This window comes from Geotrypetes seraphini, chromosome 4, assembly GCF_902459505.1.
Source record: "Geotrypetes seraphini chromosome 4, aGeoSer1.1, whole genome shotgun sequence".
In the NCBI taxonomy this organism is placed as follows: Eukaryota; Metazoa; Chordata; class Amphibia; order Gymnophiona; family Dermophiidae; genus Geotrypetes; species Geotrypetes seraphini.
Genome location: NC_047087.1, coordinates 254,991,951 through 255,136,129, shown reverse-complemented (window position 1 = coordinate 255,136,129; position 144,179 = coordinate 254,991,951). Strand labels below are relative to the sequence as shown.

General features: G+C 42.7%; 1 protein-coding gene across 3 annotated transcripts; it reads right to left on the bottom strand.

Moving 5' to 3' along the window:
- Positions 1 to 52,502: 52,502 nt before the first annotated feature.
- Positions 52,503 to 143,949, bottom strand: MINPP1 (multiple inositol-polyphosphate phosphatase 1). Of its 3 annotated transcripts, none has more exons than XM_033943821.1 (5): positions 143,164 to 143,949; positions 130,327 to 130,524; positions 124,227 to 124,324; positions 115,743 to 115,876; positions 52,503 to 55,323 (listed from the first exon to the last, which is right to left on the bottom strand). In XM_033943821.1, exons 1-5 carry the CDS (start codon positions 143,792 to 143,794, stop codon positions 54,924 to 54,926), a joined length of 1,461 nt encoding a protein of 486 aa, XP_033799712.1. In that variant the 5' UTR covers positions 143,795 to 143,949; the 3' UTR covers positions 52,503 to 54,923. The 3 variants fall into 3 exon arrangements, with proteins under 3 accessions (XP_033799712.1, XP_033799713.1, XP_033799714.1); XM_033943822.1 differs by lacking the exon at positions 143,164 to 143,949 and adding an exon at positions 132,275 to 132,525 and having other exon boundaries at positions 130,327 to 132,148; XM_033943823.1 differs by lacking the exon at positions 143,164 to 143,949 and adding an exon at positions 132,275 to 132,525 and having other exon boundaries at positions 130,327 to 132,116.
- Positions 143,950 to 144,179: the final 230 nt, after the last annotated feature.

The following is a 144,179-nucleotide window of genomic DNA, read 5'->3' as shown; positions in this document are numbered from 1 at the left end:
GCTACGGTCCCGCTCCTCCTCTGACATCAGGGACAGGATCACGGTAAAGGGAGTGTGCTGCTGAGGATGACGGCAGCCTGCAAGGAGCGCTACAGCACGGGCAATCCTCTCTGCAGGCTGCAGTAATTATCTGAAGATAAGAGCGGGAGGCCAGGGTGGAAGCCATAGGACGCTGCAAAGAGTGGGCAGCACTAGTACAGACCGCGGGCCGCAAAATGGTACCTGGCGGGCCGCATGTGGCCCCCGGGCCGCGAGTTTGAGACCACTGATCTAAACATAGTACATTAATAGTTAAGGAGAAATAAACTTAAACCTGAGATTGATCATCTCAGCACAGGGTAATGGACCATGGATGGTGGTTCACAGCCAACACAGAAAAAAAAAACCTAGTTGACGCAGACAAATGCACTTTTTGTTACACTGATCTGGAAATGATCACACACCATGTCACTGGGAGTGTGATGTGCTGATGTCAAAAAGCCTGTTTGTATTAAAGCACAATAGCATAGCACATTTCACCCACTGGAAGCTGTGCAAACATGATCTGCACCAGAAAACACAGCTCAGAATCTTGGCAGAACTATGGAGAACAAAGAAACTGTGATCGGGTGGAACATTTCTATTCCCTCCCAGTTAAAAAGCCTGATGCCAACAAATTGGGCACTGTAATAAAAGAGAAAAGCACAAGAATGCCATTACTTATATACCCTCAAATACGCCACAAATAGGCTGTTAATCACTTAAGGTGTAAACATACTATTACTTTACTAGTTTTTAAGCCCGTTACATTAACGGGTGCTAGAATAGATGTGTCTGTCTGTCTTTCTTTCTGTCTCTCTCTCTTTGGTGTGACAAACCTGTGGCCAGTTTTGTCCCTGTAAGGGATAAAAGCAAAACATGGTCCCTGGTCAGAAGGGCTGACCAGGTTAAAAGTAAAGGTTTGGTTTTGGCTGACTACCCCTCAGACAGTGAGGTAGGGCAGGAGAGACAGGAACATAGGTACATCCAGCAAAGAGCGCCATCTCAGGACAGGTACTCTAGAAAGCCTGATAGGACTCTTATTGAGAAGTGGAGTCCCAGTGCTGGAAAGTATGCTCATTACCAGCCTAGGAGAAACCTGAATTATTTCCCTAGGGATTTCCTGCCTAACACAGCTGCTCCTAGGAGAGAGGGGTGGGGCTTTAACTCACATAAGAACAGAGCTTGGGATCTCAGTAAGGAGAGCAGGGAGAGCAGGGACGGAGCTGGGGCTAACGAGCTCAGGCAGCGGCAGGAGAAGCAGAAGTGCTTGGATGTAGATGAGGGGAGAAGTCTCCTCCAACCCACAGCAGTGAGGACATAGAGATGGCCGAGGACTACCTCAGCTCAACCCCAGCTGCTGCTGAGCAGACAGAGGCTATGGATGTCTCTGAGCCACTGCTGGAAGCTGGCTATTTCCCCACTGACATGGAGGTTAGTTGCTAAGGGGAAGGAACCAAGGCTGTGCTTGTGCTGGCTCCCGTAACCCAAGCCCAGCTGACAGTGATTAGAGGAAGAGCAGGAAAATCTCTCCGCTACACTGTATGACTGTCCGGAGAGCATTGTTTGTTCAAGGAACTTTATCTATAGGGGTGTGAAAACTCCGTGGGAAAAACCTAAGTAAAGTTCACAGCTTAGCTAATGCCATGCTGTGTTCCGTGGGCCAGGAAGCCCAGCTGATAGTAACGAGCTGTGAAGCCTGCTCTGCAAAACCTATCTGTGTCTCAGCTAGGTAAGCTGAAATGTTTTAAGGAATTCATTGCCAAGTTTGGGAACTGTAATTACTCTGTCTGTTTTCACAAGGTGTTTGCAAAGTTTGAAAGTTTATTTTCCTGATATTTGCATTTACTTTAACCCCTGGTGAAGAGGACTGTATTTAGACTAGAAAAAGTCCAGGGTATTGAACTGCATGTGGCTGATGTAGCAAGCCATTCTGACAACTGCAAGCTATTTTGTGTTTTATGTTTTTCCATGACATGCGGGTGTGGCTGATGGTATTCAGACCCCCGGGTTCAATAAAGTACAAGAACATTCTTTTGTAACAAGACTTACCTGTGTGGTCTTCTCTTTACAAGCTACTCTCAGTGTGACCTGGCAGACTAGGCAGGCGCCTAGGTCTGTTATAACCTGAAAAGCCTTCCTCCAACCTGAGGAGGCCACGCCGACAGGCCAGAACTCAACACACCTAATCCCTCTGCTGGTTAGAGCAAGGGATAAGTGTGTCACATTGGCCACTGTCTGTCTTTCTTTCTTTCTGTGTCTCTCCTTGACCACTGTCTGTGTGTCTGTCTTTCTCTCGCTCTCATTGGCCGCTGTCTGTCTGTCTTTCTGTCTCTATCTCTCTCTCCTTGGCCGCTATCTGTGTGGTTTTCTGTCTTTCTGTCTCTCTCCTTGGCCGCTGTCTGTGTGTCTTTCTGTCTCTGTCTCTGTCTATCTCTCGTTGGCTACTGTCTGTCTGTCTTTCTGTCTCTCTCCTTGGCCGCTGTCTGTGTGTCTTTCTGTCTCTGTCTCTCGTTGGCCGCTGTCTGTCTTTCTGTCTCTTTCTTTCCTTGGCCGTTGTCTGTCTTTCTGTCTTTTTTTTTCTGTGTGTCTCTCTCTTTGTCCACTGTCTGTTTTTTTTTTTTCTTTCAATCTCTCTCCCTGGCCCCCTGTCCTGTGTGTGTCTTTCACTGCCACCTTTTATGTCAGTCTGTCAATGTCCCATTTGTTTGGCCCCCTGTCCTTCTGTGTGTGTGTGGAGATGTCAGGGGGATGTCTCTTTAGGGAATTACTTGTTGATTTTCATTTATGAGTACTCAAGAATAAAGAAACATGGAATGTTGTCCCTAATTTGTACATTTTATCACCTGTCCTAGTGCCTTTCCTTTTCAGTAGTGTCCCTGGTTGAAATGCAGTGCTGTTTTAGTACCAGGAAATTCTGTGACTTTAAGAGGGTGCCTTAAAGTGAGATGGGAGGGGCTGAAGCATTTCATAGCTTAAATATTTAGAGTAAGAATTTATTCCTTAAATAACCAAGGGGTTTCCTAGCTAATTTGATAAGTCCTTTAAGGTGTAAATGATGAATAATATTGAGCTCAGTAAGTAAGAAATAGTTATGGAAGCAGATATTATATTTAAAAAATGCATTTCTGTAAGTTTATCCATTAGCAAGGACACATGCTAGAAGCAAGGGAGGTAGTGTTCGCTAACCAAATTGTTCTGGTATCTACATAGATAAGACCGTGTGTCTTAACCCTGAACATACCGCGATACTCAGTAATTTATTATATTCAAATGTTGCCAAATGAATGAGATCCTAATTAGAGGATCCTGTGATTTGGCAGTGCTCAGGACCCATTTTGAAGAATAGAACAGGGAATTATTATTATTATTATTTTTTAGACCACACTCCTTTGTCTTCTGTTTTATTCTAATTGTGGTATGCATACTATCTGAATTTTCTGTTTTCTCTCCACCCATATTGCATTCCTAGAAGTTCCCTTTTTCCTTCTTACAAGAGGGGCAATATATATAAGGTACATAGCAGTGTTCTCCCCAAAAAATTTTTCCAGCCGGGTGGCATGAAAAAGTTGCCGGGTGGGACGGGATGGGAAAATTTGGTGGTGGGGAAAATTAAATGTGCACTATTTTTATTAATTATTATTAATTATTTTCCATTGCTCATTATGACTTCTTTTATTAAGGGTTGACACTTAGACAGTGTTCAGTAGCATTTAAGCCAACCTTGTGAAAAAGTAATGCAGATCCTCTTATTCTGAATAACTACTGGCCAGTATCAAACCTTCCATTTCTTTCAAAACTACCGTACTTGAGAGTGGTATTCAACCAACTTCAAACTCATGTTGAATCAGTTAATGCTTTGCATCCTGCGATAGCAATTCTTTCACAGCAAATGCACTGAAGCCCATAGGAATTGAATGGACTTTGGTGCATTTGGCATAGAAGAATCGCTACTGTGGCTTTGTAAAAGGGGCCCTTACTAAGTGAACTCCATAGTCATCTAGATCAGTGTTTCTCAACGTTTTCAAGCCAAGTACCCCCTAAGTCTAACAAATACCAACCGAGTACCCCAGCCCAAGCTCCACCCCTGACCCTACCTCCATTATAATAGTACTAATTGTAATGCAATTTCTTCCATTCATTTTTCATGTAAACAATATAATCTTATTATTCACAATGGTAACCACAAAATTTTAAAAAACACAAAGCACACTGTATGCAGAGAAAATGGTAATTATTTATATTTGTTTTATTTTTCAAAGAGGTCAAGGCAGATGACTAAAATATGCAATGTCACCTCAGTAACAACTATAGAAAAATAGATAAATATAGTGCAAAATATAGATAGCAGATTATAAATTCTTAAAACTGACACATTTTTGATCACTAAATTGAAAATAAAATCATTTTTCCTACCTTTGTTGTCTAGTGATTTCATGAGTCTGGTTGCACTTCCTTCTGACTGTGCATTCAATATTTATTTTTCTGCTTCCTGTATGCTTCCTCTCCTCCGGACCTCATTCCCTTACCCAACCAACATCTGTGTCCCTCCATAAGTCCAACTTTCCTTCCTCTCTCCTCCACCCCTACTGGCAACATGTCTCCCTTTCTCTCCCTCCTCTGTTATGATCTTGCATCTCTTTTTTCTTCCTCAGGGTCTGTCTCTTCTGTCTGCACTTCCCATAGTCCAGTATCTGCCTCATGTCATAGAAAGATGATGGCAGATAAAGACCAAATGGCCCATCCAGTCTGCCACTTTGGTCCAGGCTTCTGTCTCTCTGTTGCTTACAAACATCGTCGTCCCCCCATGTCCAGCATTTGTTCTCCTTTTTTCCAGGTCTTTCTCTGCCTCTCTCTCCTTCCTTCCTCCCTCCCTCCTTGGTCCAGAATCTTTCCATCTCTTTGCAGTCTTTTTTTCTCTCTTCCCTCTATACACCCCCAAGTTCAACATCAGCCTCCTCTCTTCTGCCTCCCCTTTGTTTCAGGTTTCTCCTTCTGTCTTCCTTCTGTTAACATTTTGAATCATCCCACCTTTGTTTCAGGTCTTTCTGTATCTCTCACTCTCACTGTCTTCCACCTCCCCAAGGCCTGGCGTATGCATATCTCTCTCCTCGGTTCAGGGTGTTTCCCCTCTCTGCAGTTGCTTTGTCTTCCTCTATACCCCTCTAGTCCAGCATCTGCTCTGTCTTCCCCCTCCCTTTTGGTCTACTTTCCTGCCCCTCCTCAAGGTCCTTTTTTGTCTCTCTCTAAATCCTCTCTTCCCCCACCCTCCAGCATCTCTGAAAAGTTTTTTAAAAAGTTACCGACCAATTCATATGCCCTTTCCTCTGTAATATCAACCATAACCCCCCTCCCTCCCCACACACACACACAAACTCACTCACATTCTTCTTTTTGAAACTCCCCGAGCGCGGAAACATAACCACTCATATCACAAAACCACCCTATACTGAGCAACAGACACTCCTCTGAGCTCTTAACTCCTGCACCGTAGTATCCAACTTCTTTTCGATTTGAGTCAGGGTTGCCAGATGGTAAAAAAATTTCCAGCCAAACTTAAGGCCAAAAGTAACCCAACTTGTGTCAGAGTAACCCAAACAATTGCCACTGAAAACACCTCTAATTTATCAAACAAATACATCATACAAATACAAACTGTTTATTTATACATTGCACATATCCCAAACAGTCCATAATGGTGTACAAAGGACCGATTTCAAATATATTTATTGAATTTTAAGTAACCAAAATAGAGATACAAAAAGAGAAAAAAAAAGTATAATGAACAAGTGAGCAATGAGATTCAACCAAACCAACCAGGTAACAGGAGAATGCATAATACAGAATACATATGATATGATGTTAATAATTTTCATTGCAAAAGAGAAAAAACATAAGAAAACCTGGAGGCTCAAAAGAACCCACTGAGGAACCTGGAGAGGAGAGAGAGAGAAAGGAGGGAGAATAATAGAAGGAGAGAAGAAAGAAGTAGATCCGGTAGAAAATGGAAAAAGGAAAAGGGGGACCACACTGAAGTAGTAATGAGTGAAGAATATTAAGTAAGGAACAGAGGGAGATGAATGAGAGATACGGGGTGGACATCCCATGCCAGTCTACGATAATGGTTAGAGAAGAAAAGAAGAGAGAAAGGTGAATTGAACAAGATCAAAAGAAAATAGAGGAAAGACAACGGTTAAGGAGAATAGTGTCGGATAGGATCCCAAATCTTGGATACACGCTGCAAACGATTTGTAAATTCAGCAGCTTTTAGTTCATAAGAGTGAATCATGAGAACTGTGTTCCGCCAGAAAACAACATTAAGCAAATCTGCGGATTTCCAGTTATGTAGAATCATTTGAATGGTTAAAGCGATTAAGATATTGAGAAGAGCTTGTTGACTGGTGGAAAGGGGATCCGACACAGCTAATGCTCTATAAAGCAAAATATCAAAGGAGAAACCAGATGAAATAGGGAGAATGTGTTGAATAAGACGCCATATTTGCGTCCAAAAATCCTGAAGGATAGAACATGCGTAAATCATATGATGGAGGTCCCCTAATTCCGAAGCACAATGCCAGCACCTATTGGAGTCCCTAATGCCAGCTATATACATCTTGTTGGGAGTCCAAAAAACTTTGTAAGCAAGGAAGTATAGCGACTGAGATAAGCTTGCAGAGGCAGTTGGCCGAATTATTTTGCTGAAATAATGGTCCCAGTCCTGATCAGAACCGCACCAAGTGGAGTAAGAAAACCATACATCCGTGGATCTCTTGGATCTAGGGTACAAATGTGATCTGAGTTCTTTATAAAAAAGGGATGTGGTATGACCGAGATTTAGCGCTAAGTTCGAGGAAGTTTGGAAAGGCGAGGTATGATCATATGAAAATATGGATGGTGAACATTTATGTAGACAGTGAGAGAGTTGAATCCAATGATAGCATTCTGTTGTAGGCAGGTCGAACCTGTCCATGAGTTGAGCAAAAGTGAGAAGTTTACCATTGTCAATAATTTGATTTAAAGACCATATCCCTTTATTAATCCATGAACTCCAGTGAATAGGGCAATTACCAATACAAAAAGAAGGGTTGTACCAAAGAGGAGAGCTTTTCGTGTTGCGTCTATCAGATCCGGAAATACGATCAAAATGTTGAATCGCTTGGAGGGTGGTATGTATGATGGTAGATTTACATGGTAATGAGGAAGTAGAAAGAAAAGATAAATTAGATAATGGAATCGGATGGACAAGATGCTGTTCGATTCTAAACCAGGCGGCCAATTCGTTAGAGAGATTAGGATCTGACGTCCAGAGTGAGCTATATCGCAGAAACGAGGCAATATGATAAAGAAAAAAATCCGGAAAGCCCATGCCCCCATTTTCTTTAGAGGCTTTGAGAATTTTAAGGGAGATACGAGGTGGTTTCTTACACCAGAGGTAAGCTAAAAGCGTCCTATCAATAGATTTATAGAACTCCTTGGGGGCAAATCTAGGGAGCATGGAAAGATAGTAGTTGACAGTTGGCGTGATAGTCATCTTGATAGCCTCAAGACGTCCCCACCACAACAAAGAAAGAGGGGACCATCTCTTCACCAATGCGTCGATCTTGGTTATTAAAGCCGTTAAATTGATAGACATCATGGTATCAATATCATGATGGAACTGAATACCAAGATATTTTAGGGAAGAGCTGGCCCATCGGAACGAGATAGGACCACAATCAGCCAGTGAAGTAGAATCATTAAGAGGCATAACCTCAGATTTGTCCCAGTTTATACGATAACCGGAACAATGTGAAAAGTCAGACACTATTTGGAGAAGAACGGGAATGGAAGAGGTTGGTTTTGAAAGAAATATTAGTAAATCGTCAGCGTAAGCTAAGGTTTTAATTTGTGAGGAGCCCACAGGAATGCCTATTAAATGTGGATGTTGGCGGATTGCCAATAGTAAAGGTTCGAGAGCTAGGTTGAATAAGAGGGGTGATAAAGGACAACCCTGATGGGTACCTCTGCGGAGAGAGATAGGGGTAGATAAAGAGTTGTTGATCCGTAGTCTAGAACAGGGTTTATTGTAAAGTAATTTGATCCACTGTATAAAATCTGGGCCGCAACCAAACCATTGGAGAGCTGCAAATAAGTGATTCCATTCGACCATATCGAAGGCTTTCTCAGCGTCTAATGATATAGCTATCATTGGTTCAGTGGTAGAATGAGCAATGTCTAGAACAGAATGGAAAATACGTGCGTTATCACCAATAAAGCGTGCTTTCATAAATCCAACCTGATCCGGATGAATGAGGTTGCCCAAGATCTCATTCAATCGGGATGCTAGGACTTTAGCTAATATCTTACAATCAGTGTTGAGTAAAGAAATAGGCCGATAATTGGCTACCTGTGTTTCATCTCTCCCCGCTTTAGGTAAAACAATAATATGCGCTTCCGCGAAACTACCTTGATCATCAGGATTAGAAAAAAGATAGTCAAAAAGACGTTTCAGCCAAGGGATAAGATCAGTAGAGAAGGTTTTATAGAATTCAATTGGAAGTCCATCAGGCCCTGGTGATTTATGTGAGGAAAGGGAATTTATAGCTTCAAGAATCTCAGTGTCTGTAATAGGAGCCCCAAGACAAGAAGCCTGGGAGCTTTCTAAGGAGGGATGGACTATGTCCTGGAAGAAAGCAGAGCTAGAATTAGAAGAGGAATTGATGGACGAAGAGTATAAGGCACTATAAAAAGAGGTGAAGAGCTGGGATATGGAGTTATCGTCCGTAACGGGGATGCCATCTTCACTCACTAGTGCGGCCACTCTAGATCTTTGCTTGCGATTAGCCAAATAGCGAGCCATAGAGCGACCAGCTTTGTTGGCAGATATATAGGTGCCGGCTTTGGATACTAAAAAGTCCTGTTGAGCCCTAAGCCGGGATAAAATGTTATATTCGACCTTTTTTTGAACTAAGTCCGGGGACATTTGAGTAAGATTATTTGAGATTTGCTGGCGTTCCAATAAGGAGATATCCTTCTCCAAAGATTCCATATTAGAGTGATCTGATCTACGCTTCCAAGCAGAGAAACTGATTACTTCACCTCTGAGGGTCGCTTTAAAAGCTTCCCATATGGTAGCATAGGATTCAATGGAAGAAACATTATTAGTAAAAAAGTCCGCGATAAAGCTTCGAAGTTTATCTTGGAAAGCGGAATCCAGGAGAATGGCTGTATTTAGCCGCCAAATTCGGTTGGGGTGTGTATGACGTAATTCCACATGTAACCCAATAGGGGCATGATCTGAAAGTATGATAGGATGAATGATAGCAGCACGAATCGTAGGGAGAAGAGATTTAGAAATAAGAAAGAAGTCCAGTCTAGAGTAAGAATGGTGTGGGGCAGAGTAAAACGTGAAGGATCGTTCACCAGGGTGTAGTAATCTCCACGGATCGCAAAGGCCAAGATCTTGAATAACATCATGAAGCTCGGAACGCATTTTAGAGGGACGGAACTGTGAGTGAGAGTGCCTGTCTAGATTGGTGTCTAATGGAAGATTAAAGTCCCCGCCGAGTATTAAAGGATGATCAGCTACATCTAGCAGTACATCCCTCAAGGATTCCATGAAGGATGGTAAGTCAATGTTTGGAGCATAGATGTTTATAATAGAGAAGCACAAGTCACCGAGCTTGACAGATATTGCAATCCATCTGCCTTCAGAATCCGATAGTTGATGTAAGATGTGAGCTTGTAACGAAGTCTTTATAAGAATGGACACTCCCCTTTTTTTATGGAAAGCAGGAGAAAATACATGTGTAGTAAACCCAGGAATACGAAGCTTAGAACAGTCTACGGGATTCAGGTGAGTCTCCTGTAGTAAGAGAATGTCATAATCTTTCATTTTAAGATAGTCTATAATTTTCTTGCATTTAAGAGGTTGGTTAAGACCGTTGACGTTCCATGATGCTAATTTAAGGGAAGACATATAAGCATGAGAAAACACTGAAATCATATAAGATATGACATGGAATGCCCACCCCGCCTGGAATTAGAGTATGCATGAGGAAGAGGAAGGAGTCCTGAATGTGAAAAGGGATAAGAAGTCCTCTCCAGGATAGAGAGAAAAGTGGAGAAAGCACCAGTTTGATAAGCAAGTGAAGCGGAAGTCACAAGAACCACCCAATCGTAAAGTCATATAAGCACTGTATATACCAACTATGGTAAATGTTTAATCAGTACCAATAGGAACTGAATAATGCACAAGATACAATATATAAAACATGAGAGAAATGAATGCAATATGTAAGGTAATATCCAATATGAAAAGCAAAGAAGATAGAGGAGGAGGAAAAAGAAAAAAAAAAGAAAAAGGGAAGGTTAAATTTTCATTCAAATACCATCAATGGTAAATGTCATCTATAACCTTATTATTCAGAATATGTAAAGAAGTAACATTGATGGAATGAGTGTATAACCAGAGGAACATGTAACATTATATGTTAATCAATTTGATAAACCAGGCAGTAAAATAGAAAAGATATGCCACAGTAATAATCAAAGGAAAATAACAGTATCATTAACATTTGCGGCTACACTGAGCAAAGAATTAGTGCAGCGTAACATTATCTGATGTCAGCATGAGAAAAAAAAACCATTGATGAAGTGAGTGCATAACCAAAGGAACATGTAACATTATATGTTAATCAATTTGATAAACCAGGCAGTAAAATAGAAAAGATATGCCATAGTAAAAATCAAAGGAAAATAACAGGAACATTAATATTTGCGGCTACACTGAGCAAAGAATTAGTGCAGCGTAACACTACCTGATGTTAGCATGAGAGAGAAAAAAAAAATGGGAACATACTCCTAGATATAGAACCAGCTACCCAGATTAAACCTGAAACACAAGGAAAGAAGTGGAATGTGAAAGAGTTATGTTGCTAACAAAGGGAGTGTATGAGAAAGAAAGTAAAATGTCATCTGTCTAAAAGAAATAGAGAGAGGGGGCATATTTGGAGGCATTACATTATAGACAATATAGGTTCATTATTAAGTAAAGCTGTTAAGGCAATACTAGAGAGATTATATTGAAATAAAAAACTAAGTGCTATATGTTTGAAAGAAAAAGAGGGAGGGAGCGTATTGAAGGTAATACAGTATGAATAATACAGATTCATAAATAAGTAAGTAAAAGTTACCCTATAAATTCATGAAATCAGGAAATGCAGACTAAGGTTGCTATGACATTGTTCAAGGAGGGTAACATAAGTCACAAAGGGCAATAAAAATGGAAGATAAAAAGCATAAAAGTATTTAACGGTGATTCATATATAAGGTGAGTAAAAGAGGATTATTAGAAATTCATCAACAAGGGGGGTAAGGGAAAGAGCATGAGAAATCGATAAACTTGGTATAAAACATGAGTTCATCCATAATTAATAAGGTAATACAGCATATATGAGGAATAACAATCATGAAGACAAGGCTAAAAAATGATATAAAATTCATCAGGGGGATAACACATGATAAAGTGTGTAAGAGGGAGTAGTTAATCATAAAGAGTAGAACAATTCAGTAAAAGTTCATAGAACCAGAAAAATAAAAAGGATATACAAAATTCATCTGTGAGAGAAATAGAGTAAAAAGCATGAATAATGTATAACCCATTATATAAAAAAAAAAAGAATTCATCTAACAATTAATTATCATGAGGGCACAGTTAAAAAGTTTTAGAATTCATCAGAGAGGTTCCATAAGTTATAGTGGGTGTTAAAAATTAGTGGAAAGTATAAAGCATTGTATCAATAATTCATAAACTGAGATGGATAAAAAGGTTAATAAGGAGTTCATCAGCAGGGGGGATAAAAGAGAATATATGTGTAATATATGTTCTGGAAAGAAAATATGAATTCATCCATTGTGTAAACAAGTAGGGGGAAGAGAAATTAATCAGTAGAAAAAAACATTAAAATGTAAAATAGCAGCAATCCGTATTTAAAAGCAATGAGAGGGAGAATATTATGTACCTGAACACGTAATATTGAAAGATAAATACATGAGAGATAAATATATGAGAAATAAATACATGGGAGATAGGTGCATGAGAAATAAATACCTGAGAGATAAGAAATTATAATTTCATATAGCATAATGTAAATCAATATGGTCAGTATAAAATATGAATTTCATGTCGATAAATACAAATATTTCAAAGAATAAAATATTAGCAAAGAGAAAGATAGAGAACGTTAAATTAATTTATATTACATGAAGAGAGGTATCAAGGAGAAGGGGGGGACAGAAAGAAAAAATATAGAGCCGATAGGAAAACGAAGGTTACCATGGCAACACTCGTAAGGGTGAAGGGAAAGCCAAAAGCAGAGAGAGGTGAAAAGATAAGATATAAATATACCAGCAGCAGAACAAAGTATTAATGAATTGGGCGAGTAAAAGGCAGCAAAGAAGAGTGACATAAATAGTATGTTAAAGTAGTTCTGAGAGAGAGAAGGCACGTGTAGAAATGGCGGGGAGAGAATATAAGTAAATAGGTACAAATTATACGCATAGTGTGAATAGGTTATAGGAAGAGAAAGTGGATAACAAAATTATAGCGATAGATAAGAAAGCTCCGATAAAAGAAAATAGAATCTGCGTTGCAGGGGGGAGAACAAGACATGTAAAGGAGATAGAAAGTTTGAAAAAACTGAAGAAGAAGAACCCAAAATGGCGGAAGGCGGAGACATGAGGGCAAAAGAATAGTGTAGAGTAAATCCATTTATAGTGTTGAGAAAGAGACAGAAAAAAGAAGATTAGAGTATAGGTTAAGGGAAGAAATTAAGCAACAACAAATCAGGGTTTAAAAGGGTAAAAAGTCCGTGAGTTTGCAGGCAGTATAGTGAGGAGTCCGATGCAGGGAATCAGAAAGCATGTAGCTGGAAAAACAGAGAGATTGTATATTCGAGACCAATAAGAAGATCCGTTGGTATGTCAGACGGGAGGTAGTAGATATTCATAGTCAGTGAAAAAGGAAATAAATCGACCCAAATCCTTGAAGGCAGTTCGGTGTGAAGATCGCAGCAGGAAACCAGACAGTGTAGTGGAGAATCCGATGCAGGAAACCAGAGAGCATATGGCTGGGGAGATCCGGGATGTTATATAGTCAAGTCCAGTGAGAAGAGCCGTTGGTATGTTGATCAGGAAGTAGCAGAGAGTTGGAGGCAATGTAAAAAGGGATAATTTGACCCATTGAATTGAAGGCAGTTTGATGAGAGTATCACAGCAGGAGACCAGACAGTGTAGTGAAGAATTCTGTGTAGGGAACCAGAGAGCATGCGGTGAGAAAAATCGGGGAGATTGTATAAACAAGTCCAGAGAAAGGAGCCGTTGGTAAACAATTCGAGAGGCGGTAGTGGGTCGAAGGCAGTGTAGTAGGAGATAAGTCGACTCAGAACTTTGAAGGCAAGTCGGTAAGGAGATCGTAGCAAGTAGCCGGGCAGCCCATGATGGCAGATCACATAGGAAGTGTAGTGTTGAGTCCAGTGCAGAGAGCCGCAATTGAGACAGTCAGAGACCGATTACCCCATCTTTGTCTGTTGGATCCATGCACGCAGGGTCTCCGGGTCGCTGTAATTATCTGTTTTGTTGCGGTAAGTCACCCGGAATCTAGCGGGATAGAAGAGCCCATACTGTGCGCCGAGGTCTTTCAAATCCTGCCGCATGGAGAGGAAGGACTTTCTCTTTGCTGCCATGGCGGGAGCTAGGTCGGGCACGATTATGATTTTACGTCCCTGATGTAACATAGACGCCTTTCCTTTTGCAGCATTTAATATTTGTAATGTTTGCTGGAATCGGAGTACCTTGACACCAACGGACGAGGGCGCTTGTTTCCAGGCTGCAGGCTGGAAGGGGAGCGATGAGCACGTTCGAGCTCTAAAATCGGGGAAAAGTCGATGTCCAGGAACTTCGGGAGCCATGAGGTCAGGAAGGCTATCGTATCATTACCCTCAGCCCCTTCCGGCATTCCGAGGATCCTTAAATTGGATCTACGACTGCGGTTCGCCATATCCTCGAGGTCAGTGGTTAGCTTAGAAATGGCCGCCGAGTTAGCATTTATTGTCGGGAGATCTTTTTCCACAGCAGTGACTCGATCAGATAAAGAATCGAAACGCTGTTGAGATGCAGCCATCTGTGTGTGGATTAATTCTAGTTCTCCTCTCATATCTTGTGATATTTCCATGTGAGATTTCATTAAAGATTTTATATTCTGCAATTCTGTTAGGATCGGGTCAATCTCCTCCACGAGGTCTGAGGCAGAGCCCTGCTTCTCAGGGGAGGGGGGAGCCGACTTGAGACGTTTGCTTGCTGGAAGTGCATCGGCTTTGGATTTTTTGCTAGCCATAATATATTAAAAGTCAGAAAAGTCGTTAGCAAGGCTGAAGTTGAGAAAAAAAAATGAAAAAAGCAAAATGAACAGGCAAATTCTGAGAGATAAACTAGGAAAGGGGTGGGAGCAAGCAGCTCACGCGACCATCTTGCTCTAGTCCAAACCGGAAGTTCCTGTACAAAGGACCAAAACTCAAATACAAAACATAGGCTATTCTTTTGTTTTTCTGCAATTCAAAAAGACATGGGATATACACACAGCATCTCCCATTTGGGAAAAGAATAAAGTATAGTATACTTCCAATCAAAGCAAAACATAACACACCCTCCCCCCCTAAAATAAAAGTAGCTCATTTGGTGGGGGAAATGAGTAAGAGTATAACTTATATGGATTGGCAGGTTCAACTCTAGAGAACTTTATAAAACCCACTGAACCGCTGAGGCTGTCCTGCAGGATTAAATAAAGGGGGTGGCTGACAGTTTCACACCATAGCATCTCCTCCTCAATTACCTTCCCCAATTATCTTCCATTCGACCCCTCTACATACAAAATAATAAAAAGGAGGGTGTGTGTGTGAACAGAATTACTGTATTTTTTGCTCTGTAAGACGCACTTTTTTTTTCCACCCAAAAGTGGGTGGAAATAAGGGTGCATCTTATGGAGCAAATACCTTCCCCCCCAGTACCCCCCATACATTTTTTAAAATCCTGCCAACCAGCGCTGTATGGCAGGAGCTTTCAGCGATCCTGCCCTTTCCTCCACTGACTCCCAAGCTGAACTCTGAGCTTCAGAGCGGAGCACGAGGTGGGGTGGGGCTCTTATGTTTACTAACCTTTTGTCTCCTTTCCCACCCTCTTTCATTTATTTTGGAATTGTATTTAATCCAATTTTTTTAGGCCCCTCCCCCTCAATTGCATTTTTTGTCATAACTGTTTATGTCCTGTTTGTTCGATCTTTTATTTTTTCTATTTTTAATTTTTGTAAATCGCAGTGGATTTGGATATTGCGATCATATCAAATATTTTAAATAAACTTGAAACTAACTTAGTCTTCCTCTCTCTGTAAGACATTCCCTCTTCAAACACACAGCCACATTTCCGGTCTCCCAGCTAAAAAGTGCTGCTAAAGTTTACATTTTTTTCTTTAAATACTTTATATGCCGCTTAGCTAAAGTACAAGATCAAAGTGGTTGCCCCAAAAAATCCCTAAATCAAATTGAAAAGGATTCCACTGAGATAAACAAGATCACATGCAACCACACAGAATTATGAAGATGCATCACAGGACAGGCTCGAGGGAACTGCATGTATTTTTGTAGGGGGTAGGGGAGCAGCCCCCTCCCGATCCAGATCACAGGAACCAACTTTTCCAAAACGCTAAACCCTAATGGAAACGAGCTTTGCCTGGGCTCAAGCAGCCACAAAGCCCACCCCCCTGCCCCGGTAAGCTGACTGGTGCACTTACTGCCTGGGCAGCTGCAGTGCCAGCGCACCCCTCCTCTGGAAGACCCCGTCCACGAAGACGCCGTTCTTGCCCAGGCAGCGCAGGCAGAAGTACGGCTCCTAGAAGCTGAGCTGCAGGTGCCGGCGCGAGATGAAGCTCAAATAGCTCATGTTCACGTCCATCAGGGCTTGTTAGTATTGGTGCTCTTCCCTTACCGACGGCAGCACGGGTCTTTCTCAAAGTCAAAGGTCCCGCCGCTGGAATTTTCATTGGCTCAGCTAGGGTGAAATGGACCAATTGGAAATGATCTCAGAGGTCTAAGGTCATTTGTGATTGGCCCGTTGTGCTGCAGCTGAATCAATGAAAAAAAAAATCCCTCAGCAATAGGAGGTCCGGAACCGGCCAAAAAGTAGCCCAAAAAATTGCAGAGATTTGTGAGCTTCTGTAATGAGAACTGCTGTAGTCCGTTGACTAGATTTTAGAAAGGTAATTGTTGTTTCACTATTTAACAAGTGCCGTTCCAGACTGTCTGTCTGAAATTCACAGCCGGGTGCTCACTTAAATTAGCCGGGCAGAGCGCCCGGCTAAAAGTCGCTAGGGAGAACACTGTACATAATATTGCTTTAATCATGAAATATGACGTGTTTTACATGGTCTGTTTTTAGGAGTAAGGGTTTTTCTTCACTTCTACCGTTGTCAGTACTAAGAGGGTTTTTTTTTGTGTGCGTGAGACACGGTGCAACTGAAACACATATAAGGGAATATGACTAATTAGTGCACTATAATGGTTGCTGGACATCCAGGGTTTATTTTTTATGATCATGACGATATTTTTGAGTACTGCACTTAAATTGTTATATTTTATTTGTCTTATCAACACTGAAGTTTATACAAGTAAAGTTCCCCAGCTGACAGGCAGTGTGTGCTATGCTCTTGCTTTGCTTTGTTTTGCTTGCTTTGCTCTTTTTGAAGAATGTGAACTATTTGAAACTTGGGGGGAAAAAAAGTTTGAACTGAAGCTAGGTTATGTTTCCCTATGCTCCGACAGGGCTGCATGTCGGACTTTGGAATTGTATCTGTCTGTCTCTGTGTATAAGATGTTTTGAGTTCTGTGCAGTATGTTTTCTCTCTCTCTTTATTTTGCTCAAAGGGTGGTGAACATCTGTGTGAACGAAAGTGGTGGTGCTTGGGATTATGGGAAATGTAGTGTCATCTTTCTTTAATGGTATAGTACTTTGCAAATGCTGTCTTTTTCTCTCATTGTTAGTCTGAGTATGATCAAGCTGGCATAGGTTTGTTGCGGTCTCTCTCTCTTTCCATGTATTAGATACTGATGGTAAATAACTTAGATTTAATTAGCTTCAGTTTTTTTAGCAGGGGGTTTCTTTCAAATTCCTCAAAGTTTTTTGGGGGAGGCTCTTCCTAAGAATGTATGTTCATTTAATGATGTGTATATAACATCTTTGCTACTCTCCTTATGATGTTGAGATATGTAGTAGTAAACACCAAAACATCCAACAGGATAGAGAACCCACAGGTATAAAACAGTACAAAAGGAAGTGGGAACGGACAATGTGCACTCCACTGAAGAACACTGATGTAAAACCAACTTGTTTATTTCATAAAAGGACACAAGCAGAAGCTGTGGACCCGACACAGCACTGTGTTTTGGCGTCTGAGGAACGCCTGCATCAGGGGTCACTCGATCCAACTAACATGCCAGAGTAACCAAAAACATTGAAAAGCTTGTGTCTTTTTATGAAATAAACAAGTTGGTTTTACATCAGTGTTCTTCAGTGGAGTGCTCATTGTCCATTCCCACTTCCTTTTGTACTGAGATATGTAGTATTTTATTCATAAATATTTATTATTCTGCATCTGAGCCACAGTACAAGTTCCCCTTTTCCCTTCTCAGCACTACACTGCACTACACCACTGCACCTCCACCAGATCGACAGAGGTAGGAAGATAGGGCAGAGAGGGGGGACAGAGGGCAGAGCCTGGGAAAGCGAGTGCAGAGCCTGACAGGGGAGGAGGGATGGAAGGGTGCTGGGCACAGAGCCTGACAGGGGAGGGGGGGATGGAAGGGTACTGTGCGCAGAGCCTGACAGGGGAGGGGAGGATGGAAGAGTGCTGGGCGCAGAGCCTAATAGGGCAGGACACTTGAATATTAAGCTGCCCGACTTATATTAAAGTCAATTATTTTTTCTCCCTTTTGGGGGTAAAAAGGGGTCTCGACTTATATTCGGATTGACTTATATTCAAATTTGTACAGTAAGTAACGATCTTCACTTCACTTGTAGTGATGTAAATGAGCACTTATTTAAAATATTATTGCAAATACAGTAACATAATAGAAAGAAATGATCCAGTGACAAGGCAGCACGTAAAGCCAGGGGCAGTGAAAGTAGTGTTTCTGAGGATCTGGTCACTAAGAGGCTGGATCTACGGAGGAGTGATTCAGTTTGAAACAACTGGAGTTACGGAGGAATATGACAATTGTTGGACCGTAGAGATATAAATTAGAGCTGGTGTTGAGACTGATTGCACCTACTGGCACCTAACCTAAGGTATCAAAAAATATACAAGCTGAATATCCAAAAAATCAAAAAAATAACCAACAAATATTCAGAATAAGGCTGCTAATAGTGGAAGGTAACAGGCTGAAAGGCAAGTATCTAACATGGAGAAAAAGACCTCAGTGTTTCAAGGAAACAAGCAAGAAACTATATGTTCAGTTATAAACTGCCATACAAAACACATCCCAGGTCAAAAAACTCCATGGAAAAGATTTATAAAGATGCAGTTTAAAGTACACAAATGAAACTGCAAAAGACAGCAAAAAACTTGCACTTATCTTCCATTCATCTCCCACAGGCCGTGGAATTAAATATCCGTTGCTCCAATACGGAACCAAACACACTTTTCAAAGAATGAACTCAGTATACTCAGAATACTGAGTTCATTCTTTGAAAAGTATGCTTGGTTCCGTATTGGAGCAATGGATATTTAATTCCACTGTCTGTGGGAGATAAATGGAAGATAAGTGCAAGTTTTTTGCTGTCTTTTGCAGTTTAATTTGTGTACTTTAAACTGCATCTTTATAAATCTTTTCCATGGAGTTTTTTGACCTGGGATGTGTTTTGTATGGCAGTTTATAACTGAACATATAGTTTCTTGCTTGTTTCCTTGAAACACTGAGGTCTTTTTCTCCATGTTAGATACTTGCCTTTCAGCCTGTTACCTTCCACTATTAGCAGTGGCGTACTAAGGGGGGGGCGGGAGGGGCGGTCCGCCCCGGGTGCCAGCCATGAGGGGGTGTTCCCGGCCTTGCCGTTCATTCCCCCCACCACCACCCCTGAAGGACTGCTCGCCCCACTGACCTTCCTGCACCACCTGTGAAGCAGCCCGCAGCAGGATCGCGACTTCAGCGATACCTGAGCTGCTTGGGCGCTGCTTCCTGCGCCGCGGTCCTGCCCCTCCTCTGACATCAGAGGAGGGGCGGGAACGCAGCGCAGGAAGCAGCGCCTAAGCAGCGCAGAGATCGCTGACGTTGGGATCCTGCTGCGGCTGCTTCATAGGTGGTGCAGGAAGGTCAGTGGGGCGAGTGGTCCTTCGGGGGTGGGGGGGGGGACTGAACGGCAAGGCCGGGAGCATAGGTAGTACTGCTTCATAGTGGTGCGGGGAGGCCAGGGGGGCGAGCGGTCCTTCGGGGTGGGGCGGGCAGGCAGGCAGGCTTTCAAGGAGGAGGGGGGTGACAGACAGGCAGGAAGGCCTTCAAGGGGAGGGAAAGGCAGGCCTTCAAGGGGGGGGGGACAGGCCTTTAGGGGTGTGTGCAGACCTTCAAGGGGGGGCAGGCAGGCCTTCAAGGGGGGACAGGCCTACAAGGGGGTGGGACAGGCCTACAAGGGGGTGGGACAGATCTACAAGGGGGTGGGACAGGCCTACAAGGGGGTGCAGGCCTTCAAGGGGGGGACAGGCCTACAAGGGGGGGACAGGCCTACAAGGGGGTGGGACAGGCCTTCAAGGGGGGTGCAGGCCTTCGTGGGGTGCAGGCCTTCGGGGGGGTGCAGGCCTTCAAAGGGGGACAGGCCTTCAGGGGGGTGCAGGCCTTCGGGGGGGGGTGCAGACCTTCAAGGAGGGGTGGACAGGCCTTCAAGGGGGGGACAGGAAGGCAGGCCTACAAGGGGGGGAGGACAGGCCTTCGGGGGGGGTGCAGGCCTTCGGGGGGGTGCAGACCTTCAAGGGGGGGGGGACAGGCAGGCAGGCCTTCAAGGGGGGGACAAGGCCTTCAAGGGGGGTGCAGGCCTTCAAGGGGGGACAGGCAGACTTTTAAGGGGGGACAGGCCTTTGGGGGGGGACCCTGGTTTAGAAGTACACGGAGGGAAGGGGGTGTTCAAAGAGACGTGCATATGCCAAACTTTGGGGGGGGAGGAAGAAATAATGGGTCTGAAAATAGAGGAGAGGGAGAGAGATGATGGACCATGGGATTTAGGGAGGGAAGGAACAGAAAGGGAGAGAAATTGGACACAAGGGATGGTGTGGAGGAGGGATAGAGATACTGGATAGGAGGGTAATTGAGAAAAGAAAGGGAGAGATGGTGGACTCGGGTGGTGGGGAAGGAGGGAGAGATGCCGGATGAAAGGGTAGTTAAGAAAAGGTGGATCTGTGGAGGGAGATGAAAAAAAGGAAAGATACCAGACTTCCTGGGGAGGGAAGGGAAATGGAAAAGGAGGACAGAGTTGGCAGATGGATGGTTAGCATGCAGAAAGAAGAAAGAAGGAGACCCCAAGTTATCAGAAGAAAACCAGAGCCTTGGACCAACAAGATTTGAAATATAACCAGACAACAAAAGGTAGAAAAATTAATTTTATTTTCTGTTTTGTGATTATAATATGTCAGATTTGAAATGTGTATCCTGCCAGAGCTGGTGTTGGACTGCAAACGTGAGCTAGGATTTAACAGAGAGAGGAAAAGTCCTTTTTGTTTCTTTATTTTATTTACACCACAGCGCCAGTGTGATTAGGAGAAGCCAAAGGGGGTGAAAAATCCACCAGGAGTTTTGAAAAAAATCACCCAACTAGGCAGGAAAATCGAATTGAAAAACCAATTCAATAGGCTGAATCGAATCAAAATTTTTTTTCCTGAATCTGGCAGCATTAGTTTGCGCTACTGTCTTAGACTTTAGGACCTGGGATTGGGGAGAGATGGCATCCTCAGTACTTTATAATGCAAGTGAAACGAGGATTTGGTCAGACTTTTGAAGGGTCTGCAGAAAAAAAATATTGTATAGGCCGGGGACATGAGACAGCAGGAAATGGGAACTTTTCTTCCTTCTATTTTTGTGAATGGAAAGGCTGAGGATGTCAGAGAGTTCAGTTAAAATATGTGCTTTATAAGAAAATATAATAATGTGTTTTATAAAATTTATAGCATAGCTGGCCTACCCAGTGAGGTGTTCCTAGTGGTGGTGGTGGCAGCGTGTCAATGTGTTGAGAGGAAGAGGTGGTCTGGGAAATTCTGCTGAGCAAACTCCGGGCCCATTTCCACCCCCCAGTTAGTCCACTCCACTCAACTGGTTCACACACTGAGTGGGTCTTTGGGTGTTGTTTTGGGATCTCTTCCAGTGGTTTAGCAGTATCTCCTTCTGGTCCAAGGAAGGAAACTTTGTTATCCTTAGCATTGACCTACAGAATATGTTTGTAACAGCGCTGCTTGTGTGGCATTAGGCTATGTAGTGATCGAAAGAAAAAAACAGACCGTTGCACATTTTTGCACTATATGGTGGGTGTATGAGGAGATTCACATTTCCTGCACAGCTAAGTCCATGTGAAGTTACCTTGTGCTGTATTTGACATCTAGCAAGTTCTCTGTTTGAAAGGAAAGATCTAAACTTAAAAATGAAGTGGCCAGAAGTTATGGTAAAAGCAGATAGTGTAGCTGGTTTTAAGAAAGATTTGGACAAATTCCTGGAGGAAAAGTCCATAATCTGTTATTAAGACATGGGGGAAGTGTCTGCTTGCCCTGGATCAGTAGCATGGAATGTTGCTACTCTTTGGGTTTTGACCAGGTATTAGTGTCCTGGATTGGCTACCATGAGAATGGGCTACTGGGCATGATGGACCATTGGTCTAACCCAGTTAGGCTATTCTTATGTTATGTTCTCATCTGTAGGGGCCTTTGTTTTCACTTCTTATTTTAATGTATTTTTTTTCTGGGAACTTATCAGTGTTTTTTATAATGGGAACAAAAATGGAAGAGAATTAATGTGTGTGGGATGAGGGGGTAACTAATTTCTTCAGCTAAATAATTCAATCCACCTCAACCAGACATAGGAGAACTCACGCACCATTCACACACCCTCCAACCAAAAACGTCAAAAGAAAAAAACTGTTCGACAACCTCCTAGCCATTCGAGCTGCAACACTCGACCCCCAACCCTACAACCAATTGACATCGACCACAGACTGCAAAACCTTCAAAAAGAAATAAAAACCCTTCTATTCAAAAAACACATAAAACCGAACTAACACAATCAGAACTGTCCCAAGCATCACCTGCAACTACTCCATATGTACTTCTGATGTCATAACAATTCAGACATAATTTATGTTATGTTATGTTTGGAATATAAGAAAATTTTCACTGCCTGTTTCTATTCTGACCATTTATTCCGTTTCATGGTCATTACAAAAAAATATTTTTTTACATGGTGGGGGGGGGGGTGTCAAAAAATGATGGGCCCCGGGTGCCACATACCCTAGGTACGCCACTGACTATTAGCAACCTAACCTAAGGTGCCATTTATAGAATATGGGACTTTAGTGATCCAGATATGTATTTAATTTTCTTGTAAATTCTACTGCAGGTGGAGTAGCCTAATGGTTAGAGCAGCAGGCTGACAACTGGAAAGCCAAGGTTCATATTCTGTTTCCCACAGCAGCTTCTTGTGGCCTTGTAGCCCTTATATTTTGTTTGCATTTGTGTCTGGAGGAAAAGAGGGAAGAAAAGTTGGAAAGAAACAATTTGCTAGGTATAAAATAGGACACATAGCATTTAGCTTTAGTAAAAGTGCCCCTGAATGGAAGGAGTGGCCTAGTGGATAGAGCTACAGCCATAGCACCCTGAGGTTGTGGGTTCAAGCCCCACACTGTTCCTTGTGACTCTGGGCAAGTCACTCAATCCTCCATTGCTCCAGCTATGTTAGATTGTGAGCCAACTGGGATCGGTAGGGACAAATGATTGAGTATCTGAATGTAAACCGCTTAGACAATTAATAGGCAGTATATAAATAACTAAAATAAAATAAATACATAAAATACCAAGTTGATAATAGTAATATGGAGAGCCCAATTAGGTGATACTGTAAAACAGCTTTGATTTGCAAACTGTTATGAGTTTTGGAAGCTGTTTTAGAGTATCAACTAAATGGGCTCTCTATATTACCATTAGTGAGCTGGTATAAGATATAAGGTAGATATATATTTAGGGGGCCTTTTTACTAAAGCAAGTCCATTAGGGCACGTTAAATGCTGCGTGTCTTCTTTGATACCTATGGGCTATGTCCCAAACAGCACACGCTAATGTCTGTTAGCATACACCAAGCTTTAGTAAAAGGGCCTCATAAATTTCATAACTACCCGATACAGGTATTTAAATGCCAAAGGACAACGGCTGAGAGTCAAGACACAATTGGAAACCATCTTTTTATACCTAATTTCTGAATAAAATTGGTTGAGCAAATTGGTTTTCCTGCTGTTGTTCTTCTGTACCATTGTTATCATGTTTCCAAGTTTTATTAAAATTTGTTATTCCACTTATCCATTTTCTAAGCGGTTTACAGAGATAAAATTAAAATAAGGGGGTAATACAGAACAAAAATCATTAACAGACAATATACATGTACATTTAGACATTACGGACTAACAGCAGTTACAAGATGGTAAAAGGGAAGAAATACAATTAAATAGGATAGGGAGACATAAAAGGATGACACATATAGGAGGGGGTAAGATGATAGGTATTTAGCTTTTATAGGACAAATGCATCTTTAAATAAGGTCTTTAGATTTGATTTGAATCGTTTGAGTTCTTCCTGAAGGTGATTAGGCATTGAGTTCCATAGTTGAGGGGCTGTAATGGAAAATATTGATGAGCGCGTGATATTGTGGATTATCTGTTGCGGTGCTGGTATGACTAGTAGATGTTGATTTTGGGATCGAAGTGCTCTGATAGGTGTATAGGGAATAAATAATCTATTTATGAATTCAGATTTATTGAAGATTTTGGTTTTAAATGTCCAGTAGTAGGACTTTAAAAGTAATTCTATAGGAGATTGGGAGCCAGTGAGCTTTTATCAGTAGTGGTGTTATGTGATCGTATTTTCTTAAATTGGTAAGAAGTTTAATGGCCGTGTTCTGTATAATTTGTAATTTTCTTAGTTCTTTCTGAGTAATCCCTTTATAGAGTGCATTACAATAATCTAGTTTTGAAATGATGAGAGAATGTAGAAGGGTATTCAGTGAGGAGTATCTAATAAATTTACTATAGAACGTGTCCAGATTTCTTTAGTACAACTGCATGATATTGCATTGTAGACAATCAAATTTTATCTCAGAAGCCCAGAGCAGAAGTAAAGGATCTCTAATCCAGTCACTTTCCCTATTTGAGGGACTGGGTCAGTGTGTCACAGTATGATCAGAGGAATGAATCTGGGAGCTATACTGCAGGCAAGTAGAAGACGAAGTAATTTTAAGGAAAATCTGTGCAGTGTCATTTTATCAAACTTGAAAATTTGTTTCTGTGTTAGGCTGGTGAACAAACTGTTTAAAGGAAATAAAAGAGAAGGACAAAGATTTCTCACAGTTTATTAACATTTCTCATAGGCATTCAATTAACATTTAGACTATCATCATGGTACTTTACTATTTTTACAAGATCAAATTCTCAAGCAAGTACAAACAAAAGATATTTCTTTACATTTTCATTGATGATGACAAGGTTCACATGATTAAGCAGTAGAAAAGAAATCCTTTTGTCTGGAATCTTTAATGCAAACTAAAAAGAGATTATGTACTTACCCCTAGTAAGCTCTTTTCCAGTACATAAGAACATAAGAATAGCCTTACTGGGTCAGACCAATAGTCCATCAAGCCCAGTAGCCCGTTCTCATGGTGGCCAATCCAGGTGACTAGTACCTGGCAAAACCCAAGGTGTAGCAATATTCCATGCTACCGATACAGGACAAGCAGTGGATAGGAGAGACATTCTAGAAATGTGAGAAGTGTCCCTATGGCCATGTACCAGCTGCAGAAGGAATTCAGTTCATATTTTTCTCTGTGCCTCTTCTGTACATCACTGAGCTCCACCTACAGATAGTACCTAAGCACTAAGGGTACCACCAAACCCAACGTGAAGTAGTCTCACCCATACCAATCAAGGTCATAAACAACTGTTCTGCTCAAAAGAGTAACATGAGAATATCAGTTGCAAATAGCCGGCAAAACCTCAGAAATGCTCCAGCCGAAGAGGAACATATAAACAGTATACTCCCCAGTCCCCAAGGGCTGACTGTTATCCAAGATACAACTTGGAGACGCATGACACAAACTGAGATAATAGTCAAGTGTAGGAAGTACACAGCAGGAGTCTAGAATGTCTCGCCTATCTACTGGAAAACAGCTTATCAGGGTAAGTACATAATATCTTTTTCCAGGGCAATAGGTGAGACATTCTAGACAAGTGGGATGTACAAAAGCAGTCCCCAAAAAGCCAAGGCAGGCTGACTACGCCGATCCTTAAGACAGAGAACCACAAAGGCATAGTCCTGTCTCGCCATCACATACACTCAGAGCACCTGGAGGCGGCTTTCTGCCCACAGAATTGCTGCTGGCACCTCCCTGGCAATTGACATAGGCTACTGCCATTGCATTGTCAAAGAAGACTGACCGTTTGGCCCTCCAGAGTCTTCTGCTAATGCAGTAGAGCCACCTGAAGGGCTATGTGCTCCAACTGGTTGAGCAACCATTTCCACTGAGAGGGCGTCCAATACCCCTAAATGGGAAGCCGAGTGCAGCAGGTGCCCCAGCCCCGAAGGCTGGCATCTGTTAGCACCATGATCCAGGAGGTGATCTGCAGTGATATGTCCTTACATAGCAATTGTGGGAGAAGCCACCAATAAGGCTGGCTTGAGCCTCCAGAGTCCAGGGAAAACCGGTCTGTAATGCATCCCAGTGCAGAGCCCAGTGAGAGAGTAAGAAAAACTGGAAAGGATGAATGTGTGCTTTCGCCCAAGAAACCACATCCAACATGGTAGCCATGGATCCCAGGACCTGAAGACAGTTCCACACCGAAGGAGCTGGAAAAGGGAAGAAATCCAGGAACGCAGAATCAGTCCTTGGGTCCTTGGAAGACAGATGTGGCCTGTAGCCGTGTTGAAGAGAACACCCAGGTATTCCAAGACTGCTTGGTTGAGAGACTGCCCTGTCTGTAATACACAATCCAACCAAGGTCCTCTATCACCTCCACCCCTGGGGACTAACATGCACCAGGATGAGCAGGGGCGAGAAGATGCAGCCGGCACCATGCAAGACATCACCGAGCCTTCTAAGGGCGCCTAACAGCCTGTGCTCGACCCCTGCTTAACAGGAGGTGAGACAACTTCAGGGACAGCCCTGAGTTCCAAAGAAACTAAGCAAGCTGGCTAACAGGTATCCACTGGCCTGCCAGCTACAGACAGAAGTATGTGTGTTCTCAATGCAGGCAAACGGAAAGGAACATGTCAAGCACAAGAATCCTGAAGAAAAAAGGACTAAAACCACTGAATAAAATAATAAAATGTGGAGAGCAGAATGAACACACTCCTGCAGGTACCGTGCAGAAGGGATAAACTGTAGGTGGAGCCAAGGAGCTCAGTGAAGTACAGAAGAGGCACAAAAAAAAATCTGAACTGGATTCCTTCTGCAGATGACATGAGGCCATGGGGACACTACCCACTTGTATAGAATGTCTCACCTATTGCACTGGAAGAAACTTTGTGCTCGATATAAGTTATCAAAACTCTCTATTCTACAAGTTGTAATATATAAGATCCCATCCAAATTGTCCATCTCTTAAAATACTCTGGCCTGCTGCCACAAAGACCCATTTTTATATACTCAGCTTCATTTTATGCCATCAAATGCATTTAAAAGAATGATTTTATATTTTTGGATCTTAATCTGTGAACACACCTTAGCTAAGTTAAGGGTAGGGCTGTCATGCCTGTTTAGATTCTGCAGAGCATTCTGTCTGACTTGTAAATACTTGTCTACTAATGGAAGACTAGGTTTTTACCTTTGATAATCTTTCTGTTAGTCCCTGTAGGATTCCATACTCTAGCTATTCAATCCCTTCCTGCAATCTGGGAGTTGCAGAAATCCAAACACTTTTCTGAGCATGTGCTCCTCTTATCTTAGAGCTCTCTACAGTTCAGTCCCAATGCCAAGCAACCATATCGGAACCAATCCTTGACAAATAAGGGGGCATGGGGGAACCATCCCGGCAACAAACAATTTCTGTTAAGATCAGCTCTGCAAAATATAAAACAAGTAATAAACAGGCAAAATGCAACACAGAAAAGACATTGAGGAACAATTTAGAACTAACCTGCTATGTGCAACGAGTACCCACATGAAACGGCCATCGGCAAGATACATACTCACAGAAACATAGAGTATGACGGCAGAAAAGGGCCGACTGCCCAACAAGTCTGCCCACTCAAGAACCCTCCCTCCCTCGAGAATCCATCTTTTAAGCATTCCTCTGGAGCGACCCCACCTGTCTGTCCCATCGTCCCTTGCAGTCGAGCGTGGTACTGGCCTCGACTACCTGACGTGGAAGACCATTCCATCGATCAATTACCCTTTTGGTGAAGAAGTATTTCCTGATGTCCCCATGAAATCTTCCCCCCCCTGAGTTTTAGCGGATGCCCTCTTGTCGCCGTGGGACCCGTAAGACAAAAGATTTCTTCCTCCACCTCAATGCGGCCCGTGATGTATTTGAATGTTTCTATCATGTCCCCCCTTTCTCTGCGCTCTTCGCGAGAATATAAGCGCAGCCTGCTCAAACGTTCTTCATATGGGAGAAGAGCGAACTGTTCCGGGATCTGTCGACTTGCTGGTAGATTCTGAATCCTGTAAGGAGAATAACTGAGGCAGAAAGAAATGCAGGTGATTCCAAAACAAAGGAGCTTACACAGAGAAGGTGGATCATATAGAATCCTATAGAGACTAACAGAAAGAAGATTATCGAAGGTAAAAACCTAATCTTCCATTCTGTTATGTCCCCTCCAGCTTCCATACTCTAGGTGACATACTAAAGCGATGGCAGCAACTAGGGAGGGACAGAAAAGCCTGCCCACAACACCAAGGACCCAAAAGTAGCATCAGAGCGAGCTGCCACATCCACTCGGTAAAACTGGGTAAAGGTATGAAGAAAGGACCAAGAAGCCATCCAGCAAACTTCAACTGGATGAAGCAGCAACAAGTCTAGTTGAGTGGGCCATAAGAGAAACCAGCAGCTGCCTACCACAAGTGATATAAGTCACAGAAATGGCCATACAAAGCCAACGGGTGATCGAGGACTTAGAATCCGGCCCACCTGGCTGAGACGGATTAGTCAGGATAAAGAAATGATCAGAGCCACTAGGATCACTAGGCTGGGATGTGACACTGTCCAGCGGATGAATTGACCAACCAGAGGCCATGGAGGGAACACATAAAGGAGGTCATGAACTGGCCAGGGCCAAACCAAGGCTTCCATGCTCTGTACTTCGACTGAAGAAGCACCTGACCTAAAGGTCCTGGCTGAAGCCATCAAGTTCAGCTGTGCATGATCAAGTTCAGCGCTGCATGATAAGATGGAACGCTCTTTGTCAGAGGGACCATTCTTTCAGATTCAGGACTTGTCAACTGAGGATGTAGGGTTTTGACCCTGCCATGTGCGCTGCAGAGAGAGACAGAAGATATAACACTATCCAGCGAAACAGTATGTGAGCTGACTGGCCCAAGAGAGTGCTTCTATTGTCCCCTTGACGATTCACATATGCCACCGCCGCCGTGGTGGTGTTGAACATTCACATCTCTTTCCCTTTAATAGTGAGCAGGAGAATAAGAAAATGCCAGCCCAAAAGCCTGAAGCTCCAGATGATCGATTGACCAATGCTTCTAACATGGTAGTCCACTTCCCCTGAATGATGCAGTCCCCACAGAGAGCTCCCCAGCCCGACAGGCTGGCATCCATCATGAGCAAACCACTCCATGTCCAAAGAGGTTTGCCTCGGCAGAGAGCCTCCCCCTGAAGCCACCAGTAGAGACTGCTGCAAGCTGGTTCCATCCAGGGGAGCAGCATTTGAAGGGAATGACACTGCAGAGACCACCAAAAGAGGAGAGATTCCTGTAGAGGGCACATGTGCATTCAAGCCCAGGGGCCACGACCAGGAAGGCCGCTATGGACCCCAGCACCAGCAAATAATGCCAGGGTGAGGAAACTGGAAGAGCCAGGAGATTTATGATTTGCTTCTGAAGTTTCTGTCTGTAAAGATCGGGAAGAAACACACCACCCTGCCGGGTGTTGAAGAGAAGGCCCAGATACTCTAAGGTCTATGACGGTGTCAATTTTATAAAAGGGCACAAACCAACCCATGTCCTATAGCAGAGATACCACTGACTCCACTGCATGTTCACACTCATGTCGAGACGGAGCCTGGATCAATCAGTCGACCAAGTAAGGATGAATCTGGACACCCTGCCTGTGGAGAAAAGCCATTACAACTGTCATCACCTTGGTGAAAGTGCAGGAAGCTGTCACGAGCCCAAAGGGAAGAGCAGCGAACTGGAAATTCTGTTGCAGAACATGGAAATGCAGAAACCTGCGATGTTCCAAAAATATTGGAATATGAAGGTAAGCCTCCGTGAGATCCAAGGACACTAGAAACTCCCCAAGAGAGAGAGCAGCAATGACTGCATGGTTTCCATTTGGAAATAAGGAATCTGGTGGAAACAACTGACTGACTAGAAATCCAGCATGGGCCTCCAGTCCTCTCAGCCTTTCTTTGGCTCGATGAAGTATAAGGAATATCTACTAAAACCTGGTTTGTGTTCTGGAACAGGTTCTATTGCTCAGATGTCCAATAGATGCTCAGGGTAGTTCAGACCTTTGACTCCTTCTCAGGGTGACCTGCCGGCAAGTCCAAAAACAAATCCGAGGCAGGCAAAATAAATCCATTTTGTGCCCCTCTTGAATGATGTCCAGCACCCATTGATCTCAGGATATGCGAGTCTATTCCTGGTAAAATTGAGAAAGTTGACCCTCTGGCATCACTGGGGCATTTTTAGGAACAATAGCTTGCAAGGAACCCTGGTGAAAACAGTGGGATGGAGACAGAAAACTACAGACCAGTGAGTCTAACATCGATAGTGAGCAAACTAATGGAAACTCTAATCAAACACCAATTGGATAAAATCCTGGATGAAAAGAATCTACGGGATCCCCGACAACATGGATTTACTAAGGGGAGATCATGCCAATCCAACCTGATCAGCTTCTTTGATTGGGTGACGGAGAAGCTGGATATTGGGGAGTCCCTGGACATCGTGTACCTGGACTTTAGCAAAGCATTCGATAGCGTACCACACCGCAGGTTGCTGGGCAAGATGAGTTCTATAGGATTAGGTGACACATTGACGCAATGGGTTGGGAACTGGCTTGGAGGTAGGCTTCAAAGGGTGGTGGTGAATGGCACCCCCTCCGAAATGACGGAGGTGATCAGTGGAGTGCCACAGGGCTCAGTCTTGGGCCCAATCCTATTCAACATCTTTATAAGGGACTTGGCAGAAGGGCTTCGAGGTAAAATAACATTATTCGCCGATGACGCCAAACTAAGTAATGTAGTGGGCAAATGCACAACAGACAAAGATTCAGTGCCCGACAACATGATGCACGACCTACTCCTGCTGGAGCGCTGGTCTAGGACATGGCAACTCAACTTCAATGCCAAAAAATGCAAAATTATGCACCTGGGCAGCCAAAATCCATGCAAGTCTTATACCCTTAATGGCGAGATCCTAGCAAAAACGGTAGCAGAACGAGACTTGGGGGTGATCGTCAGTGAGGACATGAAGTCTGCCAATCAAGTGGAGCAGGCTTCATCCAAGGCAAGACAAATAATGGGTTGCATACGAAGGGGTTTCGTCAGCCGTAAGAGGGAAGTCATTATGCCATTGTATAGATCCATGGTGAGGCCCCACCTGGAATACTGTGTGCAATTTTGGAGGCCACATTATCGCAAGGATGTGCTGAGACTGGAGTCGGTGCAGAGAATGGCCACCCGGATGGTCTCGGGACTCAAGGATCTTCCATATGAAGAACGGCTTGACAAATTACAGCTATACTCGCTCGAGGAGCGCAGAGAGAGGGGAGACATGATCGAGACGTTCAAGTATCTTACGGGCCGCATCGAGGCGGAGGAAGATATCTTCTTTTTCAAGGGTCCCACGACAACAAGAGGGCATCCGTTGAAAATCAGGGGCGGGAAACTACGAGGTGACACCAGGAAATTCTTTTTCACTGAAAGAGTGGTTGATCGCTGGAACAGTCTTCCACTACAGGTGATTGAGGCCAGCAGCGTGCCTGATTTTAAGGCCAAATGGGATAGACACGTGGGATCTATTCACAGAGAAAGGTAGGGGAGGGTCATTAGGGTGGGCAGACTAGATGGGCTGTGGCCCTTATCTGCCGTCTATTTCTATGTTTCTATGTTTCTATGATGAAAATTACTTCGGTTCTCTCCTGAAATCTGATGAGACTTGTTCACAGGGAGAGACTTAGGGCGGCGATCAGCAACAATGGCCATGTCATCCAAACCTTTCCCAATAAAAAGCTGATGAAAGGAAGTTTATGTTTATGCTTATTGATCACTTGATATCTTGTTAATGCAATAGATCACAGCAGCTTACAGTGGCCTTGGAGGTAGCATCCCCAGCCCAAAAACAGATCCAAAGAGTCTGGCGCGCAGACACCGCATAAGCTGAGACCTTACTAAGAACTAACTCTAATGAGATCATAAAGGGTGTCCCCCACCTCATAATCCACACCATCAATCACTAGCTGGGGATAGACATCCACTTCTGCAGAGGGCACACTGTGCAATCCCATGTGAGAGGCACGCGCCAAAAAGGAGGCTCTCGTCACCATCTTGATACCTGGAGAAGCTACTTCAAAAGCTTTTTAATATAAAATCCACCATGTGATCCTGAAAGTTCTTAAGCACTACTTCCCCATCACTAAAGAGGACTGTACACCAGGTAACCTGCGCCACGGCGGAATCCACCTTAGGTTGCTCAAAAAACTGCTGAAAAATCAGGAACCAGTGGATAAACGTAGTCATAGCTTTAGAGTGCCGGAAAGAGCTTTCTGGGATATCCCATTGTTCTGTACAGATGTGGATAGGAAAAAAGGAGGACAGCACATTAGAACGGTCCATGACCGAATACTGTGACATGGAAGGTGGAGATTCCAATCTGAGCTCATTCAGAACCTCAGCAATAAAATGGTAGACAGAGCCATGTTTAAAAAGTCTGTGGATGGAGGGGTCCCCGTCCAAATCTGAACTCTCAGGGCGACCGTGTTGACTAGTGCCAACAAGGGTATCAGCTGGATCCAAAATAGAAGCAATATCAGAAGACAAGAGGCATAATATTCATATGACAACCAATACAATTGAGTTCTGCTTTAGCTGGATGAGAGGGCTCCCAAAAAGGGATCTCTTTTACTGGCGCAACCGGCTTAGAAGAAACTGATGCACCTGCCGGCTGCATCAAATGAGCTGGGTCCGAAGAATAGGCTTTCCAGAGGAGCTAAAAAGGTCCATTGAGAATTCACACCCCATGTCCACTGTAGGGCCCTGTTGAGGTGCCCGTACCATGCCAAAAGAGTCCCCAGACTCAGAATGTAGGTGTTTAGTGTCAAACTCCAGAATGGCCTTTGGGCGAGATTTTTCTCCAAAATCACAGACCCAGGCCAGATCCCCTGCCCTAGAGGACCCGAAAGAGGTAAAGCCTGAAGCTCCTGCCTCCCTCCCCCAGTGTGCTGAAGCAAACGGTACACGGTTGCTGATTCAGTGCAGTCAATTCACATATTCGACAGATTAGGGACTGAGCAGTCCATCCCAAATGATTTTTAATCAAATTAAGGGGTTTGAGGCAAAAATAAAACTTTGAATAAAAGATAGCTAAAAATCCAAGATGGCTGCTGCTAGCGAATTTGCACCAAAAACAGCAACAATAAAGAAAATAAAAAAATAAAAAATAGTGATTTGGGGTTTGGGGAGGTGGGAGACCTGAACCCTAACCTCCTAAACTCTGAAAAATGAATTTTACAGAGTCCCACAGACCACCTCTGAAGCTCCCATAGGAAATAATGGAGCTGGACTTACAGTCTTTGAAGTGCCTGCCTGCCAGCTCTGTTACACTACAGCTGAAAGGAGGAAAAGGATTTTCTGCCTCAGAAACTGTTCCAAATGACCAAACTTGAAGATCTTTGGACTGCCAGTCAGAGAGACTCAGAATATAACATTCACCCCATGGATACCTCTCCATGTGACCGAGAGTGGGAAATTCAGCCTACGCCCTGAAACCTGGAGGGATATTTTACTCAGGGCACATACAGCCTGCACCATCAGAGGGCAAGCAAACTCTCAGGGGAATGGATCCCAAGTCTGAGAAGGGTGGCACAAACAGGCTCCACAGATCCATCAAAGTTTCTCTGTGAAGCAACAGTCCAGCTTTGTGGGACTGTGTCCTTTCCTCTGGCAGATGATACCGCATGGGATCTCATAGCACTAAAGCCACCAAAAAAAAATGAACTTTAAGCAAAAAAATAAGAAAAAGATGCAGAACATATCCAAAAGACTTCTGCACAGATTGCTTGCAGAAATTGAAACTATAGGGGACTCTATCTCACTCTCTAAGGTAGGAGGAGCACATGCTCAGAAAAGTTTTTGGATTTCTGCATCTTCCGGACTGCGGGAAGGAAATGAACACCTAGAGTAAAGAATCCAGAAGGGACATAATAGAAGAATGACTTGAGTTGCTTATAGCAGATTGTATTGGATGGAGAATAATGAATAGGTATATGTACTTACCCATACCACATAAGTGCAATTTTATAAAAAGGCACCTATAAAAATTTGCAAAAACACACCCATTGCTGTTTCTGCTGGGCTATGTCATCATAATGAATCAGCATATAAAACCAAGGATTGGATTGGATAATCCTTCATTTGAAACTAGCTTTTTCTGTTTTATATCTCCTCCCAAGTCACTAAGCTGAGTCATTATGACAACAGTCTGCTGCCAGGGCCTAGCGACAATGTTTTGGAGCCCAGCAATCATTGGTCCGAAGTCCAGCCACTGTGTGACACTGTTATGCAATGACTAGGCTCCTTCCCCACAAGGGCTGTGAACACTGTCTCCATAGAACTCCTAATCCTGGCCAGCCAGGAATCAAAAGACCTGAGCAGAATTTAAACCCAGATCCTCAGCATGTACTGCACAGAATTCCCCACTTACAGAGAATGCACAGAATTCTCTGAAGGCACCAGTTTAAGGTCTCTCCTTGATCTCTCTCATTCCTCCCCTGCAGAGATCATGAGGAAAGAGGAGGAGGAAGAGAACTGCTGCACATTGAGCCATTTTCTCCTCTCTGCTAGTGTAGACTTAACTATTTATATGAATTATGTGGACCTCTCCACAACTCCACTGTTAGGCTACCAGATGTCTGGGAAAACCTGAAAATGTCCACATGGATTTTTGAAACCTGGCAGTTTGTCCAGGTTTTGGAAGGTCCTGAGTTTAGGGCCATGTCGGAAGGGCCTCCAAGCATGCACAGATGCGATGTGATGATGTCACATGCATGAGCACATGCTTGTGATATCATTTCATCCGTGCATGCTTGGAGACCCTCCAGATGTGTCCTGGACTTGGGAAAGAAGAGATGTTGTGTGGAGGTGGGGGCCTCAGCAAAATAGGGCAGGGCAGGGCTGGAAGCAGAATGGGGCAGGGCTGTCAGTGGAAAGGGGCAGGACCATGTGTCCTCTGTTATTAATTCCACAAATCTGGTAACCCTACCCATGGTTCACATAAAGTCAGGCCTAGGCCAGCAGAAAAAGAGGAAGAGGAAGTAGCATAATGTGCAGCAGTTCATGTCTTCCTCCTCTTGCTGTACAGTGTCTGCAGGGGAGGAGGACAGAGACTGAGGACATACCTGATGCTAGCTGAGTGCATACTATGGGGACTAAGGGGTCAGGCAGAGTGTATGCCAGGGGACTGAGGGGTGGGGCAGAAAAAGCTGAAAGTGTATCATGGGGATGGGGGAGGAGCAGGCTGAGTGTGACAGGGGATTGGGAGAGGGCAGAGAAAGCTGTGTGTGTCATGGGGATGGGAGAGGTGTCAGAAAATCTGAAATTAGGTTATAGGGTTAAGGATGGGGCAGAACAATTAAGAATGTACCACTGGTGTGGAGGAAAATAAAGCTTGAGGGTATGAAATAGGGAGAGTGGAGGAGAGATATGATAGCTGGATAGGAAAGGAGAAAGAAAGAGAGGTGAGGAGATGCTGCATGGGAGCAGAAGATTGGAAGGTAGGGTTTTGTACTTGGAGAGAGGAAGAATCAGAGAGGTGGGGGCACTACAAGTGAGAGATGACTTTGGAGACAAACAGAATTAGGGGTCATGGTGAGAGTTAGAGGGACAGAGACCAATTAGAATGAGAGATGGAACTGAAGAGGCTAAAGCATGAGGAGAGAAAAGACAGGTGGGAATTTCAGGACTTATGATTGGAGAATTCTGTGCAAAAGCACTATAAATATGTAATGCAGAATTCTAAAATATTGTGTACAGAATTTCCCCAGGAATATACATGGCAATGCAAAATACTGCCACAGAGCTAGCAGAAAGCAAACCAGCACTTGCTAATACTGTAGTATACTGTAAAGTGTTACTCCGTAGAAAAATTACAAAATAGTAACTATAGAATGGAATAACAGGAAAAGACTCTTTCATCAACCAATGAGTCATGCTTACACGTCATTATAACAATATTAGAAAAATATTGATGGTGTACGGCAGTGGTTCTTAAACCTGTCTTGGGGGAAGCCTCAGCTAGCTGGGTTTTCAAGATATCCCTAATGAATATGCATGAGGCAGATTTGCATATAATAGAGGTGAAAGGCATGCAAATCTTCCTCATGCATATTCATTAGGGATATCTTGAAAACCTGACTGGCTGGGGTCCCCCAGGCCAGGTTTAAGAACCACTGGTGTAGGGTATTCAGTGTGGATTAAACTCATGCTACTCAAAACTGCAAAATCTACCACTATAAATGGAACTCAGTAAAAGAGCTAAGCATGATATAATCTCTATTATAATTCAGTGTGTTATCCTAAGCAGTGAAATTATATTAGCAGAGATTAGCTGCCGGCAATACAAGACAATTATCTTTACAAGAAGGCTGTGCATTTGCTGTATTACATGCCAAAGGTTTTGAAACAACATTGGTATCTCTTAACAACGTGAGCAGTTTAACCTAAGATCACCCTAAAGATTGCAACATATTTTGATTGCCCAACATTCAGCCGCTGTGGTTGCCAACTTAGGTTAAATGCCAGTGCTGGAGATTAACTTAATTCCTAAAGGCAGCTGTTCTGAATATAGTATACAGATTGTGCATTAACATGCATCAATAGTTAGGCCATTACTTAAACTGAAGCAACTGGAAGAGGATTAGTTGTCTGTGTTAGCAGCCATGATAGAATCTTTGCAGGGAATGATTGATGAATAGCATATGACACTTTTAGATTCTTTGGACAGGATAGTTGCAAGTTAGCAGATGCTATGGAATTTTCTCCTTGAAAGATTAAAGATTTGGATATTTATGATTTGTATAAAATTTGGTTGTGTGAATATGTTGCTGGATGTGAACAGGCTAAATGTGCTATCAATCATCACGGGAGTTGTTTAGTATTGCTTGTTTCTTAACTAAGAATGAGCGTGACGTATATTTTTGGGGTGAATTGACTGCTGGGAAATTTGACACATTTTTTCTGATAAGGTGAAAAATATGTTGAATCAGATGGAACTCAACCTGAGACAAGAGGTACAGGCTGGTTGGGAGGGCATAGTTATATGGGATGCTTTTCAGGAGGTTGGTAGCTCCTGTTTGTTATTACAGAATGTGAGACCAACTCGGGCACTGATTGACTTTTGTAGGGCAAGAAGTTAAAGGTATTACTCTGTGGTGGGGTGTGTGCTTGGCCTAGTTCTGGCTTTTAACTCTATGTCAACCACAGTCTCTCTTCGCTATACAGTGTTTAGGGTAATAACAACAACTCAGCAAGAGAGAGAGTCACTGTGACTGTAATTGGAGTTGGGACTCCGGCTGGGTACACTGCTGCACTTGGGGCCTGCACTGCCACTGAGGCTGCAGAAGAGTGCATATAGGAAGGAAGAAAAGAGAAAAACCACAACAAAATAATGCAATGAAGGAAAATAAGCCAAAACTGTATTTTTTTAAAAAATAGAAGCAAGCAAAAACTCAAACAAACAAAAATGTAATGTTAATGCAGAGGAGATAAAACAATGGAAATGGGAGTGATATGAATACAATGTTGGCATACCATGGCTGATTTCTGATGTACCACTTTGCCAGGCTTTATGAACTACGCAAAGTATCTGGGTTGACAAAGTGGGGGAAAGAGGCAGAGAAAAACACACAGCTGAAGACTGAGTGAGTTAACACCACTTATATTGTGCCTTCAGCAGTTGTTGCCATCCTGTGGCACTTAGGTTTGAAAGCCAGTGAAAACAGCCAGTTAAGTGCAATATTCAGCCCTTAACCGGTGATGGCAAACTACATAAAGATTAGACTGACTTTTATGCAGGAATATTTATATGGGTACCTTGACTAGTTAAGTGCTGAATTATCACCTGACTCCACCTGTGGAACTCTCCTTAAATAGCCAGCTTCAAACTGGATGCTATCCAGACATTTTCAGCAACACTGTGACCGGTTAGCCCCAAACAAGTGATTTAACTGGCTAGGAGCCATTTCTGGCTGGTTAAATCTCTTGGAATATTGAACTCTACTTTTAGACATGAAAATTTGTTTTATACAAGGGTTGATTTATAAGTTATGTTAACTATTTTTTTTCTCTCAAAAATGCGCCAGCACTGGAAATCTAATATATATTTTGAAAGTGTAAGCCATGTACTTCTTAATGTTGTTACCATCATTTTAGTAACAAACAAGCATCACAAGGGGCTGGCCTGACAGATGTAGACCTCAGTCTGTTTCTCCTCCACGCAAGCAGAGGGAGCTCTCAGCACTGAAAGAGAGGAAAAATACATGAAAGTACAGAAGAAAAATACAGAAATAAGCAGAGCAGATCAGAAACACTCCTGGGCTTGCGTGCAAAAGGAAAAAAACTGTAGGGGATAGCAGAGCCCTCTGTGACTTAGGAGGAATTTAAAAACCAGAGTGCATTCCTTCTGCAAGGCTTGCAAGCACTGGGATATGACCCACTTGTCCAGAATGACACAACTATTGCACTAGATTCAATGTAGCTGTTTCACTAAACACAAGCACACAATCAGCTTGAGAGTGAGTATGTTTAACTGTTAACATCGTTCAAAGCATTATCATGGAGGATTATGGCATAGTGCAACAGATCTGGATGTTTTTCCTGTACTGCATGATGGGAGGTGGTACTGCAGAAATGACTTGTAATACTGTGCATTCACGGTGTGTCCCTCATAAACTGGTTGATGCACAAGACAACCTGGGAGACTACTTTCAAGGATGTTAACAGTTAAAAAGTTTGTTCTTTGTATTTTGCTGTTAATGCTGTACACTGTATGCCATAATAAAGCAATGATTTATAATGTCATTTTTTTAAAAATCCTCCCCTACCAGAGACTGTTGCACTCATCTCTCATAGAAACATAGAAATTTGATGGCAGAAAAGGGCTATAGCCCATCAAGTCTGCCCACCCCATTAAGTCTGAGTACTAATGACCTAGTTCCTTAACTCTACCCTCGTAGGGATCCCACGTGTATGTCCCATTTATTCTTAAAGCACAGTTACTTAACGTAACAGGTGTTATCCAGGGACAGCAGGCAGATATTCTTAACGCATGGGTGACGTCACCGACGGAGCCCCGGTACGGACACTTTTAACTAGAAAGTTCTAGTTGGCCGCACCGCGCATGCGCGAGTGCCTTCCCGCCCGACGGAGGAGAGCGTGGTCCCCAGTTAAGATAAGCCAGCTAAGAAGCCAACCCGGGGAGGTGGGTGGGTCGTAAGAATATCTGTCTGCTGTCCCTGGATAACACCTGTTACGGTAAGTAACTGTGCTTTATCCCAGGACAAGCAGGCAGCATATTCTTAACGCATGGGTGACCTCCAAGCTAACAGAGAGGGAGGAGGGATGGTTGGCCATTAGGAAAATAAATTTTGTAACACAGATTGGCCGAAGTGTCCATCCCGTCTGGAGAAGGCATCCAGACAATGGTGAGTAGTGAACGTGTGAACTGAGGACCAAGTGGCAGCCTTGCAGATTTCCTCGATGGGCGTGGAACGGAGGAGAGCCACAGAAGCAGCCATAGCTCTGACCCTGTGGGCCGTGACAGCACCTTCCAGTGAGAGACCGGCCCGAGCATAACAGAACGCAATGTAGGCAGCAAGCCAGTTAGAAAGCGTCCGTTTAGAGACAGGGCGCCCCAGACGGTTAGGGTCAAAGGACAAAAAGAGCTGAGGTGAAGAGCGGTGAGCCCTGGTATGGTCAAGGTAGTATGCAAGGGCCCGCTTACAGTCTAGCGTGTGTAATGCCTGTTCCCCAGGATGAGCATGGGGTTTAGGGAAAAAGACAGGTAATACAATGGACTGGTTGAGGTGGAAATCCGAGACCACCTTGGGAAGGAATTTAGGGTGGGTACGCAGAACCACCTTGTCATGGTGAAAAACAGTAAAAGGTGGGTCGGCAACCAGTGCGTGCAGTTCACTAACCCTCCTGGCAGAGGTGATGGCTATGAGGAAAAGCACCTTCCACGTCAGAAATTTGAGTGAAGTAGTGGCAAGAGGCTCAAAAGGAGGTTTCATGAGGGCAGATAAAACCACATTCAGGTCCCAGACGACTGGAGGAGGCTTCAGAGGTGGTTTGACATTGAAGAGGCCTCTCATGAACCAGGAAACCAGTGGATGAGCCATGAGAGGTTTTCCGAGGATAGGCTCATGAAACGCAGTGATGGCACTGAGGTGGACTCTGATTGAGGTAGACTTGAGGCCAGCGTCGGACAGAGAGAGCAAATAGTCCAGTACAGTTTCCACCGCCAACGAGGTGGGATCGTGGTGATGCAGGAGACACCAAGAGGAGAACCTGGTCCACTTCTGATGGTAACATTGGAGGGTGGCCGGTTTCCTGGAGGCATCCAAAATGCGACGGACAGGCTGAGACAGATTCTCTGGAGAGGTCAGCCCGAGAGAAACCAAGCTGTCAGGTGGAGCGAGGACAGATTGGGATGTAGTAGAGACTGATGCTGCTGCGTAAGTAGAGTAGGAAATACAGGAAGAGGAATGGGCTCCCTGGAGCTGAGCTGGAGCAGGAGGGAGAACCAGTGTTGGCGAGGCCACCGAGGAGCGATGAGAATCATGGTGGCTCTGTCCCTGCAGAGTTTGAATAGCGTCCGCAACATCAGAGGCAGTGGAGGAAAGGCATAGAGGAACCGATCCGTCCAGTCGAGCAGGAATGCATCCGGGGTCAGACGATGAGGAGAGTAGAGTCTGGAGCAGAACTGGGGCAGCTGATGGTTGTGAGGAGCTGCAAAGAGGTCCACCTGAGGAGTGCCCCAGAGAGCAAAGATGGAGTGGAATGTGGGAGGATCCAAGGTCCACTTGTGAGGTTGAAGGATGCGGCTGAGATTGTCGGCCAGGGAGTTCTGTTCGCCCTGGATATAGACGGCCTTGAGGAAGAGACTGTGGGCCATGGCCCAGGTCCAGATGCGGATGGCCTCCTGACAGAGGAGGGGAGATCCGGTGCCGCCTTGCTTGTTTATGTAGTACATGGCGACTTGGTTGTCTGTGCACAGGAGAAGAACCTGAGGGTAGAGAAGGTGCTGGAAGGCCTTGAGAGCATAGAACATGGCTCTGAGTTCCAGGAAATTGATGTGATGTAGACGCTCCTGAGGGTTCCAGAGACCCTGGGTGCGCAGATCTCCCAGGTGAGCTCCCCACGCATAGGGGGAGGCATCCGTGGTGATGATCATGGAGTGAGGGGGCAGATGAAAGAGTAGACCCATGGAAAGATTTGAGGAGTTCAACCACCATTGAAGAGATTGCTGAAGAGACGATGTCACAGAGATGGGATGAGAAAGAGGATCCGTGGTCTGTGACCATTGGTTGGCCAGAGTCCATTGGGGTGTCCTGAGGTGGAGTCGTGCCAGAGGAAGCACATGGACCGTCGAGGCCATGTGGCCCAGGAGGACCATCATTTGCCGAGCAGGAATAGAGCGACAAAGGAGCACCTGACGGCAGAGATGGAGCAGGGTCCATTGGCGGTCTGAGGGGAGAAACGCCCTCATCAGAGTGGTGTCGAGAACCGCACCAATGAACTGAAGTCGCTGTGTGGGAAGCAGGTGTGACTTGGGGTAGTTGATCTCGAACCCCAGGAGATGGAGGAAAGAGATGGTGTGTTGAGTGGCTTGTAGCACAAGCGGAGACGTAGGTGCTTTCACCAACCAATCGTCCAAGTAGGGGAACACCTGGAGGTTGTGAGACCTGAGGAAGGCCGCCACCACAATAAGGCACTTGGTGAACACCCTGGGCGATGATGTGAGGCCAAAGGGTAGCACTTTGTACTGATAGTGGCGGTGCTGAACCTGAAATCGGAGGTAGCGACGTGAAGTCAGTTGGATTGGAATGTGAGTGTAGGCCTCTTTGAGGTCTAGGGAACATAGCCAGTCGTGATGAGAGAGAAGAGGGTAAAGCGTGGCAAGGGAGAGCATCCTGAACTTTTCCTTGACCAGATACTTGTTGAGGTTCCGGAGATCGAGGATGGGACGGAGGTCTCCTGTCTTCTTGGGAACCAGGAAGTAGCGGGAGTAGAATCCCTGACCCCTTTGGTCTGGGGGTACCTCTTCGATGGCATTGAGAAGAAGGAGGGATTGGACCTCCCTCAGGAGGAGGGGGGATTGAGAGGAGTGAGAAACAGACTCTATGGGAGGATTGTCTGGTGGAAGAGTCTGGAAGTTGAGAGAGTAGCCGTGGCGAATGATGTTGAGGACCCACAGGTCTGATGTGATGACCTCCCAACGGTTGAGGAAGAGTTGAAGGCGTCCTCCTATCGGCTGAGGAAGAGGCAATGATGGTGGGAGACTGGCTATGCCCTGGAGAAAAGAGTCAAAAGGGCTGAGATGGTTTTGACTGCGGGAGAGGCTTGGCAGGTTGGTGAGATTGTGAATGTGCCTGAGTTTGGTGCTGCTGACGAGGCCGGCGAGGCTGTTGTTGTTGAGGAGGGTTGAGAGGTCTGGCCGAGAACCTGCGTTGGTAGGAAGACTGCTGTTTGTAGGGGCGAGCAGGTGGAGTCTTCTTTTTAGGTTTGATCAGGGTATCCCACCTGGTCTCGTGTGCTGAGAGTTTCTGGGTAGTTGAGTCCAGGGACTCCCCGAAGAGTTCATCACCAAGACAAGGTGCGTTAGCCAGGCGGTCTTGGTGATTAATGTCGAGGTCAGAAACTCTCAGCCAGGCCAAGCGCCTCATGGCAACAGCCATGGCAGATGCTCGAGAGGTCAGCTCAAAAGATTCATAAATGGATCGCACCATAAATTTCCGGAGTTGGAGCAAACTGGAAATTTGTTGTTGGAAAACCGGGACCTTACGCTCAGGGATGTACTTTTGTAAGGAGGAGAGTTGTTGCACCAAATGCTTCATATAGAAGGAGAAGTGGAAGGTGTAATTATTAGCCCTGTTGGCAAGCATGGCATTCTGATAAAGGCATTTGCCAAATTTATCCATCGTTCTGCCCTCTCTGCCAGGAGGGGTGGAGGCATAAACACTGGAGCCCTGTGGGTTTTCTTTAAGGTGGACTCCACTAGAAGGGATTCATGGGGTAGTTGAGGTTTGTCGAACCCCGGGATAGGAATGACCCTGTACAAACTATCCAGTTTTCGAGGGGCACCCGGTACCGTGAGAGGGTTTTCCCAATTTTTGTAAAAAGTTTCCCGTAAGATGTCGTGGACGGGTAACTTTAAAAATTCTTTGGGGGGTTGTTCGAAGTCCAGGGCGTCAAGGAAAGCCTGGGACTTCTCAGAGTCGGATTCCAAAGGGATAGACAGAGCCGCCGACATTTCCCTTAGAAATTTTGTGAATGAGGACTGTTCAGGTTTGGAACTGGTATCGACCATCGATGGGTCCTCGTCCGTTGATGAAGCCTCATCATCGGTACTGGGTGGGGATTCTTCCCATAAGTCCGGGTCCCTGACGTCGGTGTGCGCAGGACGGGACGGTGGTGCGGACGGCTCAGTGTGGCGAGTCTTAGAGAGAGATTTGCCAGAGCGCATCGAGACGGTACCGGGGGAGGAAGACCGGTGCCGGTCCTGGTCTCGGGGGGACTGATGTCGGTCTCGATGTCGGGGAGGGTCGGCATCAGAGTGTGTTTGCACTGGAGGATTAAGTGGTTCAGCCACGAGTATCGGCATGGAGGTGTTCAACGGTACCGATGGTGTCGACACCGGTGGTATGGTGCGAGGCTCGGGCCGGTCCGGTACCGGAAGGAGTGGGGCCAAAATTGCGGACAACAAGTGCTGGAGTTGTTGTTGTAGTTGCTCCTGCAATTGGCTTTGGAGTATGGCCGCAATGCGGTTGTCCAGAGGGGGCACCGGTACCGCTTTTTTCTTTTTCGGTACCATAGGTGCCGCTCCATGCCCCGGCGATGAGGATGCCAATGACGAGGCACTCACCGAAATCGGGGCGGAGCGTTTGCGGGGTCGGCGTGATGCTGGGAGGACAGGAGGGCGCTCAAGGGAAGTGGAAGGCTTCTTAGCCGGCTTACCTGGTGCCAGCGACCCCGAGGAAGGATCAGGCGTCGTCGAAGTAGTCAGTGCCGACTTTTGCGGTGCCGTTGATGGTGCGGCCGATTCCATGGCAGATCCGGTACCGAAGAGGATATTCTGTTGGATCTGTCTATTTTTTAATGTACGTTTTTTAAGAGTAGCACAGCGGGTGCAGGTGTCAGCCCGATGCTCTGGACCCAGGCACTGTAGGCACCAATTGTGGGGGTCAGTGAGAAATATCGGGCGTGCACACCGCTGGCACTTGTTAAAGCCAGGCTGAGGGGGCATGAAGGGAAACACGGCCTCCGCAAAATCAAAACCGGAGGCCTGTATGGTGGCAACAGGCCCCGCCGGGGCTGGCCTGAAAAATAAAGAAAAAACAAAGTTTGTGGGGGTTTTTTTGCAAGTTAGAACGGAAAAGAAACCCGAAGGAAAAAGAAGAAAAAGGAAGACAATTTCGCGAGTGGGAAGGCAAAATCAGATATTTCAACAGCCGTTGAAAACACATGCGTCTTCTTCGCTCCGCGGAAACGAAGAAACTGGGGACCACGCTCTCCTCCGTCGGGCGGGAAGGCACTCGCGCATGTGCAGTGCGGCCAACTAGAACTTTCTAGTTAAAAGTGTCCGTACCGGGGCTCCGTCGGTGACGTCACCCATGCGTTAAGAATATGCTGCCTGCTTGTCCTGGGATAAAGTCAAGTACGCTGGTGGCCTTGATCACCTGCATTGGAAGCTTGTTCCAGTGATCTACCACCCTTTCTGTGAAGAAATACTTCCTGGTGTCACCATTAAATTTCCCTCCTCTGAGTTTGAGCGGATGCCTCCTTGTGACCGAGGGTCCTTTGGGAAAGAAGATGTCGTCTTCCACCTCGACACGTCCTGTGATGTATTTAAATGTCTCAATCATGTCCCCCCTTTCCCTGCGTTCCTCTAGAGTGTAGAGCTGCAATTTGGTGACAACATTAAGAAGTTCACATCACACACTTTCAAATGTATATATTAGATTTCCAGTGCTGGCACATTTTTGAGAGAAAAAAAATAGTTGCCATGACTTATGGGAGTAATTTATAAGTCAAAATATAAATAAATTGGAGAAATAAATAATAATAAACAATTCACCGATTAAATAATATATCAAATAAAGTAAATTGGATCTAGTAATATTTGACTAAATAAAATACAATAAAGTTTATATTGAGTGCTCAGTGTGATATCTCATTCAAAACCAGCAGGTTTATAGAATTAAGATGTATTGTAGCTGCATCATGCACTCACCTGCCTACCAACCCTTCAAAAACTCATTAAATCTGAACTGATCAAGTTGACTTATATAGCATTGAAAAAAGTACTTAGCTTGATCCAGATGAAAATAATCAGCAGATTGAGTCCATTATCTTAGGATATGTCTTCTCAAGATGAAAATAAAGGTATGTATTATCTTCAATTGTAAGCAGGAGCTGACATTCGTACAATGAGCTATTACATTTTCATATGGCTGGTCTTCAAACTATAAGAAAGTGAGTCCCCAAAACAAGACAAAATAAACCAAAAAATCTGCTCGAACTCATTCAACAAAAATCACCATGTGATCAAAGTTCCTCATCGTGAAAGGATAAAATGTCCAACATTTCCGGGGAGTGACAAGATGGCGGCGGTGAGTGAGTCGCAGTGAAGCGGTGTAAGAAGATCGGGACGTTTGCCGGACGTTTTGAAGGAGTTTTTTCCTCTTACCTCTCTTTTGAGTGCAATGCCGCCGAAAAGGAAAGGGGTGTTGAGGGCTGTTCCCTCGCCAGCCCTCTCTTCGACACCCATGCAGCAAACTATCCAGCAAACGGTGGAACGCTTCTTTACGACTCAATCGACGGCAACCCGAGTTATCGAAGGAGGTGACCTGGTTTTGGGAGAAGGCGGTGGAGAGCTTTTCTCCCTTTCGGGGAGTGAAATATCTCTGTCCCCTCCGGATCCTTTCGTCCCCGGGTGTCCTGCTACAGCCGGGACTCAGCAGCGGGAGAAACATGACCCCGGAAGGGAAATCATGGGACTGCCCGGTGAGGGCGCTGGACCAGAACGAGCAAGTGCAGGGAAGCTGAAAGAACCAACAATCAGCATATCTACACCTACACCATCGGAGGCTTCCTTGGGAGATATCTGGGTGCTTCTACAACGTATGGAGGCTTCTATGGCTAAAAATACTGAGGAGGTAACAAATATTAACTTTAAAATTGATACTTTAACTAAATCTATTGACTCAGTTAAACTGGATTTCTCAAACCAAAACAAACAGATACAGGAGGATATACAACAGCTTCAAATGTTTAAAACAGCAATAATTAAAGATAATTCCTCTATACATAGGAAATTAGAGCAATTTGAAAATTATAATAGGAGATTGAATCTTCGTATATTGAATTTCCCAATTTCATCTGTTACTCCGCCTATTGATTTCTTCAAAAGATATTTGATTGAAAATTTGGGAATTTCTCCTGAAAATATTCCTCCTTTAAATAAGATTTATTATTTGCCAAACAAAAAATTTCCTCAGGAAAAAAATGCTGAACAAGAGAAAAATAATGGACAAGAGGAACAGATTGACTTTGCCAATGTTACTGCTCTTTTGGAACAAACCTTGAACCCAGATACTGCAAGATCTACACTTCTAATATCCTTTGTTTTTGAGCAAGATTTAAATATGATCTTAAGATTATACTTCAAAAATTCTCAAAAATTATTTGGGGCACAACGTATTTGGATTTATCCGGATGTCTCTAAAGTGACTCAGGAGCGAAGGTAAGAATTTCTTTCCCTCCGACAAGAAACTCTTAAATTGGGTGCTACATTTCTTCTAGCCTACCCCTGTAAATGTTTGGTAAGGTATTTGGGAGTCAAATATGTTTTCTTCTTTTCAGAACATTTAAAGGAGTTTCTAAAAGTTAAAAAGATTACTAAGAGTTAAAGGATCATCACCAAGGTATGATGTAGGAAAGGATAAAATAAATTGGAGGGTAGCCGTGCCTCATTAAGCCTTTTCCTTTAAATTAAATTCTTAAATTTATGTCTCCAACTTGTATATGATTATCACACCCCTTTTTTAGTGGTCTAAGGAAGGGATAAAAATGTATTTCTTTAATTTTCTTTAATTTTCAATTTGAATTGTTTTGTTCAAATTTGATATATTAAGTTGGTGGAATCTGTTTTCTTTCTCTGTATTTCATGGAACAAGATTATGCTTGTGAATTGTTGTTTTGAAAAAATGTAAATAAAAAAAAAAAAATGTCCAACATTTCCTCAACACCGATCGTGTTTCACCAAAAATTGCGTCATCAGGAGGAAAGAAAGATAACTAAAAATAAACAAATAAAAATATGTAATAATGCAGTTCTCAAAAAGATTAACCTGTTCAAAAATATCTTATAAATTCAAAATGATAAAATACCTTCGGGTCTCCTAATGGAAGGAACACGTCGCCAAAGAATCTCAAAGTGAAGAGCTGAATCAACGTTTTACGTGTGGACGTATATACAAACGTAGCATGGTCACATGACATCTACCGTTATGAACACATACCATTATTGTTTATAATAGGAAACAGCTAAATCTCAATCATCTGGTGGTCCATTCTATTTCCTTGTTAAGACCATAAGGAATTACTGTTTTCCAAGTGTAAATTAAACGCTGTTCATGATATAAAAGAGTATGAGAGATATCACCCTATCTGTTGAATTTAAATTGCCTGATTACACAGAATTTAAGATCATTTAAAGAATGGCCAACGGAATGCCAATGGTCAGTTAAAGGAGCTTCTGATTTATTGGTACGAATACTGCTCAGATGTTCCGCTATTCTTAATTTTATAGCCCTTTTAGTTTGACCAATGTATATTTTGTTACATGGACAAAATATCCCATAGATTACTTGGGAAGTATTACAATCTGAATAACCTCGTAGATGATATTGTTTATTCATGTTAGGTATCTCAATCTGATCTGTGGTCAAGGAATAACAACAATATTTGCATCTACCACAACAAGTGTGCCCCCTTGGATTCATAACATCTTGATCAATAAGATTATTATTAGTGTAATTATTGAAATATTCGCCTAAATTTTTATTCCTTTTATGTGCAAACATGGGAACCTCAGAGAAAACTGAATGATAACTTAATATGTTCCAATGTTTATATATAATCTTTTGAATATGAGAAGTTTTGTTAGAGAAAGGTGAAACACAGGTCATTCTTGAATTAATTTGATCTGATTTGTTGTTAGGCAACAATAGCCAATCACGATTGGCATTTTTGGCTCTCTTGTGAGCGATTTTAATGCAATGTTCTGGGTATCCTCTGTCATGGAAGCGTTGTCCCATAATTTTTGCTTGAGATTGAAATTCAGCAGAAGAACATAAACGTTTTAACCTAAGGAATTGACTATTAGGGATACTATTTTTAAGTTTTTTAGGATGGAAACTTCTGTAGTGGAGTATTGAATTTCTATCAGTGCTCTTTCTGTAAATAGTTGAATGGAAATGACCCGATGTTAAAGAGATCTGAATATCTAGAAAACTAATATTCGCTCTATCCATATTAGCACTGAACTGGATGTTATGATCACTTTCATTAAGTTGATTTACAAATTGGTTCAATTCCTCTACAGAGCCTTTCCAAATAAAAATAATATCGTCAATGAATTTTTTCCAAAATAAAATCTTGGAAAAGAATATCGAACTGTATACATATTTGTCTTCAAATTGGGCCATGAATAGACATGCCACGGCAGGAGCTACTGTCGCTCCCATGGCAACACCCTTCCGTTGTAAATAATAAAGATCTTCATAAAGAAAATAATTGTTGTTAATCACTAATCGAGCCATAAACATCAAAAGATTTAATTTGTTGCCTATTTGTGATGACTTCATTAGATAACTTTCAATAACTTTTATAGCAGCTTGTTGGGGTATACTGGAATATAAAGAAGTTATATCTAATGTAACCAACATCAGATCATCTTCATTGTTGGATGAAATATTTAAATCTTGGATCTGAACTAGAAGATCCATGGAATCTCTGATGTAGGAGCGAATGGTTATTACAAAAGGTTGTAAATAAAAATCAATGTATTGAGATAAAGGTTCTAACACAGATCCACAACAAGAAACTATTGGCCTGCCTGGTGGGTTATTACGAGATTTTTGTATTTTAGGAAGAAATTTAATCATCGGAACTGAAGGATATCTACAATACAAATATTTAAATTCTTTAGAAGATATAATACCTTCAGTATTAGCTTGACAAAGTTCAGTATATATAATCTGTTGAAGCTCACAAGTAGGATCGTTTTCTAATAATTGATATACTGTGGTATCGGAAAGTTGACGTATGGCTTCAGCATGGTAAGCCGCCGTATCCATGACCACGATACCTCCCCCTTTGTCCGCTCGTATAATCTTAATGGAATTATCTTGTGTCAAACTATTCAGGGCTATTCTTTGTATCCGTGTTAAATTCTGATATTGTTTGTAATTGACAGATTCCATTGTTTTCACATCTCTCAATACTAATTTTTCAAAGGCTCCTATCATATTATCTATGGGGCCAGGAGGAACCCAAGACGATGGAACATGATGAGAATCAGTGAAGGATGGTTCCTCTTGAGATTGAGTTATAGCATGGCCAAAAAATAATCTTAATTTCAATGATCTAAAGAATCTGTGTAACCAGGCATGAGTGTCATATTTGTCATAATAGGAAAACGGAACAAAGGATAAACCTACCGTATTTTCTCGCATATAACGCGCATGTTATACGTGGTTTTTACATACCGCGCATACCCTTGCGCGTTATACGCGTGAGCACGTTGTACAAAATTTTTTTACATAGTTCCCCCCGACGTCCGATTCACCCCCCCGCAGGACCGCTCACACCCCCACCCCGAAGGACCGCTCGCACGCGCTCGCACGCACCCGCACCCCCACCCCGAAGGACCGCTCGCACGCACTCCCACCCACACCCGCACCCCCACCCTGAAGGACCGCTCGCACCCCCACAGCCTCCCGACCCCCCCATCATGTAGAAGCTCCTACCGGTGTCCTGCTGCTTCCTCTTGGCGGTCCCGACACCCGACACGATCGGGGCAAGAGGGAGCTCAAGCCCTCTTGCCCCAGCCAACCGCGGCACCCCCGACACGATCGGGGCAAGAGGGAGCTCAAGTCCTCTTGCCCCCCCGACTCCCCGACACGATCGGGGCAAAAGGGAGCCCAAGCCCTCTTGCCCCGCCGACTCCCCAACTCCCCGACAATATCAGGCCAGGAGGGAGCCCAAGTCCGTCTGTCCGGCCAACTACACAAAGGTACGGGGAAGGGGGGTGGGGGTGTCGTGGGGGTCGGCCAGGGGGGTCGTGGATTGGCTGGGGGGGCGGTCGGAGGTTCTTGGGGGAGCGGTCGTTGGGGGAAGGGGGTTTGCGTCGAGGGCAGGAGGGCCTGGGATCCCTCCTGCCCGTAATGTAGTGCGGGGTGGGGGTAGGGGATCGCCGTGGCCAGGAGGGTTTGGGCTCCCTCCTGGCCCGAACAACTAGCGGGGGGGGGGAGGGATCGCCAGGGCCAGGAGGACTTGGGCTCCCTCCTAGCCCGATATTGTCGGGGAGTTGGGCAGTCGGCGGGGCAAGAGGGCTTGGGCTCCCTTTTGCCCCGATCGTGTTGGGGGTGCCGCGATTGGCTGGGGCAAGAGGGCTTGAGCTCCCTCTTGCCCCGATCGTGTCGGTGAGTCGGGACCGCCAAGAGGAAGCAGCAGGACACCGGTAGGAGCTTCTACATGATGGGGGGGGGGGGTCGGGAGGCTGTGGGGGTGCGAGCGGTCCTTCAGGGTGGGGGTGCGGGTGGGAGTGCGTGCGAGCGGTCCTTCGGGGTGGGGGGTGCGGGTGCCTGCGAGCGGTCCTTCGGGGTGGGGGTACGAGCGGTCCTGCGGGGGGGTGTCATGGGGGTTGGCCAGGGGGGTCGCGGGTTGGCTGGGGGGCGGTCGGAGGTTCTTGGGGGGGGCGGTTGTTGGGGGGAGGGGGGTTTGCGTCGAGGGCAGGAGGGCCTGGGATCCCTCCTGCCCGTAATGTAGTGCGGGGTGGGGGTAGGGGGTCGCCGTGGCCAGGAGGGTTTGGGCTCCCTCCTGGCCCGAACAACTAGCGGGGGGGGGTCACCAGGGCCAGGAGGACTTGGGCTCCCTCCTAGCCCGATATTGTCGGGGAGTTGTGGAGTCGGTGGGGCAAGAGGGCTTGGGCTCCCTTTTGCCCCGATCGTGTTGGGGGTGCCGCGGTTGGCTGGGGCAAGAGGGCTTGAGCTCCCTCTTGCCCCGATCGTGTCGGGGGTGCCGCGGTTGGCTGGGGCAAGAGGGCTTGAGCTCCCTCTTGCCCCGATCGTGTCGGCGAGTCGGGACCGCAAGAGGAAGCAGCAGGACACTGGTAGGAGCTTCTACATGATGGGGGGGGGAGGCTGTGGGGGTGCGAGCGGTCCTTCAGGGTGGGGGTGCGTGCGAGCGGTCCTTCGGGGTGGGGGTGCGAGCGGTCCTGCAGGGGGGGTGAATCGGACGTCGGGGGGGATCAGGCTTTCAGGGTGGGGACAGGACTTCAAGGGGGAGAGGAGAGTCGGGGCGGACGAAAGGAGAGTTGGGTTGGCCAGAGGAGAGTCGGGGAGGGCGAAAGGAGAGTCGGGCAGCATGCGCGGTATACGGGTGTGCGCGGTATATAAAAATTTCTGTACATAAATTTGTGTTTTTCGCGCGCTATACCCGTGTGCGCGTTTTACACGGTGCGCGTTATCTACGTGAAAATACGGTAATTGTAACAGTGATTTTTCTGCAGATGTAAGTATTCTAGAAGAAATATTAAATACTAATGCTAACGATTCTTGGTCGGCTTGCGTGGTTTGGGTTTGCTCTGAATGCCGGAATCTATCTGTCTTTCTGTTGTCGTTGTTAGACATAAAAAAGAATCAGGAATGAGTGGTGTGGAATTATTAACAGATTCTGATCTTGAAACATTTGATGTCATGCCTTATTACATATTTTTATTTGTTTATTTTTAGTTATCTTTCTTTCCTCCTGATGACGCAATTTTTGGTGAAACACGATCGGTGTTGAGGAAATGTTGGACATTTTATCCTTTCACGATGAGGAACTTTGATCACATGGTGATTTTTGTTGAATGAGTTCGAGCAGTTTTTTTTATTTATTTTGTCTTGTTTTGGGGACTCACTTTCTTATAGTTTGAAGACCAGCCATATGAAAATGTAATAGCTCATTGTACGAATGTCAGCTCCTGCTTACAATTGAAGATAATACATACCTTTATTTTCATCTTGAGAAGACGTATCCTAAGATAATGGACTCAATCTGCTGATTATTTTCATCTGGATCAAGCTAAGTACTTTTTTCAATGCTATATAAGTCAACTTGATCAGTTCAGATTTAATGAGTTTTTGAAGGGTTGGTAGGCAGGTGAGTGCAATGATGCAGCTACAATACATCTTAATTCTATAAACCTGCTGGTTTTGAATGAGATATCACACTGAGCACTCAATATAAACTTTATTGTATTTTATTTAGTCAAATATTACTAGATCCAATTTACTTTATTTGATATAAGTAATTTATAAGTACCATATTTTACATGGGAAATTTTATAAATGCCTGTTTCACCTGGTATACCTACATAAAAGCAGACATAGTACCCACTTTTATTGTATGCAGATGTGTAAGCATTCCAAAGGCTGCAAAATAGGAGCAGGATCAGCACTTATGGATGTATTTTATAAAATACAAATATAAACACTGATTCTACTGGCATATATATCCACTCAAAACCATTATGCAAACCTTGGTGTAGCATTTTGCAGCTGCATATGTTGCTTTTATAAAATAACTAACATATATCCTTTGCCTAAGCACCATTATAAAATCAACCTCAAAAAACATTTACCTAAAAAGTATCCTCCGCTCCTGTGAATTTGAGGTGTGTCTGGTGACCTGAATTTATGTGATGGTCAGGACCCACTGCTCTACTTTGACTGCAGCTGTGGTTTGCCACATTCTAAGAGCAGACAGTTTGCCTAATGGTTCAGACAGCTCAGCTATCATATTTCTGTGTAGGTAGGCTGCGTTATACAAAAAGAAAGAGACTCATATTCTCCCATTTACTACTTTGAAACACTGCAAAATTTGGCATCAAAATGGCATTCTATTGAAGAGAATATTAAGATTATGTAAATGGGTATTTCATCTGGGCATGTCTCCTTTCACTAATATTGCATTTTTATAGCCCTTTCAAATTGTTACTGGACAATGAAATTATATTTTTTGAAGGGGGGGGGGGGAGGGTTAATGAAACTCTTCCAAGCACACTCATTATCCTACCAGCCTGTCCTCATCATTCTCACCAGAACCCATCCTTGATAAGCCACATCATTTCCCAATCAGCCCATTCCACTGGCCTACTCCCAACAGTTTCACCCTCAGCCTGTCTTAGCGCCATTTCACTCTTCCTTATGTTTCTAAAAAGTGTACTGCCTGCTTCCTGGTCACTATATCAGTTTGTGACACTTCAGCTCCTACTGGTCCCCTGTGCTGCACCTTATTTCTGTCAGTCAGACTCTCCAAATTTAAGCCCACACAGCTCCCAAAAGCCATGTCCTCACAAAAGTAGCATAGGTGCATGGGAATTATGCACACTCAAACTCGCCAAAGCCACATAAACAAGCAGTAGCACAAGGAGGCAGTGGGGGAAGCAGCATCAGTCGGTTAGAGAAATCCTCTTGAGCGAGGGGCAGCAGTTTGAAGGAGCATCAAGACAAGGATATAGAGGCAGGGCCTAATATTTAGCTGGTGATGAACAGTGTTTTGCTGACCACTGCTGGCATTATACACGGGCTATATCCAGAATCCAGCACTGAATTTCTGGGCATTATGAAGCTGGCAAAAACATGGCTGGTTAAATGTGATATATTCATCACTTAACAATCTATGAAGAATCGCGAAAGATAGGACTGCATTTTATGTGATCCTATTTATACAGTTAACCAGTTAAGTGCCTCTATTGGACATTTAAATCATTTTGGATATTAGGCCTGTACTTTTTTATGCCATAAGTGCAGATGGAATGTATCTTTTTTTCTTGGTTGAAACTATGAACCAATAGCTACGTTTTTTGTTTATTGAACCCCTTAAGAAGTTCTTAAATATAAGCATGCTGTATGCAGCTCAATAAGTTTTTGAAAACAAACCTTGCATGTGAGGTGGCACAACCCACATCATTAAGAATAACACTTAAGGTATTTAGACACTGTACAACTGTTTGCCTTTGGTTTACATTTTCCGGATATTCCATCAGCTTTCTATTTAAGTTAAAATTAAAGTTGGGGGAAACCCTCCCAAACTATAATAGCCGTGCTTCCTAGCCAAAGCAAAATTAAATGTTGCCTCAAGCTAGAAGAGAGCAACTGCCACTGCCAGTGAGAGGAGAAAATAGGCTGGGAACAGTCAGTGGCTGGTGATGAAAAGGACCAGAACGAAAGAGACATGAGCCAATGCTCTCTCTTTCAAGTTCTCATTCATTTTAGGCTGTGTGCTTCTTCCTAAAGAAGTACTGCGATATTCTTGGACAGGCCATTTGGAGATACGATAGTGAAGCAGAAAACAGTTTTGGACACATGGATCCCTTGATCTAGCATACCTCTTCTTGGGCTTTCATCTTATTCAAGGAAAATTCTCATTTTGCAATGAGGAGGCAGCACTGCTGTTTTACAGTAGAAAATAAAAGAAAATTGCTTAAGGGTTGTATGTCTAAACTGCACTAAGTCTTGCATCACAAATTACACTTACTCGTAAGACCAAAGAAAGATGTCCCTCCAATTATAAACACTGATATATGTACACTGCTAGTGTCACATACATAAAACAGAACAGCCCAAGACTAGCAGCACCAAACAATTTCCTCACAGTTCATGGGCAGATGTCTTGTTGATCACTGGGAGCTCGCACTCATCTTTGAAGTAACAACTCTGAAAGATGGAGCTGTACTGCTCTTTCAGCTCTTGATATGAAGAGACATTTTTCTCAGAGTGAGGGAAAGGCAGTAGCTTTTCATTCAGCAGCAGCTGGATCTGATACTTCTCCTCAGAAGTGCTGGCTGTCTCACAGTGATACAGTACAAAGAGCAGGTTGGCTGCATAGGGCACAATTCTTCCGCTGCGGAACTTCCGGTGTGTTTGTCTGGCAAAATTGTTTGCATCGAGTGGCTCCTCATCCTTGAACAAACCCATAAGGGCAAGCAATGGCTGGAGCGTTTCTGCATGTCCAAACTGGAGGATTACCGGTGATGAGATCAGTTGGGAGCTGAAAGACATCAAAGTTTCAGAGCAGAAAAAAATTCAATACATAAGAATATTTACAGATATGCTAATGTAAAGACAATAACAATTAACCAAAATATTAATTATCCCAAAGTTGCTGGCTAATTTGGTATGTGAGAGAGAGTCCTGTATACATTAGACACTCTGGGCTAGGTTCTGTAAAGGACATCTAACTTTAGGCATGTTTTAGACATCCAGCTGAGATGCACTATAAAGAATCGCATTTAGCGAGTCTAGACACATCTAAATAGTTAAATGTCCTTTACAGAATCACCTTTTATGCATCACATAGACACCTATATAACGTCTATAACGTTATCACGTCTCATTATTATGATGTCATTAGAATGGCGATTGTATGTTGTTTTTCATTAAAATTGTATGCAATGAAATGCTGGCACCACTATTATATTTTATTTATCTTTTAACCCTTTTTTTTTTTTTTTTAGTTTGCTTCTGTCACAGGGAGCAGAGTGGGATTCAAACAAAAAACATCAGGGTACTAAGGCTGTAGCTTTAACCATCGCACCACACACACTCGGATAGTAAACTGCATGTTAATTCCAAAGCCAAGCTGATATTATATATATATATATATATATATGTCTGTCTTTGTTTATTTATGTCTCTCTCCCTGCTCCTGTCTCTTTCTTCCTTTCTTTCCGTCTCTCTCCCTCCTGTTATTTTTCTCTCTCTCTCCCTGGCACCTTTTGTCTGTCTGTCTTTCTTTCTGTCTGTCTCCCTGACCTCCTTTGACTGTCTGTATTTCTTTCTGTCTCTCTCCCTGCCCCTATATCTGTCTGTCTTTTTGTCTCTCTCCCTCCCGCTGTGTCTGTCTCTCTCCCTGGCCACCTTTCTCTGTCTGTTTTTCTGTCCCTCTCCCTGCCCCTGTGTCTTTCTTCCTTTCTCCTTCCCTCCCGCTGTCATTATTTCCCTCCTTTTCCCTACGCAGCAGCATGTTCACCCCATTTCTCTGTGCAGCAGCAACAGCATTTCCCTCCTCCTCCCCCCCACTTTCCTTTGCAGAAGCAGCAGCAGTATTTGCCTTCCCCTCCAGGTCCCTGTGAAGTAGTAGCAGCATTTTCCCCCACCCCCCCATTCCCTTCTCTTCCCCCCACTTTCCTTTGCAGAAGCAGGAGCAGTATTTGCCTTCCCCTCCAGGTCCCCGTGAAGCAGTAGCAGCATTTTCCCCCCCCCCCACTTTCCCTTGCAGAAGCAGCAGCAGTATTTGCCTTCCCCTCCAGGTCCCTGTGAAGCAGTAGCAGCATTTCCCCCACCCCCATTCCCTTCTCTTACCACCAGCTGTCCTGCTCCGTTCGGCCCCTCCCCCTTCCCTTCCCGCGGTGTAGCCTACGTCCTGTTCTTTTTCGGCCCCCCCTTTCCTTCCCGCGGGCTGGCCTGCTGCGGCCGAAGGGTGTTTTTAAAGTTTAAAAGTGCCTGCGGCGGCTCCTCTCACGATCCCTGCCAGCGTCGGAAGCCTTCTCCGACGCTGGTGCAGGCTCGTGAGAGGAGCCGACACCGCAGCTTTGGAGGAGCAGGGAGTCCAGCACTGCTGGCCAGTTTGCAGCTTGAGAAGAGTAGGGAGTCCAGCACTGCCGGCCAGTTTGACAAAGTGAGGAACCCTTGTATGCGCGCATGCGCACTCTGCCAACCACGGAACTAAAGATCAGGCAACATGGTGGGTAGAGTGCGCATGCGCGCTTAGCGTTTTATTATATTAGATATATTTCCTATAAGTCCAGTAAGAGGACTGCTAGCAAAAGAGGTATACTTTTGAGTGTTAGTTGAGTGCTAGAAAGGCTTCAGTGATGTGGACGTGACTTAGGCGTGCTTGAGGCGTCCTCATATAGGTAAACGGGACTTCTATTTTTTAATGTTTAATAAATATATTTTTCATGTGCTTTGATTAATGAATTAAACATAATTTGACCTTAATATCAACCTAGAGTCCTCTTTAGACCAAAAAATAGAAGCTTTAGTATGCAATATATACATTTTTTTTTCATGTGCTTTGCTTAAATAATGCAATATAGTACATACTAAACCTCATTTTCAAAAAGTTAAGAACATAAAAGGAAATACACTACTCACACAATAGCTATCCCTCAGAGCAAATGGATGTGTTTGATCACAATCTTGACATCACTGTGACATCATCAACATGCACCTAGTTGGCAGACTCTCACAAATAGAAGGAACTGCATGAAGAATATAAAAAAGCCAACCTAGAGGCTAAAAAGAAACTAAACCTTAAGTTTATATACCGCATCTTCTCCATAATTATAGAGCTCGGCACGGTTTACTATGCCTCACAACTACTAAAGACCCCCAATAGATCAAAAAAACCTTTTTAAACTAAGATACATCATCACAAGGAGAAAACCAATGCCTTAACACCAAACTCAATAGCAAAATGCTTTCAGAATACTTTGCTGACAAAGTAGATAAAATATAGTCTTCCTCAACTCCACCATGCTACAGACATCATCCCCCCACAACTCAGACAAGATAATCAAAACTACAACTGGGAAACTTTTCACTTCAAAACTGTCTCCCATGAGTGAGGCTTCTAATGACTTTATTGATACTGATATGAATTCACCCTTCAGGCTCCATACTAGACCCCTGTCAATCACATCTCCTAGTGGCTGTGAAAGATACCTTTGTAGATTCCATCCTTCCTCTCATCAACACCTCTCTACAAAACAGGCTTAGTGCCCACAAACTGGGAAGTTACCAGTCATCAGACCAATCTTGAAAAACCACACTCGACCCTAACATGCCTGACAACTTAAGCCAATCTCCAACCTACCCTTCGTCTACAAGATCTTGGAAAAAAACAGTACTATACCAATTACACTCCTTCATCAATAAACAAGGAGCCTTATCCACCTACCAATCAGGATTCAGGAAATTCCATAGTATTGAAATGGTCCTTCTTGACATCATTGATGCCTAATGGAAACTCATGGATAAGAGTAATGATATCCTTCGGGTATTACTAGATCTTAGCGAGGCGTTCAATACTATTAACCAACCTCTCCTTATTGCACAGCTCTCTGAAATTGGACTATAAGACACTGCATTACGATGGTTCATCTCTTTCCTGAATAATGGATCCCAAAGCGTACTGCCCCTTGATGTGCTATCAAAACCAAAAATGATCAAATACGGTGTTCCACAGGAGGCTCTACTATCCCCCCTATTTTCAATCTGTACATTAGACCTATCGTGGACATAGTCCACAAATACCAAATACAAATTCACTCCTTCATGGATGACATCCAACCATATTGTCACAGGGAGAGAGCCCTGTGAACTCTAAAGAATCTTTGCAGTGCCCAGGGTCTGAGGCTAAAGTTAGGGGTGTAGCGCAAGTTTCACCAGCATTTTCCCCCAGGCCTACACCTACAGCAGGGGTAGGGAACTCTGGTCCTCGAAAGCCGTATTCCAGTCGGGTTTTCAGGATTTCACCAATGAAAATGCACTGAAAGCAGTGCATGCAAATAGATCTCATGCATATTCATTGGGGAAATCCTGAAAACCCAACTGGAATACGGCTTTCGAGGACCGGATTTCCCTACCCCTGACCTAGAGCCTTGCAAGGAAAAAAATTACCATTAGATAATAAACCCCAAGGAAAAGGTGACATGCAAAGACGTGTTTATCCTTGCCAATTAATAATACAGGGACATAAAAGGGGAAAAACTACAAATCCTAGAAGGCAATGGCAGGCAACAGCCAATCTCAGGACTGAAGTGGTTGCTGCTGTTAGCCCAGCTGAATCCGATTCTAATCAGCACAGAAAGCACCAAAGTCCTAGAGTGGAAAGGTCTAGTGTCACAGCTGTAACTAGAACTAATCAACCTAGAGTAACTGAAGAAAAGGGTATGTCTTCCAGGCTAGTGAGGCAACCACAAGCTCTCAGAGCTCTCCAAGCTACTGAAGGAGGCAGATCTCTCCAGCAAAAGACAAGAAGACAACAGGCACCATTTTCACATGAGGAACAGGTAAGAGCTCTCCTGAATGAGGCTTCTAATGATTTTATTGATACTAATATGAATGAAGTTAAAATGCTAGAGAAATTAAGTTCTGGGGAGATGGAAACTGATCTTGCAGAGTTGTCCAATACTGAAGATATGGAAATGTGTTAAAGCCTATTTAAAGAAGTGTTTGTTCCAGAGAAGAAGTTAGACCAGACATGGGCATCTCTAGTCCTCGAGGGCCGGAATCCAATCGAGTTTTCAGGATTTCCCCAATGAATATGCATTGAAAGCAGTATATGCAAATAGATCTCATGCATATTCATTGGGGAAATCCTGAAAACCCGATTGGATTCCGGCCTCGAGGACCAGAGTTGCTCATGTCTGAGTTAGACAGTGCTACACTTTGATATAACAGATTAACTGAATGCTGCCCGGCCAAGTCATGCAGGCAGATTGCCCATTTTTGGGTTTTAAGACCTTTTGAGGTGATTCAAGGTGAATGCTGTTTATAAAATAAGGTCTGCAAGAAGCACAGTCATTTTGGTTAAGGAAATATTCCTCTGAAGGTTTTTTTCATCTAGTTGGGATTTTGGGTAGGGATCTAGAAAGTCCTGATCTATAGGGTATAGGAATGTCTTGGGGTGTTTGAATTGTTGTTTCACTCCAAGGAATTGCCTTAGAGGCTGAATGCTGTTTAAGGCTTTAGTGTTTTGAGCCTTATTTAAGCCAAATGCCAAGCTGTTTAAACTGTGCTGAAATAAGATGTTTTGATTTTGCCTTACCAGTGACTATTGTGTTGATTTGAGCTTATCCTTTTGAAAGTGAGCAATGAGATACCAAGAGAGAGAATAAAATCCAAATTGGACTGTTTGTTGTGGCAATTTTCTTTATTGTTGCTTACCCAGCCACCATACTTACCTTGCCTTCCACTCGGCCGAGCCTTGTGTGACCTGGGTCAGGGATGGGGCACCATCCAGTTCGGCCTCACCTGGTCACGATATCTACCGCTAGGAGAAACTCACGACTCTCAGATCACAAAACTCCAAAACTACTTCTTGGAAATCAAAAACTGGATGTCCCTCAAAAAATTACAACTAAACGCCTCCCAAATGGAACTCCTTTGGATCCACAAAGAGCACTGCAACTGCGCCCATCCCTCCCTAAACTGTGACTCAGCTACTATAACTGCAAAGGACCAAGTACAGAGCCTAGGAATACTCCTTGACTCCAACCTATCACTTTCCAACCATATCTCTCAGGTGGTACCTTCCTCATTCTACTACCTGCGACAACTCTGAAAAATAAGGAATTACTTTTTTGAGTCTGACTTCACCCAACTATTCTATGCTCTTGTCCTCTCATGCATGGACTACTGCAACACGCTATTCATTGGACTCATGAACATATGACGTCTCCAGCGTGTACAAAATACGGCAATCAAATTCATAAAAAATCTCCATGCCCATGACACTGTCTCTCAGGCTTTATCATCAGGTCACTGGCTGTCTGTAGCCAAACGTTGTGTCTTCAAGAGCCTGATGTTAGCATTCAAATCCTTGCACGACATGGCACCAGACTACATGATAACCAAGCTTCCTCCATACATGCTGGGTTCCTCCACTCCCAGGATGAAATATGCCTCAAAATGCCCCCTGGTCATGCTCTTCAACAGCAAACTGCCAAACGATGCTCCTACTCCCACTTCATACCGAGCCACTGGAATCAAATGCCTCTGCATCAGATCCCTCCTGAACTTTAGGAAAGCAATAAAAACATACCTCTTCACCTAACTCCACTGCCTATTGCCAGTGGATTACAAAGAAATATATATTGGTACTAGATCCTCAGTATGTGCTATGTTAGAATAAAAATTTATATTAAAAATTTTTGCCACTATAACTATGGCAAATTGTAATCTGTGTATTATGTATATTGGTATTAGATCCCTAGTATGTGTTGAGTTAGGATAATAACTTATACTGTAGCTATGGCAAATTGTAACCTGTAACTAGTTAACTGTATATTATGTATGTTAACCTGTAACCTGTTCTGAGCTCTTTGGGGAGAATGGGATAGAAAATGAAGTACCTAATCTTTCTTTAGGACACAACAGGCACATCATTCTGGAACCTTCGGGACATATCAAAGCAGTCTTGGAATCTAGGGTGAGACAGATGAGCCTGCTGAAAGTATGGATGATCCAAATGCAGAATCCAATCTGGCTGCTATGTCTACCATGTAAAACTTTGGAGGGAGGACCATGTAGCCACTCTACAAATTTCTACAAGAAATACTGCTCTCAATGAAGCCACACTTCTAGTGGAATGCACCTTCAAGGATACTGCTTCTGATATAAGCTGAAAAAATGGCTGTATGGATCTATCAGGAAATAGTCACCTTTGAAACTGGGTGGCCCCTACAGGCCACACCTTCTAGCACAAAAAGGTGATCAGATAGGCAAAACTCATTTATCATCTCCTGATAATGCAGTAATACTCTGAACATCTAGCAATCTCAGGACCACCTTCTTCTCTTCTTGGACCCCAAGGGTGTAAAGGCAAGCAACTGGACTTCCTGTTTGACATGAAAGGATAAGACTACCTTAGGCAAGAAAGAAAGTACTGTACACAGTACTACTCCTTACTCCAAAATTCAGAGAAAGGGTTCTCTGAATATCACCTGCAGTTCAGACACATGTCGAGCCAAAGTAATTGCCACTAAAAACACTGTTTTAACTGTGAGATCTATCAATGAGGCCTGATCTAGAGGCTCATACTGAACTCTGGTGAGCTTCCACAGGACCAGGTTAAGACTCCATGCAGGAAAAGGCTGTCTTACTGGCAGACACAGGCTAATCCTCCTTTCGAAAATCTAGCCACGTCTGGATGTGCGGCCAGGGTGTTTTTGTTAACCTTGTGTTGAAAACCAAAATACCCACTACCTGAACTTTCAGGGAGCCGACTGCCAGGCCTTTTTCTAGCCCTTATTGCAGGAATGCTAGCACTACAGAGATTGGGTTCAAACTCCTCTGTGTGCACCTGGAGACAGTTCCAGACTTTTTGCACAGGCAGCTAAAGTTAACTGTTTTTTGGATCTTAAGAAGGTGGCAATCACCATATCTGAATAGCCTTTACGTGTTAAGGCTGCACGCTCAAGAGCCATGCCAAAAGACCAAAGTGATCCGGATCCTTCAGTCTGATCGAGCCGTGCATGAGCAACCACGGGAGACTCTGAAGTCTGAGGCTAGATGGAACAGATCTGCATACCATGGACATCGCGGCGAATCTGGTGTGACTAGAATTACCAGCCCTGGATGCAACATTATTCTCCTTAGGACCCTGCCTATCATGGGCCACAGAGGGAACACATAACCGGCGTTCTGCAGTTGGCCACAGCTGCACCAGGCCATCCAAGCTTGGCTTGCATCTTCAACTGAAGAATCTTCTTGTTGGTTGCTGATGCCATCAAATCGAATATTGGGTGTCTCCATTGACTCACAATGCAGTTGAACGCCTCATGAGACAATGCCTATTCTCTGGGATTTAGTCTTCCAACTGAGAAAATCTGCTTACACATTGTTCACTCCTACTATATGTGCCACCGAGAGCAACCTGAGGTGGAGTCCCACCCACCAAAACAATATTTGAGCTTCCAGGTGAAGGAAGGCACTCTTGGTGGTTCCTTTCCAACTGACATAAGCCATTGCACTGTCTGAGAACTCGCATTGCTTTGCCCTTTAGTGCTCTTCCGAATGTCTGCAGTGCCAGGCAGATGGCTCTCAGCTCCAACCGGTTGATCAACCACTTCCTATGGGAAGAGGACCAGCAGAAATTCCCCTTATGCCACGGAGGCAATGACCAACTGCAACATCTCCATGCAGAAATGGAGGTTTCCATGCGGAAATGGAGGCCTCCAGTCTTCTGAGCCTCGTGTGGGCACTGTGACGTATATGGAGTATCTACCTGAGCACGAGTCTTTGTCTGGTATGGCTTCTATGGCCACTAGATTTAGTAGCCTCTGCACAGTCGCTTTGACTGATCACTTTCTCTGGTCTTCCTGCTGGAGAATCTACAAAAAAGTCTGTAAGGGGACATATAAACTTGAACTTGTACTCCTCCTGAATAATCTCCAATACCCAGTGGTTAGAAGTAATCCCTGCCTACACCTCCCAATAAATTGCTAACCTCCCTCCAATTCTTGGAGGTTTGGCTCTTGTCTTGGTGTCATAAGTGTTTCTGAGCCTGCTGTTGGGCAAAGACTGGTTTATGATCCTGCACGAAGGCCATGAGATTGTCCAGAACTTTCCCAAAAAGCAATTGCCCTTTAAATGGCAGTTTGCTCAACATTGCCTTGGAGGCTGAGTCTCCCACTCACAGTCTGATCCACAAAATCCTGCGGGTGGAAATAGTATATGCAGAAACCTTGCTCTATACTCTAAATAAATCTTAAAGAGCATCTACTACATAGTCAACATCAGAAATTGGTGATCCTGTCCATCAGCTGCCTCTAGATTATGGCACAACTTGAAGTAGCAAGCACGTGCGACATAGGATGCCGCAGCTTCAAATTGTTCTTGAGAATAAAATACAGTTTGCGGTCCTAGGTATCCTTCAATACTATTCTGCCTTCACTGGGGACAGAGATACACTTAGTAACCTGTGCCACTAGGGAATCCATCTTTTGGTGGAATAAATAGCTGGTTAAAGGCTGCATCCATTGGATAAAGTTTCGCCATGGCCTTGGCCACCCGAAGGGGCCCTTTTGGGACTTCCCAGTGATCTGTTAACATTTTAGTAATGTCCTGATGAGAAAGCATGTGGTCTGAGCCTTAGTGCTGCTCATGAGCGAGCATTGGGTAGCTGAGGTTTGCAGAGTATCTAACTTTAATTCTTGGAGAGACTCCATAATTATCTCCAAAAGCGCTGAAGGCTTAAACAGCTTGTGCATCGTTGAGTCCTCACTGAGATCCAGGGCCTCCACCTGATCAGGATCTGGACCCCATCTCTTGTGCATGGTTCTGTTTGGGTGGGCTTGTTCTCTTAGGGGGAGAGATCTCTAGCGCCAGCATTGCCGTGACTCCCGAGAGTTCCATGCGGCCACTGTTAATCAAACATGCTTATACATTATACTAATGAATTTTGGAGGAAAACCCTATCCAGGATGCCCAGAAAGCCCCTGCGGTTGATCCTATTTTCCTTTTTGGGATTTTGCGGCAGGGGCACGGTTGTGCTTTGCCAGGGATGCACTATTGCTTTTTCCCTGCTCTAACCATGCTTTTTAACCCTGAACTCAACTCATCTGGAAACTAACAGCCCCAGGGAAACTAGAAGGGGCTAAGCCAGCATCTCCTACCCCCTCACATGCTGCATAGCATGTGGAACATGGACAATCTTTAGGCCACCATTCATCACAAATCTGGCATGAATCTGAAGAATCCTGGCCTGAGGAGTCCATCCCACATGATTTTGAGCTAAATTGATGTGTTCTAAGGCAGATAGAGGCTTTCATTTCTAAACTGGAAAATCTAAGATGGCCACCATAGCAGCAATTTTAGTGCCAGAAATGACCTATGGGAGCTACACTAAAGGTAAAATTTTAACGATTTTAGGGGTAGGGAACCCTGGTTCTTGACCCAGAAACCCCCCCCCCCACCCCTTTTACAGACCCCTCTGATTTCAGCTCTAAGGCTGTCAACCTTGTACTCATTATGCCATGCATGTGCAGGGAGTTCCCTGTTCTGAAGCTATCGTTAGCTTACTGGGAGAATTTCTGCCTCAAACAAGCCTGGAAACCAGACTGCCTCTCAGACCTCACAACTGGTCTAAGTTCACAACCCCCACCAGACCTCACATGCGGAATCGGAGGGAGGAAATGCAGTTGGCCTTGATCCTGGAAAAAACTGCCTTGGAGTCACTCAGCCTGTGCTCAAACCCTCTGAAGACAGAACCTGGGGCAAGCCTTACTCCCAAGAAAATGGACCATAAGCTCCCAAACTGCTAGTGCAGGCAGGCCAAGCCCTGACAAGTAGCTTTCTGACCTCAGAGTCTCAGATCTCCCACTGCAGAGATGTCTGGAAGTCTCTGCAGCACTGAAAATCCTCACGATTGGCGAGAACCCCCCCCCCAAAAAAAAAAAAAAAAACCCAACCCAAACAAACCAAAAAACAACACAAGCAGAAGAGACAGGCTCCCACCATCTTGGGTATAGAGAGACAAACAAGAATTGGAGCACAGCCCAGAGAGATTGGAGACGGAGCAAAATATTCTAATGAGACTCTCTACACATTCTCATGGGAATAGATTAGAAACATAGAAACATGATGACAAAGGCCAAATGGCCCATCTAGTCTGCCCAGACGCAGTAACCATTATCTCTCTCTCTCTCTAAGAGATCCCACATGCCTATCCCAGGCTTTCTTGAATTCAGACACAGTCTCTGTTTCCACCATCTCTTCCAGGAGACTGTTCCATGCATCTAACACTCTTTCTGTAAAAAAGTATTTCCTTAGATTACTCCTCTTAACTTTATTATATGATCTCTCATTCCAGAGCTTCCTTTCAAAAGAAAGAGACTCGACTCGTGTGCATTTACATCATGTAGGTATTTAAACGTCTATCATATCATATCAAAATTCTTTGTCGCTTCACCGCACCCTCTTGACACCAAAACCCCACTAGACATCGACAAACATAACTACCCCATACAGCCCACCATTAAAATACTGGGTGTAACTCTGGACCAATGCCTCACCATGAAAGATCAGGTGGACTCCCTAATCAAAAAGAGTTTTTTCACCCTCTGGAAACTTAAATCCATTAAAGCATACTTTGTTAACTCTGCCTTCAGAATCTTGGTACAATCCCTCGTATTAAGTCAACTCGACTACTGTAACATCGCCTACTTAGCAATCCCCCAAAAGAATGTGCGACGATTACAACTAATGCAAAACAATGCGGTCAGACTAATCTTCGGTCTAAAGAAGTTCGATCACGTGACGCCATACTTCAAACAGCTACACTGGCTGCCGATGGAAGCTCGTGTAAAGTTTAAATTCGCCTGCCTCTGTTTTAAAGTTTTCTACAGTCTAACCCCTAAATACATCACTGACCTATTCTCCTTCTCAGCCAACAAACACAAGAGAAGCTCCCACTCGCACTTCGTTTCTCCCCCGGTTAGAGGATGCAAACTAAAAAAACACCATGAGCATCTTCTCTCACATCAGGCTGCCCTATGGGGTAAAGACCTAGAACAACTCCTATTGCCCACCACTTATGAGGTATTCAGGAAACGCCTCAAAACTCACCTATTCCTGAAATACTTAGACAGCTGACCCACTTCTCTCCTTCCCCTCTCTTGCCCTTTCTCCCCATTGTTCCCACATCCCTTAAGTTAACTCAACTTGTACGTCAATTCAACTTGTACCCCACTAATCTTCTGTAAACCGCATAGAACTTAACGGTATTGCGGTATATAAACTGTTATTATTATTATCTCCCTTCTCCCACCTTCCTCCAAAATATACAGATTGAGATCTTTAAGTCTGTCCCCATATGCCTTATGATGAAGACCACGCACCATTTTAGTAGCCTTCCTCTGGACCAACTCCATCCTTTTTTATATCTTTTTGAAGGTGCAGCCTCCAGAATTCTAATGAGGTCTCACCAAAGTCTTATACAAGGGTATCAATACCTCCCTTTTTCCTACTGGTCATACCTCTCCCTATGCACTCTAGCATCCTTCTAGCTTTCGCCGTCACCTTTTCAACCTATTTGGCCACCTTAAGATCATCACATACAATCACACCCAAGTCCCGTTCTTCTGTCATGCACATAAGTTCTTCACCCCTTAAACTGTTCCATTACCTCATGACCTTGCATTTCTTAGCATTAAATTTTAGTTGCCAAATTTCAGACTATTCTTCAAGCTTTGCCAAGTCTTTCTTCATGTCATTCACCCCATCCGGGGTGTCTACGCTTTTGCAGATTTTGGTATCATCTGCAAAGAGGCAAATCTTACCCAACTGACTACCCGAAGGTAGGAATGATGAGCCTGCTGTACTAGAACATGTTATTTGCTCAAGGGAATGAAAACCTTAAGTCAAAACTGGGTGCACTCCCAGTGGATTAGTGGATGAGTTTTGATTTGGGTATAAAGATTTCCCATTCCTGCACTAGATCATTTCTATCCCATGAAGGCCCAAATCAAAATTCATCCATTAACTGAGCTGGGTTCAGGGACACCTAGAGAAGCAACACAGGAATTAAAGTTCTGCTGCATTATTCACAGGGACTGAAGAGCACTGTCCACCTTGCTTCAGTAAGTGGCACTGTTACTTTAGCAAGCATTTTCACAGGAGTATACTTTTACATGGTACGTGATTAATCCTTTTACATGGTGATTAATCCTTATTTTTCTGCTTATAAAACCCATTAAAATCTTCTTTGCTGTAAATACAGCACAAACAAAACAACAACTAAACTGATTTAAAATAAGGGCATTGAAATACTCTCATCTAGGTATTTTGCTTTCTAAAGACTTAGCTATAATCATTTCAAAGGTAAGCTCACCCTGTTCAGTGCCTTCAAACCATACACCTTTGTTATTAGCTCTAAGTAAATGAGCTTCCATTCCTGTGTAATAGGGTGTGTGAAAACAAAATACGGTAGTGATTTCAGAACAAGTGAAAGATTTCTCTTTTATAGAGTGTAGCTGCTCGTTTTAAATAAGCAGCAAAATTAAATTCTCATAAATTTAAAACTTCAAAAAGAAGTCTTGCCGACTTCTCTATTTTTGTTAAAATAGTAATATCCTCAGGTAAGTGATAAATACCGTGTTTCCCTGAAAATAAAAGACAGTGTCTTATACTAATTTTGGATCAAAAAAACACACTAGGGCTTATTTTTGAAGAATGTCTTATTTTTTTCATGTACAATGATCATCTCTCCTTTCCTCTCTTCCACCCCAATCCTTTTTTTCCTTTCTCTCCTCCACCCCGATCCTCTTTCTCCCCCATCCCCTTGTGCCTTCCCTCTGCAGCAACTTTCTATTCCTCCCTCCCCGTGAAGCAGAACACTTGAGCAGCATCTTTCTATCCCTCCCATTCTCCCCCTGCAGCAGAACCACGCTGACCTTCCCACTGCGAGACCGACATACCTCCCTCCAAACAGCAGCGTCGTCAACACTCTAAACGGGCTGCTTTGTGGCCTTCTCCCGCCGGTGCCTTTCCTATGCTATGCCGCTGATGACAACAGTGATGCAGCAGAGGGTAGGACCTGGCGGAGAAGACCACGAAACAGCCTGTTTAAAATGCTGGTGATGCAGCTGTTTGGAGGGACGTATGTCAGTCTCATGGTGGAAGGGTCGGCGGGGTTTGGATGGGAGGGAGAGATGGAAAGATGCGCAGCGGGTTGGGGGAGGGCGAGCATGGGGACATTCGAGAGGTGCTTCGGGGGCAATCTAACTAGGGCTTATTTTTGGGGTAGGGCTTATATTAAGAACTACCCCGAAAATCATGCTAGGGCTTATTTTCGGAGTACGTCTGATTTTCAAGGAAACATGGTGGTAGTAGTAGTGATGATTGACCCCATTCAGTTGGACCTGTGGGTTCTATGGCTGCTGAAAATTAGAGCAATGAATGAGCCTGATATTCAGGAAGCAGTTTAGCATATCAAGAAACAGTATTCAGATATGATCAAATAGTGCCCTGGCTTTCTGATAATCTGAGAGATCTGAATCATACTTCAAGCAACTTAAAGATTACTTAGGTTTATGTTATGGAACTCAAATGATGCTTCTGTGATAAACTGCAAAGGCACTCTGACTTTTAAACCTGTTGCAATTGAACATGCTTGTATAAATCCTGCATCTATTCAAACCAGCTCTGTGCCGACTTCAAAAGTGGACACTGCTATCTGGAACAGACCTGTATTTTACAACTGGGACAAAGGCAAACCCAGGCTAGCAGACTGAAAATGACGTACATGATGTGAAAGATCCAGTAGTCATTAGGATCATGATGAAATTTTTCTTGCAAGATAAGTGCTACAGTACCGTAAAAAGTGGCTTTATCATGGGGACACTCACTGGGTACAATAACACTCACGTAACACAATTTTTATTCCTGGGCAGTAAGTGTAATTTCCTAATTTCTCATGCCTAAAAAGTATAGAAAATGTCTTGTTATTTCCATAAAACTTTGCTTTTGTGACTGGGATAATTAAATTTTGCAATTTACCTATTTAAAACATGAAAACACCAAATTTTCATCTTTTCATTCTTATAAATTCATAAAAAGCAACATATGAATCACAATTAATATGTATTTATATTGAAGTTATACAAAGATGACCACAGAAAATTTAGAAGTGAGTAGTTTTTCGAGATTTGCCACTTTCATGAATAAGCCCCCAGATGTAGTCTTCCCTTATGTTCTCATTATATTTTCCTCAGTAGTGGTGTTCAAAGTCCAGTATATCCTGGTGAAAGCACTCTCCTTGGTTCTCTGAGGATTGCGAAGATCTGCAATGTGACATATACACGCTCAAGAAATGGGCTGCAACATGGCAAATGAGGTACAATGTGGATAAGTGTAAGGTGAATACAGGATGTCCGGGGTGGTATTTGGAGAGACCCCCCCCCCCCAGGAAAGAGATTTGGGAGTACTGGTCGACAAGTCGATGAAGCAGTCCGTGCAATGTACAGAGGCGGTGAAAAGGGCAAACAGAATGCTAGGAATGATTAAGAAGGTGATCACGAACAGATCTGAGAAGGTTATCATGCCGCTGTACCGGGCCTAGGTAAGCCCTCACCTGGAATACTGCTTCCAGCACTGGTCACCGTACATGAAGGACACGGTACTACTTGAAAGGGTCCAGAGAAGAGCGACTAAAATGGTTAAGGGGCTGGAGGAGTTGCCGTACAGTGAGAGATTAGAGAAACTGGGCCTCTTCTCCCTTGAAAAAAGGAGACTGAGAGGGGACATGATCGAAACATTCAAGATAATGAAGGGAATAGACTTAGTAGATAGACAGATTGTACACCCTCTCCAAGGTAGGGAGAACGAGAGGGCACTCTCTAAAGTTAAAAGGGGATAGTTTACGTACAAACGTAAGGAAGTTCTTCTTCACCAAGAGAGTGGTGGAAAACTGGAACGCTCTTCCGGAGGCTGTTATAGAGGAAAACACCCTCCAGGGATTCAAGACAAAGTTAAACAAGTTCCTGCTGAACCAGAATGTATGCAGGTAAGCCTAGACTAAGTTAGGGCACTGGTCTTTGACCTAAGGGCCACCGTGGGAGCGGACTGCTGGGCATGATGGATCACTGGTCTGACCCAGTAGCGGCAATTCTTATGTTTCATCCAACAAGTTCCACTGCTGGAGCCTAGACGTCAAAAGCTCAGTATTGGATTTGGTGAGACCAAAAGATCTCTGATCAAGTCATTGAGGTCTTTTTGGTTTGGATAGATTAGGCTTCTCTCATTAGCTGCACCACTGATATTGTAAACTGGATCAACATCTCCCTCACTCTCTGACTTGCTTCTCTCTTCTGAAGACACCTGCTCTCTCTCTGGGGGAGTGGGTATGGCGAGCTCAGGGCAATAGGGCACCAGGGTAATGGATGAAGGAATGTCTGGATATGTGATTGCAGATGCATGCTTGCCAGTTTGATATTTAGAAGGGTCCACCATGCAGAAGTAGCAGTTGAGTGGTCAGTGGGTTCTGCCAAAATCTTGAGATAGCAAACTTCATGGTTCTCTTTTCCCCTCTGTACCATCCTATAGAAGAGGCTCTCTTTTCCCCTCTGTACAATCCTATAGAAGAACAGAATGAAATTGTGGTAATGAAAACAATAAATTTATTTCATCTATAACTAATGTATACAAGATTCTTGCAACATATTTCATATATGATATATTTTCAAATAACATTGAAAATTTTTAAATTTAAATTTTTTTTTTTAAGTTCAATAAGTTTTATTAAGTTTCAAATATGAGTACAAACGCAAAAGCAATAAGAAAGAACAATGTGAAAAATGAACATAGAAGTGCATTACAGAAAAGTACAATAGCACAGTATCTTGCCATGAAATGAGAAGAACATTTCAATCGAACAGTCAGTTCGAAATAACCCAATACAGTGAAGAAATCAATAAGATCAGAGCACAGAAGGGAGAGAGATGTCCAACAAGAGCTGCCAATTACGTTCAAATGAATGCAGTGTTTTAGATTTAAAGGCAGCAGCCCTCTCATATTTCGCAGTGACACAGACCATGTTCCACCACATATTGTACGATACAGCTGAGACATTTTTCCAATTTTGTAGGACCAGTTTAATACCCAATTGTAACAGTAAATTAAAGAGTTACGAGTCAGTTTCCAAAACTACATTAGCAATGGCATGAGATCCCAGTATAACAATAGCAGGGGTGAGTGGAATGCTAATGCCAAACGTCTCACTAATCGTTTTTCAGATTGATTGCCAGAAAGGGGATATCAGAGGGCAGTGAAAAAGTTGATGGAGAAAAGTACCCTTATCCTTATTGCATGACCAGCAAGCTCCAGTCTCAGAGGTCTTGAAGTGAGATATTTTATGTGGAGTCCAGATAGCTCTGTGTAGAACAAAATACATCGTTTGTTTCAAAGAGGAGGAACAAGAGGAGCGCATCAGTGAGGCCCATATACACTTCCAATCGTCCTCCAAGGGAGAGGTTTGTAAGTCAAATTCCCAAGTGTGTTCGGTGCCAAGTGGGTGGCGGTGAGTTTTGTCTTGTAGCCATTTGTACCACTTAGAGGTGCACCCCTTAACAGCATGAAATTGACTGAGAACAGGTAGGAGACCAGGAGTATCAATGGCAAGAGTAGAAGTGCGCATCTGTGAAGACAGGCAGTGAACCAGCTGAATCCATTTGAAATGCTGCGAGCTGGCAAGTTGATATCGTTTTTGCAGTTGGGAGAAAGACAACCAGGATGAGTCATCTCGAAGGTCCTGAACAGTCCATATTCCTGCATCTTGCCACCCCGACCGTTGGATGGATTGATTATGAATCTTGAAGTTAACATTATTCCAAATCGGAGCGCTCATAGTGGAAATCCAAGGATGGGGCAGGTTCTTCTCAATAAGACCAACAACTGATTTAGCACTATGAAACAGAGGGTTAGCGGATTTGGTCAAGTGCTGGAATGGCAAAAGGTGGAGTGGTCGGCCCACATAGCAGGCTTGTTCCCAAGAGAGCCAGAGAGGTGAATATGCATTGTCCGAGGGTAAAAACCAGTAGGAAGTTTGCTGCATAATAAAAGCAGCATGATATGAGTGAAGATCCGGGAAGTTAACTCCACCCTTTTCCTTACTTGCTTTCAACTTAGCCAGTGCTATTCTTGGTGGTTTGGAGCGCCAAAGGAATGAGACAAGCAATTTCTCAACAACAGTGTAGAAAGTGTCTGGAAACAAAATAGGGATCATGTTCAGGAAGTATAGGACCTTGGGTGCAATCATCATCTTAATAGTGCTGAGACGACCCCACCAGGTGAGTCGTAAAGGTGACCATCGTGACAAGAGATCTTTGACCATGGATGTTATTTTGTCAGTGTTAAGCAATAACGTTTCTTCCACAGTAGGTGCAAAGTAGATTCCCAGATATTTCAGGATATTATCAGACCAGGCAAAGTCAAGAGGTTGCATGGAGTGTTTAACCTCAGGATGGCTCAGAGGCATAATTTTGGACTTAGAACGGTTGAGCTTGTAGCCAGAGACTTTAGAGTATTCAGTGATCGTAGTAAGAACATGTGGAAGAGAGTCAGGAGTGCAAGATATCATCTGCATAAGCCGAGTATTTGACAAGGGTATTACCATTTGATATGCCACAGATATTGGTGTTGTGTTTGATGTGCAAAAGAAGAGGTTCCAGGGCTATGTTGAACAACAGGGGGAACAAGGGACAGCCTTGACGAGTACCACGACTGGGGCGAAAAGGGTTCGATAGTTGATTGTTGATTTGGATCCGAGTGGAGGGTGAAGAATAGAGGACGCCAAGCATATTAATTGCAAAGTCTGTGAAGCCAAAGCGCTTGAGTGCAGAGAATAGAAAGGACCATTCAACTCTGTTGAACGCCTTTTCAGCGTCGAGACCAATGGCAAGATGATGACTATCCTGCTCCTCCACTCTCCTAAGGATGTTGAAGAAGAGTCTTGAGTTGTCATGGGAAAGGCGACCCTGCATGAAGCCTGTCTGTTCGGCAGCAATCAGTCGTGGTAGAAGCGATTGCAAGCGTCCCGCTAATATTTTAGCGTATAATTTAGCGTCCACATTTATCATAGACAGGGGTCTTAACTTTGCACTAATTGTTTATTTTTGCCAGGTTTCGGAAGTACCACTATCACAGCTTCTGTAAAAGAGCCCTTAGCTGCCCCAGATTGAATCAGATGTGCAAATAGACCCTGGAATAATGGTAGAAAAAGAGATTGAAATTTGCTGTACAGTTCTACAGGGAAGCCATCAGGGCCGGGTGTTTTCCTCTTTGCCATACTCTGCAAAGCTATGGCAATCTCAGCTTCAGAGATAGGAGAACAAAAAAATTCATTATCATCCACGTTAAGGGAAGGACAGTCCATCCTTTCCAGAAAAGACTTAGTATCTGCAGATGTCGGAGTTTGTGAGGTATATAATTCCTGATAATATTCATGAAAGCGAGACAGTATATCTGATCTGGAAGTATGAACATCCCCTTTCTTCGATTTTATAGAAGTTATAAAGGACCTCTCTGATTGGGATTTTAAGTAGTTGGCTAAGAGGTGACCAGCAGTATCATGTTCTGCATAATATGTTGCTTCTTTCACAAACAAGGCCTTTCCTGCAGTGGAAGCCAGGAGACAGTTATATTGAAGTCGAAGTTTATGAAGCTGTTCATAAAGGGCTGCGTCTGACGGGTTCGCACAAAAAAGCGACTCCAAAGATGCAATCCGGTCCTCTAACTCAGCACGACACTTAGCTGTTTCTTTGTTCTTCTTGGACTTGAAGGAGATGATGATCCCACGCAAGAACGCTTTGAGAGCGTCCCAGAAGGTAAACCAATTGGTATGTTCCACAGTATTGAATTCAAGAAATTCTTGCATGGATGCGGTGAAGCAAGTTATAAAGTCAGGGTCATCGAGTAAGGTGGAGTCAAATCTCCAACATGGTTTTGTAGAGTAGGGATCCATTATTTGAAGGTCCATGCTAATCATAGCATGATCAGATACAAGGATAGAATAAATATCTGCTTTAGTGACACTGGAAAGAAGGGATGGAGAAGTCAAAAAATAATCAATTCTTGAAAAAGAAGAATGAGGCGGAGAAAAAAAAGAAAATGTCCTTGCATCTGGATGTAAGGTTCTCCAAGGATCACAAATATTCAGATGTTGAATGATGTCCTTCAGAGCCTGCCAGGCCTTAGAAGGCCTGTGTGGAGCCAGGGATTGTCTGTCCATTAGAGGATCTAAGGCAAGATTAAAGTCACCTCCAAGGATAAACGGGGTACTTCCCAGAGCGGTGATGGAGTTAGCCAAGCTGTGGAAGAACTCAGGACAGTTTGTTAGGGGCGTATATATTGAATATAGCCAGAGATGTGCGTTGATGAGATAGCGTAATCCTCACCCATCTGCCCTCTGAGTCGCAGGTCTGGTCTGTTACTATGATGTCAGGATGTTTTCTAACTAGAATGATAACTCCATTCTTCCTATCTATTGCAGGTGAGAAAATAGGGGGAAGGGCCCAATTACATGAGAGTTTAGAAGCTTCCGCAGCACCTAGGTGCGTTTCTTGCAGAAGGGCCACATCTGGGTGGAATTGGGTTATATACTGAAGAATTTTAATCTGTTTCAAAGGATTAAGTAAACTTTTCACGTTAAATGATATGCATTTGATAGGCATATAAGCAGAAAAATATGACAAGAAAACATACTGTGCATAAACTCATTAAGCAAACAACACTTCCATATTGCATCCATTCCTCATGCAGAATAACAACCTCTCTGCAAGAGGAGAAAAACATTGGGTCAGTAAACAATGAAAGAACAACAGGTATGAATGAGCAACAGCAAACAACTGCAAACAGTGCAATATTCTCAGGTTTACACAGAGAAAAAGGAGGAGATTTGTTAGCATAGAAAAAGGAAGGAGTAGAAGAAAAAAAGCAAGAATCAAAGAAAAGCAATAGAAAGTGTAGTATGTTGGTAAGCAAATCTGACACGAAGAGAGCACAAGCTACATGTCAAAGGAAGGAAAAAAGAAGCCGGCAACAGGCCTGGAAGAAGAAGATGATGTCCAGGAGAAGGACTTAGCAGGGCAGTGGTAGAAAAAGAGCAGAACAGGTAAGCTATCACAATGGTACAAAAAAAATGAGCAGAATAGCAGGCAAGGAAAGAGAAAGGGAGAAGATATCAGAATAAAAGCTTGGGAGATAGCAGAACAGCGCAGAAAACAGAAGGGCAAAAATGAGAAGCAGCCCTGGGCTCATTTGAATTTGGGAGGAAAAGAAAGAGGATGAGAATGGGAGAATAAGAGGTAAGAAGAGATAAAAGCAGTAGGATTATACACAGTCAGGCAGTTTATAGCAAATTAGATCCACAAATACTAAAGCAACAGTCAAGTAGCATCAGTGGTGCTGGGTGAAATGGATTCTAGATAGTCTCCAAGTTGATTAGGATCGGTAAAATCTTTAGTGCGATTCTGAAGGGTGACTCGCAGGCGAGCAGGATAAAACATCCCGAAGCGGGCGTTGAGTGCTTTAAGATGAGGACGGTACTCGAGAAGCTGTTTCCTTAAACGAGCAGAGGACTTGCTCAGATCGGGGAGAAACATCAGGCTTTTGCCCTCGTATTTCAGCGGCGCTTTCAGTTTGGCTTTTTGCATAATTTCAATAGTTTGATTGAAGCGGAGGAGACTTAGGATGATCGGCCTGGGAAAATTCTCACGTGGCACACGTTGTGAGTTGATACGGTGAGCAGCTTCGATTTCAAAGGGCTGGGAGAAGGTAATTTCTAGCAAAGCAGGGATGGTATCTTGCAGAAATTTGATTAAATTCTGACCCTCACGACCCTCTGGAATTCCAAGGATACGAATGTTCCGTTTACGTGCCCGATCGTTCGCCTCGTCCAGATCCCTCTCGAGCTGTGTCACGCGCTTAAGATGGCGCTGGAGATCTTTAACATTTTCGTCAGTAGCACGTTGTTTTATTTCAAGAGATTCCACTCGAGTTCTAAAGTGTAACAGGTCAGTTTTCATGGCGGAAACATCCTGCTTAATATCTTCGATATTAATATTTGTTTCCGAAAGCATATCCTTCATAGCGCGCACTTCCTCGAGCAATAGAGACATCGGAGAATCTTCCGATTTAGAGGCCTGCGGCTTAGAGGGTGAAGGGGGGGGTCGATTTTCGTGCGCTTGCCGCTCTTAGTGGCAGACATGGCCCAATAAGGGGAATAATTAAGGACCCGAACTCAACGAAAGTCGAGAGATAATTTGAGCCACCAAAGTGCAGGCAGAAAGCTGTGTAAAATAGATTTTAGTGCAGTGTTTCGCCGGACCTCGAATTCAAGCTGCCATTCTCTCAGGTGCTCACTAGCGCCCCCTCAATTTAAATATTTTTTAAATGAAATATTTTAAGAAATTTTATAGCAGAAAATTCTGCCATCTAAGTGAGAAACAAAACTGTCTTACCTTCCAGAGTTTTTTGGCAGGTTTTTCTTGATCCCCAACAGGCATACCAAAATATGCCTCGTAGGATTGTACATCTTATAAAATGCTTCTATGGAGTACTTTTCCTCTCTTGTCTTGATAAATTGGCCACATACATAGCAAAATTAATCTGCCGGATGTCTGCAGCCTCTGGATGCCATCTAAAACAGTGCAGATATATTACCACTTAGGCAGTTGGAACCGAGCTAGTGGGCTTAAGAACTCTAGTTATCTTGTACTACTATTTATATTAAGGGAAAGTTCCTGAATTTACTCTAAGGGGCCCTTTTACTATGGTCTATGGCCAAAATTAGCGCAGCAGGTCCTACCACCAAATTTGGCTAACAGCAATTCAGAAATTACCATGGGTCAAAAAAGCGCAACTTGTAGGCATGTCTGTCTGCTGAGGCAGATTTCTATCTACATGCGCAATGGTAACAGTGCATCTGAGAAGCCCTTTTTGCAGGCGGTAAAGGCTCCTTCGCCAACCTGGCAGTAAGAAGTGCTGCATAGCTTTACCGCAGTATGCCAGTGCATTTTGAACACCCACATGCCCCTTTCTCCACCCATCTCCACGCGGTAACACAATACTGCAACACATCTGCGGTATTGTTTGCTGCACAGCAATACCCTACCGTGCCTTAACAGGGCCCCTAAGTTTACTCGGCTTGGAATCAATCTGGGATATTCTGCAAAAAAAAAAGGTACATTTCAAAATATCAATGTCCTGGTCACAAACGCAAAGTTTGAAGCGAATGACAGTCATTTTCTATACTTTTGTGGTATTGGCAATTAAGAAAAGGCACTTATGATCCAGGAACAACAACAAAAAATTTTTGTTACATAGTGTAATAAGAGCAATTTTTGACCTGCATAAAATCATGGGTTAATTATTGTTCCACTGTCCCTGAATGGGTAAAAGCATGCATGCTTTTGCGTAATCAATTTCTGCACATCATAATCTGTATATATTATTTCTGCATCTATTTTAGTATGGGCACAAATAAGCATAATCCAAACAGAATATGGAAAATCACAATTTGTAAAACCTTGGATTGCAAGTAACTTGGTTTGCAAGTGTTTTGCAAGACAAGCAAAACATTTTATTAAATTTTAACTTGATCTATAAGCAATGTCTTGCAATACAAGTACATACAGTATACATACATCACAACTGAGCTGATGGTTCTTCTCTCTCTGAAGCTGCAAGAGTGTAGTAACTGTTCTAAGTAAGCAAAGTCTTGCAATATGAGTACATACAGTATACACGTGTCGCATCATCACAACTGAGCCGATGGTTCTTTTCTCTCTGACCCTGCAAGAGTGTATGTAGTGACTTTTCTAAGTAAGCAAAGTCTTGCAATATGAGTACATACAGTATACACGCGTCGCATCATCACAACTGAGCCGATGGTTCTTTTCTCTCTGACACTGCAAGAGTGTATGTAGTGACTGTTCTAAGTAAGCAAAGTCTTGCAATATGAGTACATACAACCTTTCATATGCGGAGAGGCTGGGGCTTTTTTCTTTGGAAAAGCGGAGACTTAGAGGGGACATGATAGAAACTTACAAGATCATGAAGGGTATAGACAAGGTAGAGAGGGACAGATTCTTCAGACTTGCGGGGGTAAGAATAACAAAGAGGGCACTCAAGTAAATTGAAGGGAGACAGATTCAGAACAAATGCTAGGAAGTTCTTCTTCACTCAGAGGGTGGTAGACACCTGGAATGCGCTTCCAGAGGAGGTGGTAGAGCAGAGTACGATTTTGGGGTTCAAAAAGGGATTGGACGAATTCCTGAAGGAAAGGGGAATTGAGGGGTATGGTTAGAGGGATACTATACAAGGCAAAATATTGTATGTAAAAGATCACTAACAGGTCTTTGACCTGGAGGGCCGCCGCGGGAGCGGGCTGCTGGGCACGAAGGACCTATGGTCTGACTCAGCAGAGGCAATGCTTATGTTCTTATACACGTGTCACATCATCACAACTGAGCCGATGGTTCTTTTCTCTCTGACACTGCAAGAGTGTATGTAGTGACTGTTCTAAGTAAGCAAAGTCTTGCAATATGAGTACATACAGTATATACGCATCACATCATCACAACTGAGCCGATGGTTCTTCTCTCTCTGAAGCTGCAAGAATGTAGTGATTGTTCTCAATGAAAGAGGTCTTACAATACAAGTAAGTATAGTATTTTGTATTAAAGTTTTGGGTTGTGGAACAAATCACCTGACTTTCCATTATTTCCTATGCGGAAATTTGCTTTGATATACGAGTGCTTTGGATTAAAAGCATGCTTCGGGAATGAATTATGCTCGCAAACCTAGGTTTTACTGTACTAGCAACTGTCAGAGAACAAATTGGTACAAAATCCAAATGTTTTCTTCTCAGAACCTCAAACACCCAAGACACTACTAAAATTGTTCTTCGTGTACTTACTGGGATGAAGTGTTCATCACTGGTCTTGTATAGGCATGAATTATTTCTAACAGGCTGAAATTTAGTAATCCGGTGTGTAAAAATATACAAAAAATATAGTAAAAAAGAGCACTTATCTTAAGCCCGACAGCTACCCAGCCGCTTCACTGCCAAGTTTCCTCAGGGGCTGTCTCTCTTCAATTAATTACACCTCTGCTTGTTAAGCTCTTGAGGTGAAACACACTCTCCACTCTTCTCACACCTGTTAGAAATAATTCATGCCTATACTAGACCAGTGATGAACACTTCACCCCAATAAGGACACGAAGAACAATTTTAGTAGTGTCTTGGGTGTTTGAGGTCTTGGGAAGAAAGTGTTTAGACTTTGTACCAGTTGCTTGCACAAATAAGCATGCCATGACTTTGTACTCCTGTTCTGAACACCGATCAAATTTTCAAACTCCCACGTACCTTTCTCAGACACTGGGAACAGGAGGGATGCTAGCTCTCTCCTGCTCCAAGACCTGCCAATCAAAAATGGCTGGCCTTCCCCTTCCTGGTTTATTATGTGATGCAAGGGGCAGGGCCTAAGGACCTGATTGGCTCAGGTGCCTATGGCCCCTCAGAGCCTTAGGCTCTATGTCCCTTTGTATCCCAGGATACAGAGCCTAAGGCCCTGATTGGCTCAGATTTGACTGCTTTAGCGATGATTGCTGACTTTAGTGCATCTAGCCCTCTGCCTTTTAAACCTGATGCTATCAATGCCACCCAACCTTTTTTAGCTCTCTGAAAAGTGGAAGTTAGGTCTAATAAATCAGTCAACATCACTATGTCCAAAACATTAGGGTCAGTGGTGTAGCTAGGGTGAGAGGTGTCTGGGGCAGCGCACCTCTCCCACCCCATCCGCTCTTTCCCCACCACCTCCTGCTGCGCGCAGGACTCTTTCCTTCCCCCATACATCTTTAACATTCCCGGCGTGAGCAGCAACGGCTCTTCCTAGGTGTGGGTCCAGGAAGTGACATCTGAGGAAAAGCCAATGCTGACAAGTGCAGCAGGTTGGTTGCTGCTCATGCCATGAACGTTAAAGAGGTATGAGGGAAGGGGGGTGGAGAGGAGGACAGGTGCCGGTGCCCCCACAAAGATGGCGCCCAGGGCAGACCATCCCCTGGTCCCTTACTATGCTATGGATTAGGGTTAAGGGGATGGGACTTGATATACCGCTTTTTCTGTGTGGTTACAATCAAAGTGGTTTACATATTTTAGACAGGTATTTTTGTACCTGGGGCAATAAAGTGTTAAGTGAAATGCCCAGAGACACAGGGAGCTGCAGTGGGAATTGAACTCACAACTTCAGAGTGTGGAGGCAGCTGCTCTAGCCACTAGGCAACTCCTCTATTCAGAATAGTCATGTATCTCAAATCTTGTTTCTTGCTGCTCCAATTGAAAGCTTAGGACTTCATACTTACCTAGACCCAGGGAAGCATCCAACAGTGTCCTCTTCCTCCTGCCACTATCTTGCAACATGGCAGCAGCTCAACCTTAGTGGTGCAGTGGGACACACCTCTAAGGTTTAGAATGCAAGTTAAGGGAAGCTGGGTTCAGGAGCGACCATGTTGCAAGATGGTACTACTGAAGGTGGAATCAAGGGGACATTATTCCAGTTTCCCAGCCTCAAAAAGTAGGTAAGGAGATCCGGGGGGGGGGGGGGGGGGGGGGGGGAGGGATCCAGGGACCTGTTCATTCAGCCGCCATGTTTACAAGATGGAGGAATCAGGAATCCACTGGGTCACCTGAGAGGTAAGCACAATTCTCCCTCCTCAAATTCCAGGATCCAAGCTTGGGGTTATGCATTACTAAGAGCAGATGTAAATGATAACATGTAAATTTTCCAAGCTATATTGGATATTGCCATTGTAGAATATCACACATATATATACTTTGAAGGCCTATCCAACCATACCTCAGAACACACCCCTCTTAAATTTTTGCCTGCTGTCACATATATGTACAAGTAGCACCTGTTCTAATTCTGCTGCTTAAAAGTGCATGCAGTGGCATACCCAGAGTATGTGATACCCGGGGCTGATCACTTTTTAACACCCCCCCCAATAAAAAAATATTTTTAATAACCATGAAATGAATAATCAGAAAAGCAACAGGCAGCTAAACTTGGTTTCCCTTCCATAAGCTTTACTTAATTGCCAGCCTCAATCTGTAGTATGCAGGCCTTGTGTAAACCTTGTGCAGGAAATTAAGCAAATTGGCTTTTTTTTCCAGGGAATGGAGCTCACTATAATAATACATTGAACACAAACCCAATTGGGCCTTCTTTCCCCATTAACACTGCCAGCCATTTTCTTCTTCAGAAAATCAGGCAAACTTTGGAAGTAGGATTTCTATCTAAACTTGGAGGATCTTGTAAGAGATCAGGCAAAGCGGGAACTATTGCAATCAAACCTCTGAGGTGGGGCACCAAAGATGGCCTAGAGCCCTAGAACACTAGGACCAGGATCACCAACTTCTTTTTGGTTGACCCATCAAGTGCCTGAGTCAACCATCCAGGAGTGTCCTCTTAGTAGCTAAGACATAGATCAACTCAGTGGGGTCCATACTGGCCAGAGCTTGCAATGATATGCAATTGGAATCACAAGCTGGAGGGTGCTTGCAGGATACAGCACCCAAAGTACAAGCAGGGCTCTGTAGTTGTACATCAAGCCTTCAACTCCAATTCTTCTAGTTACAAGTTTATTTAAAATGTGATTGAAACGCTTATAAAAATTTCTAAGCGAAGTACATGATAAAAATTAGGGGATGCCAGACAATTAAAATACGAACAAAACAAACAATACAAACAGAAACATGATAGAAAAGGGGTAGAACTACAATGGTTTAAGGAAAGATAACTATGATGGTAAAAATAAAAGGGTTGGGAGCACAGCAGGGACAAAATCTTTTGAGAGCAATAGAGGAAAAATTAAGGAAAACATTGTTCTGTTTAGCTAAGCTTAGACTAATGATTTTAAGTTTCAAAGAGAGAGGTTTTCAAGGAACTCTTAAATCTATCTAGTAAAGATTCTTCTCTAAGGTGAGCTGGGAGTGAGTTCCATAATTGGGGCGCAGTGATTGAGAAAATTTCATTATGTCTAGTGCCAATGATTTTTAGAGGGTTTGGGTTATTTGAATGTAAGACTCTTGGAAGGGAGTGGGGTATTAATAGTCTATCTAAAAAATAGGACAGTTTTGTTTGTTGAATCTTGAATGATAACAGAGTGATTTTATAAGAAATGCGGTGAGTAATAGGCAACCAGTGAGCGTGTTTCAGGAGCGCTGTTACATGATCATATTTCTTAGAATTCGTTATTTTTATTGCAGTGTTTTGAATTAATTGTAGTCGCCTTAATTGTTTCTGAGTAATCCAGTTTTGATATTATGAGGGTGTGAGCAAGAATATTAAGAGCAGATGGTTCAAGAACCTTTACCAGAGATCTAATCTCTGGTAATTTGAAGAAACAATTTTTAATTACATGGCCTATCTGATCCTGATAAGTTAGTTTTTGGTCTAGAATACCTCCAAGGATTTTAATATTTGAAACCTGTTCTATTTTTCTATTGCTCAATCCTGACTGATTCCTGATAAGAGAAATTTGATTATTTACAGAACCATGGAATATTTATGTACAAGGACTAATGCACCACAAAATATATTAGAAGTTTAAACAAAGAATCTGAACATCTTTTTCTGACATCCATCAAGCCTTAGCAGCATGAGGATGGAACCAAGGGCACAATAAATAATGGACATGACACAGAAACAGCAGTACACGCAAGTAACTAATTAAAAAACACCAGAACTGAAACAAGGCTGGATAACAGCTAGGGAGCAAGATCAGGAACAAAACAGGAAAAAAAGAATCCAGATTATGAATATGGAAAGGTTACATCAAGAATGGGATATGAATAGCTAGGTAAGGATCAGGCAGTGGCAAGATACATTAGTAATGACTGAGTATATGCCATATACATTTATCACAGGGTGTCACCTTGTCGAGTCACAGCACCCAGTGGCAGGAACACATGTGCATAGGTCCTACCTCCTTCCAGGTACAGGAACCAGGACCTTGAGTTGGGTTGGGGTCCCACTAGATCACCAGGGAGTTTTTGTGGGTCTTAGGGGGGCTGGGGGGTCCACAATACCTCCAGGGACTTTTTTTTTTTTTACATGGGGAAGTTGGGATGGGAGGCCAGGGATCCACTAGGCCACCATGCCTTTTAAAAACCCAAACAAACCCATGGGGGGGGGGGGAGGGATTAGTCAGGAGGGAGCCATGGCAATTTCCTGTCTGTGCCTGAACTAGAGAGTTGTGTGGGGACAGAAACCAAACCCGTCCCCGCCCATCCCCCTGCTAGGAGTCAAACCTGTCCTCCCCCGTCCCCACTGGAATCAAATTTGTCCCTGCCCATCCCCACTGGAATCAAATCCGTCCCCGCCTGTCCCTATAAACTTCAAAAGTAGTTATTTCATTTAATTATGCTACTGAATTAAAGGCTTTAGTAGAGACCCATTTATAAATAAGCAAATGCACTTTATTAATTTGAAAATATTAATTGGGAAGAATACATACTTTGTAAATGGGTTTCTACCAGAGCCTCTAATGTAAATATAAAATATAAATACTCGGCTGAAGAGGACCCTCAAGTTGTCAGCTGAGGACTTCCTCTGCAGTTGGCCGGGGCTCCCTTTTGCCAAGCTTGGCAGTCAGTAGTAGCGTCCCTGAGTCACAGATGCTGGCACCTCAGTGGCTCTTGGATGCTGCCAGCGACTGCTGCATTTGGTGGAGGGGAGTTCTGGCCATCTCTAAAGGAGGTCCTCTGCTGGCAGTGCTTGGGGATCCCCACCAGCCACAGCAAGGGTCAACAAGTACTTCAACTCTGCAGAAATAAAACCAGAAATGCATTTCCTTTTCTTTGAACACAATACAAAGGCATCTGCTATATACATTTCCCAATTCCGTTTTTTACCTTTATTGTCTGGAGACTTATTTTTCCATCAAGTTGGTCCCAGTTTCTTTTTTCCGCTTTCCCATCTTCTGTAAATTCTTCTGTTGCTGTCCATTGGTTCCTCCTACCATGGTCCAGCATTTCTCCCTCTCTCATCCCCTGGACCATGTGCAGCATCTTTCGACCCTGCTCACCAGCCCCATGCCCAACATTTCTCCTTCTATCACCCCTCTCCAGCACCATGCCACATCTCTCTCTCCATTCCCTTCACCACTGTGTCCAACATTCCTCCCTCTTGCATCCCTTTCAATCTGTCCAACTGTTCCCTTTCCACAACATTTATCCCTCTCATCTTTCTCTTCGCTACCTCACTCCCTCTCTAAGACCAAAAATTCTCTTCTTTCTTCCATTCCCCATGTACACAACCATCTCTTTCCCTCTCACTGACACACCCATGCCCAATTCTCCCTTTCTATTCCCTCCCCACCTCAGCATCTCTCTCAAGTTCATGCCTTCTGTGTCCAAAAACGCACTCCCTCCCCCCCCTTCTGTGTCCCGTGTTTGCCTCCCACGTTCGCGTCCAGATACCAGTAACAGCAGGGGTTGGAGACAGCTCGAGCCAAGAGGCTCGTCTTCTTTTCCACACAACCCAGAAGTCTTCCCCCGTCAGAGCTGACTATTAAGAAGTGCCTTCCATTTTCAGCATCATGAAGGCATTCTGTGCTGGTAGGATGTGCCTTCACAGATTTTATGCTGTTGGGACACACTGTAACCCCTCTACCTTAAGAGATAGTCAGCTTTTCTAAACAGTATGTATGGATGACGACAGAGACACCTTAGTTCTAGCTGAATTTTTCTGGAACTGAAAATCTGCCTCTTTACTGTAGAGACCTAACTACAGATGGGTTTGTTTCTAAACCTCCAGGTCTTTCTCAGAAGCCCTATAGGCAGTTAATATATTAAATAATTTTCATAGGCGACTATAATTGTTATGCATTTTATGCTTAACAGTAGTCAGTCTAGCAAGCTACTACAATAGCACATTGTCCACTACAAGAATGGATTGCTGTCTCTGATCTGCACTGAAAGCTTATAGAATCTAAACACAAATAGAATTATGGTACAGAAAGTACAGAACTACTGAAACATGACAACACCTTCCCAGCATAAACCCTTAAACAAGTTAACCTGGAGAATCTTTTTTTCTCACAGTGTTTAATCACATGCTTAACTCAAGTAACAGAGAAAAAAGTGACTTTTCAGATAACAGTAAAGAAACAGTGTATGCCTGAAAACTATATATTCCACCGCTTGTTCAACATATATAAATCCCATTTTTCCCTCCATGTGTCTTTGTTCCCTTGCTATCAAGGATTTCTCGCCTTTTCAGCAGCCTTTTTTTTGGCTTGTACGGAAAACAATTAGGAGCCACAATGGACTGTCTAAAAGAAACGAGGTGAGAAGAGGGAGCCAGTATTGTTCGCGCCAGGCAACACCGAGAAACCCATCTTTCGACCGCACAGCTCGTTTCCTTGCTGTGTAACAAAAGTTCCTGCCAGCAGCTCTCCACTAGTTTGCACTATAGTAGGCTTCTTCCCATATCACCCACCTCCCCAGCTCAGGCTAATAAAAGTTGCCTCCCAGCAGCCACTGTCAGCCAACCCCCCCCCCCCCACACACACACACCCTTAGGGTGGCGCACTCACCGATAGTGGAAATGAAAGTGGTGTTAAAAGCATCCTTGCTGAACCTGAACAGCAGGCAGGTCTTCCCCACGCCGCTGTCTCCTATCAGCAAGAATTTGAAGAGATAGTCTTATGTCGATTCATTTCTTCGCAGAGCAGCGGGCTCTGCACGCTGCACGTGACTTAACGCGAAGCCTTCCCTCCAACGTCCACTCTGACGTTGGGGGAGACTTCCGTGTCAGCTCCGTATGGTGTGCTGAGGCAGGAAAAGAAGACGAGCCCCTTGGTTCGAGCTGCCTCCAACCCTGCGGGATCCCCGTGACCCGAAGGGGGAACCTGCAGTATCCCCATCGTCCCCGTGCAGCTCTCTAGCCTGAACTAATCACTGTTCATAGACAGGAAAGTTAACATTCTGTGCTAAATAGAAGAGTACTGCCGCAATTTTAACATGGCAGCAATTTGCATATTAACATAAGGACATAAGAATAGCCTTACTGGGTCAGACCAATGGTCCATCTAGCTCTGAATCCCGTCTTCATGGTGGTCAATCTAGGTCCCAAGTACCTAGCAAAAACCCAAATAGTAATAAAATTCCATGCTACTATAAGTGCTCTGAAAATGAGCACCTAAGACTCATATCTCAGGCTTTTTTTTTTTTTTAAAGGAATTTTATTATAAAAATACAAACCATAAGAAACGGAGAAGCTGCTGTGCAATGTAATATAATGTAAGAAGTACCTTGTAACTGGAAACATTGGGGTAAGTCTATAAGTGGGCGCCTCCTTTTAGGCACCCTATTGCCATACAGTGAGAGCCTATTCTAAAACAGTATCTAGACACCCAAATTCCATTCTAGAATACTAGCATAACCTGGTATTAGCATGCATCACATTTAGTTATCTACAGTTACACCAGCCATAAATCTGGTATAACCATGGATGCCCAAATGAGGCAAGGGCACACATAACTTACTGTATTTTGTAAGAGATGGTTGAGGGGAGATATGATTGAAGCCTACAAAATCCTGAGTGGTGTAGAATAGAGAATGACACGGTGGCGGTTTACCCGCGGCCACCGCATTTTAGCCGTGGGTCACCGCTGAAAACGGGGAAGAAAACTAGCAGTCGCTGCGGCGACGGGGACAAGGCCATTCACCGCCCGTGGGGCGGTGAATGGGTCTTGTCCCCGCAGTGAGGCATGAAGGATCGTGCGGTCCCCGCAGCTCACACCCGCCTGCCCAATCGATTCTAGTGTTTAGCCAGCTCTCTCCCTTCTCCTCACCTTAGTTTGTAGATTTTCTTTTTCGGCGACCCGCACGCTATCAGAGAGCCGCGCACCCGCTGCTGCTCAGTTTCGATCTTCTGCTCTGACGCAACCGGAAACAGGAAGTTGCAGCAGAGCAGAAGATTGAACACTGAGCAGCCGCGCGTGTGCGGCTCTTTGGGAAAGCGTGCAGGTCGCTGAAAAAGAAAGCCTGCAAATTAAGGTGAGGAGAAGGGAGAGAGTTGGCTAAACACTAGGATCGATTGGGCAGGCGGGTGGGGGCTGCGAGGACCGTGCGATCGCTCGTGTTCCCGGCTCAGACTGTAAGGAGGGAGTGAAAGGGAAAAGGATTCTGGGCCAAGGTGATGAAAACGGAAAGAAAAACCCACAGCAGGAAAGAAAGGGAAGGACAGGCAGGTGAGCCAGATGCTAGAAGCAGGGGGGGGGGGAAGAAAGAGGGAAAAAAGCTAGATGGGGTTGAAAAGAAGAGACACACTGGTATGGAAGAGGAAGATAGGGGAAATCTGGACACAGGAAGGTAACAGAAAGAGGGGAAATTATGTGCATGGGGCATAGGGACAGAGACAAAAAGGGGATATGCCATGGGGATGGAATATGGACACAGGGGGGGGGGCAATGGCAGATACATAGGGGAGATATTAGAAAAGTATATAAAATCGTACCCGTTTGAGGCTTTTATGTATGCAGCGGTGACGGTGACGGTGCGGTGAATGGGGTTGCAGTGGCGGTGACGGGGCGGTGAATGGGGTGGCAGTGGCGGTGACGGGGCGGTGCAGAGGATGGTGAGACGGGGACGGGGCGGTGACGGGGACCAATTTTTTCACCGTGTCATTCTCTAGTGTAGAACCAGTACAAGTGGATTGATTGTTTACTCTGTCAAAAATGACAAAGATTAGGGGACACTCAAAGTTACAGGGAAATACTTTTAAAATCAATAGGAGGAAATATTTCTCAACTGAGAATAGTTAAGCTCTGGAACACGTTGCCAGAGGTTGTGGTAAGAGCGGTTAACATAGGTGGTTTTAAGTTTCAAGTTTATTTAAATTTTTATATACTGATCATCAACATGTACCTGGCCGGTTTACATAGCTAAAAATATTAAAATTAAATTTCTTTTTTTTTTTTTTTTAGAAGGGGGTAGGGAGAGAAAATGTGAACATTAAATAGACAAAATATGGTTACAAACACAAATTTGAGGGTGAAAAGGGAGGGAAAATTTATAATTACATAATTAAAACAAATTTATAATTAGTTGAGGGGAAGGGGGTGGGGGGAAGAAAAAAACACCAGAAACAATTTCCTGGAGGAAAAGTCCATAGTCCATCATTGAGAAGGACAAGGGGGAATCCACTGCTTGCCCTGGATCGGTAGCATGGAATGTTGCTACTCTTTTGGTTTTTGCCAGGTACTCGTGACCTGGATTGGCCACCGTGAGAACGGGCTACTGGGCTTGTTGGACCATTGGTCTGACCCCAGTAAGGCAATTCTTATGTTCTTATAGCAGCATTGCTTGCACATTGTGGTGGAGGACATTGAGGTAATTTTACTAAAGGGCATTAAGCCCTTAATATGCAGGTATAGTAACAGGCTACTGCAAAAACATGTTACAGCAGTTTGCAGCATTTTGCCTGTCTGCACACATTAACTTCCAATCAGGTAATCACTTAGATTTAAGCACAACCAACTTGTTGCTATACCTTACCATACACAAAGGTTGGAATACCTTGTTAAACTTAATTCGTGGGTAAACCTTGTTATACTTAATTTGTAAAACCTGTCCCCCGCCAGGATCAGGTTATCAGTTAGCTTCACTCTCAACTAACCTGCTGTACCTAGTTATACTTAACAGTTGGTATACCTTGCTATACTTAATCGGTTGGTTTTACCTTTAATATTGTATATTACCTTGTAATATTGCTATACTTAATTTTGTTGGTTGTACCTTGTAATATTGTAATTGTTGTATTCATCTCACACTATCCTGTTTAAACATCTAAGAGCACTAAGAACAACTCTCACCACTCAGGCATAGGCAATCCAAAGAGACAGATAACACCAATAGAGCAAAGAACTCCAGAACCAACACCCCTTTTTACTCACAAAAATGGCAACACGCACATTTAAACTCATCCTAGTCCTACTACTGCTCTCCCTACACATAGAGAAATGGAAAACTGCAGGATACCACACACATTCTATACCCATCCTCACAACAACACACAGACTGGTTCAACCCAACAGGAAAGTCCAAACCCCCAGAACCCTGACACCTTGTCCATCATCCAACCACAAAAACATTCTCACAATCTGGGGAAAAAGACCCCCAACAAAACCTAAGACAAGACCACAAAAACTTCAAACACCTTCCAGAACACTAATCAATACACTAACTACTCACCCTCTCATAAAATTCACATCAATAGCATGTGCATATATGAATATACGATCTATCAACCCAAAGACAGAACTAATCAAAGACTGGCTGATCAAAGATAATCTAGGTTGCCTCTTCCTAGCCGAAACCTGGCTCACTTCTGACTCAGACCCTAGCATTACTGAATTCTGCCCAAACGGATACAAACTAAAGCTAGTATGTAGAGAAAAGAGAAGAGGAGGAGGTCTAGCAATCATTGCAAAAAACAACTTCAACATTAAAGTCCTAGCCATGCACTCCACCCCCCACCTAGACCTTCTAGCCTGCCAATTTTCTGACAACACTCTCACAGGAACTCTGAACTGCCTTCTCTGCTATGTCACACCAGGAAAATGGAACACCTCTAAACAAGAACTCGAAGAATTTATTCTCCAGCATTCCCTCTCCTCCACACATAACCTGATCCTAGGAGACATCAATCTCCACTTAGAAGACCACACCTCCAAACAAGTAGCGGACATTCTTTCATACCTCAACACCCTATCTTACCAGATACTCAATCCCGAACCCACGCATGAAAAGGGCCATCAAGTTGATATAGCCGCTTACACTTCCCCCAACCTTAACACAAAACATCCACATCACCAACGGCTCATGGCATCCCACCTTATGGTCTGACCATTACAAGTACACCTTCACAATTAACTGGGTGCAGAATAACAACAAACCCACGCCACACACAACAAGCTTCAAGTCCAGAAAGAAAATCGAACCTACCACATTCTGGGACACAGTAGACCCAGAAATAGACCTAAACAATCCCAAAGGATTCATAAACACCTGGCGCTCCACAAGTGAATCCGCTTTAAACAAACTAGCACCACTAAAAACAAAAAATAAAATATGCAGACCATCAAACAAATGGTTTGACGCCGAACTCCTACACCTAAAAAGACAATGCAGACAATTAGAAAGGACATGGAAAAAACAGAAACAAGACCACACCAAAACAGAATGGAGACACCAAATCAAACAATACAAAATCAAACTGAAGGAAAAAAGAACAGACTACTACTCCAAACTCATTGGCACCGATAAACCGGACACAAAAAAACTTTTCAACCTTGTCAGAAATTTCACTGATACCAAACCCCACCTCGCCACCCTAGGAAACCAAACTCCAACAGCCTCCCAACTAGCGGACCATTTCAAACACAAAATCATCACAATCAGATCCACATTCAACAACTCTCGAAACATCTTAGAAGAGATACTAACAAAACCCACAAAAGACGAAGCCACCTCAGCAGATAGGATCTGGACCGACTTCCCAACGACACAATGGTCAGACCTAGACCGGTTGTACAAAAAATACAGCAAATCTTCATGTGATTTGAACAATTGTCCTCCTTATCTACTAGCTACAGCGTCCACTAAATTCACAGCTGGTCTCACGCTATGGCTGCAAACCACCCTAAGGGAAGGTCAGTTCCCTCCGGAACTTGGCGAAATCATAATTACTCCCATACTAAAAGACCCCAAAGGCCCAATAGACAGCCCAACAAATTATAGACCAATCGCTTCTATACCTCTATACGTCAAACTCATAGAGGGTCTAGTAGCACAATATCTCACCAATTACCTAGAAGACCACCACATCCTATACCCTACTCAATCCGGATTCAGAACCAATCACAGTACTGAAACACTTCTGGTTTCCCTACTAGACATAGCCCGTCAGCACCTCAGCAAAGGAAATAAGTTACTAATCATCCAACTCGATCTTTCAGCAGCATTCGACTTAGTTGACCATTCCATACTACTCCAGATACTAGATGCCATAGGAATATCAGGTAATGCTCTCAACTGGTTCCAAGGATTCCTCAAAACAAGATCATACAGAGTCAAGTCAAATTATCTTCTATCCAACTCATGGTCAAACCCCTGCGGAGTTCCACAAGGATCCCCTCTATCGCCCATACTTTTCAACCTCTTCATAGCATCCCTAGGCACGGCCCTAGACGCCCTAAACATTACATCCTTCAGCTACGCGGATGATATAACCATCCTCCTCCCCTTCGACATCCAAGACCCCACCTCCAACGGACGCCTGAAAACAACATTGGAAACTGTAGAAAAATGGATGACGAACCACAAGTTAAAACTGAATGCGGAGAAAACCAAATTCCTACTACTAGAGAAGGAACAAAAACCATCCCTAACAGAACTAGATGTAAACACAATCAAATATCCAATACAGAATACTCTCAAAATTCTGGGAACACACCTAGACAGAGGCTGCACAATGCAAACACAAATACACATACCATAAAAAAAGCATTCTTCACCATGCGAAACCTAAGAAAAATAAGAAAATTATTTTCCAAAGAACACTTCAAGATCATTGTACAATCCCTCATACTCAGCTCCTTAGATTACTGCAACAGCCTCTACCTACCTTGCCCAAATACTATGATAAAACAACTACAGACCGTTCAGAACACAGCTATCAGACTCATCTACTCGCTCAGCAAATTCGACCACGTCACACCCGCCTATGTAGACTCTCACTGGCTTCCAATAAAAGCAAGAACTCAATTCAAACTCTACTGCTTACTTTTCAAAGTAACCCATGGTATGGCCCCCAATTACCTGAACAACCATCTTTGCCACTACCGACTACCCAGATCAAGAAGAACTCAGAATCTTTTCACCTTCCCCCCTCATAATGGTACCCGACGTAAGAAACTTTACGACAGCCTTCTAGCAACTCAGGCAGCGAAAATTGACCCCACCATCACCAAACTGATGATCAAAACAACAGACATCAAAGTATTTCGGAAAGAAATCAAAACATTTATTTTCAAAAAACACGACCTTACTTAAAATTCCCCTCCCCAATCGCACATGCACTCTCCCCAGCAAATAACACACTAGTCATCCCCTTGAACCTCATTTACCAAAAATATCCAAACTCCTAAATAAGCATCTCCCTTAGGTATCCATTTAACCTTCTCCTAAATAAGCATCTCCCTTAGGCATCCACTTAACTGATTCCTTCAAAGTTAGGTATTTTTCTTCAGTTGCCTATATTGTTTTCCCCACTGAACCTTGTAACTACTTGAACCCTGTCAAGTTATTCTATCGATAAATCCAGATATCTTATACTTGTATTTCTATACCACAACATGTAATTTACTTAAATCGTTGTAATGTAATTCTCTTGGTAATGTCCTGATCTCTTTTAACTGTAATCCGCTTAGAACCGCAAGGCACAGGCGGAATAGAAATCACAAATGTAATGTAATGTAAATAATCGGTAGCATGGAATGTTGCCACTCTTTGGGTTTTTGCCAGGTACTCGTGACCTGGATTGGCCACCGTGTGGACGGGCTACTGGGCTAGATGGACCATTGGGTCTGACCCAGTAAGGCTATTCTTATGTTCTTAGTTGTGTATGTTAGTGGCAGCCTTTTCCATGTTCTACCGATATAAATATTTTAAAATGACCATAAAAGATAGACGTGTCTTGTGGTTTCGAAAAAGGCCATTTTCTCTACTGGATTTTTGGACATCTTTCCCAAAATGTCTCTTGAAAATGCCCCTCCACATCATTTACGTGTGCCCTTACAGAATAATGCTTAAGGGGGAATATTGATATTTATGAGCACCTCAGTGTCACTATTCTGTATGTTTATGAGCGTTATGCATGAGTAAAGATAGGCTCCCCATTTTAGAATTGTCTCCTAAATGGTATGGAAACAAACAATGTGAACTGGTTTCCCCACTTGGGTCAATAAACTTTGCCATTCACTTCAATAGTTAGCACTTGGATTGTTTGTGCTGTTAAGAGTCAACTGGAGGCAGATCACAGGTAAAGATTTTTACGCTGACTGAAAACAAATATTTTAACAGTTCAGAACTGATGAAATATCTGACTTGGAAAAGAAAGCTGGCAGAAAATAAAAAAGTTGCACGTCACTCTATTAGATGTCACTTTTGTTCCACTGACATTGAGTCATGCAACTGGCCCTTTAAAACTTTATGGCTCAATGGTTACATCAGCTGCTAAGACGTTTTGCAGGCTGAACTCCATGTACCAGCAGCTATGTGAACTGACATTCCCATTCCATCCAAATAAAGTGCCAACACCTCAGCACTTTAAACAATAAATATGGCATGCAATCTAAATTAAAGTATACTTTCTTTTTCTTTTATTTTCTCTTCTCCATCCCATACTAATTACTGACTAGGATGAATGAGGACACAAGATAAGTGCAAGGCCAGAGAAAGAGCAAAAGGTAACATCAGTGACCTTCACAAAAGACGATTCTACTTTAAAGCGTACACAGATGTTTAAAGATTAATCCAGATGTCATAGATTCAGCCAGTAAAGTTATTATCCATGCTTCTGAGGAAATTAAAAAAAAAAAAAAATTACATTACTGTTGCAGAGAGAAGACAGTAGGAGCACTACCTGGTCTGAAGAGTTATAATTTTAAAATCTCGCAACCTTTTTTCCTTTAAAACCCCCACTCCAAATGGCATATGCCTGACCAGCACTTCATACACTACCAGTCTTAAAGGTCATCTCCTCCAAAACAATTCTGATACGCCATTCTTTATGGCTGGCAAGGGCCTTAGGGAGGGAGGGATAGCATTATCTGTGCATCAACTTAGATCTCAGCTGCCACTAACAAATGGAAGGCTCACACAAATCTGCTGTGTCATACGACACACCTTATAGCTTGAGTTACTAAGGGGCTCATTTTCAAAGTACTTACAAAGTTCCATGGTTCCATAGGTAACAATGGAACTTTGTAAGTCTCCAAATAAATAAAGACAGTCACAATCTCATTACCTGGGCCTTGAGTGGCATAGCCACTCTGATCTCCCCCAGAATTGATCTGCCACTTTTTCTGGTGGTCCACAGCATGCACAAAATCCCTCTCCAGCACCATAGCTCAAATGAATCAATTTTCCTTCTGTCCTATTTCCGCAGTGTCCAGCCTTTGCATCCGCAATTGACCACCAAGAAAATGAGTGCGTGGACAAATCTGATCCTCACCCGGAGTGCCACTTCCCTGCTCCTGAATACGTCGGCGAGAGCCTTCATTGAAAAGCGACTAAGTGCCATTTTGCAGAGCATTTCCTCCCTGCTAGTCGCCTCCTTGTTTACGAAACAGCCCAGGAAATCGAAATCCTCCACAACTTCCATTTCATCACATTCAAGCTCAAAATCTCATCATTTTCCATGTCATGGAATACCGTTGATACCAGGTGACCTGTCCTTCGATAAAGCTCGAATTGCTGCCATGACCTCTTCTTTCAAAACATCTGTATACATTAGAACATTTAAATAACACAATTTTGACACTAATGCTTTTCTACAATACAACTTATCCTATAGCTGAGGGGCCAAGTGTAGATATTAGATGGGGACAAGATGGGTGGTAAAGAGTATATAGTTGATGTGTCTGATGGACATATATCTCACATGTAGTTGATATGTCTGGTGAACATTAAGAACTCCTGACGAAGGCATGAGTTGCCAAAACACGAACTGTGTTGGGTCCCAATTTACTTGAGTCAAAACATAGCTCTTCACATCTCCTACAGCTAAGGAATAACTGTAAAATTATTATTAGATTTTTCAATATGTTGAATTTTTTTTACATCTTCCTGCACTGCCTACACCTAAGTAATAGCTGGAAAGCATAAGAACATAAGAATAGCCTTACTGGGTCAGACCAATGGTCCATCAAGCCCAGTAGCCCATTCTCATAGTGACCAATCCAAAACCCAAGGAGCCATAGTACCTAGCCAAAACCCAAGGAGCAGTAACATTCCATGCTACCAATCCAAGGCAAGCAGTCATAAGATAAAACATGCTTAGTAATCCAAAAATTAAGAGGAGAGTAAACTCCAGTCTATATGCATAAATATATTTTGCTATCAAAAAGGTAAACAAAGCAAGGGGACACTATAAAAGAATAAAAAAAATAAGAGGCAGGCGAGCACATTGACATTTATTATTATCCTCTCATTTTACAAAACCGCTCAAGAAGTTTTTACCGACTGCTCCAACGGTCTTAGAGCATTCAGCGTGCCGGCCGGTGCTAAAACCTCTTGCGCGGTTTTGTAAAAGAGGAGGGGTAAAGTAGAGAAGGGTTTTAAGGATTAAGCAAAAGAAATAGAAAAAGCTTGCAAACCAGTTTGTTTATGCAATTTGAACACAGTACATCCTTAGCCCCAGGCTTTAAATTATCAGCTACTTCTGAAAGGGAAAACAATTGTGCAAGCAAAGAGTTCCACAGAGCACACCCTGGGACTCTGGTCCAAAAATAATGTTTAGATTGTTTAAATAGGAAACTAAATCTAACCCAAATGGCACATGTGGTATTGAAAAAGAGAATTGTCAAATCCAATATGAATTGGATATGGTAGAAGTCTATGCAGGTTTAGAGCATTGCAATTTCTTGAAATATATAATCAACATTCTCCAATAAAGAAAAACAAATCCTGTCTTACACCAAAAAACAGTTATCCTTTGAGTTCTATCCCTTCACTGTGCCTTTTAAATATGACTATGGTCTTGGGACAGTAAGAAGAGTATCAGAAAAGCTTCTTAGATTATCTGTGATTAATATCAGGACATGTGCAGCAGACTGTTGATATCAATAACGGAGATCTGAAAACAAAGCAAGCTTAGGAGTTCCTATCACATTAAAGAAAATTACTCAGACTTCCCAGTCACTGTTTTGGGCTTCTCATACCAAAAAGGTGCATTCAAGAGATCCCATACAAACATAAGAAGTGCTTCTGCTTAGGCTCCAATTCAGCAAAGCTGTTCTTCCATCTTGGAGACTACATAACACATTTTAGCATGCATGTTAAGGTTCTCTAAGGCAGTGATTCCCAACCCTGTCCTGGAGGAACACCAGGCCAATCGGGTTTTCAGGCTAGCCCTAATGAATATGCATGAGAGAGATTTGCATATGATGGAAGTGATAGGCATGCAAATTTACTTCATGCATATTCATTAGGGCTAGCCTGAAAACCTAATTGGCCTGGTGTTCCTCCAGGACAGGGTTGGGAACCACTGCTCTAAGGCATGCTAAAAATACTGAGCACTTGGGACTGACTTTGGGGCCCTTCTATTAGGCTGCTTTAGGTGCCAACATAGAATTTATAAAACTAAAAATGGAGTACTGCGGCACATAAGAATTGCCATACTGGGACAGACTGAAGGTCCATCAAGCCTAGTATCCTGTTTACAACAGTGGCCAATCCAGGTCACAAGTACATTGCAAGTTCCCAAGTGGTAAAACAGATTCTATGCTGCTTATCCCAGGAATAAGCAGTGGATTTCTCCAAGCCATCTCAATAATGACTTATAAACTTTCGTTTTAGGAAATTAGCCAAACACTTTTTAAACCCTGCTAACTGAATTCACCATTCTTTGGCAGTGAATTCCAGAATTTAATTATATGTAGAATGAAGAAATATTTTCTCTGGTAGCTTCATCGCTTGCCTCCTAGTTCTGGTATTTTTGGAAAGAGTAAACAAGTGATTCACATCTATTTGTTCTACTCCATTCAGTATTTTATAGACCTTAAGAACATAAGAAGTTGCCTCCGCTAGGTCAGACCAGGGGTCCATTGCACCTAGCAGTCTGCTCACACGGCGGCCCATCAGGTCCATGACCTGTAAGTGATCCTTTGTCTAAACCTTTCAATACCCTTTCATCATCCTATCTCTGTCTCTATCTATATCCCTCAATCCCCGTATCCTTCAGGAACTTGTCCAATCCCTCTTTGAATCCTCTTAATGTATTCTGTCCTATTACATCCTCCGGAAGCGCATTCCAGGTGTCCAACACCCTCTGAGTGAAGAAGAACTTCCTAGCATTGGTTCTAAACCTGTCCCCTTTCAATTTTTCCAAGTGCCCCCTTGTTCTTGTAGTTCCCAATAGGCTGACGAATCTGTCCCTTTCCACCTTCTCTATGTCCTTCATGATCTTGTAAGTCTCTATCATGTCTCCTCTGAGTCTCTGCTTCTCTAGGGTGAAGAACTCCAGCCTTTCCAGTCTGTCTGCGTATGAAAGGTTTTCCATACCTTTTATCATTCTTGTCGCTCTTCTCTGAACCCTCTCAAGCATTTCCATGTCCTTCTTTAGGTACAGCGACCAATATTGGACACAGTATTCCAGATGCAGGCGCACCATCGCGCGATACAGCGGCATGATATCTTCCTTCGTTCTGGTAGTAATGCCCTTCTTAATAATACCCAACATTCTGTTTGCTCTCTTTGAGGCTGCCGCGCATTGTGCCGTTGACTTCATTGTTGTGTCCACCAGCACACCCAAGTCTTTTTCAAGGTTACTTCCCTCTAGTACTAATCCCCCCATTTGGTAGCTGAACATTGGATTCTTCTTCCTATATGTATGACCTTGCATTTCCCCACATTGAAGTTAATCTGCCATTTATTCGCCCACTCTTCCAGTTTGTTCAGGTCCCTTTGTAGGTCCACATTCTTCCACAGTTCTAACCCTGCTACAGAGTTTAGTGTCATCCGCAAATTTTATAACTTCACACTTCATCCCCCTTAACATATCTTTCCTGAGCCATCTCTTCTCCAGGCTGAAGAGCCCTAGCCACTTTAGTCTTTCCTCATAGGGAAGTCGCCTTTTCATCGCCTTTTCTGTACCTTTTCTAATTCTGATATATCTTTTTAGAGAAACAGCGACCAGAACTGCACACAGTATTAGATAAGTGGCTGTACTATAGAGTGATAAAAGGCATTATCATGTTTTTAATTCCTTTGCTAATAATTCTTAATATTCTATTTGCTTTCTTAGCCACCACTGCATATTGAGCTGAGGGTTTCAGCTTATCCTCACTGATTACACCTAGATCCTTTTCCTAGGCAGTGACTCCTAAGGTGGAACCCCGCATCACATAGCTATAGTTTGGGTTTCTCTTTCCCACATGCATCACTTTGCACTTGCTCACATTAAACACCATCTGCCATTTTGATGCCCAGTCTCTTGCAGTCCTCTTGTAATTGTGTCGTCAGCTAATTTAATAATCTTACTGGTTATTTACATCTCTAGATCAATGATAAATACTGTCTGTTAAAAAGCAGTGGTCCCAGCACAGACCCTGGGGAACCCCCACTATTTAAACAACCACCCCCTTGGAATAATCTACATATTCCCTTAACAAGATAAATCTTACTTCACTCACTGGCACCCACCATATATGTCATTCAAACAATATACTCCTCCAACCGTCTGGTTTACTATCAAAAAATGTTAAATACGTTAAAGATATGTTAAAGAGCCAAAAGACTTCATGGGGATCTCGATAAACAGAGGGGAAAAATCTCAGACTCTTGCCTATAAACTGCAATTAAATAAGCACTCAGGCAATACGATGGAGCTACCTCCATCGTGTAGCCTGAGTGCTTATTTCAGCGCACAATTCAATTAAAAAGGTAGGCGCCAGAAATGTAGGCCTGGAAAACCCTGGCTTACATTTCTGGCACCTATCTTTGCCAGAGGTGTGATTCTCTAAACAGTGCCATCATGTGATTGACATGCGATCAGAGGCCGCTTTTAAGGCGGCCATTGCTGTTTAGAGAATCCAGCAATAACATGATCAGGAGTGTTATAGTGGCGATAGGCGCCGGTAGGCACAATTCCAGCGTCGTTTGTTTAAGCGCTTTGAATTTTTACTTAAATACCATTTAAAATGGCATTTCCCTCTTAACTTAGGTGCCGGAAGGGTGCCTAGGTTAAGGCACCATTTATAGACTTTCCTCCTTACTGCCTACAAAATAAGGGGTGGTAATTGGTCTTAATAATATAGGGCAGAAGGGATAATTGGGAATCTAAGAAATATGTGCTTTGCTCCTTCTTTTGATCAACCTGCATTCAAACAGGGCAAGGAAAGCAACAGGGGAAAAATTAAACAAAACACGGGAAAGAAGTCAAAATACACTACCACCATCTTGATCCTATCCAGAAGCATCTATTTTTGTGGTTTAACGTCCAATTTCTCTGACAAAGTTATAGCTTAATTTCCATAATAAAGAATTCACTTTCTTAGACAAGACCTTGATGTTGTGGAGTCCTTAACTAAAATCCTTTGAGAAATATTGCTGAAGAGTGCACCAACAAACAAACTGTAAAATAACACGTTGGCAACGATGGGCCAGTTAGGGCCATATAGTGAAAATTATGTTCAGCTATGGCATAAAATCCCCCAAACAAACAAAAAACATTTGGCAATAAATATTTTATTGGAGCAATGACTCTTCCTTTTTCTTCATTGCCATTGTAAATACAGCTGTGGAGCCTGCAATAAGATAATCTTGCATGCAAACAGCTAAGAAGCTTAGCAATGAAATCCTTACCTAGGCTTATGAATTATTTAATTCTAAGATCACATACTGGAGTTGTTTTACTAAGTCTTATAAAAAGTGGCATGTGTTATTGCCAGCCTGGGACTTTCCCACGGCTAAGGCCACTAAGCATGGAGGTAGAATGGCCCCATTTTCCATAATTTCTATTAATGGCCGTGCGCTAATTTACCTATAAGAGTGTATAAGCGGTATAGCGACTTTTAATCACGCGCTACCCCTGCACTAGCCGAAAAACTATCGCCTGCTCAAGAGGAGGCGGTAGTGGCTAGCGCATCCAGCGGTTTAGTGCGTGCTATTATGCACATTAAACCGCTACCGCGGCTTCATAAAAGGAGCCCTAAATCTTCTTTTATTTTTTTCCTGGGTATTAACCAATTATTCTCTCATGATTATAATATATAGTATTTTGCTTCCATGTATTTATCTTATCTTATTTATTTATTTTTAAAATCTCTTCTCCACTTAATGCCTAAGTTCAAATTTCTCATCCAACATGCTTAGACTAGATCCTTGACTGGTCTGAGTGAACTCAATGAATAATTATCAGGTAAGACATAATTGTAATTTCTTCTTCACCTGGTCCAGACCAGAGGATAGTACCAAAGAAATTGCTACATATGGTGGAGATGTCTCTCAGAGTTCTCAAAGTCTGCTTGCTGCTTGGCTCAGAAATTCAGTATCTAATTGGAACAAAAATTCAATGTGCCTTCCAAGTGGATGTCCTTTGAATTAGAGAATGACACGGTGACAAAATTCATCACCGTCCCCGTCCCCGCGGATAACCGCGGGAAACCATCTTCATGTCATTCTTTAAGGAGAGAGGGAAGAATCAGAGTATGAATGGCCACAACCACTGACCCGCAAGCTTTGTTTTGAAGAATGCTGGTGTAGAAGGATTGAGATTGAAATAGACACTAGAAAATGACATGGGATTATTTCCCGCGGTTATCCGCGGGGATGGGAACGGTGATGAATTTTGTCACCGTGTCATTCTCTACTTTGAATTTTCCCGAGGTCAGGAAAGGAATAGAAAACAAAGATGAAAATGTTATAATGCCCTTGTATTGCCGCACCTCGAATACTATGTGCAATTCTGGTCACCATATCTCAAAAGAGATATAGCTTAATTAGAAAAGGTACAGAGAAGGGTGACAAAAATGATAAAAGGGATTGGACAACTTCCCTATGAGGAAAGGCTAAAGCAGCTAGGGCTCTTCAGCTTGGAGAAAAGATGGCTCAGGGATGATATGATTGAGGTCTATAAAATAATGAGTGGAGTGGAAAGGGTAGATGTGAATTGGTTGTTTACTCTTTCAAAAAATACTAGTACTAGGGGACATGCAATGAAGCTACTAAGTAGATTTAAAACAAACCAGAGAAAATATTTCTTCACACAACGTGTAATTAAACTCTGGAATTCGTTGCCAGAGAATGTGGTGAAATCAGTTAGCTTAGTGGGGTTTAAAAAAGGTTTGACTAATTTCCTAAAAGAGAAGTCCATAGGCCATTATTGAGATGGCTTGGGGAAATCTATTGCTTATTCCTAGCATAAGCAGCATAGAATCTGTTTTGCTACTTGGGATCTAGCTAAGTACTTGGAATCTGGGTTGGCCACTGCTGCAAACAGGATACTGGGCTTGATGGACCTTTTGGTCTGTCCCAGTATGACAATTCTTATGTTCTTATGACTTGAATGCTGCCCACGAGGTATGGTGAAATCTGGGTTTAACACGTTCTAATATGGGACTTTCCCATGTATTAAGCCCAGACTTAACACAACATACACGTTGGATATTTTGTTTTTTTGTAGATGGTACGCTAATGTTCCCTTAAACCTGAAGGGTGCTAACATCATGCACTAACCACATTTAGATCTCAAGCTGGCATAATTTTCAAGAAAATAAAAAAGTTATTCATGACAACACTGTGTCACTGTTAGAGAAACCAGATAATTTAAAAAATGTTTCTGGAGGGAAGAAGGAGCTGGAGGGATTGGTGACACTAAAGCGCCTGACTGTTGTTGTGGCTGCCTGAGTGTTTCTTAATACATTCTGAATACTAATTTTTTTGCCCTTACATTTTTAGCAAATAACAAATTTCCATAATACAGACAATACAGTGTTCCCCCGGTCGTTCACGGTCAGCGGTTCGCGGTCCCGGTCATTCGCAGTATTTTCTGACCGTGAACTGCCGACATAGAGAGGGCAGCGAGAGAGGCAGGAGAGAGCAGCCGGAGCGCCGGTGAGTGCAGGAAATCACTCGCTGTATGCTCCGACCACCTCTTCCTGCACTAAGTCGGGCCTTATCTAATCAGGAGCTGTTTTGACACGCAGCTCCTGATTGGTGAGGCCCGACTTAGTGCAGGAAGAAGCGGTCGGAGCATACAGCGAGTGATTTCCTGCACTCGCCGACGCTCCGGCTGCTCTCTCCTGCCTCTCCCGCTGCCCGCTCCAGTCTCCCCCATTGAAAAACCGTATTCGCGGTTTTTCACGATTCGCAGGGGTTCCTGAAACGGAACCCCCGCGAATATCGGGGGAGTACTGTATATCAAAAACTTGGGAACATTCTGATGTAATGTACTTACATAAAACTTTACTGTATTCTAATAAAATTACATGGAAACATTCTCTTGTCAGATAGCTACCAAATAGCTGCAGAAAGTACTAGAGTTCATTCCGTATCAGCTGCTTCTCATTTTTCAGAGGGAAACTATTAACAGACTGGTAGTGTAATAAACTAATAAGGAACTGTATTATTAATTTATTGTAGTTCAATAACTTTTGATTAAAAAATGCTAACACACCTTAAAAACTGATAAACTAAAATTATAACACAATTTACAATATATACATTTTCTATGTAAGTAACTGTAGTAGCAACTGTATTATCAGAAATGGGCCCATAAGCAAAGATTAAGAGCAGGGTCAAAGAGTCTTTGTTCTATTAGAAAGACCTTTGCAGCATACTGTCAATACAATAATTAAAAATGGTTGTTTTATGTTGCTAGAGCTCAATCCATCAAATATAGGGCTCCTTTTACAAAGGTGCATTAGGGCTTTCACGCGCGCTGAATTGCCGCGTGCATTAGACCTTAACTCCAGCATTGAGCTGGCGTTAGTTCTAGAAGCGTAGTGCGGGTTTAGCGCACAGTAATTTCATGCGTGCGCTAATTTCTTTAGCGCACCTTAGTAAAAGGAGCCCATACTGATTCCAGCTGTAGCAGATGTGGCTCCAGTATTTACCTCCAGCATTGCCCCCTCCTACTGATGTCATAAGTGACTAACAATAAGCAGCGCCAGCAATGAGATGCATCAAAGGGAAGAGGGGGTATTACACTTTGAGAGCTCCATCAAGAGGGATTAGGGGTGATATAGCTATCTTTTTTGTTAGTGTGTTTATCTCTGCCCCTTAAGACAGATGGGATTAATACAGTATATTATTATTCTACTATATTTGGAATATTATGTTACCAATCTTCCTAGTTTCTTTTGAAGTAGGACAGCACCCAAATATTTAAATTGAAGGTTCAAAACTCAAGAGCACTTATGTCAGAACAGACAACAGAAACTTTGTCTTTATCTAGGGGAGGCAGGAATGGAAGTTATACAAATAGCAGTGATATTCAGCTGCTAACCATGGGGGCTAATATTTAGCCATCAGGCATTGAGCGTTTTGCTCACTGCCAACCAATGATGTAGCAAGGGAGGGAGGCATCTGGCATTGCCGAGCCCACCGTGTGCCCCCTACTCTTCCCCACTGCTCAAGTGCCCCTACACATACCTCTTGAAATGTTCGCCAATGTGAACCACATCTTTCACCTCCTGCTCGCGCCGGATTCAGCTCCCTTCTGCCATGTCCTGGTCCCACAACCAGGAAGTAATGTCAGAAGACAGCCGAGGCCTGCATGAGCAGAAAGTGGAAGATGCTGCTCACACCAGTGAATATTTCAAGAGGAATGCAGGGGGCCAGAGAGGAGAAGAGATGCCAGCACCCCCCCCCCCAAGGAAGGGTCCATGGACCCCCATGGAAAGTTGCAACCATTTTGAACCAAAAGATATTTGTACTGTGCTTGCCCTGAAGATGAACCTGGGGTCAGGTGCATGTTTGAGTTTCATTGCTCAAGAAAAAGGAATCATGTGAACACCAGCAACTGCCGGATCAGCACCTTGTGACCACAAGCAACCGTTGGATTAGCAACTGTCAACAACTGCCAGTACACATCTGGACTTTTGTTTTGATACAATCCTCTTTCAATTTAGGGATCCTTTGTATCTATGCCATACATTTTTTGATTCCGTCACTGTTTTTGTCTCCACCAGGGGGATATTCCAGGCATCTACCGCCCTCTCCATAAAATAGTATTTCCTGACATTAGTCCTAAGTCTTCATCCCACAACATCAATTTAGGCCCTCTAGTTTTACCAGTTCTCTGTCTCTGGAAGATATTTATTTGTAGACTGATACTATTCAAATATTTAAATGTCTGTGGGAAAGCCGTATTGTGGTTATACAATACCAGAGTATTGCAAACTGTGTGCCATGGTAAGGAGGAGAGGCACCGGCTGACTGTTTCTAGGACATGCTTCTCGCGGATGCTACAATAACGGCTGTGACAGTGGCCCATTGGTTTTTAACGCAAAGTTTTGAGAATCTAGCCCTAAGTGACAGGAAAACCACAGAGAACAGTAAGCAACCCTCCAGATATGGGCACAGGAACAGAGATATGGCAGTGTAGTAGCATATTGGCACCAATTGGAATAGTCCTCAGGTGACACAGGATGCATGGGCATAGACCAAATAAAGCCTATATAATGGACTACCCTTCCTGGTTTTAGACAAAGAGTGCCTCTGTACAGCCAGACTCTTGATGGCTTCTGTCTGTATAATCTCTCCATTGTATCTTCACACTGATCATACAATCTTATTACTGGTATGCTTCCGCTGTTACAATTTATATACTCTGCTTACAAATAAATGCATTATCTGATTTGGAAATACACTGCACGTCTGTGTGTTCATTTCCTTAGAGGGAGTCACTGTGTGGAGGTTAGCAGCGCCTCTTTGCCCAGCCAAGACGGCACCCGGGGCAGTCTCCCCCTCCCCCCTTTACTACGCCACTGCTGCCAATAGCGTTATTACTCAATATTCAAAGCCAGGACCTGTGCATGCTCCAGCTTTAAATATCTGGTTCTTTCTAAACCAGCTAACTCATAGCCACTTAAGTCAATATTCAACACTTAAGTGGCCATGGGTTACTGCATAAAAATAGGACATACTTTTCTGTGGTCCCATTTATGTGCTGAACCTGGCCGCTTATGGAAGAATATCAGTTCTTAAGCAGTTAAGTGCTAACACTGCTCCCACCATAGCTGGCTTTGATTTAGGCTCTAACAGTGATACTTAACTGACTAGCTCTGACCAACCCCACCCCACCTTTTATCAAGCTAAACTAGAGGATTTTAGCACGGGCCAGTGAGGTATTTGCTCCAACACTCAATGGAATTCTACGAGCGTTGGAGCATTTACTGTGCCGGCTCACACTAAAAACCTCTAGCGCAGCTTAATAAAAGAGACCTCAAGTGATTTAACAGGTGAGCAGCTGGCTAAATCACCCCATATAACTTATAGATACTAATACAGAAATATGGATTCATTTCTGTACGTTGGGTTTGTTTAGGCATCTTAAAAAAATTAATCATGCAAATTTAGGGTTCCTTTTACTACGCAGCGTAAAATCATTTTACTGTGGGCTGTTTAGGTAAATGCTTCGATGCTCATTGAATTCCTATGAGCATCGAAGCATTTACCAGGAAGGGGCCTAAGGAGGGGCCTTAAGCAACCTGGGCCAATCAGAGCCTTAGGCCTCTCCCTGGTGCATCCCAGAAAGCACCGGGAAGGGGAAGGGCTGCCATTTTGTAGGAGGCAGGCCTGCCAGCCGGAGCAGGTAGGTGTCCCTCCAGCCAGACTTCCTAAATAAAGTAGGGAGAGGCAGGAGGGGTCTTCGGGGGTAGGGGGAGTTGTCGGGGGGGGGGGGGAAGGGTGTTGGGTGATGGCATGAGAGTGTGGGCATCTCTCCCACTGCGAGGGGTGTGTGTGTGTGTAGAATCCAGGTCAGGGGGGAGTTGTCAGGGGGGTGGGTGATGGCGGAGAGTGGGCATCTTTCCTGCTGCGGTGTAGAGTTGGGGGCACAGGGGGCGTTATCGGAGGAGTTGGGAAAATGGTAGGAGCAGGCATCGCTCCCACTGCCAGGGGTGTTGGGACGTTGAGCGACACAGCAGGAGTGTAGGGCTGATGGTGTTATGGCACGAAAAAGAGGATCCTTGATAAAGCCTAACACTGGCAAAACATGTCGAATTATTTCCCCTGGCCGTCAGACATGACTAATTAAAGATAAGTGAATCTATTTATAAAAATCTAAAGAGGAGTGAATTTAAATATTCAATATTATAATTACACATAAATAAGCTAATGACAAATGGGGAGTGTAAAGCTTAGCACAATGAGATGGTTTGAGCGTTAAGTGGCTCCACTGAAGCTTTGGAAAAAATTAATATAAGTATTTTTCTCATACCTGAAGGACTGTTTGTGGTGTGTATTCTATAACCGGCACATACCTGAGCTGTGCCCTTAAAGAATGTCAATAAGTACCATGGACTTTAGCACTTCTTTTGTGGCACCCCATTGGGCACTTTTTACAAATTGACACTAGAGAGGTACATTTTCCTAAGCCAACAGAGAAAAATCAAAGAGAAAATGGGGAAAAACTGTATAATCTAAGAGAAAATAGAAAGAACAGCAGGTACAGCAACAAATAAGTTATATTCTACTACCAAGCCAGATACAATCTCACCATGAGATGGTATTGATAATCTGTAGAATCTTAAAATTGTCTTTGTCTACAAGCAGTTTCTTCAACAGCAGTTAAGGATTTTCATATCACTCATATGAAATTTGAGAAAATGGAGAACTTACATAGAGCAAAAAATCTACGTCTAGTTAATTTCCCCAAAACTCATTTATTATCTCCAGAAATATTGGTTAAGAAATATTTCAAAGAAGTTTTGGGGATGACTGACGTAGAAAATTTGCCTTTAACAAATTTATATTATATTCCTCAGAGGAAAAAAGTTCCCACAGAATCAGGTATAGATCAGTTGGAACAAATTGATTTTGATTTAACTGGTTTCCTAGAAGATTCACAGGATATAATCCAAACTAGATCTACACTTCTTATAACTTGTACAAGAGAGATAGATAAATCCTTAATAATGAAAGCTTATTTTCAAAATAAGCAGACTAAATTCTGTGGAGATAATGTACCGATTTTTCCAGATGTGGCCCAAGCAACACAATTAAGAAGAAAATCCTTTCTGGCTTTGAAATCTAGGGTGTTGGCTTTAGGAGCCACATTTTATTTGAAATTTCCCTGTAAATGCTTGATTAAATTTAAGGAGAATGATTATGTTTATTGGGACTCAACTCAGTTAGAACAATTTTTGCAACATCAAGAATCTATTAGTAGTAGTTCTTCTGTAACCACATAATTAATTATTTGGAGTTTTGAAAATTTCTAACACTATTATGATTGATCTATATGATCATGTTTATTTTGAGACTTTTTGTTATGGTATTTAGTATTTGTTCTCCCACAGTTATGAGGACTGGAGGAATTTTCTGATAAACCTTTTTTTTGGTTGTAATACTATTTCTATAAATTTGAATATGTATTATTCTTCTTTTATTATTATGTGTAAGTAATAATGTTCAAAATTTGAATAAATTAAAAAAAAAATTGTCTTTGTCACTGTCCCATCTGCATGTTCTCATTTTATTTTACTGTTACTAGTATAATATTGCTTAATTATTTTCTTTTCTTACCACTTGTTTATTTATACACAGAGGTATACATTTTATAACAAAATTTCCTTATATGAATCTGCTTAGTATATACATTCACTATTCTGTCAAAGCAATGTGCCTTTGCATTCTATTTACCTAGTCTGATCTAATGTAAGAATGTACCTTTTCACTGTGGGAATCATTTTCCTTTCCCTCCTAAGACAATTTCTTGCAGCTTATAGAAACTCAACCTAATCTGCCTGTAAACATTCCCAAGCTTCTTAAATAAAGCTTTAATATGACCTATGCAGGCCACCAAATGCTGCACCTTCTTCCAACATGCAGTGTCTGTTAAAAAGGTAGTAGTGTTTTAACTATTCGCTGTCCTTTGCAATTTAAAAGGTAGGAAGGAGTTTGTCAATCCCAGCAGAAATGCCAAAGGGTTTTGTTTTTTTTTACTCTCATGCCAAATAATGGGATAATACTCTTCAAAATAATTATTTTATATATCTTAGTTTTTTAAAATAAAGTATCACAGGATTTAATTTTGTTAATCTTTTAATCATCCGTGCAATAAAGATTTAATTGTACCTAAAGCAGAAATGAACCAGCAAAACAAGATTAGGAGGGAGAGTCATTAATTCTTATGGAAACATAGAAATACCGTATATACGCGAATATAAACCGATCCAACAATAAACAGATGTATCCTTTTTTTCTCTCCAAAAAGGTGGGAAAAAAGGTTGACTTGAATATAAACCGAGGTTAGAAATTTGGGTTGTCATGGTGAGTCAATCTATAAAGACTGTTCACCCTTCTTCCCCATCAGCTATCTCGTAAGTCACTAAACATAATACAAATATCTGTGATGAATACATCACAACAAAGCCCCTACACAGGAAAACACAGCTACAAACAACCACAAACTTAAATAAATGTAGACAAAAGTCAAACTTAAACCTCAAGATTGATAAGATATGTAGTTCAACACCATTGAAAGAGAAACAGCACTCTACACTTTTGAATATAAAAAGATGGCAGTGCAAATTTACAATAAAACTGCATTTTCTGTTCATGAAATTAAGAAATAATATTCTTTATTTTTTTTTTTTTACCTTTGTTGTCTGGCCATTTTATTCATGTTTATCCCAGTTTCTGCTTCTTCTGTCTTTTCTTAATTTTCTTTCTAGGGTCCTCAGTCTATCTGTCTCTTCACTTCCTCTCCTGCATCCTTCTCTGACTTTAACCCTTTCCTTTCAGTTTTCTTCCATTTATTTTTCTGCATCTCTATCTACATCTTTCCATTTTCCTCATCCTATTATTATCCAGGTTTATTTTTTTTTTTTTTGGCCAACTCTTCCTTCTCTCCCCCCTTCCAGCATCTTCTCTTTCCTCCTTTATTTTTACTTCCCCAACTGTCTTGCCCCCTTCCATCCAGTATTTCCTCTACTCTCTTTCCTCCAACACCTCATCTCTATCCCTCCACTTCCATTCAAGATCTCTCCAAATCATCCTTTCCCTTTGCCACTTCCAGCACTACCTATCTGGTTCTGGCTGTGGGGAATGGAGTCGTGGGTCCGGGACAGGCCCGAAATGCGAGGCAGGAAGCTGATTCTTCTGGGCGGCGGCCACGGCAGTCGTCCACACAGTTTGCCAGCCGCCAGGAGGAGGGGGGAGTGAGGAGTCAAGTCACTATAGGCTCTGCCGGTCTTGATCCCACCCCTCAAAATCAGGAGGTAACCAGAAGGGGGTGGGATCAAGACCAGCAAAGCCTATAGTGACTTGGCAAGAGGGAAGGCCCCTGTGGCATCTGGCTTCTTCATTGCCAGCCGGTTTAGTGGGACCGTGACCAATAGCAGGGATCATCTCAATACAGATGTATGCCGACTCCTCATTCCCCTTCCTCCTGGTGGCCAGCAATAGCATGGATGTCCATCGTGGCCACCGCCGGGAGGAATCAACTGCCTGCTTTGCATTTCAGGCCTGCTCCAGACCTGCAACCCCATTCTCCACAGCCAGATCCCTGGTAGGTTTAAATTTCGTTTTTATTTTATTTCTTAGAGAAGTACACAAGTGTAGACTCAAATATAAACAGAGACCCCCATTTTGGGGCCCCGAAATCTCGGTCCATGTTCAAGTATATATGGTATTTTCAGGAATTGTTTACCTGAGCTCTGAAAGGGTCTCGTCCCCCTTCTCCATCTCAGTCCACCCCACCTTGAGAGAGATGGTGTTACAGGGGACCTATTCAGTTCTAACTATGCCGCTCTCTTCATAAAATAGCAATTTGGATTTCCAACACTTCTCAACCAGATAGAATGAGGTGTTGGAAAAAAGAGGGGAGAAGATATGCTGGATGGAGGGGGCAAAAAGGTAAATACTGGTTAGAAGAGTGAAAATAAAGGGGGGAAAGAGAGAGGAAGAGAGGATACTGGAAGGGGGAAGAGAGGGAAGGTAGAAAAAAAAAAACCCCAACAAAAACTGGAGAATAATAGGATGAGGGAGATGAATAATTGGAAGAAAACTGAAAGGAAAAAGGTTAAAGTCAGAGATGGATGAAGGAGAGAAGAGGCAGATAGACTGAAGACCCTGAAAGAAAATTAAGAAAAGACAGAAGAAAGCAGAAACTGGGATAAACATGAATAAAATAGGCAGACAACAAAGGTAGAAAAAAAAATTATTTTTAATTTCATTAACAGAAAACACAGTTTCACTGTAAATTTACACTGCTTTCTTTTTATATTCCAAAGTATAGGGTGTTTCTCTTTCTCTGGTGTTAAGAACTGAGTCAGACCAAAGGTCCAGTAGCCTATTCTCATGGTGGCCAATCCAGGTCACTAGTACCTGGCTAAAACCCAAAAATAGCAATATTCCATGCTACTGATCCAGGGCAAGCTTCCTCCATGTCTATCTCCTTCAGGAAATTGTCAAAACCTTTCTTAAAACCAGCTATGCTATCCGCTCTTACCACAACCTCTGGCAATGCGTTCCAGAGCTTAACTATTCTGAGTGAAAAAATATTTCCTCCTATTTGTTTTTAAAAGTATTTCCCTGTAACTTCATTGAGTGTCCTCTAGTCTTTGTAATTTTTGCATATGGCTTCTTGAGGTTTAAGTTTCAATTTTGTCTACATTTATTTAAGTTTGTGATTACTTGTAGATGCGTGTTCCTATATTGTTGTGAATATGTTAGCTTTGGGATATACAAATTTGTCCTCAAAATAATAAGTCAAAGACCAATAACCCTCCTATTATGATGAATGTAAGAAGGAATTCTTTTCAAAAACTTCTTAACTATAAATACTTATTTTATATACTTTTTTTATGAAGGCTAAAAGACCTCAAGTGTTCACGGCCATCTGTCTTTGGAACAAGTCCTGTCAGAACGACCACCTGTGAATTATCATTAGTCTCATATGCCTTTCTTTTTATATTATCCTTTATCACTGTTAAATTATTTTTATTAATAACTTATTTTTAAAACTTTTAAATTTTCAGTTTTAAACTATGAATTTTAGAATGTAGTGATGTAGCAAATACTGAATCTGAATAGATATTGCTTCAATATTCAGGCTTATTAACTTCATAAAGCCTAAAGAACTTAGCTTTTTAGCTCCTAGCTGTGTTCCAAAGACAGGAAGCCATGAACACTTGAGGTCTTTTAGCCTTCATAAAAAAAGTATATAAAAATAAGTATTTATAGTTAAGAAATTTTTGAAAAGAATTCCTTCTTACATTCATCATAATAGGAGAGCTTTGGATATATGCATCACAGATATTTGTATTATATTTAGTGACTGAGAAAATAGCTGAAGGGGAGGGAGGGTGAGCAGTCTTTATAGATTGGCTCATCATGATAACCCAAAATTTCGAACCTCTGGTTTATATTTGAGTCAACCTTTTTTCCCCTTTTTGGAGGGAAAAGGATACCTCGGTTTATATGCAGATTGGTTTATATTCGAGTATATACGGTAGCAAACCTGTCACAGTAATATAAACTGCAGAAACACACTGAAAATGCCTTCTTCTCGTTGTACCCTTGATCAGAAATGAGCAGCTTCTGAAGCAGCCCTTAGTGGAGTCAGAGCAGACACAGCAATAAAGTGGGAGGAAGAGCCACAGAACATTTTCCTGGCTCTCAGGAACATACATTTTAACTAAGTCTGTTTGTAAAATGGGAGGTCACAGACAAGTCATTCCTGGAAATTTCAGTCCCCCGCCTGCTACAGGCAATGCAATTTGATGTTTAACAGGAGGACAAAAATGATTTTGTTGCATCAAGAGTCTGGGATAATAATTGGAAGCATTTGTGCTGTGGTAATAAAAGCATTACACTTCTCCCTCCGTATTCTTGGTGATTGGGGATGAACAGGACCGCGGATACGAAAAAACCGCAAATAACTTTTTCATATGTTATTTGCGGTTTTCTGTTAAAAACCCTCATGCATATGATGAAACCTCAAATAACATTTGAAAAAGTTATTCGGCGATTTTCTCTGTGCACGCTAGTAAGCAGCGATTTTCGCTGTGGACGCTGAAGAAAGTGAAGAAAATTTTTATCTGTACTCATGGATGACATAATTTGGGGGAGGAGCCAGCATGCTAAAAACCGCGAATAATCAAAATTGCAAGTGCTGAAACTGCGAATACGGAGGGAGAAGTGTATTGCCACAGGGAAGCTTCTTTTATCACACAGTGTTTTACAAATGTCTCAATTATTTCCAAGTCCAGTTATCACTACAATGCTCATTAACTTCAAATTCAGAGTATGTAATGGCACATTAGTCTACTGTACAATACATGTCATTAAACTAGCAGCATAACATTGCTATGCCTACTGAGCTGCAAGAAAACAGATGGGAAGCACTGGTTTAAGTCTAACTAGTAACACAGTAACATAAGAACATACTGGGTCAAATTGATGGTGCATCTAGTCCAGTATCCTGCTTCCAACAGTGGCCAACCCAGATCACAAGTACCAGTCAGAATTCCAAAGAATGGCAAGACTGCATGGTAATGATTCTAGAGATAAGTAGTGGTTTTCCCCAGGATCCATCTTGTATGCCCAGCAGGGTGGCTAGATTCATTCCTGTGACTCTGCAGAACATGCAGGTTACCTTCTCTATGCCTTTACTTATAACTGTACTGCTGCTCTGTGCTGATTACATCTTTCTATTCCTTTTGTTTTGCTTAGATCCCATCCTCTTGCTAGACAGGGATCTTTGTGTTCATTCTATCGTATATACTCAAATATAAACTGAGATTTTTGGGCCCCAAAAATGGGGATCTCAGTTTATATTTGGGTCCTCGGGTCTGCGCCCACCCTCTGCTTGGGCCTGCCTAAAGCTCTGGTGGTTCAGTGATGAGCTGGGACAGGAGCGATCCTTCCTGCATCTTGTCCCAGCTGACTATAAACCACCCTGCTTCCCTGACTCTTGTAGACCTTACCTTTTAAAGCCCTGGTGGTCTAGCAACGAAGTGGAGCAGCTGCAATCTTCCTACATTCCTGCCCCCTGAGTACTTGAAGCCGTGATCAAAAATGCCTGTCACGAGTTCCCATTGCAGTTTCGCAGCAGGCATTTTTGATCGCAGCTCTCACGGGGCAGGGTCACCTTAGATAACACCCTAACTTTGGCAGTTTAAATCGCTTAATAACCTGATCTCAAAAACAATTGGAATAAACTTGGGTGTATTTGCAAAGACCTTAAGGGAAAGGGAAAAGAGAATGGGATTTCACATACTGTCTTTCTGTGGTTACTCAGTATATTTGCTTTACCTGACATCTATAGGTATGGCCTTAAAATGTCACTATTCACATATATTCTTTATTCATAATTGCATTTTCATTTATTTTCACATCATGCACCATCACATCATGAAGTGCCTCATCATTCTGACATTATATTTCAGCTTTACATCTACAGGCATGTCCCCAATATGTCACTATATCAACACATTTTTCGGTTCATACCTGTATCCCATTCTTTTTGTCATCTTTACTTTTATTTGGGTTTTGCCCTTATTTATATATTCATTTATATTACTTGTATTTTGATTTTGTCTTCATTTTTAAACTTTAGGACCCTTGAAAAAGGCTTATCAGCCGAAACACAGCCGGTGTCAGGTCACGGTAGTCTTTTATATGTTTGATGTTGACTAATTTTACCATTGTTTGAAGATATCTTGAGGAAATAAAGGAAAGTCAAGAACATTGTGTTTTTCTTTTAGACTCAAGGAAAGCAAACAGAATGTTGGGTATCATCAAGAAGGGTATTACAACCAGAATGAAGGAAGTTATCCTGCCGTTGTATCAAGCGATGATGCGACTGCATCTGGAGTACTGTGTTCAGTACTGGTCGCTGTACCTGAAGAAGGATATGGCGATACTTGAGAGGATCCAAAGAAGAGCTACATGTATGATAAAGGGTATGGAAAACCTTTCATATGCAGACAGGCTAGAGAAACTGGGGCTCTTCTCCCTGGAAAAGTGGAGACTCAGAGACATGATAGAGACATATAAGATCATGAAGGGCATTGAGAATGTGGAGAGGGACACTACGGGGAACTACAAGAACAAGGGGGCACTCGGAAAAACTAAAAGGGGACAGGTTTAGAAACAATGCCAGGAAGTACTTCTTCACTCAGAGGGTGGTGGATACCTGGAATGCGCTTCCGGAGGGTGTGATAGGACAGAGTACTTTACAGGATTTCAAAGAGAAATTGGATAAATTCTTGAAAGAAGAAGTTATTGAAGGATATAGATAGGGAAGATATAGGATGAAGAAGGGTATAGATAAGGTAGGATAAAAAAAAAAAAAAAGAATTGCAGGGATAGAGGGGTACAGATAGAGGACTACTACACAGGTCCTAGACCTGATGGGCCGCCGCGCAAGCGGACTGCTGGGCACGATGGACCTCTGGTCTGACCCAGCCAGAGGCACTCCTTAATGTTCTTATTTTCTTACTGTTTTTTTTTTCTGTGATTACTATCAATGTGATTTACATATTATATACAGGTACTTATTTTTTACCTGGGGCAATAGAGAATTAAGTGTTTGCCCATTTTTATTTTAGATGATTTGGAAAGATGTTCAAGTGTTGTATTGAAATTATAATGATTATATTTCTGTACACTTATTGTATGTTTGAAAATGATTCATGAATTTTAATTTCAGTAGGGTGGGGGGTGGGGATATATACTTTTGTTCTTGATGATATGATTAAGATTTTCAAGTGTTACATTGAAATTTAATGGATATATTATTGTACACTTGTTTATGATTTAAAATAAATAAAGAATTAAAAAAAAAAAAAAAAAAAAAAGAATCCAAGAGACTCCAACATTTCCACTTCATGACATGCCTCCAAGATGCCTCCTATTGAGAAACCAAATCGGGCTAACTTTCAAGACCCAGACCTGAATGTTGACAGTATGTGATGCAAGAGATGGTTGACCATGAACTCAACTCTGGACTCTTGTCACAGCTATTTGAACCATTTGTTTAACTTTATATGAGCATTAACTCTTTGTGAGCTAGTTCTGGAATGCATCACCTCAGATACAAGGACACAATTTCACGTCATTGATGGTAAAGGTCTAAAAGCTAGTTAATATAAATCACTTGCATATTTGCTACAACAGCTACACAGCCTTTTCAGATGGCTGCATTAAATTTTTACCTATTGCTTTCTGAGACTGCTTGGTCTAAACTCTTGAAGATGTAGTGAAAGAGACCACAGCTGGATCGACTGTTGATGTCATAACCGTATCCCCTCTTCCAGTACTGCTTCAGATCATTCAAATATTCCAACACCTAGAGGGGAGAAATTGCATAATTTTTACTGTTAAAGTGGACGCTGCACATTTATCCATTTTCCCTTCTATAAAAGGGAAAGAAAAACTGCAAACCAGACATTTCTTTGTGAATTACCTCCTGAGGATGCATTAGTATCGTAATGTCAGTAAACACATGATTCTTTTGGTCTGTTAGTTGATCATGCCAGATAGTAAAGAAATAATTCAATCAGAAATAAAAGAACTGAACCATCAAAGAGAATCTATTTCATGGGATTAAGTTATTTGAGGTATTATGTATTAGGTTTCGAGAATATTAGGTGTTTATATAATGCCTATCAAGGTTATCTAAGCAGTTTTACAATCAGGTACTCAAGCATTAACCCTATCTGACCTGGTGGGCTCATGATCTATCTAACGTACCTGGGGCTATGGAGGACTGAGCGACTTGCCCAGGGTCACAAAGAGCAGCGCGGGGTTTGAACCCACAACGCCAGGGTGCTGAGGCTGTAGCTCCAACCACTGCACCATACACTCCTCCTCCATCAGGAAAACAACTTCACTCCTGGATGATGTCTATTCCTCTGTACAGATGAATTGATTTAACAGATGCCGATTACTCTATACTACAGAGTATCTCTTCTACAAAAATAAAATTGCTAATATTCAGGGATCCTCTCTACAGAAAAAGTCTGAAACCAAAAGGTAAGGAGCAAGAAAACTTTTATTTTGGGCAATTCTATAAACAAAACTGCCATTTGGGCAGCTGCATGGCAGCCAACCATTGGCTATACCAGTGTCTCGCAAACTTTTTTAAGCTGCGGCACACTAAACTCGGGGCCACGTCTGGCGGTTCTCTGCACATGAGCCATTGACATGATGACATCACGTGCATCTGTGATATCACATTGATGGCCTTGCATGCACAGAGGTCCTCCAGATGGGGCCCTGAGCTTGTTAACCCTGAAATTACTACGCTATGGGAAGGTGTGGAGAGCAGGAGAGGTGCCGGCTGAGTCACCTACATGACATGCTTCTCCCGTCACACTTGTAATCTCACCACGGCACACAGTTTGAGATACATTGGGCTATACAACACGGGTTCCTCGCAATTCCACCTGCATAGTTTTAATTATGTGGGTAACATTTGGAACCCGCTTTGTACACAGTTGGATATAAGTCAATAAACCATCTTGTGCATCAAAAAAACTACATTACATTACATTAGGGATTTCTATTCCGCCATTACCTTGCAGTTCAAGGCGGATTACAAAAGAATTATCCAAGATGTATTACAACAAGAACTTACAAAAAAAAAAAAAAAAAAAAATTTGGTCATTTTCAAAAAGAGTGAGAAATGGGTAAGGTTATTTGTTTGGGGTAGTTGGTTTTAGTGAGAGGTGGAGTTTGAGACTTGCGGTCAGTAAAACTTCCTTTGCCCCTCTATTCACAGATTTCTGGCCTTCCCAGGACCCCAATAACAACAGCCCATATGATCAATCTACGGCCCCTCTATAATCTTTTTAATCAAAATTATAGCCTGCTTCCACAGCCCCTGAAGGTGGGGACATTCAAGAAAGGAATGAACCCAAGTGCTCCTCCCCACCTTACAGCATAAACAATTGTCATTTTCCCACAACCCCATCAGCTGACCCCCAAACCCTAGCCAAATAGGCTCTATGAATTATTTTAAACAAAATTTCCTGGAGGGTTGTTGTTTCTGATATGGAATAAATAAATAATGAAAATGTAACTACATAAACAATCGTGTTAAATGCAATTACCAGACATCACTCTCCAATTACTATATAGCATAAGCATACCTAGCTTGGGCTTAGAGTGAGATGAATATGTTTCTCATAATAAATCCAGATGCTTTGCATAACAGGATATCTACTGCACTTTTAAGAAGCAGAATTTCAAACAGTTCATGGATACTTTTACCAAGTGTACTGTCTAGCAAATTTTCAGAAAAACTATCCAGGCAGTTTTTCTTAGAAACTTACTTAACATAAAATACACATGCCCAATGCAGTCATGTACTTTGTACCTGTCATTTGGGCAGGTGGCAGAGAAAAGGAAGCATTCGCATCCCTATTCTAATAGGACACCTGTTGCAAAGCCCATTAGGACTTTTAGCCAGGCAGAAGGATGAAATTTCCAGACAGGCTAATTTATCCATATAAATTGTAGCTTTGAAATCTGCCCTCTAATTGTGAAGTTGAAATGTAACTTATTAAAGAGAAGATCTGTTTGGTTTGACACATCAGTTTTGATATCTTACAGTGTAGTTAACTGCTCTATAAGATATTTGGCAGGCTCCAGTCTCAGGTGGTACCACACATTGTACAGTAACTGGAAATGGCATTGGTAAAATATTAAGAATACACTTGGGGTCCTTTTATTAAAGTGCGCTAATGAATTTAGTGCATGCCCAATGCCATGCAGCCCACTGTATACTTATGGGCTCTATGGCACTTAGGGGGAAATTCTATAACAAGCGCCTACTTTAAAAATGTTATCAGAAACAACATAAAATGGCAATGTTGAAGCGCCTACCGCCAACTAAATAAAAGGCAGCTGGAATGCAGTCAGGTAGCCGCTTTAGGCCCTGGAACGCCAAAGTAGGGTTGGCCAATGTCAGAAGTGGCATTAAGTGGGCTAAAGTGGCCACGATTCATGCCAAGATAGGCGGCTGAAATGTAGGCATGGAAAACCCTAGTCTACATTTCAGCCGCCTGTAGCAGCCATAAGCTGGCTCAGATGATCGGGGGGGGGGGGAAATTCCACTGCCGCAATCAGCTGAGCCAGCTGCGGCGGACAGCGAACCTCCGCAATCATCTGGAGGGATGGCCAATCCCTCCTGCCGACACTTGAAACGCCCCCACACCGCGATCAGCAGGAGGGATGCTCACTCTCTCCTGCCACCTGACACTTCCCCCAATCATGACCGGCAGGAGGGATGCCCACTCCCCTCTGCCCAAACCCCCGACACCCCCCAACTACGATGAATGGAGGGATGCCCACTCACTCTGAACCCCTATTCCCGACACCTGGGCACCCCTAAGCCTACCTCGACCCATGTACTTAGTCAAACTGGACAGAGGGATGTGTAAGCCTTCCGGCCGGCAGGCCCACTTCTTCAAAATGGTGAGCATCTCCTTCCCGGTGCATCCTGGGAAGCAATAGGGAGGGGCCTAAGGCCCTGATTGGCCGAGGCGCCTAAGGCCCACACACAGGAGGGACCTTAGGCCCCCTTCTCATTGCATCCTGGGATACACTGGGAGAGGCCTAAGACTCCCATTGGCCCAGATACAGATACCTAGGTATCCTGGGGGAGGAGGGTGCAGGGGTTTCAGTGGTTGAGGAGTGTCAGGGGTTCAGGAGGGCTGGTGGCAGGAGAGAGTGAGCATCTCTTCTGCTGACTGCACTTGGGGAGAGAGTATCAGGGGTTCGGGTGTCAGGCAGGAGGGAGTGGGCATCCCTCCTGCTGACTGGGGGAGGCTCTTCTGATCAGAGATAAATTACCTGGTTGGGATCAGTTTATGGCTGCTGTGGCAAAGATAGATGGCTGAAATGTAGGGCAGGATTTTCCAGGCCCACATTTCAGCCGCTTATCTTGACTGATTAAGCGCGATTCTGTAACTGGCGCTGTCGAGTGATTGACAGGCGATCGGCAACCACTTAACGTGGCCACCAACATGGGCACTGATTACAGAATCTGTCTGTTAATGCACACTAATTCATTAGCACTCCTTAAGAAAAGGACCCCTTAACGAAAAGTTCATAAAATACAAACCACTTTATTAAAACCCAGTATTTAATTGCCAAATTTTAGCTACTACTTCCATCAGATCTTTTTATGTGAAGGAAGTGTTTAATAACTGATTGATATGTGTACAATTTTTAGAACACAATATTCTGAGCTGATATGATTTGGGTAGTGGAAGACACCATATACACTGTGGTTTGTGAGGGTGAATTCAATTTCATTTGTATTTTTAGTTGAGCCAGTGAATTCTATGTAAGTGTGATCTCCAGTGTGTTAGAGATGTCTAAGGGCTCCTTTTATTAAATAGCGTTAAAAGTTTTTAGCATGGCCCGGTGAGGTAAATGCTCCGACGCTCATAGAATTCATATGACCAGCAGAGCATTTACCTCACTGTCCCAAGCTAAAAACCTCTAGTGCTGTTTAGTAAAAACCCGTGCATGGGGCGCGGCTTAGTTATATGTGGCGACCTTTATAAAACTTTTAAATAATCCCCCCCACCCCCGATACCTTTTTAGGAAGCCTCCTCACTGGTGCGCAGTTTGGGTCTCCAGCTGTGCAGGGCATACGCGATCTTTTCGGCATCCGGCCTGCCCCCGCACTGCTTGCTGAGTGGCTGAGGTCAGTTCTTGTGAGTCCCGTGAGAACTGACATCGGCCATTCAGCGGGCAGTACAAGGGCAGGCCAGATGCCGAAGAAATCACAGCTGCCCTGCACCGCTGAAGACCCGAGCCGTGTGCCAGTGAGGGGGCTTTCTAAAAAGGTACCAAGGGTGGGGGGGATGAATGTAAAAGGCAGGGGAAGTACCAAAAGATAAGCTGCGGCCAATACCATGGTACGGCTTATCTTCCGTTTTTTAAACATAGGCCGCCCTTTTCTGCGGCCTATGCAGAGGGGCAGCCTATATTTAAACTTTGTACTCGCCTTTCCTTTACAAATTAAAAGTGAGTCAATTTGATATCTTTTTGAATTATGAAACCATATTGTCATAGGTTCTATATATAATTCAGAACTATTAGTTTTATATGGTTTATCATCTTTATAAGTTAATATTCTTATAAAAAATGTTTCTTAAGTAACCATAATGATGGTTTGTATGGCTTTAGAAGTAATGGAATAATTATATGTTTTATAAAATCATTTGTCCATATAAATTTTCTCCACTTTTTTCAAAACCGTAGCACAGCTTTTTGCGCCGGCCACGGCGGTAATAGCCTCAATGCTCATAGAATTCCTTTGAGCGTTGGAGCTGTTACTGCCGCGGCCAGTACTGAAAAACACACAATGGTTTAGTAAAAACAGGGGAGGGGGGTTGCTATTTTAGCACAGCTCCTATTTTATGCAATGAAGCCTAGTTAATAAAAATAAATAATAGTAAATCACTGATCTTAACAGTAGCCCGCATCTTTTAGGGGCCCTTTTAGGAAAGCTTAGAGCATGCTAATGGAATTAGCACTTACTAAATGCTAAGAAGACCATTTTATACGTACCTACTGTATATGCTAAGCTTTAGTAAAAGGGTCTCTTATTTTGGAAAAATGTTTTCCTTTTAGTAATTATAATTCATTTTATTAATTTTGTTTTCAATATGTATTTTACCTCATGGATTTCATAAAATTGGATTATATGAAATTTTAAGACTACTGATAGAGGCAATAACTGAAACATGACCACAATTTTTATTATTTATATTTTAATAAAGTATACCTCATAGCCCCCTCACTCGGGGGAGCAGGGGTCTTTTTCTAAGGCGTGCTAAATGCTAATGCGTCCACAGAATATAATGGGCACGTTAGCATTTAGCGCACGCTAAATTGGCTAGCTTGCCTTAGTAAAATACCCCCTTGGTGTTTTCTGTGTGGGATTTACCTTTCTTGTCTGCTGGCGGATATTGATAAAATACTGCCTACCCGAAAAAATGGGAAGGGGATCTTGGAAGGACTCTCACCTCCAGGGAGTGAGGGATTGTATGTGGGGAAGTGTATAAGGCGTCCTCTTGTGCACTAGTTCAAGAGAATGTCTATAAGGTTCCGACGCATTGGTACTATACACCGGAGCGATTGCATAGAACATACCCCCAAGTTTCCAATCAGTGCTGGAGATGTAGTACTTTTGTGGGTACCATCTTGCATATTTGGTGGGACTGTCCGATCAAGAGATTGGAGAGTGGTCCATACATTAACGGGTCTGGTGGGAAAACCGGTGGGAAGCTACACCAACTGGTTGTTTGTTGGGCTTGTATAACATTGGGGAATATAAATGGCAAACCAAACTTCTTTGTCTAGGTTTGGCAGCTGCTAAATGCTTAATAGCGAAATGTTGGAAAAGCAGCGCAGCTCCTTCACATGATGAGTGGGTCAATAGGTTAGTGTCCTTGGGAAGAATGGAAATCTCTGTAGCAAAGCGGAAACACTATTATGCGTCTCAAGTGTCCACTTGGACGAAGTTGGGGGATAAATTGGATGTTATTTAGATCTTAGTCATTGCGTTTCGCTGTCCTGTTGTGGTGTTGGGCATGGGAAAGGGGGGGGGATTAGGGTTGATTTGTGGTGGAAAGAGGTTTTGCTTGTTATTTGTTTCAGAACACAGGAATGTTTACACTTTGTAAGGTTGTGCCTGGGTGTTTTTCTTGGTTGTTTGTATTTTCTATTGAAAGAGCTTTTGGAGGTGTCTTGTATATTGTATTCTCTTAAAACAACACTCCCCCAATAAAAACCTTTAAAGTTAAAAAAACAATACTGCCTACCCATCTGATCAAATAGTGCACATCAATACAAAAAAGCCATGAGAAATGGAGAGAGAGAAAATTTCAAGTTAGGGTACAAATACTCAATCGAATGAACCAAATAAGCATTTTTTGGTCCATTTACAAAAACTGATCCAGACAGAAATGTTCAAAACTATTCCCATAAAAATGGATTACAGGTATTTATAATTTTCTACCCTGTGTGACATGTGGGTGAAAGCAAATGCATTGTTCCACAACATTTGTTTTTTTAATCCGTATCTGAATGGGTGTTCTGAGGTACAGGCTTAGGGCTCAGATGGCAACTTTTGTATTTTTGAAAGCAGGTGTCTTATTTCAGTCAGAGAAAGAGAGGTCAGAAAATAAAAGGTGCAAGTGTGTGCATATATTTTCCTTCAGCAAATTTCAAACATGAATATACGTGTCCTTTCACTTTAGAAATTGATGCAAAGTCAATAGGTAAAAAGTACTTGCTGATTTGGTATTATGTAAGTAGGATGGAAATTGCATTCCTAACGTAGTGCAATCAAAGTTCAGCAGGCTCACAAATCATGTGTGTCTGATGCACTAGCAAGAGTGCCCTCACATGGGAAAATGAAAGAACTGCAGCTCTAAAGATTACAGTAATGCTCCTCAATTCAAGGCCCAGGGGCCAATGGCAGCCCCCTCATTCTGCCCTTTTTTATTTTTTTGCTACTTTTTGCCTCTATACCCAAGCCTACAATAGAAAGGGGGAAGTGGATAGGTGGAAGAGCCACAGGCTTCAAGGACAATGCATTATTTTATCTATTGAAAAATGTGTTTGGAAACATTCATCTCCTTGTGTTACTCTCAATGAAAAGACTGAAGGCGGGCTGGTGGAGGTGGATGTCATTGACACCTGCTGGTCAGTAGTGTCAGGGTCCTGTACAGGAAGATATATGGTAGCCCTCTTTTAGCTCATTTGGATCCAAAATGACCTAGACTTAAAAGTTAGGGACCACCAATTTACAGCATGATCAGTGCATTAGCTGTCCTTATAACAGAGGCATTAAGTTCCACCTTCACAATCTGCTTTTCTTTTCTATCTTTTACACTAATTTTGTAAACCGAGTCGAGCTTTACTTTCGTAAAGATGACACAGCCTATAAATTTAAGGTTTAATTTAGTGTTAATTAGGTTTTCTATTCCGCCTTTAGCTATTAAGTTCAAATTTGGATTACATTACAAGAGGTTGGTTCAGTTACCCAGGAAGTTACAAGTTTGACACAGACATTCAATAGAGTTGCTAGTACTGTTATTAACACAGTTAGGTCATAGTTACACATACAAAGTTACACGTTTAAGTAGGTCATCTTTGGCTCATTGTTAAGTCCCAGGAGTTGCCTTAGAGTAGGCATTTTAGAAATGGGCTTTTACAATTACCATTTCAGTTACTTCCAGGTTGGCTCCCTGTCTTGGTACAGAAATGCTTTTAAAAGTTTTCTGAACCTGAGACAGTGATCACAAGATCGAAGTGTACGAGTAAATGGTCGTTGGTTCCAGCATTTTGCTAACTGATATTGAAGTGTGGATTCATGTTACAAGTCACTGTGCTGTGTGATCTGCATAAAAGCCTGTGCTTCAATTTCAGTTGCCAGCATTCTGCAGTGCATGCCATAAACGTCATACTCAAAACGAGAGACCACTATGAGACTAATTCACAAACATGCATGGATGTTTAAATGAGAAAATTACAAGATATTAGAGAACAGCTCCCACTGTTGAAAAAAGAATCTTGCATTAAATTTTTCATGCACCTTGGAAAATCAGCCTCTTAGAGAATGGAGAATAGAATAGCATTGAGAGCAAATATGGGGCACAAGCCAGACCTACCTTGCTATCTTCTTCTTCAAACAGTGAACACCAGGGGGAGTTCTCATTTTTAATAGCCAGCTCAAAGGAACAGGTGAAAAAAGCCACTTGAATTAAATCTGAAATGAGCCCAAAACCAGAGCAAGATATTAACTTTATCCTCTAACTCGGATGTTTCTTTTTATTTGTTCTTATGAAGTATAGTCCTATGTCTCAATGAGGTCAAAGTTTAAAAGTCACTGAAACAGTAAGATAATCAGTTAAATTTTAGCTAGTTTTCTTTAGGAAACTTTTAGCTATATTGCTGGCTTAAAATGCATGTTAATTATTACATTATATTAATGACTTCTATTCCACCCGTACCTTGCAGTTCTGGGCGGATTACAAAAGAAACTAGCTGGACATTTCCAGGAAAATTACAATTTAGGGTTTTGGATTACAAAAAGATGACTGGACAGTTCCAGGAAATTTACAGTTAAAGTTTGTCTAGTTGTGCAGCTGAGACTTTCAATTTAGTCAGTTATATATTTTTTTTAATTCTTTATACCATTTTTGCATTGAATCTTCAAGAATATTTTGAGAGGAAATTAAGAAAGGAATAGAAATACTGAAATAAATAAATATGAAATTAGATACTTCTTAAAAGTAAATATCTGCTTGATTTTTATAAAGTTTCTGTCTCCCAATGATCTCCTGGGCCTTGATAATTATCTTTAGAGCTCCAGTTCTGTCATCTTCCCAGGAGAGGGCTCTCCTTGCTAGTATGACAGACATATACGATTTGCCAGTCTCTGTGGCACACAAATACTGACATAATGCTTGCGAAGATATGTCCTCTGACACGGTCTGCTGTTCTTCCAGTCTGTATTCTATTTCATTGGTTGTAAGTTGTTATGCCTTGTTTATTATTACCTGTTCCTTGATTCCTCAATTTTAAAAAAAAAAGGCATCAAATGTTTTTGTTTTGTTTTGGATGAAAGCAAATTTGTGGCTGAAACAGCACAGTTTCTTTCAGCTAAAGTTGAAACGAAAAATGGTACCAACACCCACACACACAAGAATAGGAACTCCCCCCCAGGTAGTCTTGTGGTCTCTTGGGCAGGAGTGAATCACTTCTGCTCTGATGCAGAGCACACAGAAAATTTCTGTATCTCTGATCTTACCCAAAGCCAGAAGGATGTTTGTGTACTTGAGGAGAGGATTGCCCAGCAGGGGAAAAGGAGATATTGAATCTCCGACAAGATCTCACTTGAAGTACTATAAGCCATTCTGCAGACCTCAACTTCAAAAGGACATAAAGGACCTAAATTTTATCTTTATTAAAACTTGATACCAGTATACCGCTGAATGGTGAAAAATGGCATCACAGCAGAATCACTCTAAAAGACCTTTATTAAATGGTCACTGTACTTCATCATAAAGCATATGGAGACAAAGATCTCATATATATACTTTGGAAGAAAGGCAAGAGAGAAGAGATATAATAGAGGCATTTAAATACCTCAATAGTATAAATGCACTTCTTTCAATTGAAAAGCTCTGGAACAAGGGGGTTATATGAGGTGGATCAAAGGGAGTAGAGACTCAGGGATAATTAAGAAAATACTTCTCTACAGAAAGAGTGGTGGATATGATGAGAATGCCAACTGAATTTAAGAAAGCAAAAGACAAATACAGGATCTCTGAGGGAGAGGCATCATTTTTCAGGTATGTTAGTGATAGAAAGAGGAATACTGATGGGATAGTACGCCTGAGGAAACCCGACAGCAACTTTGCAGAATCGGACTCCGATAAAGCCGAACTACTGAACAAATACTTCTGCTCAGTATTTACCTGTGAGGTGCTGGGAACCGGTCCACAGCTGCAAAAAAGGGAGAACTCAGAAGACCCGTTCAGGAATTTTGAATTTTCCACCAGCAGCATCTACCAAGAATTGTCAAGGCTCAAAGTGAATAAAGCCATGGGACCGGATAAGTTGCACCCCAGAGTGCTTAGGGAATTGAGAGATGTCCTAGCAGAACTGTTAGCCAAGCTCTTCAATCTTTCCTTGAGCACGGGAAAAGTCCCATTAGAATGGAAAACAGCTAACGTCATTCCGCTTCACAAAAAGGGATGCAGGTCAGAGACTGCAAATTACAGGCTGGTAAGTCTTACATCAATAGTGTGTAAACTTATGGAAACGTTGATTAAACACAAATTGGATACGGTTCTGGATGATGAGAGGCTGAGGGACCCCCATCAGCATGGATTTACAAACAGAAGGTCCTGCCAATCCAATCTAATCAGCTTCTTTGACTGGGTAACGAAAAAACTAGATAAGGGAGAGTCCCTGGATGTAGTGTATCTGGACTTCAGTAAGTTTTTATTAGGATTTTATATACCGCCTATCAAGGTTATCTAAGCGGTTTTACAATCAGGTACTCAAGCATTTTCCCTATCTGTCCCGGTGGGCTCACAATCTATCTAACGTACCTGGGGCTATGGAGGATTAAGTGACTTGCCCAGGATCACAAGGAGCAGCGTGAGGTTTGAACCCACAACCCCAGGGTGCTGAGGCTGTAGCTTCAACCACTGCGCCACACACTCCTCCCACACTCGTCTCACACCGTAGATTATTGAACATGATGAGCTCGCTGGGACTAGGAAAAACATTAACTGCATGGGTTAAAGACTGGCTCAGTGGCAGACTTCAAAGGGTATTGGTAAATGGTACTCCCTCCGAAACGTCGGAGGTGTTTAGTGGAGTACCGCAGGGATCAGTCCTGGGTCCAATCCTATTTAATATTTTCGTACGGGATCTGCCTCAGGGACTTAAGGGTAAAATTGCATTATTTGCCGATGATACTAAATTATGCAATGTTGTGGGCAGAGGTACCGTGCCCGACACTATGACACAGGACCTACTTTTACTGGAGCAATGGTCTACTATTTGGCAACTGAGTTTTAATGCCAAGAAGTGTAAAGTTATGCACCTTGGTAGTGGAAACCCATGCAGAACCTACACTCTGAACGGTGAAACCTTAACTAGAACTGTTACAGAACGGGACCTGGGAGTAATCGTTAGTGAAGATATGAAGACAGCCAATCAAGTGGAGAAAGCTTCATCCAAGGCTAGACAAATGCTGGGTTGCATCTGGAGAAGTTTCATCAGCCGAAAGCCCGAAGTGGTAATGCCGCTGTACAGGTCCATGGTGAAACCAAATCTGGAACATTGTGTTCAATTTTGGAGGCCACACTATCAGAAGGATGTGCTGAGAATGGAATCGGTTCAGCGAATGGCCATTAGGATGGTCTCAGGACTCAAGGATCTCCCATATGAAGAACGTCTAGGTAAGTTGCAGCTATACACTCTCGAGGAACGCAGAGAGAGGGGAGACATGATAGAGATGTTCAAATATGTTACTGGCCGTATTGGGGTGGAAGAAGACATCTTTCTCCTAACAGGACCTACGGCGAAAAGAGGGCATCTGCTAAAAATCAGGGGTGGGAGATTTCATGGCGACACTAGGAAGTATTTCTTCACCGAAAGGGTAGTTGATCGATGGAATGAGAGAGTAGTAGAGGTGTGCACGATTTTAAGAATAAATGGGATAAACATGTGTGTTCACTTCGAGGAAGTGCTTAGGAGAGGGGTGGGTTATTCGAGTGGGCCCTTTTCTGCCGTCATACTCTATGTTTCTATGTAGTTGCTGATGTAGATGAACCTCATATGGTCTATCTAGCCTATCCATTTGTCATCACTTTCTATGTTTCTAAGAGAAGCATTTGTCTAGACTATAAACTGGTCTATCCACTAAGCCATATATCAAGAGGTGAAAATGTGGTGCTCACAATGAACAGTTCTGACACACCTATATATTACACCCACCTTGAGACTTGACTAAATAAACAAGTAACCCAAGCCAGAATGGACAGTAATTAATCTTCTTCTGAAGGCTTAATTATACAGTATACCCCTGCAAAATCACGGTTCACAGTTCGCATTCCCAATCATTCACGTTTTTTTTCTGTCCGCCTCCTCTGGCCCCCAGATCTACTCTGCCTGACCTGCCTGAGACTCGGGACCCGGCCGTGTGCATCCTCCAGCCCCCCACTCCACCTGACCAGCAATCTTGGCCTGGGTCGGAGCCGCAAGCGCCACTGCCCACATCGGCACTCACAGCAGCCACCGCCGTCGCCCCTGCAGCCCTCTCCCGCCCCCAATCCCCACTCCTAAACTGCTTCCAATAATCACAGTTTTTCAAAGTTCGCGGGTGCTCCTGGAACGCAATCCCTGTGAACTTCAGGGGAAATTCAAGCTGCAGTAATACAATTTCTTAAAATGCTATTTTCATTATGATGCTCTGACATTCATTATCCTACTGGTCCTACCAATATATATTAAATTGCACAGGCATACTATGACATAAGCATAAGAGACTTGCAATCTGTACTCAAACTTATAATTCCCCACATGCTTAATGTCCTCAAGGTGCAGATTAGAGGTGTGCACATTGATGGGGACAATAAGAAACCTGCGGAAATCCAATGGAATCCATGGGGATGGATTGGAAGAGAACGGGGATAGGGACCAGATTGGAAATTTGACACCAACACCTCAACTAAAAAAAACTGGAAGAGAAGCTCACCTTGATGAAAACTGGTTTATGTATTCAGCAATTTTGGCAATGAGGGAGACCACTGAGCGAGAATATTCATCGATTTTGTTTCAAGCATTTTGGCAGAGTATAATCTGCACCGAGCTAGTCTCATCTGTGTGACTGATAATACAGCTAACACGAAAGCAGCATTCCAAGAAGAGGTCTGGATAGGTTGAGCAGGTCATAATCTCAAACTCGTACTCTCTTATGGACTCAAGCCATCAAAAATTGCAGTCAATCTGAATGACCTACCCAGTGAGGCAAGCAAGCTTATAACATAGCGAGTATAACCACCCCTTTACACAAAGTGAATGAAAGTTAATCAGTCATTCACTGAAGAAAATGCTCAAGCAGTGCATGTCAACTCAGTAGAAAAGTATTCTACCAACTCTACACTTAAATGTGGAGGAGCTGCATGCAATTGCCACTGAACCAGGTGCAAACAAGCAGTTCCTGGCCAAACTGTATGCAATGATGAATCCTTGCTGGCAGAAATGATTATGGTGTTAGAACCATTTGGCAGGGCTACAAAATAACTGTTGATCGATACTAAGGGGCTCATAATCGAAACTTAGAAACGTCTAAAAACCCGCTCAAGTCGGCACTTGGACGACTGGACGACCTAAAAGACAGGTCGTCCAAGTGCCGATAATCAAACTGACTTTCTGGATGTATCCAGGGACTTTTTAGGCTTCTGAATGCCATATCTGGAGGAGTGGTTAGAGCGGTATTTGAGCCAACCTAGACTTAAGCGTCCTGCAGAGAGAGAGAGAATAGGACTGAGGCTGTTAAAGCCTGGATACCTAACAAGGCATGGCAGCTGGCCTGCTTTTGTTGGAACTGTACAAAACTAATTAACAAGGATATTATTGTGACCAGGAAGTATCCTGAGATATATGGTTTTGGTTTTTGCTTGATAAATTGTTCCGTGTTCATGGAGAACTATAGTCAAGGGGAAGACATTGACTGTGGTATACCAGACAGTTGTTTTGTTGTTTGTTTGGTTTTTTTTTTTTGGGGGGGGGGGTTTGTTGGGGGAAATAAAAGGTGAAAGTTGTTTTTCCTTTGAAAGAATCAGTGAGCAACACTCTGAAGTACACTTGAACTCTTGTATGAGCTGACCACCCTGTGGGGCTCCTTCTGTATCAAGGAGCACACCACGATTGTCAACACCACCTGTCTAAGCTCAGTAGTCAGTTGCACTGCAGTCTGGCAGGTGACAACATACAGCGTTTTAAAAAAAGAGGGTACATTCACCCACTTCACAACTTCCGAATATCTGAAAATTGTGTCATAGACTACTGACATTTCTCCTAAAATCCCTCACTTTCATTTTATTCTTTATATTCATATATTTTAGTGCTCCAGTTTCTTACAATCTTTCTTATACATAATTAGTTAGAATAACCTAAACACAAATGGATAACGATCTTAAATAATTAAAATAACCTCTTACATAATTAAAATGTATAAAGAAATACCTGCATTTATATTTTTCACTGGTAAGTGCAAAGCAGATGCAATTTTCTTCAAAACCCTCCTCATCTCTGGGCCTTCCTTGAAGGCATCCACTTGATGCATGGCTGTATCATTTTCTTCTATGTAAGTCAGAAACTTCGGACAATGATCAAAGAACCTCATGAGTTCATCATTGATCACATACTGTGCACAGCCTACGTCTGGAAAACAAGGACAATTATGGCAAATGAAAATGCTTCTACTATATTCTATTATTTCCAAATTCAAAAGGAATCTGTTAAGCCTAAAGGTTGTTCTCAGAACAAAACTTGACTGCAACTTTTTGGGAACTTGCTCAGGAAGGAGTTTCTCCCACTCTACACCTATGGGAAGAATCCTTAGTGTAAGGTTCTTGATTTCCACAAGCAGGTCAAATAGGAGTCTTGAAAGCCTAGGTACTAAAGGTTTGCTCCTGTTGTTCATCTGTGGGAAAATACATCAAAAGGAGAACAGCGGCCTGAGATCCAGGAAAGCCAGGTTCAAATCCAAGTTTGATTCTGGACAAGTCTGTTAACCCTCCACCGGCTCAGGTACAAACTTATCCCCCCCAAAAAACACACTTTATGAAGCTGCGTTAGGGTTTAACGCCAATCATGGTGATAAAAAAAATCCCAACGTGGCTTCATAAAGGGGGGAGGCGGGTTAGATTGTAAGCTATTGTCCAGGGACAGAGAACTTAACTACTGAACCTGTATGTAACTCACCTTGAGCTAAAAGTGAAAAAAAGGCATGAGCTAAATCCAAAATCCTTTCTCCTCCCTCTTTGTGTGCCATTTGAAACCCTTTATAATCAGAAACAAAGGAAGCTAATATCCTTCTGTCTGAAGAAATTAGCAATTCATTTGAAAAATCAACCAGTAGCACCAAGTTGAACTTCCAGACCTCTACAGGAAGTCAAAGGCAGTCCTGGACCCCTCCCTGAATTTGATCAGAGCAACAAGTCCCTGTAAGCAATGGGTAAACCTAGGATAGGATCAACATTTATGGGCAAATCTGGAGCCAGTTAGCAGCATTAGGAAGAAGAGGATACTGATGCCTGGAAGGGTGGAAAGGGAGGGAAGATAGTGCTGAAGCTAGGAAGATGCCAGCCACAATGGAAGGAAAGAAGAAGTGGGGTGGTAAGAAGGGGAGGGAAAGGTGGTGAGGGGAGAAGTAGAAAAGAAAAGAAAGTGGTGCTAACTTCAGGAGAGGGGTTGGCAGGAGAAGAAAAGGTAATGATGTCAAGGTTAGGTAAAGCGCATGAGGGAAAGTGATGATATACTAGGATAAAGGGAATCCAATACTAAGTGTTCTGAGATGTGAATATGAATTGTATACCAGCATATCTCAATAATGATGAGAGTATAGAATCTGATGCTTCAAGAGTAGTCCAATCTGAGGCTACCTCCTAACTCTCATCACAATATTTTTAATCACCCAGACCCTCAGAAATGCCACCAAGATACTCAAGTATAATTCATAGTATCTGGCTTTATGCATTTAATCTTCACCGGGTCTCTTATAATAGTTTATACTGTATTCTATAAATGTAACTATGTCTTTCAAAACAATAAATAATTTATAATAAATATCTTTTGTGCTAGTAATTTTTGTAATACTTAGCTTAAAGTGGTCAAATTCTCAGGGATATCAAAGCCGACATGTTTTACCCCGAGGGTTTCTTCAGGGCTGCTATCCCTTTGTGAAGCTAATCTTCCACGTCGTGACCACCGAGTTCCTGTTGATCTTGATAAGGCTTTGCCGTCTGCATTTTCTTTCAGAACAACAGAACCATTTCAAAGCTGTCTGATTGAGATGGATTACAATCAATCATTCTTAGACATCTTGAATGATATTTTACTATTCTTACACACAGGGCTGGACTGCCCAAGCACATCCAATCTCAGCTCAGACCACCAATTAGATTCCTACCTGCAATCAGTCCAGTCCTGCACAGCCGCACTCAGCCACCCTCGGCCTCAAGCCACCAGTGCATAGAATTGGCATTTTCTTTTTACTAGGGAGTGGGGAGTTCGCATTGGGGTTGGGCTGTGCCTGCTCAGTTGTCTCATCGTCGTTTTCTCTCTTCACACGAGCGCAGCTAAGTTGTGTAGGCATTATCTGCGCCAGCTTCACAGATCCATGGTAAATTGTCTCCTCTGTAGCCACAGGCAGCAGAGCTCAGGCCTGCTTTTGTGATTACAATATGTCAGATTTGAAACGTGTATCCTGCCAGAGCTGGTGTTAGACTGCAAACGTGAGCTAGGATTTAATAGATAGAGGAAAAGTATTTTTTGTTTGTTTATTTTGTTTACACCACGGCGCCAGTGTGGTTAGGAGAGGGCAAAGGGGGTGAAGAGGCTATAAAATAAACCCACCAGGATGTTTTAAAAAAAAAAAACACCCAATTGGGCAGGAAAATCGAATCGAATCGAAAAATCGATTCAATAGGCTGAATTGAATCGAATCAAATTTTTTACCCCGATTCGGGCAGCACTAGTTGGAACCTAGAGCTTTGGATTCTTGCCCAGAAATAGCTAAGAAGAAGAAGAAAAACCCCAACAAATTTTTAGATTGAATCAGGTTGGGCAGACTGGATGGACCATTCTGGTCTTTATCTACCATCATCCACTATGTTACTTTCCTCCCCCCTTTTACAAAACTGTGATAGCGATTTTTAGTGCAAGCTGGCGCACTGAATGCTCTGTGCTGCTCCTGATGCTCACAGGAACTCTGAGTGTCGGAAGCAGTGCAGAACATTTAGTGCGCCGTCCTGCACTAAAAACCACTATCATGGAGAGGGTATTGGGTAATTTTTTGTAATATTCAGCTGGATTCTCTCTCCAAACCTAAGGATTTAGAATGTTTTACTCTTGTGAATGATCTGGGGTTTAAGCAATATATTGAGGCCCCTAGTACATATGAAACTGGACAGATTTTGGATTTGTTTTTTAAAATCTATGGCTAGGATCCTCAAACACAATAATACTGTATTAAAAGATATGCCTTGGCCAGACCATAAATTACCGTAGATTTCTTTTTTGAAACTGTTAGTTCTGTACTTAAGGTTAATGATTCACCAATAAAAATTATTGATCTGGACTCTCTAGCCAGCACATGTGATTCGTTTCCCGATAACTTGGCTGTGAAAAATGAGAAGCAAATATCAGTTTGGGACAAATTGTTGGCTAGTGCCTTAGAAGCTGGAGCTCCTCTTTGTATGCAGTTTACAAAGATTAAACAGGGGAACCCTTGGTTTACCAGAGATTATTGCTCTTAAAGTGGCAGTTAAAAATAGCAGAGAAAGACTGATGAAAGCTTAAGACTATGGCTAACTTTTCCATATATGAAGAATGCCTTTTCTTTCATTGTTAAGTGATTAGAAATGTGAAGTCAATTTATTACTCAAAACTAATCCAACCTAACGATAACTGGTCTAAAGTTCTTTATTCAGTAATGTAAAAGTTCATCTCTATTGGGAACAAGAGAGAATTTTTAGGCTTTTTCCCCTTTCACCTACTTCAATCTGTTTTGATGTGTCTTCTTTTCAAGTTTGTAACACCAGAGATGGTAGGACTGGGACCACAGTTTCTCCATCTTGTAGTGCAGGCATGTTCAACAGGTAGATTGCGATCTACCTGTAGCTCGCGGAGGGGTCAGAGGTAGATTGACAGCCCCACTTGGCTCCATCTCTCCAGCAGCTTGCTCCGTCGCTAGGAGAGAGCTCATACCGGAAGGTCGCCTGCTGAGGGCTTGCCGCCGCTGCTGATCCTTTGCCTGTCTTTTTTTCCCTGCCTGCGGGAATCTTGCCTGCAGGTGTATTGGGGCACTTGTTGTTTTCATGCTAATAGTTTGTGGGTACCCTAGGGGGCCGCTGCCCGTGCCTTGGGATGATACGCCACAGGCCCGGCATACCTGGTCTCCTGCCTCTCAGAATCACCCATTCCTGCCCTGTCCCCTTAGAAATGTGTTATATACCGGGTGATATCCATTTACCCAGGCTTTACCTGAATACATGTGGAGGGGCTTAATCGAAAGGAATGTCTAAGTCCATTTTCGTCCAAGTCGCAAGTCGTCCAAAGTAAAAAACAGCGTAGGACACATTTTCAAAAAATATGTCCAAATTTTTTTTCATTTTGAAAATCGTCTAACTATATGTCCTGCTAATCTGATCATCCAAGTCGCTTAATCGTCCATCTTTATACTACATTTTCGTCCAACTTTTCGTCCAAGTCAAAAACGCCTAGAACAAGCCCTGTTGGACGTGGGAGGGGTCTGCAAAGTGATGGACTGAACACCCAGACATGGCACCTAAATAGTGGGGTACCTTACAGGGCACTGCTGTGAACTTCACAAAAAGGGTGCCATGTCATCATCTCACTACAGCTCCCTTATAGCTCATGGTGAGCCCACAAAACCACCTCCAGAATCCCATAGACCCACTTATGTACCACCCCAATAGCCCTTATGGCTGCAGGAGCCACTTATATGCCAGTACAAAAGGGTTTTGGGGGTGTATAGGGGAATGCACATGTTTCAATATCAATGCAGTGATTAAAGGGGCTTATGGGCATGGGTCCTCCTCTTTATAGATCCCTAACCCACCCCCAAGACAGCTTAAGACGCCTCTGTGCAGCACGACTAGGCTTTCCTATGCCAGGCTGCCAGGTGATGATGTTCTGGAGGCACAATTTTCAAGTTGTGATTAATATTTTTATGGGGGTGGGGGGAGGTCAGTGATCACTGGGGTAGTGTGTGTGGGTCTGTAGTTTGTGTCTGCAGTGCATATCTGGTGACTTTAGGTGGGTTTTTGTGACTTAGACCATGTTTTAAATGGTCTAAGTCACAATGTCCAAGTTCCGTCTATGCTGTGCTGTATAACTTTCGGTTATACATGCAGTACGACTAAGTCTAAGCCTGCCCATGTCCCGCCCTCGACACTCCTCCTGACACGCCCCGTTTAGCTTTGGTCGTTCAGCGGCACTATGAAGGCCTAGGTCGTTTATAAATACGTCCGAAACCCGGTTTTATTATCGGCACTTGGACGTTTTTGACTAATGATCGTCCAAGTGCCGACTTAGGCCGGTTTTTCTCTTTCAATTATGAGCCCCTTACCATATTAGTTGCGTCATGTGCTGGTCGTTGGTCCCTTTATAGTTTGCTTTCATTAGACTTTTCGGGCAGACACAACAAAGTGTCAAGAATTTGGTGGGCTTTTCCAATTTTGTTCTAACTTGCCTATGCCTTGCCTTCAAATTGGTTCAAACCACTGTGAATTTTGCTTGCGTCTGCAATTTTACTTTGCCTAGCCTTTGTGTTTATTCTACACTGCAATTTTATTTCGCCTTGCCTTTGTGTTGATTCTACACTGTGTGCAGAATTTATTAAATCGCATGTGGTGGTATTTGAACTTGTTTGGCGGTATTTGATTTTATCTGGTTTGGACATGTGTTTGAGTTTTTTTGATGATTGTTTGGTGGTATTTGATTATTGGTGCCAGTATGATGAATTCTTATTTTTACTTTTAGAACTGCATGTGTGGTTTTGGCATCTCCAGTTCTTGTATTGCACATCATCCAGAAGTTGATCTTTAATATTTTAGGACAGTAATAGTTTTGGATCAGATTCAGTCAGTGTTTATACTAACTTAGCAGATTTGGCCTTCTTACATCCAGCCACCCCAATATAACAAAGATGAGTGTACAAAGAAGAGCAAAACCTACCACTTTCATGATGAATGGGAAATGGACTACTTCATCATGGTGTAAGACAAGTGTTGTTGTCTAATTTATAACATCCCAGTGTCCTTGCCCAAAAAGGGTAATTTGGAATGTCATTATAAGGCTCTGCATAGTTTGATGCTGATTTTTCACCCAAAATTTGTAAACTGAAGGTCAAAGAACTTAACTCGAAATTGGCTACAGTTGATGGTGAAGCCAAGGTCACATTCGGTCAATGCAAACATAGCACCTTCAAGGTCAGCAACCTGTTTGCAGAGAAATGCAATCCTTTCACTGAAAGGGAATTTGTAAAAGATTGTTTTCTTGAAGCAGCTGACAATCTTTTTGAAGGATTTAAAAATAAGAAAGAGATCATAGCTTCTATTCAAGATGTACAATTGTCAAGAAATACCGTCGTGCGGCAAATAGAAAAGATGTGTGGAGACACAACTGAACAATTGTTGGAGGCCAAGCTCATCTTCACTAAAAGTAAATTTGACCCTGTCTCCCCGCTCCTGGCCAAGCTCCACTGGCTTCCGATAATCGCCAGGGTCCACTATAAATGCGCCTGTTTAACTTTCAAAATCCTATATGGTATCTTCCCTCCCTTTATCCCTCTTTCTTGGAATTCCTCAAACCCTAATACCACCAGATCCTCCCACAAATTAAAACTATCCTTCCCCTCGCTAAAAGGCATTTCCCACACAGGAAAGCTAGGGACCTCTCTTCACTTCAAAATCACTGAGCTCTGGAACAACCTTACCTCCCCTCTTCGGAACTTGAGCTCTCTCCAAGTTTTCCGCAAACATCTGAAAACCTGGCTTTTCTCAAAAAATGTAAGTCTCCCTCCAACTTAGGAATCAAGGAAACTCTTAGATCTTGGCATCCCAAATCCTCTAAATTTTCGTCACACTTCTACAGCTAACCCTCTGTTGTAGTTCCTTCCTATTTCTCCTACTGTAAACCGCGTTGAGCTCTACGAACGTGTAGATGATACGGTTTACAAACCTAAGGATTAGATAAGATTAGGATGTTTCAAATGGTGTTGCTTTCTCACTCCAACTGGATGAATCTACAGACATAGCCCAGTTACTAGTCTTTATCCGGATGGTTTTTGAAGACTTCAGTGTTAAAGAAGATCTACTTGGATGAGCTGGATTTCTTTAAAAGGGAGAACCACCGGTCAGGAAATATTCAGTTCTTTCCATTCTTTTGTGACAAAAAGTAATCTTCCATTGCATAGACTTGTTTCTATCACTACTGAAGGAGCAAGAGCAATGATAGGCAAGATTAATGGTTTCATAGCCCTCTGAGGACAGCATGACGACTTCCCAGGTTTTCTTTCTTACCACTGCATCATTCACCAGCAAGTTTTGGCAAGCAAGAGACTTAATACAAAGACTGTCATGGACATCACTTTCAAAACTGTAAATTCAGTTTGTGGAAATCACTTCAAATATAGCTTTTCAATCTTACTTTTGATGAAGAGGCAGCGAAAATCATTTTGCACACAGATGTAAGATGGCTAAGTAGGCACAAATTTCTGCAAAGATTTTGTGATTTGCTGAATGAAATAAGAAGTTTTTTGAAGGAGAGGGGAGATGACCAAGCAGAGTTGGAAGATGAGTGGTTATGTGATCTGGCATTTCTCGCTGACTTTACAGGTGAACTAAGTGATATGAATCTTGAACTACAAGGTAAAAACAAATGCATTGGTGAGATGATGTTTTGTTTTGTTTTGTCCCCTATATTTTTTAAAATGTTATACGCATTGAAGTATATGACATTGCATGTACAACAAACCTTAATAAAACTTGAAACTTGATGAGTACAGTTTCATCCTATAAGAGCAAATTTAAGCTAAAGATGACTGACCTTGCAAACAACACTTTTGATCATTTTCCTAATACACAAGACCATCTGGAGCAATATCCAAATTTTGTTTTTCAGAACGAGAAGTATGTGACAGAAATCTGTTATCCAGGAATTCAAAAATACATTCTGTGACTTCCAAAAAATTGGAACAGTTGTGGAGTACTTGTCGTACCCATTCAAAGTAGATGTGGACATTAAAGAAACTGCAGCTGCTATCAGTATAAATTACTCATGACCAAGCCATCTCTTGAAAATGAATATGGAGGGGGGGAGGAAAAAATGACATTTTTCCAAAAACCTGTGCTGAGCAAGAATCGTTTTGGAAGCTAGTGCCTAGAGACTAGGCTTGAGAAGATGCAGTGAAGCTGTACACTCCTGTTTCGGTTCAACTTATTTGTGTGAATCTGTGTTTTCCCATCTGAAAATGACAAAGAGTACACAATGTTCCAACATGACAGATGAACATCTCCAGGATTCCCTGAGACTGGCCCTCACGCAATATTCACCCTTCAAAAAACTGGTGGATTAAATGCAGGCTCAGATGTCTCACTAATGAGCAAGAGCGAAATATTAAAGATTGTACAAGATCAGCCTGGATCAATACTTGACCTAAATTTAACACAAATTACTCAATAAAAGTTAAAGAAAGTTATTAAGACAGTTAAAGAAAATTATTACTCAATAAAACTCTAAGAAAAAATTTACTTTCCATTTCCCCTCGCAGTTCTTACTGGATCTTTGTCTCTCTGTTTTGTTTTTGCTTAATTTGCTTAACAGCTGATCACATCCAAGTAAATGACAGAAGGTTCTTTAAAAATGGGGGTGGGGGGGAAATCCTCCAACTTTATTGGGTTAAAATTTAATTTGAAACTTAATTTTCATGGTGGTAGATCACTGGCACTTTTGGCCGGAAAAAGTAGATCATGACCTGTTCGAAGTTGGACATGCCTGTTGTAGTGCATTATCTAGTCTTTGGTTTTTATTTTGGCTTTCATTTTCTTATGGGATGATAAACTCTTGCTTCAACTAAACCATCTACATCTGCAAGGGATTCATTACCTTCCTTCTTAGTTAAAAACTTTGTTTTAGGACTGTCAAATAAATCAAGAATCATGATTAATGCTTCATTACTATTGGCTAAAATCCCATCAAGTTGGAAGAAATCTGTTCAGCCAATTAAAAAGCAGAATTTTAATCCCTTGGATCCTGCAAATTTTTGTCCAATCTAACAGAAGAATGATTTTCTGGATAAGATTAATGGATTTTATACTTGACAAGTCAGATTTTAGGTCAGGCTTTAGTACAGAAGTTGGTTTTGGCCTTGCAGCTCAGAGATATACATATAGCTGTTGTTGGGGCGGGGCTGCTTATTTGATACTACTTTATGTGATAGAGCCCTTCACCGTTTTTCATCAATCAAAGCCAGAATAATTGAGCATCTTAATAAAATCTGTAGGGGTGATAATATGGCCCCATTGACTCAACATTGGACTGAGAAAGCACACAGTATTGCTTTGGAGGCACCGATTTTGCAGTGAGGAGGAAATATGCCAGCGCTACTAATGAAGAGAAAACAACAGTGAATTTTTCATCAGCAGTTTCCCTGCTTGGCCTTAATCGTGAGGTCGATTGGTGGGCATTTTTGCATTAGGTTTTTTGTGTGGTTTTTAGTATACATTTTTGAATTTCACAGAGTTTTGTGACGTCACGTCCGTTTTTTCGGTATAAGAGCAGTGTCAAAATTTGGTGACTTTTTTAAGAACAAGCTATACACAGTTTAAGAGTGAGGTACTCTCCAGAATCATCAGCCATATTGGTACACTGTTGTATTTTGAAATATGTGAAGTCCTAATAAATGTCTGTTTGTTTGTTTTTACAGACCTTGATCTTTGGAATGTTTTGGAGTTGGGTTTTCTGAAGCAGCTTTGGTGAAATGTGTCAGAACCCATTAATGGAGAAATGAACTAGATTTTTATATGAAATGTTAAATGAATCCAAGTTTTTTTATTGGGGTGTTTTTTCACATGTGCAGTGATTGAGAGAAGCAGTAGAGATGTGTACACTCCCCCCCCCTCCATATTCATAAGTTCGGCACTTGCGACTTTGGTTATGTTGTTTATATTTATTAAAATTTGATATCCTAAAATTTACAACAGAACAACAGATCAATGCGGCTTAGAAAATATTAAAACAAATCAATTAAGAACAAGAAAAAAAATGCAATTATCAAAAGAAAAAACCCTAATCTTACTTTTCAATCTTAGTGGTCTAAGCAGTGAAGATCTTCCTACGCTCCTGCCCCGTGCAGAGCCGCCATCAAAATTGGCTGCTGCGGTCTCGGAAAACTGCAGCAGGAGCTCAAGGCAGTCATTTTTTATCATGGTTCTGCACTGGGCAGAAATGTAGGAAGATTGCTCCTGCCCTGCTTCACCGCTAGACCACCAGGAATGAAAAGTAAGGTATGGAGAGGGGTATGGAGAGGTCTGGGAGGTAGTTCAGAGTCAGCCCTAAAAATTATTCATGATTTTTTCTTATTCACGAGGTGGGAGGGTGAATCTAACCCCCATGAATATGGAGGACCCTGTCTTTGGTCTCTTGTTTATACCTCTATAAACAAAAGTACTACTGGATTACATTACAACACAACATAAATAGACTGCTGGTCTTTTGTTTTTGTTTTGTGTGAACATTACCTCCAGAAGCATATTGTGAGGTTTTTCTCCCACTGATTGAATTGGGTATCTCAACAAAATGCCAGATTCATCAGAGGATTTATTGTCCTTCATGCTCTCTACATTCTGCAGAAAAACGAATTATTTGATGTATCATCTTTCCATGAACTTTATGTTTATGCCAAGGTTGGAATATGGATATAGGTATTATAGAGGAGCCCCTCCTGATAACACATTTGTTAGCGAAACTCGAGTAGAGGGTAACCCTTGGAAGGAATGCACATGTGGATGGTGTAAGCTAGAAAACAAAGGATAGTGAAAGCCTGCCTGAAATACCTTTTCAGATAAGTGATAAATACACATATTGATTGATTTTGGATTATAAAGAATTTGGCATGCGGCACAGGACTGTGAAGAAGCGATGATGGTCCTGGTACAACCTTTGCTAACTCTATAGCTGTTTTGGTTGTGGGGCTGAGCACATTAATAATTTAACTTATTTATTTTGATTATTTGTATTTAAACCTGTGGTATAGTTTTTGACTGGAGATCTTGGATACACAGGTAGTAAGTGTTTGAACGCAAGTAAGTTTGGTGTTGATTTAATACAGGCATGCCATTTTTATTTAATTTATAAAGTGAGCAAAATTACTATACATTGAGGGCCATTTTTGAAAAAGACGTCTAAGTCCGATTTGGACATTTCCTGCTAAACGTCCAAATTCAGAAGCATAGAAACATCCATTTTTGAAAGCCAAACTTCTATACGTCCAAAAAATGTTTCTTTTTGAAAATCATCTACTTGGGCATCTGAGCAGACAGGATGACCAACCCTTAGGACACCTAACTTTATACCCCATTTTCAACCAAAGAAATGTCCAAGTTGAAAACATCCAAATCCAGATCATTTGGACATGTATTGTGAGAGACTGGCCAACAAAGCAGTGGGACACCTTAGAGGGCACTGCTGTGAATGTCACATAAAGAGTGCCAGAAGTACATCTCACCATATACCCTTAATTTATGCTGAGTCCTCCAAAACTCCTCCAAAACCTACTAGACTCACCTGTCTATCACCCCAATAGCCCTCTCGGCTACATGTGGCACCTATATGGAGGTAGAGTAGCGTTTTGGTGGACTCGCACATTCCAACATAAATTTAGTGGTTAGAGTGGCTTATGGGCCTATGTTCTCCTTTCTATGGTTAACTAGCCCAGTGTTCTTCAACCTTTTTATATCTATGGACCGGCGGAAATAAAATAATTATTTTGTGGACCGGCACCAGTCCGCGGACCATCAGTTGAAGAGCACTGGGCTAAGTCGTGGCCAAATCCTGCCTCTCTCCGTCCCATAATAGTACTAATTGTAACTGTTTTTTCCATTCATTTTTCATATATACACACAATATAATCTTATAACAACACATAATGGTTAACCACAAAATTAAACTACACAAAGCACACTGTATGCTTTTCAACATTCATTCCTACCAGAACAAATTACCCCTATGCAAATACGGGACCACAAACTAAAATTACTAATATATTCAAACAAAACCCTAAGATTCAAGACTCTGCATGCAGTACAACCCCAGAGAAAAAGAAACAAATACATTTCTTCCTGAACAGTGCAAAATATAGACAGCAGATGAAAATTCTCAAAATTGACATTCAATCACTAAATTGAAAATAAAATAATTCCCCCTGCCTTTGTTGTCTCCCTCCCTCCATGTGCCATCCCTTCATCATGGCAGTTGGGTGAGGGTGGGTGCCCTGCTGCCCTCTCTTGTTTACAAACAACACCTTGAGAAAGCCAGCTGTCTCTCGTGTCTTCCTCCCCCTCTGCAAGAAACATGCCAGCGCTCCCACTTGGCCGTTTTATGCTGCCTGCGGCCGGCTCTCTCTTCCTCACTGCCAGTCCACGGCTGGAACATGCCTCGGGCCTGAGGAGATCAATGCACAAAGCCACGTGTGGCGGTGGCGGCGGCTCCTCGCACATCATCTGAAAGCTTTTCCTGCGATGTCAGAGAGAAGGCTGCTGGTTCAGGCGCAGGATGCACGTAGGATCCACCGCCACTGCCCGCAGCTTTGTGCACTGATCTCAGGCTTGAGGCAAGTTCTGGCCGTGGACCGGCAGGAAACTTCTGCGGACCGGCACCAGTCCACGGACTGGCGGTTGAAGAACACTGAACTAGCCTATTCACCAGGTTACTTAAGAAACCTGTGTGATGCTCTATTAGGCTTTCCCATATCAAGTGCTGCTGTTCTAGAGACAGGTATGTACTCTCATTCAGATTTTTGGAGGGTGGGTGGGAGGGGGTTAGCAGTGGAGGAGTGGGGGGTGCTGGTGGGTGTATGTGGGGGGGGGGGGTCATACCTTAATGAATTCAAACGTCTAAGTTATGTCCAAGACATCTTGGAAAAGCTTTATCGCTACAAGTCTTCCAAGTTATGCATGACCAAAGCCCACCCATAACACATCTCCTAGCATGCTCCTGGAACTCTGAACTCCTGTTTTAGTTTTATGATTATGATCCCCATTACATATAAATTACCTGTAAGACCATCTACTTGAGTCTTTTGATGACCAAAGTAATTTTGCACCAGTCCATCAATAAAAGCAGTAGTACTGTTCACACATCTGTGTTTGGAGCTGGTAATAAATTTCAGCTGGCAGGTTTTGAATTTCTCATGGGTATAGAGAGATGGATACATAGATGCCAGCCTGACTGCCAAGTTTTTCATATCTTCCTCACCCTTTGTCACCAGCTGCCCATCCATCAAATCTGTGTACCACATCTCCCATGCCTTTAAATCCATCACCAACTCTGTATCCATTCTCGCTTTCTCTTTAATCATCTTGTGGATCTGCTTAAGTTTTTTTATCTGCTTTTTAGTGGGATACCTGGTGCCATGCCTGATCACAGCAATCATCTGCAGAGGGGTACAGCTGTCAGACAAGAGTTCCTGATCTCTGTTCACCCGCAAGGGATCCTCCAGGAGGTAAGGGTTGACATCTTCATACCTGGTCTTGGTCCCAAAATAGGTGGTCAGAGAAAAGGAACAGAAAGCAGCAGACGAATTAGCACAGAAATGATTTGAATAGCAGAAATGAGCCATGGAAATCAGCAGGAACAGGACTATATTAAAAACCGCTTGGCTCCGCCTTAAAAAGATCGAGTTCATGGTGACTACCTGGTTCTTACAGCAGGAAAAAGGTTGCCCCGGCTCAGTCTGTCTTTCCCCGAATCCAGGAGGGGATCAGAGGACACACAAACGGAATCTCCTCTTTCTTCCTCTTGGTTCCTTATTGGAAACAGAAAGTGGGCGTGTTCATATCACAGGAGAGACGCTTTTCACCAGTACACATACGGGTCCTGAAGCGCTCTTGGGAAAACAGATTCCGATTGGCTGGCAGGTAAATCCCTGCCCCCTAAAAGGGCGTGTGCACTTCATAGCATGGGGGCAGGGCAAACTTCCCGCCAGTAAGCTTGGAGGTAATAAATGGGTCATCACGTGATCTCGTAAATCAGATCCCGATTGGTTGTCAAATGACGTCCCTGCTTGGTCC

Bases quoted from the DNA above. Each gene is read 5' to 3' on its own strand.
- MINPP1 (XM_033943821.1), bottom strand. From the start codon at position 143,794: ATGAACTCGATCTTTTTAAGGCGGAGCCAAGCGGTTTTTAATATAGTC. The intron at 130,525-143,163 runs GTAATTTATATG...CTTGTTTTCCAG, and splicing joins TCAAGTAGATGGTCTTACAG to ACGTAGGCTGTGCACAGTAT. The intron at 55,324-115,742 runs GTAAAAATTTAA...GATGTCTTTCAG, and splicing joins GCAGTCTCAGAAAGCAATAG to CTCCCAACTGATCTCATCAC.